This window comes from Micromys minutus (assembly GCF_963924665.1).
Source record: "Micromys minutus genome assembly, chromosome: 21".
Lineage (NCBI taxonomy): Eukaryota > Metazoa > Chordata > Mammalia > Rodentia > Muridae > Micromys > Micromys minutus.
In genome coordinates this window covers 43,954,798-44,069,074 of record NC_137956.1, presented here as the reverse complement: position 1 = coordinate 44,069,074, position 114,277 = coordinate 43,954,798, and the positions used below count along the sequence as shown (strand labels likewise).

The 114,277-nt window shown below is 46.5% G+C and overlaps 3 protein-coding genes across 4 annotated transcripts; 1 reads left to right on the top strand and 2 right to left on the bottom strand.

Moving 5' to 3' along the window:
• The first annotated feature begins 6,632 nt into the window (after window positions 1-6,632).
• Window positions 6,633-30,435, top strand: CMTM7 (CKLF like MARVEL transmembrane domain containing 7). Of its 2 annotated transcripts, XM_080934556.1 has the most exons (5): window positions 6,633-6,801; window positions 24,103-24,276; window positions 25,647-25,745; window positions 28,804-28,885; window positions 29,948-30,435. In XM_080934556.1, the coding sequence occupies exons 1-5, from the start codon at window positions 6,667-6,669 to the stop codon at window positions 29,959-29,961; spliced, it is 504 nt and encodes a 167-aa protein (XP_080790682.1). In that variant the 5' UTR covers window positions 6,633-6,666; the 3' UTR covers window positions 29,962-30,435. The 2 variants fall into 2 exon arrangements, with proteins under 2 accessions (XP_080790682.1, XP_080790683.1); XM_080934557.1 differs by lacking the exon at window positions 25,647-25,745.
• A 7,104-nt stretch (window positions 30,436-37,539) lies between these two features.
• CMTM6 (CKLF like MARVEL transmembrane domain containing 6) lies at window positions 37,540-53,958 on the bottom strand (the record flags this gene model as incomplete). Its single annotated transcript, XM_080934164.1, has 4 exons — window positions 37,540-40,354; window positions 47,164-47,262; window positions 49,027-49,203; window positions 53,821-53,958. The coding sequence occupies 4 exons, from the start codon at window positions 53,956-53,958 to the stop codon at window positions 40,217-40,219; spliced, it is 552 nt and encodes a 183-aa protein (XP_080790290.1). The 3' UTR covers window positions 37,540-40,216.
• A 7,288-nt stretch (window positions 53,959-61,246) lies between these two features.
• Window positions 61,247-91,398, bottom strand: DYNC1LI1 (dynein cytoplasmic 1 light intermediate chain 1). Its single transcript, XM_080934064.1, has 13 exons — window positions 91,161-91,398; window positions 90,911-90,984; window positions 75,495-75,611; window positions 74,614-74,844; window positions 72,919-73,088; window positions 70,472-70,565; window positions 68,764-68,899; window positions 68,277-68,388; window positions 66,373-66,432; window positions 65,178-65,222; window positions 64,474-64,594; window positions 63,599-63,751; window positions 61,247-62,150 (listed from the first exon to the last, which is right to left on the bottom strand). Exons 1-13 carry the CDS (start codon window positions 91,304-91,306, stop codon window positions 62,038-62,040), a joined length of 1,572 nt encoding a protein of 523 aa, XP_080790190.1. The 5' UTR covers window positions 91,307-91,398; the 3' UTR covers window positions 61,247-62,037.
• Between the last annotated feature and the right edge of the window lie 22,879 nt (window positions 91,399-114,277).

Genomic DNA, 114,277 nt, shown 5'->3' with positions numbered 1-114,277 from the left:
AGTGAGACAAGGCCTCCGGCTCAGCAATGAGCTCTTGCAAAAAGGCACTGCCACTTTAAAATAAGCCACCGTTAAAAGGATCCCTAGGTACAGGCACCTTTGAATCACTTAGCAGAGGGCTGAGGAGATAGCTCAGTTGTCTTGCCAGCCAAGGACCTAGTTTTGATTTCCAGAACCCACATCAAGAACAAAAGCACTTAGAACAAGTTCTCAAGATGCCCTAAATTCAATACAGTACACAGACCCCAGCTAGAAGCTGGAGTATCAGGTGTTCAAGGCAAGCCTGAGGCTACATCAACCCACTCCCCCCAAAAAAATGTCAGGCTTGGTAGTTCTATTATATCTTGATTGTGAGCCTAGCCTTAAGCAGCTGAGCCGTCTCTCCAGCCCTGGTAGTGCCTTATGATCCCAACACTAGTGGGACAAAGACTGGCAGGCTTCTGCGGGTCCCACTGAGCCAGCACAACCTACTTGTGGAGTTCCAGGCCACTCAGACTCTGTCTTGCAAGAATGAGGAACACTATCTAAGGTTATTCTCTGTGCTTGTGAGTACACACACACACACACACACACACATTATCATTTTGCAGACGCCAGAGATGTGTGTACCAAAAATGTCTCCACACCTAAAATCATTATTATGACTCCAAGGTGACATTTCTGAAGCTCTTTTCAGATGGTGGAAGAACTCAGATGAACCAGGCAGACACATTGAGAGGAAGTGTTTTTTTAGGCGGGACAGTTCCTGCTGGTACAGCAAGTATCTTGGGGTTAACGTTTCAACTCAGGTTTTTTTTTTTTTTTTTTTTTTTTAAGATAAACCACAGAAACGTTAGTGGGCTTGGAGTCAAATGCAGGGCTGAAGACGCGCTCTTTCAGTATGTTTTGCCGCTTCTAGGGCTCTTCCTCGTAAGGTGCCTGTTCTTTCACTGGTGTGCTTGGGTCTGTCCTCCTGTCTCTCTGGCTCCGCACAGCATCCTGGGTCAGCCTGCCACTTGGAATAATAGAACAAAGCTGTGGGCAGTTCCCCTGTGACTGCCCAGACTGCTGTTGCTTGCTATGCTGGTCTCAGTGGTGAATCCGTTCACTGCCCACATAGTCTAAAGCAGCCGTTCTCAACCTGTATGTAGGTCGAGAGCCCTTTGAAGGCCAAATGACCCTTTCATATGGGTCACCTAAGACCATCAGAAAACACCGGTATTTTTACCTTACAATTCCATAATAGTAGCAAAATTACAGTTATGAAACATCAAGGAAATAGTTCTATGATTGGGAGTCACCACAGCATGAGGAAATGTATTAAAGGGCCGCAGCAACATTAGGAAGATTGAGAAATGCTGGTCTAAAGGGTGAATATATTCACCACCCACAGTCCCTTCCTCACCACTCTGACACCTAGTCAACTACAAGACCGTGTCCCCCCAAAGGGAAGTCAGGTGTAGTGGTCTAAGTAAGAATGGCCCCCATAGGCTCATAGACCTGAATGCTTAGTCTTCTAGGCGTGGCACTACTTGGGAAGGATTAGGAGGTGTGTCCTCATTAAGGAAGTATGTCACTGAGGGACATGGGCTTTGAGGTTTCAAAAGTTCAAGCCAGGCCCAGTGGTTCTCTTCTTGTCGCCTGGGGTTCTAGATACAGAACTCTCAGCTCCTTCTCCAGCCCCATGTCTGCCTGTGTGCCACTATTCTCCCCACCATGATGATACTGGACTGCCGCTCTGAAACTCTAAGACAGCCCCAATTAAATGCTTTCTCTTAGGCAAACTGCCATAGTGTCTCCTCGGTGACAGCCATGCTGGTACAAGCTTTTAAGCCCAGAGGCAGAGGCAGGTGGTTCTCTGAGTTCAAGACCAGCCTGGTCTACAAGTTCAGGACATTCTCATGGAGTGATAATGCTACACAGCCTTGGGCCAACCTTGGCTGGGAATCTCAAACACCACTATAAATGGCTTCTTACCTTCTCCCTTTATCTGTGGCTTCTCGGAATCACTCTCCCAACCCACAGCTGAGCACAGCAATAAACATACTCCTAGCCAAAAGAAAATTTTCCTCAAAAATACTAATCTCGAGACCTTTTTGGTGAATCACCTCCAAATCTGCGCTTTGGGTTGACAAAATGAGTCCATATAGCCAGTGTCAACAAGAATTCCTGGACAGAACCTTGTGTCTGCCATGGTTGATTGACAGACTAGGAAATGTGGTTGGGGTGGGTTGGAATGTTGCAGGTCCTGTGTTAACTGCCTTATCTCAGGCCCCCATGGCAATTCCTCTGTGTCTGGTTAGCAACTTAACAACCTTTGAGTAATAAACTGGGAATCTCAGGAATGTACTGACTTAGCAAATCACAGGCTTCCACAACGCAGGAAGCCTGGAGAAACCTCCATCAATCCCTGCTAGAGCTGTCTCTCTCTCTCTCTCTGAGGTGCCCGCTGATGTTTGTTCTGTAAAACTGCCAGAACGGCTTCCACGGCTTCCACGGGGATTGGGGTTACCTCAGCGGAGTTCCAGGGACAGTCATGGCCACTCGAATTTGGCTCCAGAATAGCATAAGTCTAGCCAGCACGGCAAACGTGGCTCTGGCAAGCCCTGCCCTTCCCCCATTCCCTCTGCCTGGGTAGAAAACCGTTAGATTCGCATTCCTAAAGCTAGTCTACGATTTCCTTATTCCCTTATTCGACTACTTTCTCCTGAGGCTGACTACCAAGATCTAGCTCTACCCAGAGGCCCGTCCCTCTCCCCACCCCCAATCTGGGACAAAAACGCTTTCCCTCTCCCTCTCCACTGACCCCTTCTTCCTAGTCCTGTCTTTGACTCTCTGGAGCAAATAAATCTCCTTTGTGCTGAGAATTTGGTGTTGGGGAGGGAGGGGGTCCTGAGTCAGTACAAACCCTTTCACGGAATAAACTATTTCTAATTCTCTTTACAACGAGAGCTGTGCTTAGGGGTGAACAAGATTTGATTTTTTTTTCCTCATTTAAAGAAACAAAACTGAGCGTAATGACTCATAGTTTTAATGCCGGGATATAGGTCAGGCTGGCATGTTTGAACCCATCTTGGTTTACATAGTGACTGCCAACCAGCCAGAACTACCTAGTAAGACCTGTTTGGGGGGAAAAAAAGAAGAAAAGAAACTAGGAGAGGAAGCAAGCAGGACAAAGTATAATGGCGGCTATTCATGACGACCCACGGTAGGCTGACAAGATGACTTTCCACTAAAGCCTGGTGACCTGAGTTTGGTCCCCAGAACTCACATAGTGGAAGGAGAGGCTCCCATAGATTGTCCTCTGAGCTCACCGTGGGGCACACGTGCGCGATTGCACACGCACACACACACACACACACACACACACACACACACGAACACACACAAATAAATAAGAGTAATACTGATTTTTTTTTTTTTTAGATTTATTTATTATTTATAAGAACACTGTTGCTGTCTTCAGACGCACCAGAAGAGGGCATCAGATCTCATTACAGATGGTTGTGAGCCATCATGTGGTTGCTAGGAATTGAACTCAGGACCTCTGGAAGAGCAGCAGTGCTCTTAACCCCTGAGCCATCTCTCCAGCCCAATACCGATGTTTTTAAGCTACCAGGATGAAACTTACTTTGTATGCTTACCTAAAAATCATCTCTCCCACAATTCGAGCTGAGCGTCCGAGTCCACCCCAGACTCCTCTGGCCTCTGAGACAGAACTGGGCGAGTTTCTAATAGAATGTGTTTACCTACTCCGCGAAAATCAATAAAATGCTTGGGGCATTTCCTCTCTCCACGTCGATATTTCCAATTCATCCTCCTAATGATAAATATTTGGCTAGCATCTGAAAAGTGTAAGAAAACCGAGGGATGAAATGTCCAATTGCAATAATTCTTTTTCAGATTTTTAAGTTGCTCCCTTCACAGGGAAAAAAAAAATCTCTTCCAGGTATTAGCACAGAAAAGGATTCTAAACGTAAAATGTATCTCTGCATAAAGCACTGAAAATCCATTCAGGTGAAAACCCAGTTCCAAGTCAGTCTCTATCCCCAAGGCTATTAGTTTAATTCTAATGGAAAAGATAGCATTTTTGTGGGAAAATGGGCTTTTTTTTATGTAGTGGGGAAAATCAAAGAAAATAACATAATGCTAGGATGTGAACATGTGAGTGTGCACAATGCACACACGTGTGCACTCAGCAAGTGCTAACCTTGGAAGAACTCACGCTGAGGAGACCTGCTGACCACACGAGCCTGAGGTCCTGAGTTTTGATCCTGGCACCCACAGAGAAAGCTGGGTTGAGGCAGCGATGTCTGCAATCCCAGCATCCTGCAGGGCAGAGACAGAAGAATCCTTGAGGCTTGTTGCCCAGTCTAGCCTGCTGGACGAGCCCGGTTAGACATGAAATCTAACAGTTCATTTTCAAAGGTTCCTGGAGCCATCTTAGATCTGGATACCAAAATTATTTAATTAAAAATAAATTTAAAAATCTTAGGTCTCTGCTATTACCTGCTGGTCTACCTATTACCTTCAACTCAACCCAAACTCTGTTTGGTGACCTGCCCACCCTCTCTTGCCTAAGTCAGAAGTTTAGAGTAGGAAATTGGTCACAGCCAAGCTTGCCTGCTCAGCCATGAGTCTAATAACCTTAAAATAAACAGCATACAGATGGTGCACACCTTTAATCCTGGCGCTCCGGAGGCAGAGGCATGTGGATCTCTGTGAGTTCAAGGCCAGCAGGGACAGCCAGGGATACTTAGTGAGACCCTGTCTCAAACCAAGTACACAAGAAATAAACCAGAAGTGACCTGTAAACAGGAAGCTGCAATGGGCAAGGAAGGTTTGATACATATGACATGTATGCTGCTGTAAGTTGGGAAGTATGTAGAGGTAGGTACTTGGAATATATAAGGGAAGAGGTGATTTTGGGGTTTCTGACATTATAAGGGTAACCATCTTGGCTAAGTGTTTAGCAAATGTATACTCTGATATCCAGCCATTTTAACTTTTAATGAGGCTTCAACCTTGTTGAACATTAGAAGAAGAAGAAGAAGAAGAAGAAGAAGAAGAAGAAGAAGAAAAGGAAGGAAGGAAGAAAGAAAGAAAGAAAGAAAGAAAGAGAAAAAAGAAAAAAAGAAGGTTTTCCTTGGAATGAAGAGATGACTCAGTGGTTAAGAACACAGCTGCTCTTCCAGAGGACCCAGGTTCAATTCCCAGCATGCACGTGACAGCTCACAACTGTCTGTAACTCCAGTTCCAAGGGATCCAGTCATTTCCTTCTGGCCTCTACAAGCACCTGGCACACACATGGTGCACAGACACAGATGTGGGCAGAACCCCTATACACATAAAATAAATTAGTTAATTAAATAATACAAAAGTCTATTTAAATAAAAAATCTCAGTAAGGCAGTGGTGGTGCACACCTTAATCCCAGCACTTGGGAGGCAGAGGCAGACAGATCTGAGTTCAAGGCCAGCCTGGTTTACAGAGTGATTTCCAGGACAGCCAGGGCTACACGGAGAAACCCTGTATATGGGCAGAGAGCATGAATTAGGACTAAGCCTGTGTTGTTTGGCTTCTAACACTGAAACAGGAACAAACTTCTATTCACCCCAGGTCCAATAACAGACCAGGAAAAAAAAAAACAAAACAAAAAAAACATTCCACCAAGAGCCAAAATAATCTCTTCTTTCCTTAGGTTGCTTTTATCAGACCTTAGAGGGATGAGTTACTGCATCTCAGAGTAAGGCAGAGTGGCAGAGCAGGATGCTGGATATTCTCCTCTGCGAACGCGCGTACGAGTACACACACACACACACACACACACACACACACACACACACACAAAGATATACCCCGATGCTGAGGGTGGTGTCTTGGTTAGCCTAGAGTCACACACCTTTCATTCCTGCACCAGAGAAGCAGAGGCAGGAGGATACCCGGGAGTTTGAGGTAGTAGTCTTGGCTCTCCTGGAGCTCACTATGTAGACCAGGTTGACCTCGATTCTCTTGCCTTTGCCTCCCCAGTACTGGGATTATAAATATGTGCTACAACTCTGGCAAAAGAGAGTATGTTTAAAAAAAAAAAAACCCAAATAGCAAATATGAAAGAAAGCAGAATAGAGGGTGGGTCGGGGAGGAAGCACCTGAGGTGTTGGGCCTAGTAGTTTGTTTGTTTGGTGGTGTTTTGGGTTTCTTTGTTTGTTTTGTTTTGTTGCTGTAGGTGATGGTGGCACAGGTGTGTGCGCCTGTGCACGCGCGCGCGTACACACACACACACACACACACACACACACACACACACACACACACGCACACACGCTGAAATGAACAGCGCAGGACGCTCTGGGCATTTCCCCCTACTAGTGTCAGTACCCAGCAAGCAGCCGCACCCACACAAAAAATCCCTGGAGGATCGTCACCAGCTGTGACCTGGGCGGCGCGCTCCAGGGAGAGGCCAGGGCCCCAGGCGTCCGGTTTCCTGCCCACGCCAGTCCAACTTCCGCGAGTCCGGAGGGCAGGGGCTTGCGGGGCATCTGCTCGTGGGGATCCTCTTCGGGTCCCGCCGCAGCTGGGAAGAGGGATCCGTGCGCCCCGCCCCTGAGGCTCCGCCCCGCCCTGTCCCAGCTTTACGAGCCAGAGGTCCCGGGACCTCGGAGGCGGCCGGCCGGGGCTGGGCTGCGCGATGTCGCATGGATCGGGGATCGTCCGGACCACGTGCAGCAGCGGCGGTGCGCCGGGGCCAGGCCAGCCCTCCGAGGGACTGCTGGACCCGGTGTACCCGCGCACCCAAGGCGCCCTGTTCAAAGTGGCACAGATGGTAAGAAGAATGAAGTGGCTTGGGGACGGGTACACCGGGCTGCACCTGGTCGGGGTCCTGGGAGCACCGCGCACCCCATTGGTGTCCCCAGTGTCCCCTAGAAAGTTCCCGGAACAGCTGGCAGGATCCCTGGCCCCCTCGCTTCTCCAGCCGCCACCCTACGGGGCCCAGCTCGCTTGCCCCGCCGAAACCTGGGGTGCGAGTTCCTCCTCGTCTTCCTTCCTCTCCTCCAGGCCGCGCGTCTCGCACCCCGGCAGGGGAGGGAGAGTCTCCCGCTAGCCCCTGCGGTCCCCAGGCCGTCCCGCCCTAGAGCGGAGGGCTCGGCTTGGCTTTCGAATCCCTGCTGGGGACAAGGAGAAACGCTGCCTTTAAGACCGTCGCCAGCTCCCCTGCGCTCCCTCAGGCTTCCGAAGCTCCTCAGAAGGCAGCGGGTTAAGTAGGCAGGCCTGTGGCTTTGGGGCTTCTGGTGCTCACTTGGGGCCAGGCAGAGTGAAGGGCCCGGCTGTTTGTATGACCAGAGCTGCACAAAAACTTCTGGCCCGACCAGAAGTTGCCAGGCCTGATCCTGTTCGCTCTTTACCCACCCTTCTTTTTGCTTTTCCCCTCCTGTTTTTTTTTTTTTTTTTTTTTTTTTTTTGTTTTTTTGTTTTTCAACTTCTTTGAAAATGTCTCGTCCTCAATACCTTTTCTGTTTGTGTGGTTGTGTTTGGAAACTGGGCTGGGCAGTTTGAGTTTCCCACTCATCCTGGGTGGAGAGGGGAGTGAAGACTTTGTAGAAAGCTGCGGGGGGGGGGGGGGCAGTTAGGGACTCTGGTGCAAGGTCACAGACCCGGAAGCTGGGATTCGCCAGCTAAGCTGAAGCAGCCCCCAGGGGTGTTGTGCCTTCCATAACCGTTATTTTGGATGCCTAGTGTGTAGAAAGGTGGCTGGCATTCCCTGCCGAAAGGGAGGAAGAAGTCCCCGCCTCTCTTGAGAAGGGTGCCTAAAGGGACCAAGATTGGGACACAGGAAGTTTTAATAAGGAAATTAAAAGGTCTGGTGTTTAGCAGTCTTGGGTTTGAGTGGATGGTGTGTGGAACCCAGGCTAAAGACTTTGGTCAGCCAAATAAATTCCCCCCTCCCCCAGAGGCCACTTCTTTGATCTTTAAAGGATGGTTGGAGTCCGACTGTAAGCCCAGGCGGAGATGAGGTCTGCAGATGAGGTGGGCGGCAGAGATTTGGATCAGAAGCCTCTGCCTCAATCCAGAAGGGAAGCCGATGGAAAATGCCTTTGCTAGTCTGTGATTTGGGTGCACAAAATTCATGGAGACAAGAGGCATTGATGCTGGTCCGGGAGTTTGAGGAACAGGGATAGTGTGTGTTTTGGATGACAGTGACAGAGCTTTGTCCAAAATCAGTGAGCATAGATTTTAACCATGACTTCATCTGCCTGCTCCCTCTTAAAACCCCCAGCTGGGAGTCGCCTGCCTTCCCTGCAGCTAGATGACCAAGTCCTGGGAGTGAGGCTACCTGCTTGGTCCTGGCTGGCTCCTGCCTCTGCTCCGCGGTCCTGGCTGGGTTCTTCACTGTTAGAATCCTCTGCTTCTCCGTCAGGGGGGATCAGAAGCAGATGTGCTGTGAGCACCCCTCAGGGCCACACTCTCAATTTGCCCCTGGCTCAGTGGCATACAGACCTCTGCTTCTGTGAAGTGTTTTCAGCGTGCTCCGACCAAGAGATTTTAAGAACCAGAAAGGTTGGGGGGGTTGCAAAGACGGCTCCGTGGTTACCACTTTGCACTGCTGTTCCAGAGGACGCAAGTTCAAGTCCCAGCACCCACTTCAGGCGGCTCTAGAACTCTAACTCCAGGGTGATCTGATGCCTTTGGGCCCCTCTGATACCTGCATTCACATGCACCTACCCACACACAGATATAGGTACATAATTTAAACATTAAAAATGGCAAAGGCTGGGCTGGAGAGATGGCTCAGTGGTTAAGAGCACTGACTGCTCTTCCTGAGGTCCTGAGTTCAATTCCCAGGAACCACATGGTGGCTCACAGCAGTCTGTAATGTACTCATAAAAATAAATAAATACCATTTTTTAAAGGGCAAAGGCCAAGCTTTCGGGCTGTAGTTCCATTGGTAGATCAGAACTCATGAACCCCTGTGCTCAGTTGCCAGCACCCCAAAAGACTGAATATGGTGGTGGTTCCTGCCTTTAATCTCAGAACTCATCTACTTGGTTCCAGGTCAGCCTGGGCTACATGGGACCCAGGGGGAGGGAACAGGGGGGAGAGGAGAGGACAGGACAGAACAGGACTTGTCTTGGGTTTCTCTAGGCTTATCACTTCTAGAAAATGAAGAGGCCAGAGATCAAGAAGAAACGCAGTCTTGTGCGAGTCCTTGTGCTTTCTTCCAGGCGCGATCCCTGCAGATCTGGGCTCACTCTCCGTCTTCCTCAACAGGCAGTGGCTCCATCACGGTTCTTTGACTTCCAGGCGTCTTTTTGTTTATTTGTTTCCTTTTATCCAGACAGGGTTTCTCTGTCCCAAAACACCTCTATAGACCAGGCTGGCCTTGAACTCAGAGATCTGCCTGCCTCTGCCTTCTGAGTGCTGGGATTAAAGGCCACTCCTGTTTGTTTGTTTTCAGCCAGGTATTGCTCTTCACCTTGTGCAGGGAACTGCATACTCCGTCTCACTAAGTGTTTTTAAGGAGCGGAGAGTCTTTGACTAGTAAGGAATCCGCCCTAAGACAATATGAGCGACTGAAGCCACACAGCCGGTGGCAGCACCCCAAGTCTGGTTTTCACAGGTATCCCTAACTTGCATCCCCAGAACACACAATTCTGGCAGAGTCTGAACTTGCTTCCAGAGAAGTCAAAACCGTGGTGAGGCAAGGTCACAAGGACAAGTGGGTCGGGTGCAGAAGGAGGAAAGAGGCTAGAATTCTGGGAGGCTAAAAGTATGAAACGCTACGGCCACTGTAGGGACCGTGTGCAGTAGCTCAGAAGTTATGCCACACAATCGTGGAGACCTTAGTCTGTGACACACACACAACACACACACACACACACACATACATACACGAATACAGCACACACTCCTCCCCACTCCGAACACACACAGACATACACCACACAGACACACACACGTACACCACACACACCCCCCCACACACACACACAGACACACATACTACACAGACACACACATGCGCATACACCACACATACACACACCCCACACACATGCACACACATACATACACACACACATGCATGCATAGGCACATAAAATAGCTACATGACCAGCTCTCCTGCTAGCCTAGAAGAAGCGAAAATGTATGTACACATATATTCATTTTCATTATTCACAATAGCCAGGAACTGGAAACCACAGACAGCTCAATAAATGGTGCATGAATTAATAACGGAAACAAAAAGTGATACATTTGATGAGTTATTATTCAGAAAGAGAAATGGGGAAGGATACCGAGTTACAGCACTGTGTATGAGTTTTGGAAACATTGTCCTAAGTGGGAGGGGGAAAGCCACTCACCAAAAAAGCATGTTCTGTGATTCTGGTCAGATGAGATGTTGAAAATAGGCAAATTTATAGACACGGATAAAAAAATCAGTGGCTGCTCAGGGCTGGGCCCGGGGTCTGTCGGAAGGAAGTTGGAAGTTACTGTTGATGGGTGTGAGGTTTGGGGTGGCAACTGGAACGGTTAAAAGTTGTAGTTGATGGTTAGGCAACCGTTGAGACTATACTAAAAGCTGTTGGTCTTCACACTTGAGACAGGAATTAAGACTCAGTTAGCCATTAAAAAAAATAAAACAAAAAAAACCCCAAAACCTCACAGAGGCAGTTTCAGAGGAGCAAAGAACATTCTGGACAGCCTCCAGGTACGGGAAGCAGGGCTGTGTTTCAGGGACAGCCACAGCCTTCCAGCCTCACAGAACGTAGACTGATCTGGTCTCACCCGGGTGTCCTCCATGGGGCCAGACCTGGGTGTATGCATCCGAGGACAGCTCTGTGATCCTCTGAACCAAGAGTGCTGTGCAGACCTGTAATCCTAGTACTCAGGAGCGGAGGCAGGAGGTTCAGAAGTTCAAGGTCACGCATGGTTACACAGAGTTCAAGCCCAGTCTGCACTAAAACAGACCGTGCTTTAGGGAGGCTTGGTGTCATACACCTTGAACTTCAACACTTCCAGCGTGTGGATCTCAGAGTTCAAGGCTACATCACGAGACTGTCCCAAAAAGGGCAAAACAAATAAATATAAGGTAGCATCCCTCGAATCTTTTTTATACTAGTTAAAAGTCTTCTCAGACCTCATCCAAGTGTGAGCTTGTTTTCCAGCTGCAGAAATACAGAGACTAAAGGGCGGCAAAGAAACGCATTGCTCAAGTTCCGTCCCCTCCTTACCCACTCGTGACCTGAGGACAGGAAGCTACTTTCTGCTGAAGGCTAAAGCAAAAAAAAAATATTTTTAATATTTTGTGAGTTTTGCGTTTGCCTGTGTTATGTACCATGTTCATGCAGTCAGTTCTTCTGGAGGCCAGAAGAGGGCGTCAGATCCCCTGGAACTGGAGTTACAGTTGTGAGTCACTATGTGGGTCCTAGGAATTGAACTCAGTTCTCTCTCTGCCTGTTCTTGTCTGTCTGTTCTTTTTTTTTTTTTTTTTTTTTTTTTTTTTTTAAGATTTATTTATTTATTTCATGTATGTGAGTACACTGTCGCTGTCTTCAGACACACCAGAAGAGGACATCAGATGCCATTACAGATGGTTGTGAGCCACCATGTGGTTGCTGGAAATTGAACTCAGGACCTCTGGAAGAAGTTAGTGCTCTTAACCGCCGAGCCATCTCTCCAGCCCCCACAAATTTTTTAAATTGATAACAAGGCTGGAGAGATGGTTTGGTGGCTAAGAGCACTGGCTGCTCTTCCTGAGGTCTCGTGTTCCATTCCTAGCAACCACATGGTGGCTCACAACTGTCTTGCGTGTGTTTTATTCTTCACTGCACATACCATCCAAAGCACAATGAAGAAAGCACACTCTCCCATTCTCTCTCCTCCAACATTAGTAATAAGAGAAACTTCTTAGAATTTTCTAGAAGATACATAGAGTTTTGGTGTTTTACAACCAAGCTAGAAGGTGCTGGCTTCTGTCTGGCTCACCAAATGTAACTTGCTGTGTGGCTTTTAAGTCTTTGTGGAGTGTTTGTGTGTGTTTGTTTACAGGTGTTTATGTGTGCAGGAGCGTTTGTGCATGTGCACATGCGTGTGTCTGTGTCCCTGTATATGGAGACCAGAAGTCAGCCTCCAGTATCATTAGGAGCTGCCCTTAGCTGTCCAACCTTGTTTTCTGAGCCAGCGTCCCACACTGGGACCTGTAGCTTGCCTATTAGAGGCTGGCTCACTTCCCCTGTGCTGGGATTACATGTGCTTGTCACTGTGCCTGGCTTTTTACATGAGTGATGGGGCTTTAAATCAAGTCCTACCAACTCCATCCCTGGGCCCCGCGCCCTTCAAAGCAGCATCTCCAGCACCTAGACTAGACTCAATGCACAGCTGAGGATGGCCTTGAACTCATGACCTTCCTGCCTCCACCTCCAGAGTGCTGAGGTGGCAGGATCCCCAGCAGACCCAGCTGCAGTTTGTTTTCTGGTTCGCAGCCAGGCATGGAGGCACTGTGATTCTCTTTACAGCCTCTCCCCTGCCTCACCTTCAAGTTCACTGGCTTCCAGGCCTGTTCATGGAACACAGGACCATTCCTTGTAGAGACATCCTGTTGAACAAATGTGCCAATAGTTCATCAGGATACACGCCGCCTGCCTTCTGCAGAGAGAGAAACCAAGAGCTTTTTGTGTGTGTGCTTTTCCGGGCTGGGTGGCATTGAACAATTTTCTAGCCTGGTCTCAAACTCAACAGAGATCTGACTGCCCCAGGCAACACCACCATGCCTAGGCTTTACTAGACTTTTTAAAATATTAGGTCGTGTGTGTGTGTGTGTGTGTGTGTGTGTGTGTGTGTGTCCACGTGAACTCGAGTGTGCACATGCACACATCCAAACCTGATCTGCACTTCTGGCCTGGAGACTTTCAGTGTCTACACATTAATGGCTGTCCCTTTATTGTCCCCAAACTTCAAGGTGCCAAGTAGAATAGTAATCATAATTGTAATCGTGGATTTGGAGCCTGGCATTCTGGAAAAGGAACTGGCTAGTCAGTCATGCTTTGAGATGTTCCTGTATTTAATTAATGTTGACGATGACTGTAGATAGTTCTAGAAGGCAGAGTCCCACAAGTAGGAGACTCTTCGCCGTCCCCCACCCCCAGAAAAGCCAGATGTTGGTGTGCTAGAAACCACTGGCCCAAGAGGAGGCTGAACCAGGCTATAGGGCTGCAGAGGGGAAAGGGTGTGGGTCCCCGTATGGTGCCAGTGATTGGTCCCCTAGGGGCCAACCTGCCCACGGGTTTTTGTTTTGCTTTGTTTTGTTCTTAAACAATCTAGTGGGTCCCAGAGACCCTTGGGGCCCTCCTAGGTATGCTGGGAGTGGCATTCAGAGAACAGTGTGGTTCCTCTGGTTGTTGGAGAAGGCCTCTCTCTTTCCCTGCTGGTTTCCTGCCTGGCCCAGGGGCAGTGCATCTGTTTCCTCCCTGCCATCTGCCTGCCAGCCACTGCTTTGCCCTGTCACCAGACCCTTAGTTGCTGGCCACACTCCCTGCGTCTCTCACAGGCCAGGGAGGGCATTCTGGGCTCTTCAGAGCCTGGACACAGCTGGGGAGCCCGAGGGACTCCCAGAAATGACAGAACGGGTCTGCTCACCCCACTCCACTCCTTGTGGGGTCTCTGTAGCTGCAGAGGCCCAGCCTCCATCAGACAGCAGGTCCCCAGGCTCAGGCAGGCAGTTAGCAAGGCTGAGACCTGCCTCTATATGTTGAGGCAGCTGACCCTCCCCCATGATTGGGACAAATGGCCCAATCTCATTCAAATGAGAACTTGCTGGGAAGGATTTTCTGGTGCTCTGTAAGGACAGCCATGAGACTCAGGAGAAGCCCTTTCTTCCCAAGGGGATGGACTGGAAGACAGGAAGCTGGGGAGATGAGAACCTGCAGCAGGACCTCAGGGCTTCCATTCCTGCCTCTCAGAGCAGCTGGCTGCAACTCTCCATCTTGCTCATGAAGAAGCAAAAACAAACAAACGAACGAAAGCCTTCCCCCACTTTACTGTAGGAACATGGCCGGTAATTAAGGATGGGCTGGGTAAGAGATGCTGAGCTGGGTGTTTTCTCCTGTTTCCTCGCCTTAGTGTGTCCCATGCCCTTGTTTACAGATGAGTACTGAGGCCAAGGAGCTGCATCTAAGGCCTGAGAGCCAAGACTGAGATACTTGGATTGGGGCCTAAGGGTTTCATGTATCCCAGCCTCAGGGATGCCTTGTACCTAAATATAAGCTTAACCTTTTGACCCTTCCTCTCCCACCTCCGTAGTGCAAGATTACAAGCATAAGGGAGCTGTGGGCGCTGTTTGCCTAGCAGGCTGGCTCTTTACCAACCAAGGCGTCCTTTTAGACTTATTTTATTACTTTTGTGTATGTGTATGTATGCCCTGGAACTAGAGTTGTAACTAAAAGGCTAAAGGCAGTCATGGGCTGTCGTGTGGACGCTTGGAACCCAAGTCCTCTGGAAGAACAGTGACTGTTCTTTTCTCTTTAATACGTTATTTATTTTATTTATATGAGTACATCAGATCCCATCACAGATGGTTGTGAGCCACCATGTGGTTGTTGGGATTTGAACTCAGGACCTCTGAAAGAACAGTCAATGCTCTTAACCGCTGATCCATCTCTCCAGCCCCGCAGAGGGTTTTCTTAATACTAAGGTATCTGTCTCTCCATCTCCCTAGCTGTTTAGGTTCCCTTTTCCCTTTCTTTTGGATAAAAAAGCATTGGGATAATTACGACTTTCCCCACATTGAAAACAAAAACAAAACATATCGAATTCTGCCCCTGCCAGGGCAGACCAAGGCGCTTTTATCTCACTGAGGCTGCAGCTTTTGTATGTGGTGAGCAGGATTCACCCAGCCTACCCAGCATGATTGACACATCCTTGGGACAATCCCAGGGAGACACCAGCTTCTTTAAGTGCATCCTGAATGAGGGTAGACTTCCTGGCACTGGTGGGTGGCCTAGGAAAAGGGGAATAGGGTGTCATTCCTGAAGAGCAAGTACATCCTGCCGTCTCAGGGCATGAGGAGGGGAGTTAAGAGGGTAGTAGGGGCAGAGAGAGAAAAGAGGAGTAGAAAAGTAGAGGCTGGCCATGAGCATGTTGAGGGGATAGAGAATGGGGAGAGGAGGGATAAAGGGGTAACAGCAAGAGGGCAAAGGTGCTGGAGAGATGGCTCAGCAGTTAAGAGTACTGACTACTCTTCCAGAGGTCCTGAGTTCAAATCCCAGCAACCACATGGTGGCTCACAACCATCTGTAATGACATCTGATGCCGTCTTCTGGTGTGTCTGTAGACACTATAATCACATCAAAATAAATAAATTTTTAAAAAGGGGCAAGAGAGAAGAGAGCAAGAGAATGCCAGGTAACCGGGGTGAAGTTTGGAAGAATCCTAACAATAGCAGCATCCCGAGCTTCAGGAGAGAGATGCCCTGGTGGATGGAGGGAATCCAGGCATTTGAGCGGGAAGAAATCTGAATTGTGGATTTCACGTTGTGTCCTGTGGGAGACACTAGAGCTGCCTCCTGCCTGTGTCATTCCCACAGAGGCTCTGCTAGGTGTGTCCAGTCTTCACACTGGGTCAGATGCTGCCACACATTAAGTTCACCAGAGATCTGCACAAATCTCTCTTACACACACCCACACCCACACCCCATCATTATCATCTTTTTTAAGATCTGTTTTAAGTAAGTTGATAGTTTATGTCAAGCCATGTTCATAGCTATCCTGGGCACATGCGGCCCACTGGCCACAGGTTGGACACATCTGGTGGAATCCGATGCTCTGTGGCTATACACACCTGCTGTGGGTATACACACCTGCTGTGGGTATACACACCAGCTGTGGGTATACACACCTGCTGTGGGTATACACACCTGCTGTGGACATACACACCTGCTGTGGGTATACACACCTGCTGTGGGTACACACACCTGCTGTGGGTATACACACCTGGGGCACGTCCTTGTCCATGATCTTGGCTTGTCTGCTGTCTTCTCCAGTGTCCCTCTGGGACCTGAGCTCAAGCTGCTGATGCTCTCACCACTTTCCATGTTACATTTTGTTACATTTTTCTGTTCCCTAAAAGAGCTGTGTTGGTTTTTTTCTTTGGTGTTTTTTTTTTTTTTTTTTTTTTTTTTTTTTTTTTTTTTTTTTCCTTTTTCAACTCCAGTTTAAAATAAGAGCAGGAGGGGTGGGAATCAATATTTACTGAGTGAAAAATAAAATCGATGGGGAAGAAAATGATTTCAACAGCCTTTTCCTGCTTCAACAATGTCATAGTGATAGCAATAACTAAATCTGTGTGTGTGTGCGCGCGCGCGCGCGCGTGTGCGCATTAGCTGTGTGAACCAGCAAGATGCATATGTATGCATGTGCATCTAAGAAAGCCAGGGGTCAACCTCAGGTGTCCTTAGTCACATTTTAAGACAGGTTCTCTGTCTGAACCTGGACCTCACCTGCCAAGTGAGCACCAGGAATCTGTCCCCACCTCCCCAACACTGGGGTAACACGTACAGGTGGCCACTCCTGGCTTCACACAGGAGCTGAGGATCAAACCCTGGTCCTCCCACTTACACAGGAAGCTCTGTGCCAACTGAGCCGCCTCCCCAGCCCCTTCACCACAGCATGTAACAATCTGAGGACATAACCGTCAACAAATGTGTCCTGGAGAACGGGGTATGATTGCCAGAGTGGGGACTGTCCTCGTATCTGAGATTCAGTTGGAAAACTAGCCAGGCCACAGACACGCATGCCCGTAGTACAGTGCTGGTTTTGCTTTTGAGGAAAAGTCTTACTGTTGTCACAGCTGGCCTGGGTCACAATCCAATCCTCCTCCCTCCCCACCTTGTGCCTCCATCCCCAGGAGTGACACTTTTTCCAAGGCTGCTTTGTCAGGATGTCCTGTTCGCTGTATGACACTTTGGGTAGAGAAAAGAACTCTGGGGGTGCGGGCAGGGGGCATGATGCTGGAGAGATGGCTCAGTGGTGAAGAGCACTGACTGCTCTTCCAGAGGTCCTGAGTTCAAATCCCAGCAACCACGTGGTGGCTCACAAACATCAGTAATGAGATCTGATGCCTTCTTCTGGTGTGTCTGAAGACAGCTCCAGTAATAAATAAATATATCTTTTAAAAAGAAAAAAAAAAAAAAAAAAACTCTGGGGTAAGACACATGTGGTAGAATGAGAATGGCCCCTGTAGGTTCATATATTTGAAGGCTTAGTGCCCAGTTAATGGAACTGTTGAGGAAGGATTAGGAGGTGTGGCCTTGGAGGAGGCATGTCACTAGGGGTGTTCTTTAGGGTTTCAGAAGCCTACACCATTGGAGCTGACTCACTGTGTGCCTTGTGGTTGTTGTCTCACCATGTAAGGCCTTAGCTACTGTTCCAGGGCCATGATTGTCTGCTGGCATGCTTCCGGTCGTGACAGTCATAGACTCACCCTCTGAAACCGCAAGCATGCCCTCAGTTAAATGCTTTTCTTTTATAAGTTGCTTTCATTTTGGCGTTTATTATGAAGAGTTGTCACAGTGATAAAGAGCACCTGTTGTTCTTGCAAAGGAGCCAAGTTCAATTCCCAGCACGCACACGGAGGCTCACCACCTCCTCGGGCACCAGGTGTCCGTGTGGTGCACAGGTATTCCTTCAGGGAAAGAGCTTATTGCATAGAGCAAATTTTAAAACTTGCGATAGTAATTAAGACAGCCCATGTCTCCTGATGAGGTTCCACAAGGCCTCCCTCAGTGGTGACAGCTGTTCTGAGAGATGCAATAGCTTCTTTCACAGCTGGTTGACTCAGTTCAGCAGGCAAGCTTAGCTGTAATTTTCCACTCTAAAACTTCTAGTTTGGATGGGGGTGGGATAATTTGGCAGTTTGGTGGGAAGGAACAGCTAGACTGGTCATCATTAGCAATGTCTGGTGTCTGCTGTACATTTGTAGCAGGACCTCAGCTGGTTTGAGGGGGTCTGAAAGTTAGCAGATTTGATTTCTGAACAGGGGAAAAAGAGAGATTTTCCTCAGTGGCATAGCCCCTGGTAAGTTGCCTGTGCTTCAGGAAATAGGCCCAATGCAAGGGAAAAGAAGAAAAAGAGAAAGGTTTATATGTGTGTGTATCTGCTTAGGGATATAGATTTCCTAGAACTGCGAGGGAACAGACATCTTCTGGGGATCATTTGTCAGAGAAGCCACAAGAAACTCATGCAGCCCATTAAAGATTTGTGGTGCAGCCAGATTCTAAACAGCATCAACAATGCACTCTATCACCTAATATGCTCTTTCCTCCTGAGCAAACTGCCCTTGATTCCGGGAATAAGTCTTTGGGGGCTATGGCCAGCCTCTCAGCCTTCTGAGAGTAGATCGTGGCCTTTGCCAAGCGAGTGGCCCCTTGAGATGGCTGCTGAGAGCCCAAGAAGAAAGAAACCACCAGAAGGCAGTTCCCAGATAGCAGAAGATGAAAAATGTATTCCAAGCAAGTGCTTTGCCTGGCCTTGGGCTGGGTCAGGGGGATGGGTCTGGAGAGATGGCTCAGCGGTTAAGAGCACTGACTGCTCTTCCAGAGGTCCTGAGTTCAATTCCCAGCAACCACATGGTGGCTCACAACCATCTGTAATGGGATCCGATGCCCTCTTCTGGTGTGTCTGAAGACAGCTACAGTGTACCCACATACATAAGATAAATAAATTTTAAAAAGTTTTTAAAGATGAGCTAAAGGCCTGGGGAGATAACTCAGAGTACTTGCCTTGAGACAGGAGTTCTGATCCCCAGAACCCACGTGAGATCCAGACCCCAGAGTACACATCTGTGATCCCAGCCTGCCTCTACAGGAGATGGGAGGCACAGCTAGCCTGGCTCACCACGTTCTTCTCTTCGAACCAGTTGAGTGAGTTACAGTTAATTCTGTCCCTAACGGGAAGTCAAAAACACTGATGATGTTACTTGAGAGTCTTCTTTTACTTGGGCTTCACCACAACCCACTAACATCCTTCTGCTCTGGGGCCCCAGGGCCACATGACCATTCAGTCTCATTACTGAATGAGAATGGTCAGGTCTCCTTCTCCTTCAATCTAGAAGCTTCTAAGCTTCTTGGATGAGCAGTGTGCACCATCACACTTGGTTTGTGTGTCGATGAAGAGTGGACTTGCACGGGGGGGGGGGGGTTCATATGGAGGAATCTGGTAGCTCTTGTAAGTTAAGCTCTGTGACCTGCGACATCAAGGAAACTCGTGGATTCATTCCAGAACCTTTTTGTTGAGTTCCACTGGACTCTCTGTAGATGTGAGCATATTGTTTATAATAAAACTGTATGCGTTCCTTTTTTCAATCTTTCGCCCCTCATTCCTGGTTCTTACTACAGCTTCAAACAGATCTGGGCAGTGGCAGCCAGCTTTTCCTGGTCACCTTGACACCTTCCCCTGGCCCGAGGGGAAAGCCTACAGTTTCTCACCACCATACACACAGGTAGCTGCGGGTTGTACCGCAGGAATCAAGTTCTGTTAGTGCCTTAGATCCTAGCATCTCCGACATGCCCTGCGCTCCCGTTTCCTCTGTGTTGTGGGTCTGATGCACTCACATGCAGTTGAGGGACCTGGAGCTCCGTAGCTCGCCCGCCATTCCTTATGAGGCGTTTGCATCTAAACAGTCAGGTCAGTCCACTCCGAGTTATCCTCTTCCCCTTCAGTGCCTCGACATTAAAAAAAAAAAAGCTTGTCTTAGTTTTTAACCTGTTTCGCAGTCCTGCCATGAAGGGGTGGAGGGAGTTCGGGGTAGGGGTTGGAAGGAAACCTCAACTGGCCCTTTTAAGGGGCTCTCAGCCTGCTGTCACTCTGAGGACTTGCATCTGGTCCCCGCCTGAGGTGTGGTACTAGGTGGATGGGTGTAAGCTCTATTTAGGACCAACCACCCCACTTCCTCCCTTGTGGAGACTGAAAAGCCTTCTTTGTGCCCCCCCCAAGAGGCTTTGACAGCAACCAGGCAGCCTCAGAGTGACCCCACAGGCCGAGAAGGGAGCGTGTGGGGCTATCCAGGGTCAGCCTTCCCAGGTTATTTTTAATCAAGGGAAGTAGGGACCTCACTGAAGGGCCTTTGTTTCCACGGGACTCACTAGTGAGAACCCAGACAAGCACCAAGGAGGGACACCTTCCACTGTGCCTGGCACAATTCTGTCACAGTACTCAGGCCCCAGACCCATCAGACCTTCGTGTAAGGCGTCTTCACGGGCTTCCTGCTCCTTAGCAGGCCTGTAAGAGCTAGAGGCTGAGAGGAAGCTACCCCTCAGATGAGCAAGGCTGCCTGCGGGATTGACATGGGGGATGGGGGGGGGAGGCCTGAGTTGATTTCATTCGTGTTTGGTTTGTGGGAGAATCTGGACTCAATTTGAAACTGTTGTAAAAATTCTGAGGAATCTGGGGGGTGGGGGTGGGGAGGTGTTGTTGTGGCCAGTCACGTGAAATGGAGTTCGTGTGCCCAAGGGGCTTCCGTGCAGTAGAGTCCCTGAAAATGCCTGAATGTCTTGAGGGAGCCCTTACTGCCCTACCAATACCTGAATCTCTCTCTCTCTCTCTCTCTCTCTCTCTCTCACACACACACACACACACACACACACTGAATGTTATAGAAATGATTCTCCATGTGTGGGACCTGGTGATCAAATTCGAGTCCTTAGGCTTGGCAGTCAGACCTATCTGTCTCTAAAACGACTTGCCAAGCCTCCATGCCCTTCAGCTTCTTGTTCTTACTGAAGGCCTGTCTTTGGGTGGCCTCAGAACCCCCCTTCTCTCCTCCTCTTCTGGTCTCCACGGTGGGTGATCACACGTGTGACAACAGTAACTTTCTATCTGTTACTAAGGCCACAGGCCTATCATGGCTCTTGTGTACTTGCTAGGTCATTTTTTTATCCCGGATAATTTCCTCTCCTCAGGCCAGCCCAGGCTTGACTCCAGGCTGCTTCAGTTTTCAATCAAGTCTTCCTGCAGCCTCATTGTGGGACTCAGCGGGCACACACTTCTGGCACTTGCCCAAGGCTGGATGCCAGGCGTCTTACGGGAACTGACGAGCCTCGTAGATTCTCTAAGGATTTATTTCCCCAAGATACTGTGGCCGCGCCAGCCACTCCACTGTGTGCGAGCTGTCCACACTTCCTGAGAAAGCTCCCTGGCAAAATGGAAGCCAGCATGGCCTTCTTCGGTGCTTGGTTTTTGAAATGTTATCAGTGTGTGATGTGTGTGCATGGGCATGTGTCCCACAGACCACATTTTGGAGGTCAAAAGTCAAGCATGTGGAACCAGTTCTCTTTTTCCACTTCTTCCACAGGCTAGACTTCTGTCATAGGACTGCACGCCAGTGCATCTCATCAGCTGATTGTTTTTGAAACGGAGTCTCAGGCTGGTCTCTCTCAATAACCTTGACCTCTCTCCTCCACCTCCCCAGGGCTGAAACTAGGCTTGTGCCACCATGCCCGGTTTTATGAGGTGTTGAGGATTGACCCTAGGGTCTTGTGAGCATTAGCAAGCACCCTGTCAACCAAACTATACCCTAGCGCCTACATGGCTTGTGTTTGGTTGGTTGTTGGGTTTTAGTTTTGACTCACTCCGTAGCACTAGCCTTGAACTTGAAGCAATCCTTCTGCCTCTGCCTATGCTGAGATTAAGGGCACGGGCCACCGTGCTTAGCTACAGAGTAATCTTATGTCAGGGATGACAAAGATTGGAACTGGGGATGCCATGTGCGCTCAATGAATAATTATCAAATAAATGTATTCTTGTTCCCATCCGAAAAGCAAGGGTAGACTGGCCTTGAAGCTAAGCTGGTTCTGAAAACCTCGGTGTAACAAATAATCATAAATCTGAATGACACCCAGTAAGTGCTTACTGCTGGCTGGACAGAGCTCTCCAGGGACAGCTCTGCGTGTCATGAGCTGCTGTGAGCCAGGGCTGGCCGATGTCCCCTGATGGGGGCAGCCTTTAGTGGGGTGATCAGAATGGCTTTGCACTATCCCAGAGTGTCTCCTCCTAGATCCTGCATGACGGCAGCTTGGAGTAAAAAAGTGCGGGGCAGCTGGGGACATAGCTCATTCTGTAGTGTTTGCCTAGGATGCCACAAGCCTGTAACCCCAGCGCTCAGGAAGTGAAGGCAGGAGGAGCAGCAGTTCAAGGTCATCCTTGGCTACTTAGTGAGTTACAGGACAGCCTGGGCTACATGAGACCTTCTCTTCTCAAGGGAAAAACAGAAAAAAAAAAAAAAATGAAAAAAAATGAGGTGAATTGCAGTTAAAGCAAACTCATGAACACCAGCCGTTCTCTGTGGCTCTTTATTTATTCGGTATGTATGCATCCATATTGTGTGCACATGTTATACATGCATGTGGAGGCCAGAGGTCAGAGAATTGGTCTCTCCTTCTACCATGTGGGTCCAAAGGACTGAACTCAGGTCTTCAGGCTTGACAGCATCACCTTTATCCACTGAACTGTCTCACTAGCCCAAGGAGAGGTCACCTTTAATGCTATGAAGTGCCAGGTGTACTTGGTACTAGATCCCACTTCTGTGGAAGCATCCACGGGAGTTAGAGGATGCTGGAGGCTAACATGTCTTCCTGCTGCTTCTGAATGCCACCGGTGGCTGTCATTTGTCTGCAGCAGAGATCAATCAGCATTACAGGCCTGGCCTCCAGGGACTCTCACCCACCCAGGGCTGTGGCTTAGAGGAGGGGATTTACCAAGCTGTTCTCTGACAGTCCCCTACACAGGGTTGTCATGTCACCCTCAGAACGAGGTTTGAGGTTTTCTGTGGTATCAGCTGCAGTTCAGCTAAGCCCATCCCAGTGCTGTCTCTGGCCAGGAGACATTTTAAGGCAGGTGCAGGTGTCTCCTGACATATACCCATCATTGTCCTTTGAGAGAGTTCAGCTTTTTAAACAAAGAGTCAAAACCCAAAACCGAAAACAACTCATGCATTACTTTCAAAACATGCCAACTATGGTGTGTGTGTGTGTGTGTGTGTGTGTGTGTGTGCTATTTATTTATTTATTTATTTATTTATTTATTTATTTATTTGAGAGACAGTATGTCACTATATAGCTCTGGCTGACTTGGAATATGCTATGTAGACCCCGCTGGCCTTGAACTCATAGAGATCTATCTGCCTTCCAAGTTAAAAGATTTAAGTTGTGAGCCACCATAGACGGTGACCTGTTTTTAAAGTGCCTGTTCCGGGGCTTGGAGAGATGGCCCAGACTTAAGAGCACTTACCTCTCTATCAGACAACCCAAGTTTGGTTCTCAGTCCCACGTCAGGTGGCTGGCTCACAGTCATTAGGAAAACCAGCTCTGAGGGATCCAATGCCCTTGGCTTCCAGCACACACCCACACCCACACATAATTAAAACTAATAAAAATAAATCCCTTAAAAGTGCAGATTCCTGGGCTGGGGAGTTGGTCCACACTGACTACTGAGAAAGTTAGATTCCCTGGGCGTGGACTTTTCCTGAAGGGAAGGCACACACAGCAGAGCAAGGGCTGAGGAGATGGTTCATTCTGTCATGTGCTTGCTAGGCATGCATGAGGGCCTGAGTTTGGATCTCTGGAACCCATGTACAAAAGCAGGCCACGCCCATGTAACCCCTGAGACTTACTGCCAGCCAGTCTTGACGAATCGGGAGCTTTAAGTTCACTGAGAGATCCTGTCTTGGAAGATATGAAATGTCTACCTCTGGCCTCCACACATATATACACACACATGCACACGTATGTGGATGCTGATTTTTAAATATATTACTGCCTACAAGCTGGACTAATTAGTAACTCTGTGTGCCTCAGTTTCCCTAAATGACACTTTTGTCTACCTGACAGAGTTCTTCAGTGCTTCAGCTGGACCATGGGTTGTCTTTGCACTTAGAAGCAACTGTTAACTTCTAGCTAACACACAAGCCCTGGCTCCCCCTGCAACAAATCCTCCAGCCAAGTTGTGTGGCAATAACCCGGATTGCTGCAGCTCATCAATTCAGGCTTGTCACAGGGACAGCTCAGCTGGTTTCCGGTTCGCCCCCTATTCCCGGGAGCCTGGACAGAAGTGAACCAACATCTCCATATCTCCCACAGGTCACCCTGCTGATCGCCTTTATCTGTGTGCGAAGCTCCCCTCCGATCGACTATGGCGCCCACAGCTTCTTCGAAGTTGTCACCATGTGTGACCTGATAATGATCCTCATCTTTTACTTGGTCCACCTCTTCCGCTTCTACCACGTACTCACCTGCATCAGCTGGCCCCTGTCGGTAAGGGGGAGGCCCCGCCCCGCTGTCGGAATGCAGGCATCGGGACAGGGCCACTTCTTTCTGTCTGCCCATTCCACATCTCAGCTGCTTCGCCCCTGACTCTTCGGTGTTTGATAGACATCTCTGTCTGCCTCCTGAGGGTTTCCCAAACTCCCTTCCCAGTGTCGGAGGCCCCGGGGCTCCTCTCAGCATTGATCTACTGGAAATGGAGCGTAGGAGGGCCAACCTTGCAGGAAGGAGCTGGTGAGGATGGTGCTGATTTATGCCCCTGAGCACACTGTTGGGAGAGTTGAATGGTGACACTCGGTGGCCGAAACCCACTGGCAGAGGCTGAGAAGATAAATCAGAAGGGCTCTGTCTGGAAGACAAGTGTCTTCCTATGTACACCAGCCTGGCCTTGAACTCAGAGAGAACATGTGTGTGCCACCACACCGGGCAAATATACTCTGTGATTTGGTTTCTACCTGAGCATAAAGGCCCTCCGCCAGCTCTCACAGAGATTTAGTGGACTCTGAAACCTACTAAATCACATCATCCACATATACCGACAACTTGCTTCTTCCTGCCTAATCTGCATGCCTTCCATCTGATTGCCTTGCCTTATACAGAATTAGCCAAACAGAGGGTTGGACGTTGAGTAGAAGTGGCAAGAGCAGGTGTCATGGCCTTTTCTGTGAGCACTGAAGGGAAGCATTGTATCTTCCATGCTGAATATGAGGCTGGGTGTAAGTTTTTATAGATATCCCTCATCAGATTAAGACGGTCAATCTATTGGGTGCTTTTACTTTATTTTTAAGATTTATTTATTTATTATATATAAGTACACTAGCTGTCTTCAGACACACCAGAAGAGGGCATCAGATCCCATTATAGATGGTTGTGAGCAACCATGTGGTTGCCGGGATTTGAACTCAGGACCTCTGGAAGCGCAGTCAGTGCTCTTCACCACTGAGCCACCTCTCCAGCCCTTTATTATTATTTTTTTAAAGGTGTTAGACTTGGTGGTTTCTTGCTTTTAGCTTCTCGGGGTATTTTGTTGTTTGTCCTGTTCTATTTTGTTTTATACTGGATTAAACGTAGGGCCAGAGGGAAAACTCTGCAAACTGATCTTAGGAACCAGGTAGTTCTTAGTGAATAACTGTGCTCATCCAAGAAGCCTTTCTCTGTCTCCTTCTGCTTGCCCAGCTTCTTGCTTCTCCAGTGTGGCTCCTCCTGGCCCAGCTTTCTACATGGCTTGCCTGTGAGACACACACAGCCCCGCTGGGCTGGCCCAAGAGTTCCGGCTTGTCTCTTCTCGGTCCCTCTGGTTGCAGCAGACCTTGCGAGCGCTCGCTCCACCCTCGCCTTGTCTTTTCTCACCCCGCCTCCAGGAACTTCTGCACTATTTAATCGGCACCCTGCTTCTCCTCATCGCCTCCATAGTGATAGCCACCAAGAGTTACGACCAGAGCGGCCTGGTGGCCGGAGCGGTAAGATGTCTTTAGCAACCAATTCGGATTTCAGACGGCCCCGTCTTACCAAGGGGAGCCAGGGAAGGGGTTGATTTGGGAGCCTCTCATGCCTACCTCAACCCAGCCAGCTACCTCCCATCCCCTACCCCAAAGAGCCCGACACTTGGGCTCATGTTAGAGAGACCAAGAAAGTAGACTTAAGGGCTGTTGACAAACTTCAAAAGCTATGGTAGTCTGGACCTGTATTCCTTATAGCCAGTGCTTTAAATCGGGGTGAAAGGGTCTTGGTCCCCATGCCTCCTCTGAGTATCTACTCATGGCTGGCTTTTTACTGCAGAGAAGTATTTGGGGATCTCCTTCCCTTCTAGAGGGAAGGGTACTGTGATCAGTCAGTGATGTTTACCGAAAATCCTTTGTCTTTTTTCTCTGGGGGGGGGGGATCTTACCGGGTAGCCCAGGCTGGCCTTCCACTTACAGAGATCCTTGTGCGCCTGCCTCCCTTCTGCCTCTTCCTGAGTGTTTGTAGGAATCCACCACCCCCTGCTCAGATTCCTTAAAAACAAACAAACAAAGCCAACCCAGAGTTTTATGTAGCCTAGGCTGACCTCAGATTCTTTGTGTAGCTGAGGATAACCTTGAACTTGTGTTCCTCCAGCTGCTGCCTCCCCAGTCTTGGGATGGTAGGTGTGCTCCATCCATGCCCAGGTTTATGCAGAGCTGAGAACTGAGTCTGTGTAAGGCAGGTACTCTACCGACTGGGCTTCATCCCAGGCTCCATTTTTAGTGCTAACAGCATTCAGACCCAGAAAGGGTACCCTCATCCCTTTCCAAGGTAAAAATGATCCCAAGCATGCGGCCAGTAACCATGTTATTAGCTAGCTAGGATGTGGAGATCCACGCACGAATTCCAGTCATGCATATACACGTACATATGTGGACACATCGTTGAAACGAATTTTAAAGGCCCATAGAGTCTTGTGATTTATGATTCATGCCCCTGGAGTTTCCCTCAGACATACTCGGCTGATTATGATTTTGCTAAGTACATATCTGAGCAGTCATTAGTCTAGTATTGATTTGCCCCAGACATGCAGGCAAGAAGATTTTTTGTGTTTGTTTTAGGGCCTGGTCTCTTGTGGTTCAGGCTGGCCTCCAACTCAGTAAGTAGCCAAGGGTGACCTTCAACTTGAGATTCTCCTGACTGGAGCTCCCCAGTACTAGGATCCCAGGTGCACAGAACCACATCTGGTTTATGTAGTGCTGGGGATAGAACCCAGGACACGGTAGTGCATGCTAGACAAGAATTCTACCACTGAGCTAAGACTTTTAAAATTAGTTTCAAGGACTGTGTGAGTTTCACTTACAAATCTCACCAGAATTCTCCAGACTGTGGCAGGTCATCTTGTTTGCCCCTGGAATTTCCCTTCAGACCTTCATCCTGCTCTGAAGGTCCACAGTGTGGGGACCAAGCATCACTGAAGAGGGGGTGGCCCAATGTACCTTCCACAGTGCCCCTTGTGCTCCATGTAACCTCTGAGGAGACAGGTGACTGACACCTGCAGGTTGGCACCTGCCTGCCAACAGTGCATGCTGGGAAAAGAGTCTAGGAATGTCTCACAAACACACACACACACATACACACACACACACACTCCCCAACCACTGCGTACTGTATGTCAGGGCACACATGAAGAGATTCCCACTGGGTTTCATAATCAGATCGCACATAAACTGTGTCAGCCCAAGCAAGATCCTGAGCCCCAGCAGCAAACATTTATCACACCACAGGGAAGCCAGGAAAATAACAGAAAACCAGGTCCTTGTTCATGACAGGACCCATGTGACAATTAGCAAACAAACAAGGCTCTGTGGTCCGGACTAGCGTTCTGTAGGGATGTAACAACAAAGTGTTCAATTATGCAGTGGACAGTTGGGGACTGGGCTGTAGTATTGTGCTAATTGTGTAGAACAGACAATGGGAGGCAAGGCTAATTATGTGGCTCAGACGATCTGTACAAAGAGAACCAAAGAAAAGGGTATGGGTTGCCGGGGCCTTCGAGAACCTATAAGCCAGTATCGGGGCATGAAAAGAATACCAAACTTTATGGAAAATCTACCCTTAGTCTGGCTGCTGCCGGATCACACCTATCCAGTGTCAACACTAGTGGTAGTGTGGTAACCCAAGGCCTTTGGGTCTGAGGACACCTGGGCCATAATCTAACAGAACATGGGTTCCAGAGCCCACTGCCCAGGGCATGGCCCTGTTGTGCTCTGGGATCTTAAGCAAAGGAGGTGGCTTCCTGTCCCTCTCCTGGTTTAGCTATGAAACTGGGACTGGGCACATCCTTGCCTTGGGGAGCTGCAGTTTCAAAGAGTCGGCTGCCTGAGGGCTTAGAAACCTGGCAGCTATGTAGTAACTCAACCACTACTAGACTGTGTCACAAGGAGGCTACACAGCCTCCAGTCGTGGTCCCAAGAGGCATGAGTCCTCTCCCTCAGCCATCTTTGAGAGGCCTATCAGGTCAAGGTCAACCTTCTCCAAGCCCGTTATGAACCCTGGGAAGGTAGGAGCGTGGCCTCAACTTATTTTTACTGTTACCATTTCAATACACAGGCATAAAGCTGAACTCCGAGGCCTCAGTTCTTGGCCCTTACATGGCTTATAAAGCTGACAGAGACCAGAAGACCATTATTACCAATGAGACCCAACCAACAATGCTAACCTTATAATCAATCTTCTGAATGTTCAAATTTGTAGATCCAAATTAAAATTCACAGTACCAACTCTCACATTTTTTTATTGGTCCTGGGTCATCAAGACCCAGTGGCTTGGCCCCAGCTAGGCTGTAAATATGAACCCAAACCTAGGCTTTGGGGTCACCCACAGTGATAAAAGGCCAGAGACCTGGCTGCTGGGCCTGACCTGCGCACTAGAGGCTGGATCTCTCTCAACTTCTCTGCAACTAGGGAACTAGGTGGCTAGGTCACATGGCTCCCTGGCTTCCTTCCTGGAACAGAGAAGAAAATCACAGAGCCGGCCCTGTGGCTGTGAGCTTCCTTTCCTCTCCTGATGCAGATCTTTGGGTTCCTGGCAAGCTTCCTCTGCCTGGCGAGCTTGTGGCTGTCCTACAAGATAACCTGCATAACCCAGTCGTCAGGTAAGCAGGATGGCTTGTCCTTGGCAAAGGCCGGAGTAGAGGGAGAAGACAGGGTACAGAAGGAGGAAGGGTGGGACCTAAGAACCCTGCCCTCCTCCCCACCTCGAAATGCCCAGGGAAATATCCTGGGATACTCCATGTATGACCAAGTGTGACTTTGAACTCCATGTATGACCAAGTGTGACTCTGAACTCTTGTTCCTTCTCCCTCTGCTCACAACCATCTGTAAAGGGATCTGGTGACCTCTTCTGGTGTGTGTCTGAAGACAGCCACAATGTACCCTCCTACATAAAATAAATAAATCTTTTTTTTTTTTAATTAAGAGAAGAAAAAAAACAAAAAACCCAGGGGAGGGCATGGTGGTACACACCTTTAATCCTAGCACTTGGGAAGCAGAGGCAGGTATATCTGTGAGGTTGAGGCTAGCCTGGTCTACATAGCTTGTCCCAGGCCAGGGCTACAAAGTGGAATCCTGCCTCAAAACACAGAACCAAAACTGCCCTTTTCTCCCCTCCTCTTCATCATGTGTCAGACATTAGAATTCTCTCTATCTCTTACTTTTCAGGGATGGGATCCTACTCAGTTTTAGAGTTTTGGATTTGCTTAATGTTTTGTTACTAAATGTTGCTATATGAGTGACCTCGCATTATAATTGTAATTAACCCTGATACATATCCTTGATGCTTTTTACCTTAAGCTCTCTTGGGGGAGGATTAGCCAGCGTCTACCTGTTGTAGCCCAGACTGGCTTTGAACTTGTGGAAGTCCTTTGGTCCCAGCTTCTCAAATTCTAGGTTTACAAGTGCACACCACCACACGATGCATGCTGTGTTCTTTAAAACTGACTGCGAAAGCATTCGGGCTTGTGGTGCGTGCTTGTGATCTTAACTGTGGGAGGCTGGAACAGGCAGGCCCTCAGTTCAAGACAATCAGAATATATACTTTATGATCCTGTCAATCAACAACACACAGGCACACACACACACTATTTAGATGGAGCCAGTGGCTTCTGAGTGAGTTCTATTCCCAGCAAGGTAACCTAGTTCTCCATTTCTTTCTCAAGATGCATCTGCCTGATGAGGCCGTAGCCTCTGGTCCCTTCCAAAGGATCTGCAGGATGTAGGCTCACCCCCAGGAGGACCCCGGGCATGGCTATGGACTGTTCAGATGACAAGGCCTGTGCCTTCCCTGCTTTGCCAGGAGACTGGGATCCTGGGCATCAAGCAGCTACAGCCTCCTTCTATAATCTGCTGCAGAGAACATTCCTCCATTCTGGGCTTTTAGCGCCACTCAGGTACCAAGGGCTACGCCGCACAGTGGAGAGACTTCTGGATCTGCCTGCATAGACATGCCTTCCTTCACACCCTCAGGACCGAGACCACCTAGAGTCCCCACAGAGGCAGCAGACCCTAATTTATCTGGCCTGTCAATCTGGTCTTGAAGAGTCTGTGAGGAGCCAGAAGAAACACTATGTGGCCATCCCGTCTCTCCTGCCCCTATCTCTGCCTGTCACTGTGTGGGGTTGGGGGTGGGGTGGTGCATGGTTTTTAATAAAATGTCAACTGCAGCAGGGCTTTCTTACTGAATGAGATGTCTGTTAACACTAGGCCTTCCTACACCAGTTTGAGTATGGGCTCCTTGCTAAATGCCCATCTCCCTCCTAGGCTGAATTCACACTGAACCATGTAGCCGAGGTTGACCTTGAACTCTTGATCCTCTTGCCTCCACCTCCCAGGTACTGAGATTACAGGTGTGTGCTAGGACACCCTTGTAGTCTTGTGTGGTGCTGGGGGTGGACCCAGCGGCAATCACTCTACCAACCAAGCCACATCCTCAGTCACATACACACTTCCCATTTTAGCAGAGTCTCGTGTAGTCTGGGCTAGCCTTGAACTTGCTTTGTAGGCAAAAGTGACCTCTGAACTCCTGACCCTCCAACCTCCACCTCCCAAGTACTGGGATTCTAGCAGCCTCGCTTTCTTATATCCTGGACCTTAAATTCCCTTCCAGTTAGGACATGGAATCTGGGGTAATTTTCAGGAGGACACTGGGACTCTCTGAACACCAGACAGAATCCTTGTAAGAATCTGGTGAAGCCACACATGGTGGTGGATGCCTTTAATCCCAGCACTCAGAGACAGAGGCAAGCAGATCTCTGTGAGTTCGAGGCAAGCAGATCTCTGTGAGTTCGAGGCCAGCTTGGTTTACAGAGTGAAATCTAGGACAGCCAGGAATACGCAGAGAAACCCTGGGTGGAAGGAGGGAGGCAAGGAGAAAATGGGGGGGGGGGCGGTTAATATTCCCAGAGCATTCATTGCATGTGGCAGGGAAGCTGACCAGAAGTCAGTAGTGACAAAGTAGGCTAAGTATGTTGTGGTGGCCATCTGTGCTGTGGCCAGCAGCCCGAAGGTCTAGAAGAGGGGGCCATAATTAGGCTGCCTCTATCCTCCACTGTAGCCACCAGAGTCCCTGGGTCTGACTGGGTCCTGGAGGGGAAATGAAGTAGGGAGAGGCTCTGCTACAAGTGTGAGTTCCGTGGGGCTCAGAGAGGTTCTGGAAACTCAGCCCTTCGGGAAGCCACCAACCTTGGACATAGTAGCAGTGTGGCCTGCAAGACCCAAGGAGGAAGCCAGAAGGACAGGAGCTCGACCACGGTGCTGGTGCCCAACACCAAGCTTGGCTGGCTCCTGAGCCTGCACGGGACAGCGGCCCACCAGGTTCCTTCGTGAGCATTGATCAAAGGTGGGAGACAGACCCAGAGTCTGCTTGTTCCAGGGGCCCAAGTATCGGCTAACACAAGGGACAAACTTCTACACATTTAGGGTCTTCAGGCTCCTGCTCAGCATCACCACCTGCCTCCTTTGGATGTGGCTAATCCATGTCCTGTTAACCGGAGGAGGAATGGGGAGACTACAGACAGGCAGTGCGTGTATGAAGTTGAAGTATGTGTTAACAGGGCTGCACACAGGCAGTGCATGTAAGAAGTATGTGTTGACCAGGGCTGGAGAGACAGATGAGTATTTAAGAGTATATACTGCTCCTGAAGAAGGCTTGGCTCCATTCCCAGCACACACATGGTGGTTTGTTCAGGGGAATGGACTTCCCTCCTCTGGCGTCATCAGACCTGGCATGAAAGCGCAGGCTTCAGGGAGGCACTCATCCATGGAAAATGCTAAGTCTCACCGTGAGACAAGTGTGGTACTGTCACCTCAAGGGCAGGCCGCCACTAGGAGCAAACAGCGGTGGTGCAAGCCTCACTGCACAGGCTTTGAGGGCTCTGACCTCGGCATGGCTTCCCGGTACCACCGAGAGACGAGGCTGTGGAAAGCCTCGCCTGCCGGAACAGAAGAGGCCACAGCTGCAGCCTCCTCCCTGCACAAGGCAGCTTCTCAGGAAGAGCCTATTGTTTCTCAATCCCCTTGGTGAAGATGGGGTGGTATGTCCATAATCTTAACAAGGCAGAAGTGGAGACAGGAGGGCTGGGAGTTCAAGCAAGGTCAGGCCAGGATAAACCAACCTTTACCAAAAACATAAAACGAAGACAGGTGAGTGTAACTCCTGCATTCTGCAGGCTGAGGTAGGAAGATGCTAAGTTTGAAGCTAACATAGCTACACACAGGGAAGCCTTGTCTCAAAGAAGAAAATTAATAAAAATGTAAAAATCGGGTTGGAGAGATGGCTCAGTGGTTAAGAGCACCGACTGCTCTTCCAAAGGTCCTGAGTTCAAATCCCAGCAACCATATGGTGGCTCACAACCATCTGTAATGAGATCTGATGCCCTCTTCTGGCATGTCTGAAGACAGCTATATATAATAAATAGAGAAACCTTTAAAAATGTAAAAATCATTTTAAGGTATCTTTTGTTGTTTTGTTTGTGTTGGTTTTTGTTTTTCGAGACAGAATTTCTCTATAGCCTTGACTGTTTTGGAGCTAGCTCTGTAGACCAGGCTAGCCTTAAACTCTGAGGTCCACCTGCCTCTGCCTCCCGAGTGCTGGGATTAAAAGTGTATGCCACCATGATCCCAAAAAAGTGAGTTCCAGGACAGCCGGGGCTGTTACATAGAGAGACCGTGTCTTGAAAACCAAATAATAATAACAACAATAATAGTTTAATGTTTTTTAAGCAGTAAGAAAATGGTATGAAAGATGCTACTAGACTTACACTGAGTACCAGGTGGATGGCCAGCTCCAAGAAGCTTTCCTTCAGAAAATACTCACTGCCTCCTGGGGAGTTGGGGACAGTCTGTGGGTTCCTAAGATTTTACTGTCTTCCTATGCATCTAGAAAAATTGCAAAAATAAAAAATACTCTACAGGAAGTTGCACATACAAAAAGAAGCCTGTTGGCTACCACCAGAGGAGCGCTGTCGGGATTAGTCAGGGTTCCCTAAGCCACGGCAGACCCTGCCTGCTGGGCGCTTCGCTTCGCTTCGGAGGTGGCAGCTGGCCCAGGGCTGCCACCTGCCAGCTGCTCACTGCTGCCAGCTGCCCCAGTGACCCAGATAATTGGAAATCTGGGCCTTCTAGCTAAGCATCTTCCGATCTGGAAACGTCGCCAAAGAAACGTAGAAACGAAGCTGAAGCCAAACAAACTCGTCTGGGGCAGACGCGGCTCGCCCATTGGCGAGTGACCCCGCGCGTGTCCTGGCAGTTCTGGGGTGAAGCGGGGAAGTCCTGCTGAGGCCCGCAAGGCTGCCAGCTGTTTCCTCTCGCAGCCGCGCCGGGCGGAAGCCTCCTCCCCTGAGGCAGCAGTGCATGCCTGCAGCAGCCTCTCCTCCCAGCCGCGCTCTGAATCCCGGTTGCAGAAACGAAACTCCACCGTTACTTAGGTGGGGGCCGAGGACTTGCGCCCGCTCGTGCAGCGCGCGCCCCCTGGCGGCAAGAGGGACGCGTTGCGGTCCCTGCCCTGCCAGAGCAGAGGCTGAGGTTCAGACGCAAAGCAGAGAAGCACATTATTATCTGGACACACTGATTAGTCCCAATCCTCAACTCAGCACACAAGACAACCACTGGTCCACGCCTGGCTTCTTTCATTCTTCTATCCCTCCCCCTCCTTCCTTCAGATTAGCTTTTTACTATGCAGAACCAAGGAAACAGTCTTCACTTTGTATTAGGATTCTCTAGAGAGCTCTCTCCATGTCTGTCTGTCTGTCTGTCTGTCTGTCTGTCTGTCTCTCTCTCACACACACACACACACACACACACACACACACACACACACACACACACAGGATTTATTAGAGTGGCTTACAGGGGACACAGGCTTGCCCAGATACTTGGGTTTTAGTTATTGCAGATGTGGCCGAGTTGACAACCAAGATTAGCCATCACGTGGATGCTCCCTTCACTCTCCCTCCCTGCCTCTCTCTCTCCCTCTCTCACCCATCTTTCTCTTCCCACTATCACTTCCGGAACCACCAATCACCACACAGTTGCTTTTCTTATGCTAGCTCCATTCTAGCGCGGATGAGTGTTATGAGTTCATGTGTCAGCGGGGGACATCCCTGTGTAGTTTTGGTGGCCTCATTTGCCTGCTATTCTACTGGCCTCAAACCATACACGTCCCCCACCCTTTTTTCTTTAAAGATGGGTTCTCAGTGGGGATAACAGCACAGGCACTGGAGGAGACAGAGGAAGTTGGATCTCTGTGAGTTCAAGGCCAGCCTAGTCTACATAGTGAGTTCTAGGACAGCCAGGGTTATACAGACAAACCCTGTCTCAAAAAAAAAAGGGGGGGGGATAGGGTTCCACTCTGTACTCCAGGCTGTCCTGGAAGTCACTATGTATCATAGGACGCTGACCTTGAACTCATAATGATCCTCCTGCCTCAGCCTCTCAATCTGAAATTATAAGTGTACACCACCATGTTAGGATTCTGTCTTATTTTTTTAATATTTATTATTTTTATTTATGTGCATGAGTGTTTTGCTTGCATGGATGCGTACAAGCATGTATGCATGATACCTGCAGAGGCCAGATTAGGTGTCAAATCCCCTGGAGTGACAGGCAGTTGTGAGCCACCTTGTGAGTCGTAGGGCATATGTCTGTAATCCAACAGTGGGAGAAGAAGGAGCAGAAGTCCACGTTAATTCTACTGCTTAGTGAGCACTTCAGGCTAGCCTGGGATACACAAGACTCTGCCGAGGGAGGGAGGGAGGGAGAGGGAGGGAGGGAGGAAAGGAGGAAAGGAGGGAAGGAAGGAGGGAGGGAGGGAGAAGTAAGGAAGGGAGGAAAATGAAAAGAAAAAGAAACAATAAAAACGTAGTCAAACACAAAAATGTAAAAATGTTGAGGACCATATACATACACACACACACACACACACACACACACACACACACACACATACACACAAAATTTTCTTGAAGATTTTATGTATGAGTGCTCTATCTGCATGTATACTTGCATGCCAGAAGAGGGCATCAGATCCCAGTATAGATAATTGTGAGCCACCATGTGGTCACTGGGAATTGAACCCAGGAAGAGCAGACAGTGCTCTTAACCACTGAGCCATCTCTTCAATTGCCCCCCCACCCCCCAAATTAAAGGGCTGGTGAATCTGCTCAGCAGAAAAAGGCATTTGCTGAGTTGGATCCTGGGTCTCCCTCGTGGTGGACAAAGAGCCCTGACTCCCACAAGTCTGACCTCTAAGAGGCACCGTAACATGCACATACATAGACATGCATGAACATCAAAGTAAGTGGTGATGACAATCCTTGCTGCCTTTTATAGATGCCTTTATTAAAAAGGTTCTGTGATTCATATTACTTGTAGAACTAGAATTTTGCCTTAAAAAAATAAAACAAAAAAACCCCCGACATTTCAGGGAAGCCAGGACTACAATTGTGTGTTCACACTCGTGTTCATGTGTGCAGTATATGTGTGTGAACATGCATATGCACATGGGTGTGCAGACCAGAAGAAACCAGTGTTTCTTGGGAGCCATCCACCTTTTCTTTGAGATGAGGTCTCATCAGCCTGGAGGTCACCAAGCAGGCTACACTGGTTGATCAGAAAACCCCAGGGATCCACCTCTCTCTGCCTCCCCATTGCTACATGTGCAACCACACCCAGCTCTAGGTGGGTTCTGGGGTTCAAATTCAAGTCTTTGCACGCACTGACTAGACCATCTCCCAGACCATAATAAATGCTTTATAAACTGGGGGGTGGCTTTTTTGTGAAGGCAGTTTTGTTCAAGACAGTTTCTCGGTGGAGCCCTGGCTGACCTGGAACTTGCTGTCTAAACTAGGCTGGCCTCGAACTCACAGAGATCACCTGCCTCTGCCTCCCAAGTGCTGGGATCAAAGGTGCTGCCACCACTGCCTGGTGTAGGGGTTTGGTTTTAATCAACACATTCCCAATTTTATATGTCCTCAATAGCAAAACCATCTTCAGTAGGTAGAGCACAGCTTTAAATCCAGGCACTGTCACACTGGTTCATGGGGGGTCTGGATTATGTTAATCTAGTCACAGTGCCTTAATCAGTCAAGGAAACCTTGAGCTCACCTGTAAAATGCATGAAACCCACAGAGATCACAGGAAAGAACCATCTAGAGACTCTGGAGAATCAAGAACCCCTTCTTACCTCTGGACAGTCCAGAGTGTAAAATCTCAACTCTGCAGACAAAAGTCACAGCAGAAAACGGGTGGGCAGAGGGATCCCCCTGCCTCAGCCTCACAAGTGCATGGATTAGGACACAGGCTGCCCAGCCATGGGGCCCTTTCCAGGCCTACCCTGAATTTCTTACTGCTGTGGACACTGCATTGGGTTTTCTGCTCTTTGCAGCTGGCTGCATTTTGAAATAATGTTCTTTATCAACATCAAACAAACAAATAAGAAACCCTGAAGAATGTACAAACCCCAGTGAATTCTGATGACTATAAAGACCCTGTTATTCTCTAGAGACTGGAGGCAGGAATTTCACAGACTCCACAAATAGTTCCGGCTTCAGCAGAATGTCCTGGCTTTGCTTCCCACTTTCTAGCCACCGAGCTGTCCCAGGAAGATGTCTCTCTCTATCTGTCCACAGCACAGGAGCCACATCTAGAGTGTGAAGCAGAGCAGCTGTGACCCCAGAATCTGGGAAGCGAAGACAGAAGGACAATGTCATCCTCATCTACAGCGGAAGTTTGAAGCCAGCCTGGGCTACATGAGACCCCATCTCAAAACGGAAGGGAAAGAAGAAAGGAGAGGCAAAGGGAAGAGGAAAAGAAAAGAGGGGGAAGGAGATTTAAAATGTACAGTGTATAATATCCTCTTACAATTCATGCCACGTGGTTGCCTAAAAGTATTTTTGTTTCCATTTCTTCATTTGGCTGACCTAGAACTATGTAGCCCAGGTTGGCCTTAAACTTACAGAGACCTGCCTCCACCATACCTGGCTCTAAGAATATTTTCACTACTATGTAAACCAGGTTGGCTTTGCGCTGGTAACCATCCTGTTTCAGCCCTAAGAAATGGCATCAGAGACTTGTACTGCCACAGCCGACAAACACGATGTTTAAATACATATTTCCACCTCTCCAGAGGACGCCCATGGATAGGACATGTATAGTCACAAGGGACAGCTAACCCCCTCAAATGAGGGGCTTATCTAAGTAAGTCTATATAATGAACAACTGTGAAAGCATAAACACTGGAATTAAGAGGATTTATTTTAAAAGATTATAAAAGTTGGTATTAAGAGTGATAAAAAAAGAAGACTGACAGGCTTTAAATCAACAAATACAAAAGTGATCAGATATAAGCAATGTAAAAATACATTTCCCAGTCCCCCACAGAAAGCATAATTTAAGTATAGTAATCATAAAAGTCTTGTGCTTTAAGTATATTATCCCTTCTAGGTCTTAAAAACCATTCTAAACAATTTGTATAAATTACAGCAACTCAAATTTGCCACAGCTAGTAAAATAGACATTGCCCTGTCTGTGCTGACAATCTCTGATCCCAGCTCACCAGGAGGGTGTTTGGGGCCACAGTATTTAATACCATCTCCCTCCACAGAATGCAGAAGGTTCCCCCAAAAGAGTAAGTTCTGCAAGTGTCCACAGGCACAGTAACCAAATAAAAGACCTGAAAGAAAGCCTCAAGTGGCCCAGGCAGAGCCGCTGTTGTGTGACAGCTAACACACAGCAAGACGCTCTCGATGCTGCGCTGCCTCCACATGTCTGTCGATCAGAAACACGACAAACGCGGGCAGAGAGGCGCCTACCACTGCGATGCAATGTTCCCAAGGCCTGCGAGTTAGAAGCTAGTTCTCCAGGATGTCACTACTGAGGGCGGAAACCTTTAGAGACGGAGACTAGTGTGAAGACTTGGGTCAGCAGGTTGGCGTTGTGCCCTTAAGAGACCTCAGAACCTCAAGTCACCACCCTTCTTCCCTTGCTTGCAGCTCTACCACAGACGCCCCCAGTGATGTGCAGCTGTCTAAAACAACAGGTCTGACCAAGGGCCAAAGCCTTCAAACTGCAAGCCAAGATTAACCCTTTCCTCAACCCTTCCTCTTTTTAAGTTGATTGTCTCAGGTATTTTGTTATAGTAACAATCAGCTGAATAATAGTTGGTAACACTAAAGTAGCCCCGATTTGCTGTTAGTTCTCAACAGGTCTAAATGATATTTACAGTGACTACAGCACAGTTTAATATAAAACTCTAAAATTGTCTGCAATAAACTGGTTACTTGTGATTTTTCTATTCTTGGTTTCAAGAGCCTATTGTCTTCTCTCTGAGATGGCACACCCAGTAAGGCAACATCCATGATTAGTTTCACGATCTCCAAAGCAGCTATGGTGACATCACCGGCATGACCCTTAGGCCAGCAGATCAGGCAGTGAGGCAGGAACAGAGCAGAAGCTGTGTGCCCAGATTCATCCACTTCCAAGAACTGCGACAGGCTCACTCATGAAACTGAAACCATCCTGCACACACAATGGCAGACAAGACACTGGAAAGCGGGGGACTTTACAGTGAATCCCTGCAAACATGATCACACTGCTTCCAAGAGAAACTCCAACCTGGGAAACTTTCGCCAGTGAACAGAAGGTCTTGGCATACCTGAGTCTCTGTCAAACTGTAGGAAGAAGGTAAAAAAGGTCCCATTGGGTCGGAAGGGTGCCCAGTGGCTCTAAGATAGCCCTCCAGCAATAAGCAATCCTTCCAAAATCTCAGGAAGTCTGTGGCCTCCTTACACCACCAGTAGTCTTCACTAGCAGGGCTTCTAGGATTTGTTTTCTTAAGACACCTCCCTGGAGAGAAACCCAAGCAGAGGCCTGTGGGAACAAACCTGACACGCCTGCCTCAGACTCATGGTGACAAGAAGGGACATGACTCTGGATGGACTGGACAAGGCTGACAATGGGACCAGGACGGAGGGTAAGAGTGAGTGCTCCCCTTCACAGAGGGTACTCGGAGAGTGCTCCCCTTCACAGATAGCACAGGACCATTTTAAAGAAAGTCAGAAAGGAGGCACTTCTGGTGGGCAAGAGACCCCAGCCTAGGTCTTTGAAGAGAAGTCTGTGGACCTGAGTAGAAATGACCATCTGTCCTGTGAGACCCCGCAATCTCTAGTCTGATATCATAAACTCTGTTTGCATGTGTGAACACAGTACCAACCCTTCCCATCTCGGTGGTCAAAGCCTACCTGTGTGATTACACCCGCTGTGCAGGACAAACAGTCTCTTCTCTCTTTGGTCTTTAGCTAGACTATGTTTCCTCACTTCCCTGTGTTCTATAACAAACTTCATTTTCTTCTAAACTTAATCTCAGCGACCAAAGTGCACGGTAAAAGCCACCACAAGGCTGATGCTACTGTGGCTTTCATATACATAAATACCACCAGCCCACACGTTTTCTGTTAGGCTCAGAAGGAATTAAGAATAATTGCCTTAAAGGTTGGCACAGAAGTGTAAGGCTGAGTAAGATACAGTAAAGGATCATAACATTAAGGAAAGAAGCTACACCAGCATCTTAAACACAAATTAGTCTCCAACAACATAACAAAAATGAACCAGTTCCTGAAAGGATGAAAAGGCATGGTCTGGAAGCTAAACCTGGGGAGGGGTGTCCTGTAGCAAAATGACAGACATGCAATTCAGAGACAGCAGTTTTCATCTCCAAAATCAAAACAAAACAAACAAACAAATAAAACCTCCTCCATTTGAGACAGGTTCTAACAGTTATTAAAAACCCTCTGATCGTACTGCTGGGGCTGCCTCTCAGCCCAGTACTGCAAAGTTGTTTTCCTGCCCCTTCCCTCCTCTCCAAAAGGTGCCCACATGACACGGGTCACATGGAGGGAGCCTCTCTTTGTGTCCACAGTACCCGCTCCATGTCTTTAAGCGTTCAGTGGTTCGGTGACAGCTTCAGCCCTAGCGTTGTTCTCGGGCTTCCTCAGTGGGTTCTCCCGAAGCCTCTCACACAGCATGACAACGAAGTCCAGTAGGAATATTAAGCTTGCTGTGAAGCCAAACACCTAAGGAAGAAAGGGGGAGATTTATGAGGAAGTGTGAGTTACTACTTAGTCTAAACGTGTGTCCTACTCAGTCTAAGAGTTCACATTCAGGAGAGATGGCTGATCAAGTCCACCTTATAACTACTTTTAAAATTTTTGCTATAGTTTTACTTATATGTTTGTCTGTGGGAGCGAATGTCACATGTATGTAGGTTCTTTTGGAGGCCTAAAGAGACTACAGGATCCCCTGGAGGTGGGACAGAGATACCTGTTGTGACTGAGAGGACCGAACTCTGGTCCTCTGGAAGTAGTGCTCTGCTTGCTGAGCCGTCCCTCCAGCCCCACACTTACTACTCTTCAACAGAACTGAAAAGTTATCCAGGGAGGAGAGGAAATGACAGAGCAAAGTTCCCAGAATAACAGCAGCTGGGCCTGCGTGTCCCACAGGTCACAGACGCCAGTTCTGCTGGGTGCTAGGGACAGCAGCACAGAGCTGATGACCCAGGGCCTGAGTCAGGTACAGGAGAAGGCAGGCAGGAAAGATCCAGCCTCCAGACCCATAGCAACTACAAGTCCCCGGTCCCATCTCCACTGCCTGCCACCTTGTAGGATGGCCATGCCTCCCCTCCTCTGCAAATTTAGGAAAGAAATTCCCTCCCAAGAGACTTCCAGTTGGGATTCGGAGACTAGTCCCTGCTGGGTTTATTAAAGAACCTGTCTATATCAAACCAGCTCTTACACACCTGCTTCCCAGCTGACTCCAAACACACTTTCCATGTGGCAGAAGAAAGGGGTCTCTAACCACCAAGAGGTCACCATCTCGCAGAAGACCCTGATCCTAGCTGTTGTAGGCTGCCTCCACATCAGCCAGCAGCTACCCTCCACTACAGAGACACTAGAAGTTTCTACTAGCCTGGGGAATCCTAAGGCTGACATTCATGTTGGACTTCAAGCCACACACCTATATCTCTTCCTTTCTAGTTGCTCTGTTTTTTAATCCTCCTCCTAAAGAAAAAAAAAAAAAAAAGCAGCCAAGAGGGGCCCACAGGAGAGGTCTCAGATAGTAAAAAGTTCCGTAGGGCCTCTGACAAGACTGCAGTCCCACATGGCAGAGCGTGGCTGGCTCCCTATAGGTTTAAAGGGGGATGTTTTATGTCATATGGGCAAACAGTCCACAGAATGTGCTTAGAGTCAAGCTGTCTCTGATCCTTGTGTGGCAGGGGAGAAGAGGTGAGCTGTGTAGCCTTCAAGGATATGGGAAAGCAGAGAGGGCTTGCTCCAAGAGAACAACCTTCTGGCCCCAACTGGCAGGCCAGTACCCTATTAAAAAGACCAAACAGGGGCTGGAGAAATGGCTCAGTGGTTAAGAGCACTAACTGCTCTTCCAGAAGACCTGAGTTCAATTCTCAGCAACAACATGGTGGCTCACAACCATCTGTAATGGAATCCGATATCCTCTTCTGGTGTGTCTGAAGACAGCTACAGTGTGTGTGTGTGTGTGTGTGTGTCCACATCCTGGTCCTGATCCCCTCTGAAGTGGCAGAAGGGCTCCCACACAGTACATGAAGCTGATGCAGTAATGGATGCCTTATCAAGTAGTGCCCAGACTTGGCCTTCCTGCATCCATACAAACGGCAATGGTCCTGCACATACATCTAAAGTCACAGGACCGTAAAGTCACACATGCTGTAGAGGTCCCCAGCCTCGTGGAGAGAGGAGAGAGGAACGGCCTTATACAGAAGCACTGTACTAAGGTAAACGAACTGGCCTGGCTCCCTCTCAGTTGCTCCTGCTCAGCATCCTGAACTCCACATGGCCTAAGTCCTCTCAAACTCATGTGTGGAATGCTCCTTGCATAGGTAGGTCTCTCTTCCCCACAGAGCCCTGGGTGATGACATACCACTCACACACCTCTCATCTCCTAAGGCACACTGCCAACAACTCTCCGCCAAAGCCTTCCTGTCAACATCTGTCTCCATGCACTTGGGGACTAAGTCACTTAAAAGTCCTTCCAGCCCCCACGCTCAGGGCTTCTTAGCCCTTCTCCCCCTGACTACTGTTAAATTCAACTCTTCAGGTTACAGCAAGTTCATAGACCACACAAACAATATGTCCTATGCTAAAACCAGAATCCCCATCCTTGAGGAACAACTCTGGCAGTCACCCCACAGCTGCCCTCTGATCCTGGGGACCTCGGGCAGCTATAAAGATCAGCCAGATGAGCCCAACCTGCCTCTAACACAGGAAAGAATTCCTCCAAACACCTTTTCCTGAGCCCTGGTGACAAACCACATTGACCACAACGGTGTCCTTGACATTGTAGCTGACTGCTGATTACGAGGGAGCTTTATGGACTTTACTGGCTGAGCTGTGTTCTCTTTATCCTTGTAACTTTGACCTACTCACAATGTGCACCCACCGCCGTTCCTTTACTCTCTCTGTTTGTCTGTCAGTCCCCACTAAAGAGGTACTTCTCTTATTCTAGCCCTATGTCCCCTGTGTCCACTCACTCTGGCCCCAACTCTGCTATTCTAACAGGAGGCCTCAGCTTCTCTCTCTCTCTCTCCCCAAAACACGTCCTAATTTTGTAGATTTACAGTTCAAGCCCCCGCTGTAAGGTCCATCTACCACAATACTTCCGTGGTGGCCCATGTTTCCCTCGGCTTTACCAGACAAGCCTGTTAAGGGGCACCAGGGTAGGACATCTAGTTCCTCACTGTACATTTCTACAGCTGCAAGCAAGACAGTCCTACAAGTCTTCCCCAACCCCTGGACCGGATATCTACATCTTATCTCTAGCTAGAGGAGGGCTGGCCATCAGACTGGGGGGCGGGGATCAGAGCCAGACACCTGTGTCTTTTAATGGCTGCCTGAAGATGAGAAATCCAGCCAGCCATTAAGAAGGTTCCTGCCCTTATCATCCTATTACCCACAGACATCAACAGGTCCGATCCTCTCGGAATGTCTCAACACCAGCCCCTGCCCATAATACCAGCAGGACTGATGCCAGGGCGACATCTCAGTCCCTCCCCACCCCCGCGTCATGTCCTGTAACACTGTCTATTTTTACAGGAAAAGACTGGGAAGTGGGTCTTGGACTTGCTGCTCTACTGCAGCCCCGCTAAGGTGGCCTTCAGGTACAGTCTCACTTCTTATCCAAGTTCCTACAAGTCCCACACTTCTCCGAAACTCATTTCTCTTCACTGGATTCTCCAAGTCCCTGTCTGGGGACCAGCCCTGACATGTCTCAGCCTCTGCCTATACCTAATGTGTACACAGGAGTCTGTGGGGTGACAAGAATGAGACTTGGGTCAGCAGATAGAAAATTAAATCCCACAAGACAGTACTAAATACATGGTTAGTAACAATGGTTTCCCTGACACACAGATGTGGGAAACATGATGTATACACAGCTCAGATGAGAACAAACCTCCATTTTTAAACACTGCTTGGCTAACTTAAACACACCCTCCTGTCACGTGTCACACTGTGGTAACACAGGGGCTTGATGCCACTTCCTACTTCCTCTTCCTTAAATCACTTCCTCTTTGTGTTATTCTAACATTCCACCCAAACATTCGGAGAAGTCTGTCAAGAAACAAAAGACCATGCTTCAAATTTGGCTTCCTCACTAGCAAACCCTTGAGGAAGTGAAGCCAAAACAGGAAGAAAGCGGCACCAAGTCTCTCGAAACCTCAGCCTGCCTCCTCCTTGACTTTGTCCTCTGTGGGGGACTTGGGAGGAGGTGGCTTCCCAGGTAACCGACCTCAAACCCACACCTGTCCCGCACTTCTATGACCATGGCTCCTCTTGCAGCCTCTGGCTTCTTCCCTCTGCTCCATCCTAAAGAACACAGGACTTGATCTCACCCACAGTAAACTGAGCCACCTGGCCATCCCAGCACAGCCAGCCTAAAGTACACACTCACCAGCACACCCAGGCCGTGCCCCTGTGAAGTCTGTCCTGAGACTCCACTGCATCTGCCTATCTATCACCTTAGCAGTCAGATGGGCACAGCGCCATCTACAATTCTTCCAGTGCTTGTTAAAGATCCTGTTTCTTTTTCTTCCTGGGCCTGAGTGTTCTGTCTGCATGGATAGCTATCTGGGTGCCTGGTGCTATAAGGAGTTGGGCCCCCTGGTAACTTTGAGCTGCCGTGTGGGCACTGGGTACTGACTAGGTCTTCTGCAGGGACAGCAAAGGCTCTGAATGTGGGAAACATAATGGATAACTCAGGTTAGGTGAAGACAGATGAAGTCTTTCAGCCTTTGAGCCTATAAACGATGTAGTACTGCTCTATACTAAAGTGTAGTTTTAGGGCTAAGGTGATAGATGAGTCAGTAGAATTCTTAAGTTGTAAGCATGCGCACCCAAATTCAATCTCAACCTTTAAAAGAGGGCTACATCTAGTGGTGCCTCTAATCCTAGTACTTGGGAGACAGAAAGGCCATTTGTGGTCTAGAGAGCGAGTTTCAGGACAGTCAGAGCTACACAGAACAACTCCCAAAGTCTTCTTTTGACTGCCACACGCATGTTATGGCTTGCATGTGCACACACGCACACGCACATACACACACAGAATAAAAAAATTTTTTTAACGCTAGATATTGTGATGTGTGCTTGTAATCTCAGCCCTGAAGAGGCACAGGAAGGCAGATCCGAACACTTGCTGGCCAGCTAGCTTCACCTACGTGCCAATATCTAGGCTGGTGAGAGGCCCTGACCCAAAAAATAAGGCTGCGGGCTAAGAGGGCTCAGGGTTAAGAGGATACACTGTTCTCCCGGAGGACCCGAGTTCAGTTCTCAGCACCCATGTTTCGAGGCTGACAACCCTCTCTGTACCTCCGGCTCCCAGGGAGTCTGACATCTCGCGCGCGCACACACACACACACACACAACCACACACAACCACACACAGACTCAGAATTTTTTTTTAAATATAAAAAAAAAAACAAACCAACAAACAGCAATGCTGTCTTCTGGCCTACACAGAGAAACGCTGTCTCAAAAAAAGCAAATAAAACAAAAAAAAAAAAAAAAAAAAAAAACCAACACTTGGCCCAAAGGATTCAAATAAAAACCGGCTCTTCACTCAACCACCCCTTTGTGTCTCAGAGGTTTGGCTTTAGAACCCAACACACACTGCAGTGAGGTTTGGACAGTCAAGCCCATTTTTTCTTTCTAGTGGGGTGAGGGAGTCCATAGGACAATGAAGTAGGAAATGGGAAAGAACTAGTCAGACTCTTCCACCAGACATGAACTGTCACAGAACTAGTTTTAAGAGTGATGGATGGGCTGGAGAGATGGCTCAGTGGCTACTATTCTTCCAAGGTCCTGCGTTCAATTCCCAGCACCCACAAGGCAGCCCACATCTGTTTGACGCTGTCTTCTGGTGTACAGATATACATGAAGACAAAATACCCAATACATAAATAAGTAAATCTTAAAAAAAACAAAAAGGTTGATTTCATATATTACATGTAGAAGCAAAAACCTGAAAATGAAATGGGCTTACTTCCCAAGAGTGATCCCTGCCTAGCACAAACCCTTGACTGGGCTTTAAGGACAGGGGGAGCCTGTTAAAGACCACCCGAAACACAGTACACACATGGAATCATAGCACCCAGCACGCTGAGCCAAGAGACTTATGGGTTTGAGACCAGCTTACAACAAATATCAAGTTCAGGGCTAGCCTAGACTACAGAGCAAGACTCTATCCCAAAATCCAAGAAATACCCCTGGCTCTGTAGCCCAGGGGTAGAGTCCTTGCCTAGCATTCATGAGGACCTAAATTCAAGCCCCTGTATTGCAGCAAACAAATGAACAGAAAGGGGGAGGGGAAGGAACAAAGAAATGAAAGATAAAAAAAAGAAGCAAAAGGAAAACTAAAATAAGTAACCGAAGTCAGAGGAGTGCAGGCAGGCTTCACTCAAATACTGTCAGAAGTTGCCTGGCTAACCCTGCAAGCTCTTTCTCCAGAGTTTCTCTGAACTTATAGCAGAGACATTTGGACAATGACAAAAGTGGCAAAGGCCAGCTTGTCACTTGTTTATATGCAGCATAAAGAAAACTTTGGTAATAAAACTTGGCCAAATTCCACACAGGTTCCTAGGTTCTTTTAGGTCTACCTTTATATTTAAAAGTAGAAGAAAAACTATTTTCAGGCTGGAGATGGCTCAGTGGGGAAAAGTGTTTGGCACACACCCTAAAGACCTGAGCTCACATCCAGGAAATCAATGTAAGAGTCAGGCACAGTGTCAAAAGCATCTGTAACCCAGAACATCTACAGGAAATGGGAAGTAGAAACAGGAGATTCCAAGAAGCTAGTGTGGCCAGGTAAGATGACTCATCCCTCTAACCCAGCACAGTCCTGGTTCGTGCCGGGGCCAGCCAGGGCTGCAAAGGGACAGCCTGCTCCCCGGGGTGGGGGGTGGGGGGGTGGGAGCTAGTGGGCAGCTGGCAGTGAGAAAACCATCTCAAGGAAGGCAGGAAGGCAGCGCCAACACCAAAGAGCATCTCTCATCTACACAGATCATGGCACATAAGTAATAATTACATATAAAATCTATGAAGAACTTTTTTTAAAGGTTTATTTTATTTTTTATATGAGTACACTGCAGCTATTTTCAGACACACCAGAAGAGGGCATCAGATCTCATTACAGATGGCTGTGAGCCACTGTGTGGTTGCTGGGATTTGAACTCAGGACCTCTGGAAGAGCAGTCAGTGCTCTTAACCGCTGAGCCATCTCTCCAGCCCCCAGATGAAGAATTTTCTAAAGTCTCTATTTCTTAAAAACAAAAATAACGCTAAAAATGCAAAGTACTTACAATTGCAGCAATTTCCGCTGAGGTCCCAGAATGGGTAGAGACGAAAATGATAGATGCCAACAGGAACACACACCCCGTTCCCAGGGTGATGTAAAAATCCTACACGTGGGGGACAAGAGCACACAAGGTCAGAGCAGCAAAGTCTAACATTTTCAATTTCAAAAACCCTGAATGACTTACATTTTCTTGGTGCAACCCAAACTTAAAACATGCTCTAGTACCTTTTCAACAAGCCTACAATCAAACAACCCTATCAACTTTAGGTTACATGTAATAGTACATTACAAAACTTTTCTTTTTGGTTTTGAGTGAGGTTTGTTTGTTTGTTTGTTTGTTTACATGTATACTGCAGAGGGATTTTAATCCAGCAACATGGTTACTCTGGCTGGAATAAAGACATACCCTTAGCACACACTTTTAATCCCAAACAATGACAGTAAGGTAAGTTTGTAAAAGGAGGCACCCATGTTTGAAAGTGATGTCTAATCAAGTGGCAGACTATGAAAAAAAAATCAGAGAAAGATTTGACAGAATAGAATATGCCCAACTCTCACAAGAAGAGAGAAAAAAAGGAAGCTACTTAAGAGAGAGCAGCTTGGGGGGGTGGGGGGAGGGAGAGAAAGAGAAAGAGGGAAAGGGAGAGAGGCAGTTTTACGGAAAGCTGCAGAGAAAGAACAAGTTAGACACAGGTGAAGACAGAACAAGCCAGAGAATAAGAAGGAGCCAGAAGGTTAGAACAGATTGGCAAAGTTAGTATGAGGCCAAGCAGAGCAATTCAGTCAGAAACCAGAAGAAGCCAGATTGAATCAGTTAGCTTAGTGAGGTGTCAGAGCCAAAACAGCTGAATTAAAGCAGCCAACAGAGCTCAGAAAGAACTAGAAAGGGTGAGCTTATTCAGTAGCAAGTCTCAGAGGCTAAATAGGCCTAGATTCTATTGTAAAGAGACTGAAAGCTTCCAGGTCTAGGTCTAGGTTAACATACGGAGGCAGTGTGCATGTCTGAGGCAGAGAAAGATGACAGCATCTTTCCAGACACTCATTCACAGAACACAGAGATAACAGATGAGTGGCCATATGTGGGTGCTGCAGACCCACATCCCTGTCCCTAACTCTGATGTAAGTGATTTACCTGTTGAGCCACAACCCCCAGCCTGGGAAACACTGTAACAGTAACCCAACAAAGACACTCTTTATTTACCTAAACGCAGCCTTTATCTTTTTATACAATTAAATGAAAGCACCAGGCATGGTGGTGCGCATCTTCAGTTCCAGCAAATCCCAGCACACGGGAGGCAGGGGCAAGCGGATCTCTGTGAGTCTGAGGCCAGCCTGGTCTACAGAGTGAGCACCAGAACAGCCAGGGATGCACAGAGAAACCCTGTCTCAAAAGAAAACAAAACAGAGACAGAACCACACGTCGCTTTGTTTAGATTCTGGAGTGTCATGGTGTCTACCTCGCTGGCCCTCATGCACAGAAAGGTCACTCGATTCCTAACTGTAGAGCTAATGAGTGACACTCTAAAATGCAAGAAATAAAAAGGGACAAAATCAAACTTCTAAAAAATATGTCAGGTGGCACAGCGGTCCTTGCCTATAATGCCAGCACTCAGGACAGGAGAATCACAAGTTCAAGGCCAGTCTAGGCTGGTCTTAAGACCAACACAACAAAATGTCTGATGTAAACTGGGTGAGGCCACATCACTAGTGGTTCCCTTTCCCCATGGATGTGTTTCTCTCTCTGACTTTAGAGCAGAGCCCCAGGGACCAGGGGGCAGAGAGCTGGAACACAGACCACGCCCTTCCCAGCGCTGTGCTCTGAAAGCATTACCATTCTCCCAACAGACCCCGAGAGCCCGGCACTCACCGATGACTTGACTTTGCCAGTGTCGACTCTGTCATACACTGGAGTGCAGTAGACGATCAGCAGGAGGAGGCTCAGGAGGAAGGCACTACAGCTCACAAACTCAAAGAAGTACAGGCCTCCACACAGCCCACACTCGGACACAACCTCTTCACAGATGAAGGCCAGGAGGGACAGCAGCTACAGACGGAAACCGTTTGACCTCAGTGAGTGAAATAACGCATGGCATCCAAAGCCCACATGCAGGTTGTGTGCCTATAAATCCAGACACTTGGGAGGCTGAAGCAGGGGGATCAAAAGTTCTCAGCCAGTCTTTACCAACGCTGAAACACCCCCCTTCTAAAACAAAATTAAACCCACTATCTGTACACTAAAATATTTGTAAAGTAGAGCCTGGGGCAAACAAGATTAGTGAAAAAAACTTGGTAAATAGAACTTAGAGTCGGCTTGCCTTGAAGGGATACACCCAGTTAACTACCGCGTGTCAGACGCTGAGACTTAGAAATGAGTGTTCCCACAGCCCACGGGAGGGACTTTCAGGAGGAAAGAGAGCTGAGTGTCATTATGCATAACGACTTTTTACATGCTGTGATGGAGTCAGTGGGAAAGTCAGGCAGAGGTCTAGTTGGAGGCACATGGTGAGACTAGTCTAGAGGCCAGGGGAAGTGTGGTTGCACACAAAGACTCTGGGGGCAGCCAAGTAAGGGGTCAAGAGCACCCTGAGAGAGGGCAGCTTGCAAAGGGGAGAAGCCAGCAATGAGAAGCAGCAGCCCAAGGGGTATGAGACAGAACAAGCGCGCCCGCTGGAAAAAGGCAGCAAGCGTGCTTCGGCTGCTCAGAGGTCAGGAACGCTGGGGCACCTGCACTAGACTGCACTACGAGACAGCTGAGCGTGAAAATCAGTGACATCGCAAGAAAACGCCAGTCTGGCAGAGAGTTAGATAACTGTACTGGGGTGGGGGGGTGAGGACAGAAGGCAGTAGACTAGAAAACAGCAGCAGGTACTCACAACTAGACTCCGGTGCAGTGGATAAGGTCACAGGAAGGGAAGTTTGAGATGAGAGCATTCAGTACATTTTACCACCCTAGCAGAAGCCCTCTGCTGGGAGGACCAAAGACAGGCAGGGAGCACTTCTGTACAGGGAGGAGGTGGTGCTCAGGAGTTCAACTCTTTAGGAAGTGGAAAAAGACTGTTCATGAGAGCAAATCATGAAGGCCTGGGGAGTCTCCTGAGTGTACAGACCATCAAAAGGACTGATACCCCACTTCACCCCAGTGGGGACATGGGAGAAAGCCAGACACAGAGTGGCAAACCAATGCTACCAAAAAAAAAAAAAAAAAAAGGGAGCTGGAGAGATGGCTCAGTGGTTAAGAGCCCTGACTGCTCTTCCAGAGGTTCTAGGCAGCCACTGTGTAAATAAATAAATAAATAAATAAATAAATAAATCTTTAAAAAAAAAATCAACACAGCAGACTAGAGTGAACCCAGCACCCAGAAAGCTGAGGCAGTAGGATTCCCTGGAGGCCAAGGCCAGCCTGGGCTATAATAAGCAACACTAGGAGCTAAGAATGTAACTCAGTGGTAGGATACAGGCCTGGCATTCAGGAGCCTCTGACTCAGTTCCCAGTCCTGGAAAACAAGGAAACAAGAAACAGAGTAGCTCAGGAGAGAAAAGGAAAATGAAGATCAAGAGCTGCATTTCATCAGGCACAGTGCATTCACCCACACCCACAAATGTCAACAGAGCAGTACTAGGAAAGTTAGGAGCTTCTTCAAAAGCTAAGCACTCTCGGGTACTAAGCAGGGAAATGAAGACCTGCTTGAGAAAAAGCCAGTGCAGGAACTTCAAGATGGCTATTCTCATACAGCCCCAGACCAGAAACAATGCAGATGCCCTTCAACAGCCAAAGGAAGCTCAAATACAAAGTGTCCAGCCCTGATCCATTTCCAGATAACTGTACAAGGGAACAAAAAATCCTCTAGGCAGCTGAGGCATCCATCCACATCCACACATACCAGACACACAGACACACAGAATAAACCTAAATAAAACCCAAATAAATTCCATCACCAAGTTTTTTTTTTAAATAGCAAATAGAATAAAAACATAAGGGCAAATCTACAGACACAATAAACCAAAAGTCTAATTACACAAAATTTACGATGTCTTACGATGCTGTTTCAATCTATTTACTGCTCCGTTTTGGAAAGGTATGAGACAGGGAGACAGGTCTTTGGATGTTGGACAAGCCTTTGACAAGATGCAGGTCAAAGGAGACAGGTCCGGCAGCATTGTTCCAAGACTAGACAAGTTTTACGCTTTTATCGGAATCTCCCATGTTTTCAGGTTCACCTGGTGCCCCTTGGTACTTAGTTTGGTAAGAGCAAGTCCCAAGCAGCCTGGGGGATCTAAGGGTGGAAAGAACCTAGAGGTGACCCAGCCTCACCCCCAACCACTCTCCCAAGTCTGCAGTTTCACAACAGGCTTCTTTTCTCTTTGCAGTCTTAGAAAACCTGCTAAGATTTATGGGCTCAAAATAAAAAGTCACGAACAAACACACTGAATACATTCCTCAAGGTTTGAAGGTTCCTTGTTAACACACTGTGCCTTCTCTTTGGATTCTGATGTCTCCAGACCCTAGTTTTCATATCAGAGCTCTGCGATTCTACTAGACTTTAAATCAACTAAAGACACAGCCCTCAGCCTGGACCGATACCTTATAGGCCTCATCTATAACTTTCTTGGGGACTTTTTTAGTAACCCTGTCGTATATTTTTGTTAATAAGTAAGACAGTACTAAAACAGTTTGAAAAGGCAGGAACAAAAAGGCAACCTAAAAATGAAAAAGTGGGCTAGCAGTGGTGGCACAAGCCTTTAACCCCAGCACTCGAGAGGAAGAAGCAGGCAGAGCACTGAGTTCGAGGCTAGCCTGGTCTACAGAGTGAGTTCCAAGTGGAGAGAAAAGTGTTTAAAGAAAGCATGCTTTAACATTACAAGTTCCCCATAACAAATGAACTTCACAGAGACGGAGTACCTTGTTCTAGTCCCACGACGGCAAATACACACAGAGCTGCTAACAACCTTTTCAAGGCAAACTGACCTGTCTGGTCCAACTGCAAAAATAACAGTAAACCAGTAAATAGATTGTGTCCTATTCTGAGGATACAGAGCCAAGGCCTACTGAAGTAAAATAATTAGAAATTTCACGTTGCCTTTAGCATTTCTTCTTAGAAAGAAAAATAAAAGCAGCAAAAAATCAGAGACTTTGTTCTGCATACCCATGCAGAAGACCAGTAGATATGGTTTCCTTGGAGCAGCAAGGATGCTTTGGTCATACAGAAATTGCTCTGATCAAAGGGTTCCATTAGAAACGTGTTTGCTGCAGAGATGCGCAGCTGGTATCTAGAAAATATGTCAAGACTGAGCAAAAGCGCCAAAGAAAGGCAATCTGGCGCTGGTGCGATAGTTCAGCTGGTACAGTGCTTGCCTAGTAAGCACAAGGTCCTGGGTTCAATTCTCTGTACCCCATAAACCGCATCGTGGAGCACACCTGGAATCCCAGCATTGAGGTGGAGACAGGAGGGTCAGAAGTTCAAGGTCATCTCTACAATGTATTAATGGGTTTGAAGCTCACTGGACTACTTGAGACTGGAGATCCTGTGAAAAAAGACAGGAGTGGGAAGGAGTGGAAAGGGGAGGGGCAGGGGAAGAGAGAAGCAAGGGGAGAGAGGGAGGAGCAGGAAAAGAAGGGGAGGTAGAAGGGTGGGGGCAAAACCACACCCATCTGGGTAAGAGGAACAGGTTCTGCAAACGGGCAAAGGCAGGAGGGAACCTAGGTGCCTAGGGACCTTAAGGTGCCCATTGCAGATGGGGGGGTTGTCACACAAGACCAGATCCTCTTCTGTTGCCCACGCGATTTTATCACTTGTCTCCAAATGATCTCCTCCCCATCCCCAAGCTGGCAACTAAAAAAGCAGGAACAGTTTTCGAACCGCTTAGTTTTCTACTTCAGGAAAGTAGGTCAACTGAGTTCCAAGAAGGTGAGTTCCGATTATCGGCGTTTTGAGAATTTTAAATCTTCCCAAGGAAACCAGTGGGCCGCTTTTAGCATAGATGGCCCACAAAACTAAACAAAACCCATAAACATTCTAAACAATACCCATAAACATTCTAAACAATACAGATAAACATTCTAAACAATTTGGTTTTCCTAAGAGTATCTTCTTGGAGAACCCTAATACCCATTGGCAGCTGAATCAAGACCCGGAGACACAGCAGGAGTATCAAATACATCATATTTTAAATATCAAAGCGTAAGTTTATGGTACTTAACTACTGAAAATAAAGAGAAGCATGTCGTCATCTAGTTCTCTTCGCCCGCACTCGCGAAGCACGAAGATGCCCTTTCGACTCTTTCTGCCTCAACTCACTGTGCAAGTTAAACATACACACAAAACTGTCCAACAAGTTAAACTGCCCTCATGGGCCAGCACCCGGAAAACCGCAAAAGCCAGAAAAGATAAACAGAAAGTACTTCGTTGTCTAAAACACAAGCAATTCGGAGCGATAATGAAAGAATTTTAGCTGAGAGAAGGTTTAGATGGCTAAGGCCCGGCCCAGGGTAGGAGGCAGACGGCAACGCCTCCTTCCCCAGTAGGAAGGGAAGGAACAGGAGTGTGGAAAGGGCAGCTTCCCGAACGAAGAGGCCGAGCGGCAGTCTCTAGGCATCCACCCCAGCTCACAGGTCCCGGCCCCCGCCCCGGCTCCCGCACGTCCTCCGCCGCCGTTGGCTCACCAGCTGAGAGCCCTTGAGGATGCGCCGATACCAGGGGAGCCGGCCCGGGAAGAAGTAGGCGGCCAGGCCGCTGCGCGCGCCCCTGACAGCGCCCGGGGCCGCCTCGGTGGTCGGACTGTACACCGCTGCGCTCTCCATCGCCGGCAAAGACTAGCTCGCCCGGCAAAAGTCTCCAGCGCGCTGTAGGGGGCGTCACTTCCTGGAACTCCGCCCACGCTTCCGGTCAACTCCGCCCTCCTCACCCTCGCCACGCCCCCTCGCTTGCTACTACCCAGCCCACAGAATTTCCCTCGGTTTGCCACGCCCCCACGCGTCGCCGCGCCCCTTGTTCGCCACGCCCCCGCTGCTTTTCCTGCTCTGGTTAACTTTTGACAGTTTCATGCGGTGGGCTTCAGCTTTTTTGGTCTTGGGCTTTAAAATTACACCTTGATTATTAATCTATTTATCTATATTTTAATCTATCTATTTAGCTATCCATCCATCCATCTACCTATCTAGGGAGGAGCGTCGTGCTGAGGTCAAAAAACTATTCTCTGAGTCAGTCCTTCCTGAGGATTGAATTGATTTTCAGGCTTAGTGGCTGGCACTGTTATCTACTGAACCACCTCTCCGCCCTGATTTAACTTGTGTCTCTTAGTTTCGTTTCGATATGATTTAAAAAAAGAAGAACGAAACCAAGGTTTCACATGCAGACTAGCTAGCCTAGAACTATGTACATAGCCATGGGAAAGCTGCCTCTGAACACCAGGGTACTCGTGTTGAATGGATAAGGATGCCCCCACGTTTAAACATCGGAGTGGGGGATAAGGCAAAGAGCAGCCAAGCAAAACACACAGACAAATATATAAATGTTTAGAGGAGTCGGGGAAGAACACAAGAAACAGTGTTGGGAAAGGCAAAGGAGTCCGAGGTTTATTCCATAAAATGAATGCAGAAGGAAACCACCCACACGCACATGCCCCTCCGCCCACCTCTCTCCCCCACCTCCTCACCTACCTTCACCCCCTCTAACTGGAACAGCCTGAAGGCAAGAAATTTAGCAATCGCTATGTTCCTTTTCTACCAGCAGAGGACGACAGAGAGCCAGAGCAATGTCATCACTAGACAGAGCGATGTCTAGCTGACTATTAAAGAAAATGTGAGTGCTTTAGTGCAAAACAATTTGACCACTTAGAGCAGAGAAGCTTTTAGTCACGTGGGGATGGAAGAGGGTGGGGTCCAGTCTGTGAAGTTTGGGTTAGAGGGGGCTTGGAAACTATTTTATAACCATTAACAGAAATCTATGCTAGGGTGGGGTTTTGTTTGTTTTCTTTTCTTACCTACGGATTGCATTTTAGTTTTTAGGGGTTGGACAGATGCAATGGTTATGAGCAATGACTCTTCTTCCCAAGTTCTGATCTCAGCCCCCACATGGTGTTCACAATCATTTATAATTCCAGTTTCAGAGGGCCCAATGCCTCCTCTGGCCCCTGAAGCCACCAGGCACACAAGAGGTGCACAGATATATGTGTGGGATAAACACTCATACACATTAAAATAAATATATAAATACTGTAAAAACCAAACAAACAAAAAGCCGGGTAGTGGTGGCACACACCTTCAGTTGAGAAGCTGAGGCAATCAGATCTCAGCCTGGTCCTACAGAACGAGTTCTGAGACAGCCACAGCTATACAGAGAAACAGCGTCTTGGGGGAAAAAATTAAACAATTGATAAAGGTTAAAAAGTAAAAGCAAGGGCAAGGGAGACAGGTCTGCAAAGGAAGGAAGGTGCTTGTTATATAAACCTTGTTTTATGACCAGGTGAGTTCTGATCCCCAGCCCTACATAAACACCGGGAAGACAAAGTGGCAAGTGTATCTGAATTCCCAAGCTACTGCTACGGGAAGACAGGAGGTAGAGACAGACAAGCCATAAAGTCATGCATCAGCTAAGGCAGTGGACAGGACAATCCTGTCTCAAACACAAACACTGTGCAGGTGAAGACTGGAGCTACTGCAACTCTGGTCTCTATGTGAAAACTAATGCATACGTATTTACTTATCCAGGAACACTTACACACATCTTACACGATGCGTTTATAAAAAGATAAAGAAAAGGGATATGTTCTATGGATATGTCTCTATGGTGAGGTGTGAGGGAAGGGGGTGCCTCCGGCAGACCCATGTGGAGTCCTAAGGAACCAGCCACACGATGGTATAGTATAGAATAGAGTTTATTCGGGGCATGGGGAGGGGAGTTAGGAGGGTAGTAGGGGCAGAGAGAGAGAGAGAGAGAGAGAGAGAGAGAGAGAGAGAGAGAGAGGAGAGGAGAGGAAAGGAGAAGAGGCCAGCTATAAGAACGTGGAGAGAGAGAGGGCAGAAGAGAATGGGGAGAGAGGAGGGACAAAAAGGCAAGAGCAAGAGAGGAGCAAGAGAATAAGGAGGGGGCAAACAGCCCCTGTTATAGTGAGTCAGACATACCTGGCTATTGCCAGGTAACTGTGGGGTGGAGCTTAGACAGAATGCTAACAATACATACACATCCCACTGCAAAACCCTCATATAACCAAGGGAAAGCCAGGCTAGATGTGGTATACACACATAATCCCACCACTCTGGAGGTAGAGTCAGGAGACGTTCAAAGTCATCCTCAGCTCCACAATGAGTTCCAGGTCAGCCGGAGCCAGGTGACACCCTGTTTCGGAACAGAAACACCAAAGCAACACTGTCCAGGTGATGGTGCACACCCTTAGTCATAGCAGTCGAAAGGCAGAATAAACAGATCTCTGTGACTGCGAGGCCAGCCTGGTTTACAGAGAGACCCTGTCCCACATACACTCCCTATGGAGGTTTAAATATGCTTGGCCCAGGGAGCAGCATCCTTAGGAAGTGTGGCCTTGTTGGAGGGTGTGGCTTGTTGGAGGAGGTGTGGCCTTGTTGTAGAAGGTGTGGCTTGCTGAAGGAGGTGTGGCCTTGTTGGAGAAGATGTGGCCTGTTGGAGGGGTGTGGCTTGTTGGGGAGGTGTGGCCTTGTTGGAGAAGGTGTGGCCTTGTTGAAGGAGGTGTGGCCTTGTTGGAGGGGTGTGGCTTGCTGAAGGAGGTGTGGCCTTGTTGGAGAAGATGTGGCCTGTTGGAGGGGTGTGGCTTGTTGGGGAGGTGTGGCCTTGTTGGAGAAGGTGTAGCTTGTTGAAGGGGTGTGGCTTGCTGAAGGAGATGTGGCCTGTTGAAGGGGTGTGGCTTGTTGGGGAGGTGTGGCCTTGTTGGAGATGTGGCCTGTTGAAGGGGTGTGGCTTGTTGGGGAGGTGTGGCCTTGTTGGAGAAGGTGTGGCCTTATTGGAGAACGCGTGTCACTGTGGGTGTGGGCTTTGAGACCCTTCTAACAATCTAAGAGATGCAGTCTTCTGAATGCAGATGGATCTAGATATAGAACATTCAACTTCTGCACCATGCACACTGCCATGCCTCCCGTTATGATGCTAATGGACTGAACCTCTGAACCAGTAAGCTAGTCCCGATTAAATGTTGTGTTTTATAAGAGTGGCCTTGGTCACGGTCATGGTATCTCTTTACAGCAATGGAAACCCTAAGATACTCCCAACTCCAAAAGGGGGAGGGCAATGTAGTTCCAGGGAAATGTTAGTGGTCCCCCTAAATAACAGGCAGGAGCTGATCTGATGCAACTCACAGCAGGGTCTTTATTCTATTTGAGCTAGCTCGTCCCCCATCCCCCATCATTCTGCAGGACGGTTTTGGGGGGGGGAGCCTGGACCGTCTACGGGGCAAGACTTTATAGTAAGCAGCAATCAGGGAGTGTGTGTGCAAGCTTTTAATTGGCTGGTGCTGGGAGTCATGTCATAAACTTAATTTCTGTTCCCCTCTGCATTGGTGGTCGTTAGGCAGGGGGTGGGCTTGTAATTTGGAGGTACAGGTTTTATTTGGGAAAATAACCTGGAGACACTGGTCTTGCTTGTTGGGGGTGTAACCTGGAGATGGGATCGAGGCTAGGGTTTTGTTGGGGGGCAACTTGGAAACTAATGCTAGGTACCAGCCTCTTAGTTTACCCGAATTCAAACTTAGGTCAGGTTCTCTAAAATCAAGTCTGAACTTAAAAAGTTTGGCCTCTCAGCAGCAGGGAAAAGTGTGAATCAGAACCTTTTCCTGCTGCATTCCTGCCCAGCCCTCTTCCACAGGTGGCACAGTTAGTTCCTGGCTGTTTTCCTTGTATTTCTTTTTAAGATTTTTAAAAAATTTATAATGTAAGTATGCAGGCAAACCATGTGCACGCAGGTCACAAAGGCCAGTAGAGTTATAGGTGGTTGTTAGTTACCCAATGTGGGTACTAGGGGGAAAAAAAACCTCAGGTCCTCTGTAAGAGCTCAAAACCACTGAGCCATCTCTCTCCAGACACTTTTCTACCAGAAAGAGACAGATACAGAAATGTGTACTCACTGGTGTGAGCAAGCATGCGTGTTGGCTAAGAGGTACATTAGAAGCTTCTGAGTGGGATGTTCTCTTATCTTGGTGTTGGTTATATGTGGTCATTTCCTGATATTTCAAACCATATGGTTACACCAACAATCTGCTGAAAAATAACAAAATTATCAAACTGTGGTGGCACATGTCTGTAAACCCAGCACTTGGGAGGTAGAGACACAAGAACCAGGAGTTCAAGGTCATTGTTTGCTCACAGCAAGTTGGAGAAGAGAGTCCCGGGGGGCTACATGAAGCCTTGTCTCATCAAAACCCCCAAACCAGAAACAACCCAGTTTGAAAGCAAAATTCCAGGCCCAATGAGATGGCTTTATGGATAAAGGCATTTGCCACACAGACCCGACTACCTGAGTTTGATCCCCACATCCCCCCAGTCGAAGAGAACCAAATTCCGAACATTGTCCTCTCGCCCCCACATCTGCTGTGGCCCTCATATACCTGCCTCAATAATAATACTTATAATAAAAATTCAAACCCTATATTGCTAAAATTGCAGAATCCTTTCTGGTCTAGATTTTCTCAGTGACTCCTGCCTTGGCTCAGTACTGGGTATAATCTGCATATTGTTCCTGAGATAAATGTCCCCAGCCCATTTACTTTTAAGATGAATCTCACTAGATTGCCTAGGCTAGCCTTACACAGTCCATCTATCTACCTAAAGTCTTCCCAGTAGTGGATGTGCATGCACCAATGTTTTTCATTTTCCCTCTAAATACAGAGACCGTTCCCTACCCAGAAACAAATTATTCACTTGTGTATTTATATATTTTTAGCAGTCACATCAAATTATAAGGTGTCAAATAGCACTGTAAAACTAAACAGATTTCTAAAGGTTTGTTGTTGTTATTTTTGTTTTGTTTTGATTGAAACAAGATTCTATGTATTCCTGGCTAGTCTGGGACTTGCTGTGTAGATCAAATAGGCCGCAAACTCAGCGATCTTGTTTCAAGATTTAATGTTTTAGTGAAAAGATAATGCTACTGCATAGAGGTTCTACATTCAAATATTTGCTAAGTGTTTTCAATATAAAAGGCAGATACGGTGTTCACACCTGCTGGCCTAATATTGAAAAGACTGAGGCAGAAAGACCACCAGGAGTTTAAAGCTAGCCTGGGCTAGAGCAAGTCCTAGGACAGCAGACTAAGTTACAGAGTGAAGCAGTCTCAAACAATCTATATAAAGCAGAAAAAGAGACTGCACTGCCAAGGTCCATCCCTGACGAAATACCTTTGGAAAGAGCAGAAGCTTTTTGTTGTTGCTTTGGGGTAGGGTTTTTCTGTGTAGCCATGGCTGTCCTGGAACTCACTCTATGGACCAGGCCAACCTCAAACTCAGAGATCCGCCTCCCTCTGCCTCCAGATTGGGTGCAACACCACCACCCAGCTGCTAAGCATTCATCTTTTAATTGACTTTTTAATTACATATGCTACAGCATGGTACACTACTACAGAGCACGTGTGGAAATCAGAGGACATGGTAAATGGCTGCTTTCCTTCTCAGGGATTAAACTCTGGTCCTCAGGCTTGGAGGCAAGCACTTTTTTCCTTTTTAAAGTAGGGAAAATCAGGCTGGGTGGTGGTGCATGCCTTTAATCTCAGCACTCAGAGTCAGAGACAAGCAGATCTTTCTGAGTTCAAAGCCAGCCTGAATGGGATATTTAGATAAATACCTGCTCCTCAAGCTCAGGGAACACCACGAAAGGGAAGGGCAGGGATAATGCAGACACTGGGCAGGACTTTTCAGGGTGTGTTCTGGCTGTGGCACGGCTGTCATACTTCCCATACATAGCAGTGGTAATTATCTACCTGCACAAGGTCATCAGTTCCTGCATCCATGGGGCAGGGGCTCCCAAGACCCCACCCCTAACTGAAGAATTTGGACCATTTTGTTGACATGGAAGGAAAGTCATTTTTCTTTGAGGGATGTGGCCACTTATAAGTTGCCCATGTTCCACTAGATAGCCCCAAACCCACTGCATACAGGAAGCACTAACTGAACTTGGTGGACTATAAAAAATTTAAAAGGCATGATTCTGGGTTAAGGATATGTTAAGAAAGGTCTGGAAAACTTGACGTGGATATGATCAAAATATATTGTGTATATGTATACATATCCTCTCAAAAAAAAAAAAAAAAAAAACATACTGAAAACCCAAAACTACAAAACCCCACCACACCCATTAAATCACAGTCTACAGGACTGGTGAGACACCTCATTGAATAAAGGCACTTGGTGCCAACCTGACAACCGAGTCTCATCTCAGGCTCCAAATGGTAGGACAGAACCAACTGTACAAGTTGTCCTCTGACCTCTAGACATGCACATGTTTCCAGATATGTGCATGTCTAGACAGAAACACACTCAAAGTAGGGGGTTTGTTGTTTGTTTGTTTGTTTTCTAAGATTCTATTTGTATTTATAGGAATGTTGGTATAAGAAACTGTCCTGGCTGGGAGACAGCTAGCTCAGAGGACGAAGTGCTTGCTTAACAGGTGCAAAGCCCTGAGTTCAGTCTTTAGCACCACAGAATACCAGGCACAATCCCAGTACTGGAGTAGAGGCAGAAGGATCAGGAGTTCAAGGCCAGCCTTGGCTTCTTGAAACCTCAAAAACAAACAAAACACAAAAAAAACCCTGAAGGGGTGGTGGGGAAAAATTAAGACTACACAGTGGATTAAAGGTCAGTATGAGATATACAGCATCTTGTCTCAAAAACAAAACAAAAACCCAACTGTAATTCTCTATGCCCATGGGAGAAGGGACTGATCAAAAACTCCCAAATTAAGGAAACTTGTGAGTGAATTTCACCTGCTCATTTGTCTGAGAAAAACCAGAATGCTTTATAGTCCTATTAAGACAAACATTTCAAATGACTAACAAATTCCACTCCTTTGCTGACAAGTCAAACTGGAATATAAGAAAAGGCAACACGTTATTTGACCCTGAATGCAGAGAATAAATACTTTATTAACTGATTACAGTTGAAAGTCATGAACAAAAAGGAGTATATTAAGGCAGAGCCATATATATACATATACATATATATATATGTATAGACAACTGCAAAGCTGGTTCTCTCTTTCCATGTTCATAACCTCTGCATCGCTCACCTCAGGCGGTGTGCTTTCTTTCTTCTTGATTGAAGGAGCATCTTGGCCAATGATTCTGGTCCATTTGATGGTAGAGTATGGGATCACGTATGGGATCACGGAGTGCGTGACGGTGAGAGTTTCTCAGCACACCTCAGGTGTCACTACACAGCTGTTGGCTGATGTGGGAATCTGACAACTGACCAGGCTTCTTCAGAAAAACATGGTATCTTTAAAAATGATTGGAGTAGTCTTACCTAAAACAAGTTTAGACTTCTGAGTCAATCAACTGCCAAAATTACATATTTTTCTGCCCTTCCCTAAACGCTCCTGTATGGCTTATACAGCCTAGGGAACAGAATCACCTAGTTCTACTGCAGTCTTAAACAGTTTGAGGGTTTTTTTTTCCCCAAAAATCAAAATGTCTTCCTTTTGCAGAATGGCAATGCAAATAGTTACTCTACATAATGTAAAACTGTCTTTCTTCTGTGTGCAGCTCCTCACTTAGAGATGGACAGCCACAAAAAAAAAAAAAAAAAAAAGGACATAAACTTTGTCTGTAAAAGTTCCCAGCCCCATCATAATTCCAACTTGGAAGGAAAGGGCCAAGGCAAGCTGTCATTGCCCAGAAGAATGAACAGATGGCTCTGTTTGGTATCTTCAGGAGGCTTCTCCTTCCGTAGGAGATGTAGGTGTTGTAGGAGAAACAGAAGCAGGTTTCCGTGTGATTCTGTCTAGCTCTGCATGAACATCCGAGAGCACAGGTTTCTGGCCTACGGTGCATTTCAAGAAGAAAGAACAAGAGTTAGACAGTCCTCCCCAGAGCACTGGCCTGACTCTCACTGACTGCATATCCTACTGAGGTTGCCCATGGTGTATAAGGCAAAGGACTGCTGAGCTCAAGGTTGAGGAAGCTACATATCAAGACCCTGTCTTGGGGGTTGGAGTGGCAAGTGAAAACAGCAACCATGCAGGGGAGCCCATGCCCATAATTCCAGCACCCAGGACGGTGAGAGAGGTGGACTGCCATTAAGATCACAGCTAACCCTGGCTACATCCTGAGTTCGAGGACCTATCTAAAAAACAAACAAAAAACCCAATAAAAAACTCTATGAAGTCTACTAAATTATATAAACATCTTTAAAAATACAGGTCCTTGGGGGCTGGAAAGATGCATCAGTTAAAAGCACTGACTGCCCTTCTAGAGGTCCTGAGTTCAATTCTGAGCAGCCACATGGTGACTCACAACATCTGTAATGGGATCTGATGCCGTCTGATGTATCCAAAGACAGCTACAGTGTCCTCACGTTCATGAAATAAATCTTTTAAAACAAACAAGTAACAACAACAAAAAAAGTCCTTGTTTTGTTTTGAACTGAGGGCAGTGCAGGGTACTATTACTTGACTCATATGTGGGTTTTGTTATTTTAGGGCATACAGCAATGAGCAATCAACAGCAAACAGCAGACCTACGGATCTCGAGGGCGATGTGACAGTGACCTCCAAATGTGCAAAGTGAAAAAAGGACAGGTGACCCAGAGCCCTAACCCGATGAAGAGCAACACTGTCCCAACTCCCCGAAACTCTGGCCGTTCTCACACATGGGCTGCTCTGATGGTTCAGCAGGCAAAGGAGCTGGCAGGTCTGATGACCTGAGTTTGACCCCTGGGACCCACACAGTAGAAGAAAACCGAAACCAAAACATTGTCTTCTGATCTTCCCAAACAAATTTAATATAGAATATAACCCAGGAACTCTAACCTCAAATATTTCACCAACTAACTTAAAAAAAAAAAATAAGGTAGGCAGTGGTGTATGCCCAAAAATTTAAAGCCAGCCTGGAATACAGAGCTGGGTCCAGAACATTCAGGGCAACACAGAGAAAAATCAAAAAAGGAAAAAAAATTCACACACACACACCAAATAAAATATGGCTTACCCACATAATGGCATATTATTGAGCCATTAAAAAAAAAAAAAAAGCAGTTCTGACACAGGTTAGCACATGAAGGAACCTCAGAAACACAGAAAACAAGACACACCGCTAAGACTGGAGTTACAGCCCCAGACAGAGGCAGATTAGTGGCCCAGAGACTGAAGGCATGAGAAATTTGAACATGACCCAAGGTCAGATCCTCCGACGGTTTCTAAAGGCACATGTGACTCTATCACACTCAGAGAGGCTACATGCTGACAACATGCCCTGCTCAGGAAGCTCTACCTGACTTTTTGGCAGATGGCGGCAAACTGGTGCTTGCCCCTGCAGCTCCTCCTCCAGGACTGCCCCCGACGCCAGGGCCTCCAGGAGAGCCAGTCTTCTTACTCAACAGACTGTTGAAGAAATTTGCCAGGACCCCTTCACTGGTTGCTCCGGCTACAAAACAAATAGCCTTTTAGAACAAAAGTTCTGTTTTTCCACAAATTATTACAATCCACTCACACTTTCCTCACCTCCTACAGAGCATTCACAAGGATAGTCTTTATTCTTGTTTACTCGTGTTATGTGTGTGTGACGTGTGTGAGTTTGTGGGTGGGAGTGAGGTGGCACCACACTGCTCACGTGGAGGCCAGCAGACACTATGGCACTGGTTCTCCTCCCACCTGTGTGTGTCTGGGACTGCACTCAGGTTGCCGGGCTCCTGTGACAAGCACGCTACTCGATAAGCCATCTTGCCAGCCCCACAATGAGATCTTAAAGGGCCAAAAGTGTTGTTTATTTTATTTCTGTTAGTATGTGTGTTGGGGGGGCGGTATAGGACAACCCACAGGAGTGGGTCTCTCCTTCTACCATGTTCTAGGGATTGAACTCAGGCTGTGAGCTTAACAGCAAGAGCCTTTACCAGCTCAACTGTTCGCTACACTACACTGACCATCAAAGTTCCTTTCTCCAACGGTTTCTCACAGGACACTGCTGAGAGCTTTCACCATGAGCTGAGATGTAGTGAGAGGATGCTGTCGTGTTTACAACCTGATTATGAGCTCCTAGCTATAAAACAAAGCTTACAAAGTATGGAGCAGAAAAGGAAAACATGTAAGTGGATTGCAGACAAGTGTGCTCATACACTGCACTGCTTTCCCCAAGGAACAGAGTGCTACCTTTCATGTTTGGATCAATTTTTTTGGATCCAGCAGGGATGGGAGACACACTGGCAACATTGGATGACACAGATCTGTTTGGTGTTCGAGGGGAGCCTCCAGGGACTCTTGGTGATGCATCCTAGGTAAAGATGGGAAAAGCAATAATACTAAAACTTAAAACCTCCATAATAGTAAAACACTCAGCTACCATCCCCACCTACTCTAATGGGCTTCTCACTTCAACTCAGCTGATACATGTTAATAACCCTGCCCTCATATCAGAGCCCACAGGCCCATCACATTTAGACACCGACTACTGCACTGGTGGGAAAGGAGTGGCCCACTGGATGAGGTGGAGCTCTGAGCACAAGCTTGGGAGCCAGAGCAGTTCCAGCTATGCCATCTCAGGAGGTCATGTCCTCCCAAGTCCCCGTTACCCAGCCACAGGATGGAGTTATGATGTAACCCCCCTTCCAAGACTGTCCTGACGCTTGTGAAGGTACACACACGCTCAGCTTGTACAGTGACTGGTATAAAACAAACTCTGAGGAGAGCTGTACATGAGTTCAATGTTCTAAAAATGGGTACGGATTCTCTAAAGCAACTCACAATTCCAGAAGACCACTTGAATAAAGTTTATACTGAAGCATGCCCCATGTGTGTGATTAAGAACAGCATGTACTGAACATTACTAGTTTTGTCAAAGTCTATATAATACTAACCACAGGCCTTCCAGCTGCAGTTGGAGGTTGCTTTGCTAAGAGAGACTGGGGAAAAGAAAAGGAATTATAGTTTAGAAACTCATAGTCTACCTTATTGTCTTTTTAAAGAAAATATATACAGCTTACATTTTTTTTCAAGACAGCAGTTAGAAACACTGGTTGCTCTTCCAGAGGACCTGGGTTCGATTCCCAGAACCCATATGATAGGTAGCTCACAACTATCTAAATTCCAGTTCTAGGAGATCCTATAGCCCTCTTCTGACCCCCTTGATCACCAGAGCATTCATACACATAAGATAAGTTTTAAAAAATTAAAATGAATACTTAATTTTAAAGTTGAACTAAATCTATTCTCTGTATAGCCATAACTGTCCTGAAACTCACTCTGTAGACCAGGCTGGCCGTGAACTGAAGAGATCCACCAGCCTCTGCCTTCCAAGTATTCAGATTAAAGGCATGCACCAGCACCACCCAATCACAGCTTAACTTTTACATATATATGTACATTAGCTTAAAAAGTAACCACGGACCAAGCACAATGATGCACAATTAACTCCAGCACTCAAGAGGAAGAAGCAGGTGGATCCCTGCAAGTTTCAAGCCAGCCTGGTCTACAGAGTGAGTTCCAGGCCAGCTGAGGCTACATAGTGAAACTTTGTATCAAAAAATAAATACATTAGGGACTGGAGAGGAGCAGGGCTTGCTCTTCCAGCGGACTTGCGTACAATTCCCAGCACTCATACGGTGGTTACAACCATCCAACTCCAGTTCTAAGAGACTCAGCTTTCCTCTGACCTCTTTGGGCACCAGGCACATACATGGTACACAAACATATATGCAGGATAAACATTCATACACAAAATAAACTAAATCTAAAATACAATTCATTTAAATTTTTAAAAATTAAAAGTCATCTGTGGCAAGATGGTTAAAGGTGTAGAGAGAGACATTTGTCATCTCTTCTGATGAGCTGAATTGAATTCTCAGGAGGATCAACCCTCAAAAGTTGTCTTTTGACAATACAGCAGCTGTGGCATACATACATACTTCACCCCCATCTCTAACACATAAAAAAGATAATGTATTAAAATTTTAACTATATGATAGTTCTATAAACATACATAGCGCTTGAAGGCAAATAAAAGCATCTTTGCATACTGAATTCCATAAGACTGCCTCCAATGTAGCTTCATACCTGTAGCTTCATAAGAAACACTTGGTCATCTTCTGCCATGATCTCCTTCTCATGCACAAACTGAAAGGAGTAAGAATACCATGAATGCACTGAACACATTTTGCTAAAACCTCCAGTAACTGACAGTATAGACTTGTCCCTGGTTTCTCTGAAATAAAAACAAAATGTTTTTCTATCTGCTTCAGAAGAAGAAAATGTAAGCATCACACATGTGACTGGTTTCCTTCCCCTACAGGGGCTGTGAGCCTTTCAAAGGTTAAGTCACATTATGCCACTCCTCTGTTCAGATTCTGCAACCAGTGCCCATCTCACTGCAGCTTAGATAAAGCCTCAGGCTTGCTGTCAGAGTGGCTACTCCTTTAAGAGGTGCCCTCAGGCCCGGTCTTCTTAGTCCACCTCCACATCCTGCTTATTTCCATTTGATGGATGACCTATGTATTAGAGCTCGTGTTACTGTTTTAAAATAGGATCTCACTCTGCAGTCCAGGCAGGCTTGGAACTCAGAATGTAGATCTGTCTGGCCTCAAACAAGCCACCCAGCAGTGCTTCCAAAGAGCTGGGGTCATAGGTGGGAGCCAGCAGGCCGGCTATGGATCAGCTGATTATTGTACGTATGTCCACCTCCTTCCTCACTGGCATCTGTACCTAAGCAGTGCCTAAGTGCAATGAACAGAAAAAAAAGGACACCGTAAAGCTTGATCTTGGCTAACAGTGGGGCACTGGAGAGATGGCTCAGCCATTTAGAATGTGCACTAGTTTGGTTTCCAACATCAATGTTGTGTAGCTCACAACTCACTGTAACTCCAGCTCCAGGGGATCCAATGCCCTCTCCTGACCTCTATAGGCAACTGTGCTCCTGTGTACATACACCAACACCAACATATAAGCCTACACAAATAAAAAGAGGAATATTTTTGTATGATTTCCTCTTTTTGAAGTGTGTATTTCTTTTAGTAGCTATCCAAACCAAACTAGCATGCTGATCCACTTTTCACTGAGCTTGCTTTGCTCACCACTAACAACCCACACACAGAAGACAGATGCCTACAGTGTGAACAATTCAACTCAATAATGTTCACGATATATACATCAGGATTATTAGTTCCAAAAACGCTAAGTCTCTGAGGAGGATTACATGTAAATACTCATGACACTTTCAGAAACATCTACATCTGTACTGATCTACTGAACGTTATGTATATGCAGTTTAATACAAAGTCATGATGCACTCATAAGAACCTTATTTAAGAGTCGTAAAAACCTTAGTCAAGACTAAAAGGGCTGGAGAGATAGCTCAGTGGTTAAGAGCACTGACTGCTCTTCCACAGGTCCTGGGTTCAATCCCAGCAACCACATGGTGGCTCACAACCCTCTGTAATAGGATCCGATGCCTTCTTCTGGTGTGTCTAAAGACAGAGACAGTGTACTCATAAATGAAATAAATAAATCTTAAAAAAAAAAAAGACTAAAGCAAAAGGAGAAATGTTTAGATGGCTATGAACAAGACAGGTAACCACTGACTAAGGTCAAGCCCACGACAGCACTCAGTGGTAGAAAGGAGAAACCTAACGCTTCCTTAGCTCTGGGAAGAGCTGTAGTCTCTGAAGACCACAGCTTCTATCCGCTCTAACTGCTCAAGATCTCCATGGTCACTCATGCCAACGGTGGTTTCCAAAGTGTGCTAGAAATGGACTCAGCGTTAGTGTCTGCAAAGATAAAAATGCAAGGCCCAACGCTGGGGGACTGAGTGGTACCCTGACATTTGCTGGGACAGATTCGTGTGAGCCACTAAGCAACTCTTCTGACAGCAAAAGAGAACGTCTTCTCTTCTCCCTGTGCCCTTAACACCACAGACTGCCCTCTTCTCGCTTAAGTCTAGATACAAAGGCCATTTTAAGACTTACCTTTCGGACAGGAGGTTTGGTTATGATGTCTTCAAAATTATCTTCTACTTTCAAAGTTTGAAAATTTTCATGTAATATTCCTATTTTCTTGTCATTATCCCACCCTGCTGGACTAGAGAGAAATGCACATGAAACTACCAGACACTTACATCATCACGTTTTCGTTTAACCCACAGATCACTTTGAGGAGCTGCAGGAGCACAGCAATAAGGATAGAGCCTAGGGCTCTGTGCGTGCAGTGAGTTCTCTACCACTGAGCTACAACCCCCGGGATCCAACGCAGCACTGCACGCATGCTAGGAAAGCATTCTACCAGCCCCTCCCAGGACGAATGTAGAATCAAGCCCACATTCTGTATTTCGTCATCATTTACTGGAGCAGCTCAGCAACAAACTATCCCCATGACCCAGGCCTCTGGTCCCATCTCAAGGGTGAACCCAGACACTGGGCAACAGTGCAGGATGAACTGCGCCTGGAGCACACTTACATGAACACCGCGTCCTTTTCCACCACCACCGCAGGGATCTTGTAGGGGAACCCATACAGCTTCTGGACGATGTATTTATACACTAAGTCTATGTTCTTGTTCTCTTTTACTGAAGTGTAAATCAGTGCTGCACCATCTAACCAGCGCATTAAGGAAAACAGTATGAAATGCATAACGGCACCATAAGCCACATTTTCAGCATAACATGCATATACGTATGCACAGTGCTCAGGAGGAAACATCCAGGGTAACTGATGTATGATGATACAGTTAGCAAGATGTTCTGAATTACCCAGCACTCAGGAGGGAGGAGCAGGAGGATTACAAGTTCAAAGTCATCTTCAGCTAGACAAAGTTTGAGGCTAGTCTGTGGTACATGTGACCCTGTCTCAAAAAATGAATTTCAGCCAGGCAGTGGTGGCACATGGCTTTAATCCCAGCACATGGAAGGTAGAGACAGATGAATCTCTGAGTTTGAGAGCAGCCTGGTGGCAGAGCAAGTTCCAGGACAGCCAGGGCCATACAAAGAATCCTGGTCTTGAAAAACCAAATAATAGCACTTTTAAAAGAGCCTCCTGTGTCAGTTTGTGAGTGTTTGGCAGAAGCCCATCTCCAGTGACACACATCCTCTAACAAGGCCACACCATCTAACCCTCATGCAGCAGGACGACCTGGGAACTAAGTGTTCAACAAATACACTGGCCTGTGGGGAGTTTCAGTCAAACCATCACAGCCTGATAACTATTTCTCTTCAGCACAATTCTCTAAACATAGCACATTAATATTAATATTTAAATCCTTACCACCACACTGTAACAGAGCAGACAAAGCCATTACTTATACTCTCTTCTCAATCATCTCCCCAAGTTGTTAATGACACACCCCCTAGTGTGCTACTAGAAACAAAAAGAGGCTTCTTTTATTTTCTTTTCAGATTTATGTATTTATTTCATGTATATGAGTATGCTGTCGCTGTCTTCAGACACACCAGAAGAGGGCATCAGATCCCATCACAAACGGTTGTGAGCCACCATGTGGCTGCTGGGATTTGAACCCAGGACCTGTGGAAGAGCAGTCAGTGCTCTTAACCACTGAGCCATCTCTCCAGCCCAAGAGGCTTCTGTAATGCCCTCTTCTCTTCAGCTCATATGAACTGACTTCAGAAAAGCAATGTGCCTGATTTAAAAAATGTAGATGCTGACCCAGATGGTTTTCAAAAAGGAGATATCCATTCTGAAAAGGTTCTACCCAGAGCTCAGTATAGAGGTGCAGCCCAAAATCCCAATACTTGCAGTCTGAAGCAAGAGGTTCTAGGCTAGACTAGGCTATACAGTCTTTCTCTTAAGAAAACACACACATCAAAACTCCAGAGAAAATCAAGCCAGCCTCCATTTAGTCTAGGGGTTTCTTGCCCATTCTCTCACTAGACGCCTTGTGTGTCCCATAAAAACCCACTGTACCTCTGAGCACTCTGTCCAAGCAGAACGGGCCTTGAATAAATCTGTTTTCTCTCATTTAGCCCCATCTTCATCTCCCATGTTTCCAATAGAGCCGAGAGAGAAGAGAACAAACCTAAGATTCTAGTAAAGACACTTCAGAACGCTACGTATGAGTGACCCGGCAAACAGGGAGAGGTGGAGTAACGGTCACAGAATTTCTCTAAGTTCCATCATGGTTGTTTTGCTTGGCAGGACTGTGTTAAGGATACACTGCAAACAGAACTTGCGGATGTGCGACTGGATCAAGTCCAAGTGCTCATCTCTGTAGTCGTGCTCTTTCTCCAATACACTGATGGCGTCACACTGTGGAGAGAAAGCAGTCATGGACGGCATTACAGCAACTTTCAACACTGCAGTCCAACAGGACGGTGTAAACGACTGTGAACAGGGGAACATGACAAGTCACCAGTATGCTATGGTAGCAGATGAGCAGGACCTGCAATATCAATCGGTCTCCAGGTCACAGTCAGTCTGGCCACAATGCTCCAGACAGTTTCAGAACATGAAGGAATCAAGTCCAGCAGAGTTATGCCCAGTGGTCACATGTGGCATTCAGGCACCATTCTCCTACAATGACTGAACTCATCTAACCCACACCAGCTCTACAGAGCATGGTGGTGGAGCTGGCCTCACCATAACAACAGTAACAGCCTTGCATGTGAGCAGTAGTTCTGCCTTGCTGCAGAGGAACACCAAGGACAGTGCAGTGTTTAACCATGATGACATCCAAATAATTTTCACTGCGCTCCTCCCAAATGAAGATGTAGAATGTAAAAAGATAAGCATTTATACTGTTAATTATTCTATGCAACATTAGTCTGGGGTCAAATGTCACATATAGATTTGTTATACACACATTATAGAACAGTCTTCCTATATAATCATAGGAAGACTGCTTGCCCATTTTATAAACCACTGAGCAACATCTCAAGTGATTAAAGACACCTCACTGTACTGCTGACCGACTGGTACTGTTTGGTGAGGTATGGCAGTTTACTAGAGCTTTTTACCCTACATAAAGGACTGAGGATGTAGCTCAGTGGTAGAGTATGTGTGAGCCTCTGGGTTTAATTCCCAGCATCCTCTCACTCCATAAAAATGGTAAGCTGGGCTTGGTGGCACACTGTATTTCATAAAATCTTAAGACCCCATCGGGTGTGCTTTGGTGTATAAACACTTGAAAATCGTAGAAGGAAACAAAACAGAAAGTATTTGAACACCGAGAGTGTGTCTTCAAAAGGACAACAGTGTAACAACTATAGAAATAAAGAGTCTTCCTGAATCCCTGTGTTCAGTCTTAAAGATGATGGTGGTGGTAACAACATTTATTTTACATGTGTGTGAGCTTTTCTATAGTAACTCTGGAAGTCAGGGAACAATTTCCAGGCAGTAGGTCTCTTTTCTACTCTCTGGGACCTGGGATAGAATGCAGAATGTCAGGCTTCCTGGCAGGTGCCAGCTACTGAGCCACTTTGCCTTTATCATTTTTATCCTAAAGATGGAATACTTTGGACCTTCATCTCATTACATGTACCTTTTCCACAGTATAAAAACCAGGAATAATTCTAGGCCTTTAGGTTCTATTAGTTCTAGGAGTGTGGCTCAAGGCAGAGCATCTAGCCGGCATATCCAAGGCAAATGGAATAGAGCAGCTACTGTCCTGAAACTCTCAACTATTCCCCTGTGGACTAAAAACACATTACTTAGTACCAAGGGGGAAAGAAGTGAGATTGGCAGGTAAGTTATGCCTTAAAAGAAGAGTCTTTTTATTATGAAACATACTTAGTAAAATACTAAGTCAAGAGAAATGTTTGCTTATTTTGTAAGTATGAGATAAGGTCTTGCTATGTAACACAGGGTGGTCTGGAATCATGAGCTTCCTGATTGCTGAAAGGTAGGATTCAGATGTGCACTACCATGTCCAGTAAGCCAACAGAATTTTGGAAACAGTGATTCTGTCAGCACCTTTTAATAAATACACAAATAACAAGTTCTTAATAACAGCATATCAATATTACATAACAAGTGATACAAGGAGTTTTAAGTCAGCTGTAGCCTGTGGACAGTGTTACCTAAAATGCTTGCATACACAGGCTCTGAGTTCATTAGGCTGCATTCATCTGAAAATACTTAACTCTTTTAACATTAAGAAATTAGTACAAGGGCTGAGAGACAGCTCAGCGGTTAAGAGCACTGTATGCTACTTATTCAGCGGTCCTGAGTTCAATTCCCAGCAACCACATAGTGGTTCACAATCATCTACAACTCCAGTACCAGAAGACCTGACACCCCTCTGGCCTCTGAAGACCCGGCATGCACATGGTGCACAGACATGCAGGTAAGTAAAACACCACACATTAAAAAATAAAGAACTACAATAATAATGACTAAGCTGTCCCTTCACCTGTAACTGTTTCTAAGGAACTAACGATATAGTGAGGTCTGATTGAAATTCTGAACATGAACTTCAACCATGAACAATGCATGTGAAATACTGTTTTCCTTCAAAAAAAAAAAAAAAAAAAAAAAAAACCGTTTCGGACCCCAAACACTTCATCAGTGTGGCAGTGCATGTTTGCAGTTCAGTCGTCCAGAGACCAGGGAATGAAGAAAGTGAATCAGATGATAGCTCATAGACACACGACAGCAAACTAACCTTTGTACAGACCACAAGCACTGGTAGGCCCAGGTTATGTGTGAGTGTGTCTGCACCCAGGGGCAGGACAACGCTGTCATCTCTGTCCTCCTGTGCAGCCGTGGTTCTTCGCTGAGGGGAAGCTGGAAAGTCTTCTCCTGGCTCCACATACTCTTGGAAGTCTCTAATCACTGTGAGTCAAAGGAAACATGGTTTTAAAATGGCACTTATGTGAGCCTTCTTTATTTCTGCCACAATTTAAATTTATTTTTTCTGGGCTTAGATATTGTCTTACATAGGAAAAGAAACAAAAAGTAATCTGTTTATTTTCATCTATATTCTGCCAAGTGGCTGGTTATCTTCCCTCAGGTGCCACATGTCTGTCTTGTTACATCTTCCTGGATCAATGTCCCCTTTATTCTATCCTGACTTCAGCTACCTGCTGGTTTATTTCCATCTCCTCCTCCTTTAGGGGCAAATCTCTCTTGCCTCTCACCACTTCTCTTCCTGCCAGCATCCCACCTCATATTTCGTGACTCAGCTCATTGGCCACAGGTTTTTCTATTGACACGTGATGTTATTAGAGATTTTCTCTACAGTGTACCTTTAGCTCCAAGTCCTCTTCAGGACTCTGTAAGCTCCTGCATTCACATATGAACATTTCTTATAACATACACACAAAATTAAGAATAAAGCGTCACCAGGTAATGGTGGGTGCAAGCCTTTAATCCAAGCACTCAGGAGGCAGAGACAGGTAAATCCCTGAGTTCGAAGCCATCCTGGTCTACAGAGTTCCAGGACAGCCAAGGCTATACAGAGAAACTCTGTCTCAAAAAACCAAAATAAATAAGCAAATCAATCAATCTATAAATAAATGGGATCTATATGGGCATACCCACACAAACTCACACATAGCACACACAAGAGGGTAAACTAGAAGCACACATGATTCTAAAACAACCATGGACAGGGAGTGTTGGGGACAGAAACAACTCCACAAGCAGTGATCATCAATGACAGGAAACTATAGACTAAAATGTTTTAAGACTGTAAGGTGTGTGAGGGAAGAGAGGGGGAAAAAATTGAGTCCAGCCTAAGGCGCAAGGGTGTAAAAACAAACAAATAAACAGACATATACATAATATAACAGTTCATATACAGCATACACAAGAGTGTGAATCAGAAGCTTAGGGCCAATGGTTCTACACAAGCATGGACTGAGGGGAGGAGGGGAAATGACTGCACAGGCAAAGACACCCACACTCTAATGAACTCTGTAAATAATAAAACCAACTTAGCATCTTTTATTGGGTTAACATCTTTTCACGCACATTTCATATTAACAAAGTTGATAAGCTACCAGTCACAAAAATGCTCAAAGTGATGAACTGAAAGAAGGCTCACATTTTTACCAGTAAAAATGACCTTTCAAAATGAAGACACATAGTCATTTGAGAAGAGTAAAACATACTTCTACCAAAGAATTTACCATTATGTATATTAATATTAAAACTCTGTACATCATTCAAATTAAATTTTGAAATGGTAGTCATATTGTATTTCCATCACTGAATCTTGTTTATAAAGAAAACAACTGGAATGGCTTTTATAGTCAGCTAAGATATCTCAATGGAAGCCCACATTAGCATGTCTGATTTTTATAGTCCGCTAAGATATCTCAATGAGAGCCCATGTTAGCATTTTCTGACCACTCACACTTCTGCTCCATTTCCTTCATCTCTTCAGGGGGAATTTTCAGCTTGTCAACATGTTCTCTCACCACACTTGCCCATTTCTGTAAGGAATCCAAAGCAGTCCAAGGCTTTGACATATCAACGACCAACATGACCAGAGTGTCTCTCAGAGAAAGGGCATCCAGAGAGAACTTGAGTAGTCCTTTGTGGTACAGATCTCCATCTAAGATCCATACATTACATCTTGTTTGATCTACAAAAAAAAAAGAATCCACAGTTTCTTTTAACAGTATTATTAAGTCATTTAATTATGCACAGGAGATATCTGTTGGCATTGATGAAATTCAACTCTTTGGGTCAAGTGACAGTTCAGAAAGGCTTGACATGATGTAATAGGCAACTACAGGACGAGAGCCTCCCTTTTCCTACTCCTTAATCAAGGCCAAGACAGTAAATAGCATGTTTACATTTTACCATCAACAGACAGAGCTGTACATACTTAAATTAAACAGTCAGAAAGAACAGTGTCCTCTGGAAGAAAAAAGGGCTGAGCAAGTGAGAACAATATGGAGACATCACAAGTACATCTAGGAAAATGAGGAAAGGGGGGAGAGAAGGTGGGCAAAACAATCACCACACTAGGGAAAGTGAACTTCAAAACTGAGATTGCTTCTTAAGGCTGACAAGAAGGCTAACATCCCACATGTAAATACACTAACATCCTTAAAACCATACTATCTGAAACTCAAGTTCACACTAATAGAAGCATGTCTATATATAACTATTCACTGACCCAAGTGACATCCCAGAATTCCTGCTGATCGATGACAAATTGGACAAAAAAACAATTGGGGTGGGGAACAGCAGAGTTCCTCCCAGTTGACCTCAGGAGGCCACACTCACCGTCCCTGTCTTCGTCATGCACATTTAAGTACAAATACTCCAGTCCTCTTCCCTTCTTGTACTCCTCTATCCCCTGAATTCTTCTTATGAGGCTCGTTTTCCCAGCTCCATCTTCACCTAGATACATACATTTTAAAAGTCAGTTTTAATTTTAGTGTGGGCCAGGGACACTTTGTGGCACCATGTGAGGGTCAGCCACACGGTGATCCGACAGAAGACTGCTGGGCAGCCACACCACCGAGGACACAGACTCCATAGCAGACTCCCTTCTCACAGTGCTGCTGTTACCTCGATAAATCTTGTCTATCCTGCTATAAATGCTGTCCTCCAAGGGACAGAGTGACAAAGTAGAATGTCATGGTTTCAGAAAGTGCCACATTTACAGCAACATAGATCAGTCTGTAAGGTTTCAAGGGCTCCCTCTTAGCCTTCAGCCTGAAGAATTTCAGCTATATAGAGATACTTTTGTTTGTTTAAAGACCAGAGTACAGGCAAGCTTACAAAGTATACCAAAATCTCAGAGGGCAAGGATGATAACAAAGCCACCCATCCTCTTTTTGTGTTTTTAAAAACATATTTATTTTAAAAGTGTGAATGAGTTAGGGGTTGGGGTGCTGATGAGTCATGCATGCGAATGTCTGTGGAGGTCAGAGAATCTGACTTCTCTGGACATGGAATTACACATGGTGGTGAGCCACCCAACATGGGTGCTGGGACCAAACGCAGATCCTCAGCAAGAGCAGATGTTCTTCTCTAAACCACTGAGCCATTTTTCCGGTACTCTCCATCCCTTCTTTTTGAGAAGAGGTCTCATTGTGTAGCCCAGGTTGGTCACTAACTTAAAATCAGTCCGCAGCTGGAACTATGGGAATGCTACCACTCTTGACCTGGGAACAACTCCATCGGCCTGATCTGAGTCATGCCCACACCGTGGAGAGTACATGGCTTACTGGACTGATAGGGACAGGGAACTGGGGTCCTCAGCAGAACCATTACTGACCGTGAGACAAAAGGCTAGGAAAGCAGAGAAGGGACAGTAAATTGGGCAAGAGAAAAGAATTATGGAACAGAATAAGTTAAAAAAATAGCTTAAAAATATTAATGGAAAGGAAGTATTTAAACTTGGCAGATAAGAAAAGTTTAAGAACTGGGATGTAACTTAGTTGTCAGTCTTGCCTAACTATAGGACACCTTATCTCAATAATTTTCTTTATCATATTTTTATTTTATGTGTGCGTATGTAAGCACTTTGCCTGTACAATATGTCTGTGTACCAGATGCAGGCCTGCTGCCAGTGAAGATGGCACATGCCTAGTGCTAGAGGAGATGAGGGACTTTTATTCAGTCAAAGCTCCCTCTTTATTAGATGACTCTAGCTTGTATCAAGCTGAGAAAAAACTAACCATCACACACCGGAAGTGATGGTGCACACTTGTAATCCCAGCACTTAGTACAATGAGGCAATAAATTGAGAGCTTGAGGATAACCTGGGCTACAATTCAAGCCAGGCTATATATACTATAAACCTCAAACCTCCTAGTCCCAAAAAAGAAGGTACCTCACGGCATTCACTGCCATATTTCATAGTAGAAGACTAGTTATTTTCACAACTAATTTCTAATACTTCATTATGAGTAATAATAGCCATAAATATGTGTGAGAAGTTTGACACTGTACACACATTTATTCATTCACACATACACATATACATATTAAATAGGATCAGAATGTTGAAAAGGTATCTATTGTTCTCTATTGTTCACTGCAGCATTATCTATCCACAATACCAAGATATGAAACCCAACTCTAGAGTCATAATCTAGATCAATGAATTAAGAAAATTCAGTAAAAGGCACAGTAGTGCATATCTATAATCTCAGCATTCAGGACTTGGAAGGAAGGAAGGAAGATATGAGTTTCAAGCCAGCATCAACTTTATGAGTTAGAAACCTGCTTAAGTTACATGAGACCCTGTCTCAAAAAAAAAAAAAAAAAAAAAAAAGAATAGACACACAGCAGATTAGTGTGAAGTCATAAAAGAAATTCCGGCTTTGTGAAAATGGGGCCGAACTCAGAGATCACATTGTTAAGTGAGATAAGCCAGGCACAAAAGACAAATATGACAAATACCCGCCTTTATACAGCGCTAGAAGAGGAGCTCACAGAACAGTGTGAAGTGCTGTTCCCAGGATCTGGGAGCTGGGGAGGCCAAGACACAAAGGTCACAGTCTCAGGTAGAAAGAAAAGGCCAGGCGAGAGCTCTCCTGCACTGCAGTAAGTACCAGGCCGGCCAGCAGCATGGGGCGTGGGAACTGTGAGGGGACTGCCTAGAGCATGCAGCAGCATGGGGTGGTGGCAGGGGGCACTGCCCAGAGCATGCTGAGGCTTCTTATTACAAGACTGGCAACACAACACGACAAGCCATTGCCCAAGGTACATATGTCCCACACAGTATGTTCTGCACAGCAAGCATGTATAATTTTACCTAATTAAGAAAAAGAATGTGGCAATTAAATGAGTATTCTGAGCTACTTTATGTATACTATTAAACTAGCCATCAAAACAACAGATTAGGTTAAAAACAGTAATATCTATGATAATAACAGTAATTCCCATGATAACCCATCATGCTTAAGCTAGAAATAAAGCTAATGGCTGCAAAGTTGGATATGTCAAACTGTTTGTTGTATTGGTCCTGCAATGTGGATTCTCTTAGCTCTATATAGCATTAGCTTACATCTTTGTAACTGCTTCAGAACTCTAAGGAATAGAATTTCTACCCATCACCCCAGGAGGCTGGAGCAGATTCTCACACTAAGAATCATTTTAATCACCCTGTTAAAAGAACTATGGAAATGCTTGAGAGAGCTGCACCTGCCTCCAAACCATACACTAGAAATAAAAAACGGCCTGCCAGTCACTGTCCCTAAGTAAGGAGAGAGGAGTCTAGTAATACCGAAGTCAGACAGCTTTGCAACAAAGGCAACACTTCAGCCAAACCCTGCAGGATTAATTAACCACCAGGAGTTAATCATTTCAGAAAGATAAAGTGAGCACAAAAACCCAGGCATAAGAAGTGCCCTTCTAACAAGGACAAATGAACACTTGGCGGTGGCACAGCCTAAGTCCCAACAACACTCTGAAGTGAGGTAGGATCCCAAGTTAGAGGCAAGCCTGGGCTATGTAAAAAGTAGACTAAGGAGGCCAGCGTGCCAGGCTAAAAAAGTTAAACTGTTCTTCTGACAGTGGAGAGCCACCAGCAGTTTAGATATTTTAGAGACACTGTGTGGCAGAAGCCAGACTCTTAAATTCAAGTCTGGGAAGCTGGGTAGTGGTGGAACACGTCCTTAATCCCAGCACTCAAAAAGGCAGAGGCAGATGGGTCTCTGAGTTTGAGGCCAGCCTGGTCTACAGAGTGAGTTCCAGGACAGCCAGGACTACCCAGAATAGCTGTCTTGAAAGGCAAAAATCAGAAAAAGATTAAGTCTGGGGTCAGCACACCTTTAATTCTAGCACTCTGGAGACAGAAGCAGGTGATCACTATGAGTTCAAGGCTAGCCAAGGCTGTAAGACATGACCCTAAAAACAGTTTTTATTGTTAACTGACTGAAAACCAAAGTGCTAAGAAGCTAGGGCAAAAAAGATAACATGACAGGAATGTCAACACGTCTCTATTTCTTACAACACTACTCTTAAAGTAGCTAAGTGGGATCTATAAAACCAGGAAGTGGGGCTGGAGAGTTGGTTCAACTGTTAAGAACACCAACTCTTGCAGAGGACTGGACTTCAGCTCCCAGAATGCCTGTAGGGTGTCTCACAACCACCTATAACTCCAGCTCCAAAGATCCAGTCTCCAAAGGCATTTATCACACATGCAAATACTCAAACACAGACATATGCACACACAGACATATGAACAAACAAAAAATAAATAATAAACTTTTCAAATGAGGCCCAGGGAATACATAGCTCAGTGGCAGAGAGCTTGCCTAGCATACACAAGGCACTGAGTTTGATTTCCAGCCACATTTTTAAAAAAGTAAATAAATAGGAAAAGCAAATACAGTTACGATCTTTTATTATTTTTTGGTATTTTCAAGACAGGGTTTCTCTATATAGTCCTGACTGTCCTAGAACTCTTTCTGTGGACCAGGCTGGCTTCAAACTCAGAGATTCACCTGCCTCTGCCTCCAGAGAGTTGTTATCAAAGGTATGTACCACCATGTCAGGATTAAAATCTTTTGAAAATTATTTTTACAGTAATTTATTATCTGTCCGTCTGTCGGTCTCTCTCTCTGCCTGTCTCTCTGCTCCCCTTCTTCCCACCCTGTCTGCATACATGTAAGTGTGCATGTGGAAAGTCAGAGGACAGCTTGGGGGAGTCGCTTCTCTCCTACCACAGGGTCCCAGGGTTCAAACTTAGGTTATCAGACTGGGTGGCAAGTGCCTGTGCCCACTAGGCCATCTCTCAAGCCCTGTAATTAAATCTTAATGCCCCAAGTAGTCCACAGTAGAGCACACCACAATCCCAGCACTAAGAAGGGAACACTTGAGGCAGGAGACCTCATGTTTGGGGACTAATAGTGAGCTCCAAGAGCTCCAGGAGGCACATTCTCTAGCCATAAGCAGGACACAAAGGGCTTGCTTTTAAGGAAATTCTAGACAAGAAATCACCTACTCTTCTCTGGAGGAACTGGCTACTTCCTCACCCAAACAGAAGTCATGTCTTAGGCACTGGAGATCCTTCACCAGCACTTCCGTCCACTGCTCACCGCCATACACCCTCCTGACAGCATGATCTTCCGCAACTGCTGGGCCTTTTACCACACCTATGAAAACTGCTCGTGACTCATGCTCATAGAACTTGAGGCTATACACCAGGCATGGTGGCACACTCCTTTATCCCAGCAGAGACAGGAGGACCTCTTGAGTGAGGCCAGCCTGATCTACATAGCAAAGTACCTATTAAGAAAATAGAGGTCAAAGCCCTGTCAAGTCAAGAACACTGTAGGTAATGATGTTAAAATAAGTTTATCTAAATGTCCATCTTTATAAACTAGATTTTCTTTCTTTTTTATTTTGTTTTTGCTTGTTTGTTTGGAGACAGGGTTTTCTCTGCATAGCCCTGACTGCCCTCAAACTTAAGAGATTTGCCAGTCTTCACAGGCATCTCTTTTTCTCTGTACAAAAATCTAAGAATTTTCTCTGCAGAAAATAGATTTTCTTAAAGAGAACATACTTTCGCTTTTTTTTTTTCCTAGCATGGGAATTGATCACATGACCTCATAAACTCTAAGTGGGCAAGCATTCTACACTGAGCTAGAGCCCTCAGTCCGGGGAAACATATTTTAAAGTGCTGCTAAACTAAAGCTGGATGTGCTCTCCTGTAATTCCTCTGAAGACAGAAGCAAGTGAATCATTAGTCTGAGGTTAGCGTGGACCACATACGGAGACTCTCTCCAAACATGGGGCACAGGGAGAAAAGAGAATCTGGATGAAATAGTTTTTTTTTTTTTTTTTTAAAGAATTATTTATTTAATTAATGTGTATGACTACACTATAGTGTGTCTTCAAACATACCAGAAGAGGGCATCAGATTCCATTATAGATGGTTTTGAGCCATCATGTGGTTGCTGGAATTTGAACTCAGGACCTCTGGAAGAACAGTCAGTGCTCTTAACCACTGAGCCATCTCTCCAGCCCATAATAGTTATTTTCATGTCCACATACAGATGCTAGAAAGGTTTTCATGGTTAATGGCTAGAAACTTAATTTAAGGCCACATGGATCTCTCACAAAGTCTTTTATAGACTCTAACATTAAAAAATAATAAGCTACAGTGTACTTATATATAATAAATAAATAAATCTTTAAAAAAAAGAAACACCAGAATGGGATTAAAACTTAAAAAATAATAATAATTACATTTATTTTGTGTGTTTCTGAGTTTCTGTGTATGTATTTGCACATTCACAAATGCGCCATAGAGCATGAAGGTCAGAGGATTACTGGCAGTTGTTGCTCCTTTGTTTCCGCTGAGCAGATCCAAACTCAGGCCATCTGACTTGGTAACAAGCACTTTTACATACCGAGCTACCTCATTTCCCTCCCCTGTAACTCTGACAAAAGTCAATCTTAGCTTCAAAATCACTATAGTCAATCCCTGAATGTCAGTTGGAACCTGCTTTGCCCCAGCTAGGTTTGAAGACTTTCAAGAGCCCACCGCATGGGAAGAGCCCATGTCTGACCAGTGGGTGAGCAAAGGCTTGTTAATCACTGTTGCAGACTACAGTAAAGCCTGTATTCCAAGTCATCTGTCAATTCTCTGCTCAAATGAGCCACCCATAAGACCAAGCACTGACCAGAACTTTAGTTTTCTCTAAAGCAACCACAGATATCAATTCTCATTCCTTAGCTCAAATTTAAAAACCAAGGTGATCATAAGATCTCTGAAAATCTACAAAATCACCAGACGTGCATAAGGAAAATGTATGCTGGTAGTCCCTGAAAGAAGATCTCTAACTCAACAAAGGGATATAGTAACAAAATATTATATACATATATATGATATATAGTATGTATCATATATTATATGTACAATATATAATAACACATATTATATAACCTATACATAATATAATAAAATAATACTTAATAAAAGTTTTACATGTCTATATGTATATATTGCAGAGGTGAGGAAGGCCTTTGCGATGGTGCATATGCGGTGTCAGAGAACTACTTGAGGGGCTTGGTTCTCCTTTTACCATGTGGATGCCAAGGATCTAACTCAGGTCATCAACTCTGGCAACAGGAGACTTTACTTACTGAGCTGTCTCATTGCCCATATTAAGATACTTTGATGGCTTTTTTTGTTTTTTAAGATAGGGTTTCTCTGTGTAGCCCTGGTTGTCCTGGAATTCACTTTGTAGACCAGACTGGCCTTAAACTCACAGTCAATTGCCTGCCTCTGCCTCCTGATTGCTGGGATTAATGGCATGCACCACCACCCTGCCATTATACTCTGTAATGTCAATTTACAGATGGAGAATATGAAGACAGGATCTCTAACTGTGACATACCATCATGAGCTGTATGAACCTGGACACATCAGGTAACCTCTATGTGAAGACCAGAGTCCATCTCCACAGTGGTGGACTGAAATTCTGTTACTATTACCATTCACTGGCTCTGTGACATGTTAGAAATGAAACTCCTCTGTAAAAGCAGCAGCAGTACTTTAGAAGAGCATCATGAAGCACCTGAGAGTGAGAAGTCTCACACAGCAGGAGCTATAACTGCTACCATGGATACCAAAGCACAGCACTGTTCCCAGGCTTCACAGAAGTTAATGCACATCAGCTCACAGCATACAAAGTGGGTAGTACTGTCTGAAACTCAAAGCAACTTAAACCCTGCCAGTGCTCATGAACACAAAGCCACACCAGGACCTTGGGCCTGGATCAGCACCCACCCCTATCATTCATGACAATGGGTCAAATTAAACAGCACTCTGCATTCCCATCTCCCGCCACTCCACCTCCCCACCCCAACTTCTCTTTTCCTGGGACACTTTACTCCTGCTTAGCATAGGCTTGGTGCCACACACCTTCTCTGCAGAGCTTTGGCTGGCATCTTCACACCCCCATCAATCAGGGTATACATCATGATAAACTGTGAAGAATCCCCAACCTGCCATCTTGACCCTGCATGATATAAAATGAACTAGCGTGTTCTAGTGACAAACAGCTATGAGAGGTTTTTTTTTTTTTTTTTTTTATTTATTTTGTTTTGTTTTTGATACAAGGGTCTCTCTATGGAGTCCTGACTATCCTGGACCTCCCTATGTAACCAGGTTGACCTTGAAATAACAGCTCCACCAGCCTCTGCATCCCAAGTGCTGGTGTGTAACACCACACCCAGCCTCAAGGGCCTCAGATCTTTCATTTTGCCCTCTACTGGTTATGTGGAGAATCCAAAGAGAAGGGGGTTTTTGATCTAGCATCTGCCTCCTAGGTGGTTAGAATGGGAACAGGACTCAATGCCATGAGCAAACCTTCACATACACCTGTTCAGACTAAAGGCTCAGAAACACCAAGGAGTATCTGCAGAGCAAAAAGACAAAGCTAATATTGAATCCTCATGAAACTTTGAAAGCTCCTAACTGCAAAACAGCAGACATCCTGGGAGAAACTCAGCACAAGGAACTGACACAACATAGGACAGTTCCCATCACTTAGCAATGGCCATTACTAGTGAATTTTAGAACATGTTCTCAGTTATAATTCCAAGTGTCACAGACTGATTAAAAAGGAATTAAGAATCAGTTTAATTCAATAAACGCTAATGCCAGTAAGTGCTGATCCCAATGGCTGTCAACGCTCCTCTGTTCTGGAGAGCAAAGTCTCACTGAACTCTTTATCAGCAGCTATATATAGGGTATGTGCTACTTAGCAATTCCACTCATATGAATTGATCCCAAAGACAATACTGGATACATGGAAAATAAGATGTAACAATAATGACCTGTAAGCAACTATAATTATGATACAGCTAAATATATTATTATTGAATAAGAAAAGAAAAGGCTGGGCTGGCAAGACTCAGGATGTAAAATGCTTGCCAAGCAAGCCCAACAATCTGAGTTTGCTCTCTGGGACCCACATAAAGGTGAAAGGGTTTCCCATGTGTGGGCTCGTGTAGAATTCCCATAAGTTTTAGCTTTATTAGCAATCAATTTTGACTTTACTTGTTCATGTACAGAATTCTGCTAGACCTTTGGCTGTCATAAAGATGTGCAAGTAAGTTGGCATACACCAACATGGGGACTTTACTTAATTAATGACTAGTATCTGGAACAAATATCTCTTTCTAGTCAGGACGGAAGATGTAGGAAAGGCCTAGAGTGCCGTAATCTATCTCTGACATTGTTCCTATCAGCTTGTTATTTATGTACTGTGTGTGCTGTTGTGAGACGAGATCCTGCCATGTAGCCCAGTAGCACACAGAGCTCTCTCATATCACAAGCTGGTCTCAAACTAAACACCCCAGCCACAAACATGGAACTCAAAATCTCACTGTGATGTAATGTCTTTTGAGAATAATAAAAATGTTGTCAATTTTCAAACTAAAAAAAAAAAGTAGGAGAAAACTAGCTCAAATAGCTCAATCAACTTATCCTCACTCCATACACACTAATAATAATATATATTTAGGTATATATTAAGTGCTACATATGAGTAATTAGTATAAATAAGTAATTATATAAATTATATATATATAATATATACATTTATTATATATAGTATTTTGTTTGTTTCTTTTGCAGTAAGACCTCACTATACTGCCCTGGCTGGCCTGAACCTCATTACATAGACAGGCTGACCTCAAACTTACAGATCCACCTGCCTCTCTCTCCAGAATGCTGGATTAAAGGCATGTGCTTCTGAACTCAGCAATAAAAATAAATATTAAAAATATATAAAGTCACATATACTGACACGGATAAAAACCTTGTTACATGACGTGAAGCATAACACATAGTAAAAAAAATCTGACTATAAAATATAAAAGTTTTACTTTTTATGATGTAAAGCAGCTGTAAGTGATAAATATTGCTTCCATTTTTATTTTTAAATTTTAATTATTTTATATGAATTGACATTTTGCCTGAATGTTTGTCAGTGCAGTATCCACAGATGACAGAGAGGGGGTAGAATCCCCTAAGTCTGGAGTTGCAAATGTTGTAAAACAAACAGTAGTGGATACCTGGGATTGAACCAGGGCCCTATGGAAGAGCAGCCAGTGCTCTTCAGTGTTTGCTGAGCCATCTCTCCATCTATCCAAAGAGATATTTGTTCCAGATACTAGTCATTAATTAAGTAAAGTCCCCATGTTGGTGTATGCCAACTTACTTGCACATCTTTATGACAGCCAAAGGTCTAGCAGAATTCTGTACATGAACAAGTAAAGTCAAAATTGATTGCTAATAAAGCTAAAACTTATGGGAATTCTACACGAGCCCACACATGGGAAACCCTTTCACCTTTATGTGGGTCCCAGAGAGCAAACTCAGATTGTTGGGCTTGCTTTTATTATGAGACAAAGCCTCACAGAGCCCAGGTTGGAATCCAACTCTATGTAGCTGAAGACGACCTTGACTATCTGACTTCCCTGCCGGAGCCTCTGAGTGCTAAAAATCATGTGTGTGCCACCATCTACAGTTTGCAATGCTGGGAGCTGAACCCAAACAAGCACTCTCCTGAATCCCAGGATATGTTTTTTCTTTGTCTGTTTTTATATAAAAAGCAAATACAAATACTCTTTTAGCCCAGGCTGGCCTCAAACTTGTGATCCTCCTGCCTCTTCCTCCTTCAGCAAATCCTACCGGTGTGCGCCACCACAACTGGCACAAATACTCCTTTAAAGAAGCATGGAAATACCAATAATCTTAAGGCAATAGAGTTATGGTAGCTGTTTGTTTTGAGACAGTGTCTTACTGTGTTGCTCTGGCTATTTTGTAACTCACTACATAGAGGAGGCTGTCCTCAAACTCACAGAGATCCACCTGCCTCTGCCTTCCAAGTGCTGGGATTAAAGGTGTGCATGACACACTTGACAGATGGCTTCATTTATTTAATATTTTATTTTTCTTTCTCTAGCACGTACTAGTTTTAAGTTAGTAACCTCCAACTTTAAAGGATTTTAGACATAATGTCTTTTGGTTCCTTTAATACCAGGAAGCATGGAATTATCTCCATTTATAGGTCAGGAGGTGGTGTCCAGACAGGAAGAGAGTCTCCTTGAGAGTCTGACCTAAGTGGACTCTGTCCCTAGGTGCTTGTGGTGCCTTGCCTCCTCAGCAGGTCTTCTTTCCCAAAGTGTCACCACTGCACTTCCAGCAACACAGTGTCCTGAGGCTGCTGCACACTAACGCTTCATTGACTGTTACTCTGCCGGCTCCCAGGAGGACTTTACAAGCTTCTGGAGGGCAGGAAGGGAATCTCAGCCCAGTTTTCCATGAATGATCTGCACAGAATAATTCTAAAATCCGATGGGAAATGAAAGAAGAGGTGACCTGCTGAGCCACTGTCCTACAAGGACAGCTTACTAACTTGCCCAGTTTGCTAACAAGGCACCATGAGTTATCTATTTTTTTTGTTTTCCTAATTCTGGACTTTTCTGTTTGGCATTTCCTATTCATTCTGTTTTAAGGTTTTTTGAGACAAGTCACATATAGCCCAGGCTGAACTCTAACTCGCTCTGTATGTAATGAGGATGACTGAGTTCCTAATCTTGCTCTACCTGCTGCTGGGAAGTCTGTGCATCCATGTCCGGCTACTCTATGAGCTTCACTGCTTTTGATCGAATTCTCTCTCGCTGGACTTCACTCGAGTGCAAGAACCACTCTACCTGTCTGTACCTGTCACTCTGCACCAGAGCTCTGCGTTGTTTTTGACAGCGACACTGGAGGAAATGTGTCCATTCCTCTTAATTCTTAAACCTCTATCCAACTATATGGAGAGTCAATCCACCATTCATGTAACATGTATTCACTGAGCATCTACCGTGCCAAATACTGTGAACCATTCAAAGAAACCGCCATTACCTGTTATGTCTGCTTAGGGTTAAAGCTAACAGCAACAAAGGGGTTACAAAAAGGGATTATCCAGCAATTCCAGGTCAGAGACTAAAGCTAGCCTGTCGCCTGTGTCTGTGGACAAAGTTTTATTGAAACACTGCTATGTTTTATTCACTCGTGGATTATCCGTGCTGTTTGGGGACTAAAGAGCAGAACTAAACAGTTATGACTCACAAAGCACACATTACTTAGTATCTGATCTTCTACAGAAATTTTTTCTGACCCTATTTTAAGATAGCAATATGCCATCTGATCTTCATAACATTTTAATTGGTCTCTTTAGTAGTGATATATAATAAACATAGCTTTATGCTAATCCTCAACTTAGTACTATATATGAGAGATGCTCTTCTTTTATCATTCTAACTAGCATCATAATCTCATAATCAATTACACCAGACAACAACATCACCATAATTTAACTAATAAAATCATGCTTCCTTTACTCATGGAACCCTGGTGATCTTTAATCCCTGTTCCTCAAAAGATAGTTTCAGGGCCTCAGGATGTACCTCGGTGTTAAGAATGTAGGCCTATCCTATATGAGGCCCCAAGTTCAATCCCTACTACCCACTCCTGTACTAAGAAAGGAGAAAGACACAGACACAGGTAAAATGACTGAGTACTGTCATAGTCTTCCTGAACCTCACTCTGAGCCAAGCCTAGGTGGATTAAATGGCTGCTTAGGCACAGCGTCATGGCTAACCATAACCCTCAGTAAGCAACATCCCAAAGCCCAATAAGCACTTGAATTTTCTTCTTTTCCTGGTTTTTTGTTTTTTAAGGAGCTTTTCTTTATATTTTTGAATGTTTAGCCTGCACATGTGGATGTGCCCCATTTGTATGCCTGACGAGGCCAGAATATCCCCTGGAACTGTACTTAAAGATGGTTGTGGGCCACCATGAGGGTCCTGGGAACAGCAGCCAGTGCTCTTAATTGTTCAACGACCTTTCCTTGCTTGTTTGTTGTCATATGTCCCTGGGATTGGCTTTGTACCTGAATCCTCCTGCCTGAATCTCCCGAATGCTGGAATAACAGGAATGTATCACCAAATCACCCAGGGTCTCCCTATCCAGCACCTAGATTCCTCAGGCTTATCCCTCTTGGGTACTGGATGAAGACCAGATTCTTTTCCTTTAAATGATACTGGTATTTTGGGTCAAAAATAACCATTGAGTAGTAAGGGTTTTGTATAGGCATTGTCGTACTTGAAGGGAGTTCAATCCAGTTGGAAAGCTAAACCAGGGCCATGCCACACAGAACCTTAACAATATGACTTTGGAGAACTGACTTAACTATATAATACCATTGCCTCATCTATAAATTGGTGCTATCATCTACCCTCTAAATTGGGCAGGATAGAACCACAGATGAAATGTGTATGAAAATGTTTTTGAGAGCAATGGCTCAGTGGTTAAGATACTGTTGTTAATGTACTGCTCTTCCTGAGGACCTGAGTTCTAGTCAGAGAGCATCCACAGTGCATTTACAACTGCCTGAACAGCCACCTCCAGAGGAATCAGACACCTTTGATCTCTGCGGGCACTTATATTCATATGTATATAACCACTACCATCACCATCCCAACAAGACCGTGTGTTTTTATGCTGCTTGGAGGACAGGTGAAGTAGCAGCTAAGGGTTAAATTGTGATGTGTGGATATGCAGGGTGGATATGTAAGGGATTCAAAGAAAGGCCTATAGCAGACTTGTTTTCTTTTTGGATATAGACTCCAAAACACCACCACCATTCATGAATGACATATTCGAGTAAAGCATCTCCCAGACCTGATACCCTAAAACTCATAACAAAGTCAACTGTGACTCCACTGTGTATTTCTTTTTTCTACCACCACAGACTGAACAGTGATATGCTACCTGATAGCTTAATGCCTCCAAGCACTCTTTAAAGGAAGTTTGGGAAAGTAACTGCATTTGCATAAACAGTATTTTTAAAAATCAATGATTAGCCTTTTGCAAACCTGAAAAGGGCTCAGGAAAACTCTAACATTACTGAAAGAAAAGTATGACATTTCAAGCTTATATAATGACACCAGATGGAACTTTCTGAACTTTTAAGTTCATCAGAAGAAAATCTAGCCTAGGAGTGTGGGGCCTCTATGTACGCCAAGTCTTACAGACTGACCCAGAGCCAGAAGGATCTAGAAAACACCAGAAAGGGAAAAGACTGCTGATGTTTACCTTTGAGATTCGTAAAGAAATCTATTTAACAGAGTAATTAAACCAGAATCAACTTCAAGGGGGTCATTCAGTCTTAAGTTCACTTTACCAATACACAATCTGTCTACATTAGTAATTTGTCTACATTAGTAATTAAAGACATTCCCTGGAACTGGGGCCTATTTTATCTCTGCCCTATCAATACAACTTATTTAGGCAGTAATCCTTCCTTGTGAGGAGGAAGACAGGGTTAGTGGGCACAGGGCAATGCAAGCAGCAGGCAGAGCAGCAACTCAATGGCAGCCCCAATTCACTTGTTAAAGACTTCCCTGGAAGACTCTCTCATTCCCCCAGGTCCCCGCACAAGAGTCTCTGCTGCCTGGCTTTACACAGTGCACCACTTGACCCTCCCACAATTCCAGGAGGTAGGGACTGTTTCTCCATAGCTCTCATTTGGAAGATGAATGAACCGAGGTTTGCAGATGCCAGTAGATTTGCTTAAGATCGCATGGCTTGTACTTGACAGGGGCCTTTATTCAGACCTGGCCATCTGTACATTGCATGTGGTGCTTTCAATCATAGGAAAAGACGGGCAAGGCACAGTGCTGATTTTTCAGGGAGCTTGACCAGAGTTTTCCACAGCACAGACATGTGCATGTAATTGGTAGGGGGACATCATAGAAAAGGGGTCATTTCCTCCTACCTGCTCATTCACTGTCACCTGTGGAGCATCTCAGGTAGCAATTCTTAGAACTAAAACTCTTTAGGCACAGCTTCTCAGTCTCTGGGCTAAAATCAAGAGTCTGAAGTCTTGGAACACCCACTACCAAATTTTAAAAATATTACTGTCATCGTATTATACACTCTAACACCCTGCATGTAAAAAGAAATGGTGGGGGTTGGAATTTCTCCTGGAGCTGGAAGGACTTGCAAAAATGCAAAGCTGGGATTGTTTATTGTCCCTTGGTCCTTTATCCCCACTTTGCAGCCAGTAGATTTAAAAAAAAAAAAAAAAAAGCCCTAAAGAAGAGGGAGAGACATGTCTCCCTTACCTTAGTCATTCGGCTGGATGAACTAAATGAGAACGCTGTTCTACTGCCCTTTACAAATTTCAGAGTTATTAGGTGACAGTTAAAAAGGCAACTGCAACCCGAACCCCCAGCACTGGGAGAACGGGAGAACGCTGATTCAAATAACACTCATCACGACCCAGTCACTGGCTCCTGTCAATTACACAAAAGAGTCAGCTATAAAATATTAATGGCATGCATTTGCGCTGGAGATCTCACCAAGAGCCATCATGCCACCGATCTCTGTCAGAAAAACTGTCCCCGTTTTTCTAGGTAGAATCCCAGACCACTAGGATTCCCGTGTTATGTTCATTCCTTCTCTCCCAGAGGAGATGACAGAACCACCCCACATCCCAGGGTGGAGAAAAAAACGGAGGGTCCAGGCCGGATGGACGGGGGACCCCCTTGTCCCCCCAGCTGTCAGCTGCAAGCCGGGAGGCGGGGCGCAGCGGGGCCCGACTGTCCGCACAAAGGCAGTGGGCGAGCGGATGTGACCGTGCACCCCGGCCACAGCAGAGATCACTTACCCAGCAGCAGCACGTTCTTCCCGGTCGGGAGCTTGGAGCGCGAGCGCGTGGAGACTTCGCTGAGGATGCAGGACCTAACGGGGAGCAAGGCGCAGGCTGAGGCCGGGCCCGACCGAGGACGAAACAGCCGGGCCCAGCTCCCGGGAGGCCCCGCCCGGCTCCCAGCTCCCGCGGGGCTCGGGGATCCCAGAGGCGTCCGCCCTGGCGAGGAGATAACCCGCGGGGGAACGGAGAGGGGTGCGGTCCTTACCAAAGGTTCTGCCCGTCCTCATCGTCGCCCGCTGCGGTGCCGCCGCTGCCGGACGCCAGCTCGTTGGCTAGGGGTCCGCTGGCGTAACTCGAGGCTAGCCCGGGTGGAGATGAACCGAACGAGCCGACTCGCCCCACGGCCGCCATCTTGGTCGGGAATCACACCACTCCTGACAGGGCTAGAAGAACGAAGCGGCGGCGGCGGCGGCGGCGGAGGGAACCCGGATATGGACGTTCGGGGTTCGGGAGCTGACCGCGCCTGCGGGGGCGGGGACCAAGCCTGAGGGCGGGGCCTAGGGAGGGTTCGGAGAAGCGAGCGCTGCTGAGCATGCGCGGCAGGCCGGGCTGCGCATGCGCGGGCTGATTATATGCTTGCATTGTGGTCATGCTGGTTTTCCCTGTGTCTCCGAGCTGAAACGCTGCCCAAAGTGCACCACCCGTCATCCTGGCTGCAGCAGCCCGGCGGGCAAGGCATGTCAGGTGAGCGGCGCAGCCTCCCACCCTTCAGTGGGGCGGTAACCTGGATTTCCTGTGCTGCCCACCCTCCAGTTGGGCCAAGCGGGGTCCGCAACTTAACTACACCGGTCCTGGATGTCTGGTCTTCCCTCCTTACATTCTTAAAGGATGATGAGTACATCAAGGTGGACCCACATCTGGAGCTGGTTCTTCCAGGTTCTATGAGGCTGCGTGACATAATTGTTGGCAACACTTATAAAATTAATGGTCTTGATGGATTTGTGTTTTGTTTTTGTTTTTTCTGATGGGACTCTTAATGTAGCCCAGGCTAGACTCTTTACTGATCTTCCTGCCTGAGGGTCCTCAGTGCTAAGCCAGGTTACCCCGTGCACATCACTCAGCCCGCCTCTGGTCTGATGTCTGAGATGTTCCCTGTGAGATCTGAAAAGACCCCCTACAGGAGTCATCTCTCCGTCACCATGGTTAATACACAAGCACAGAGAACCTTAGCTAGACCCCAGATAATTATCTATTAGAACTTGTTAGCTAAATATATTGGAATATCTGAGGCCCGTTTCCAGAAAGTCGATGGCTTTAAGGCTGCCATGCGCCCCGTATGAACAATTGCTGAAGACAGTCTGGCTCTTGAACGTTTTTTTTTTTTCCATATTTGAAGATAGCTCGCTCCTGTGACCTGAGTGATGCTACTGTGTTAGTAAGAAAATCCAAAACCACAGGCTGCATTTGCTACAGGTCACTGCATTTCCTAGGTTCTGTCAGCAGGCTCTCTGAGCTTCAGGTTTCTATCTGTAAGGTGTGGATAAAAGGAAGATTGAAAGGGATGAATCACATAAAAGATTTATAACTGTGCCCAGAAAAATCATAAGTGCTCAGCACGTTAATTACTGTTTTTAATCTTTAAGTCTTTTTGTAAAGATGCATTTACTATTTTATGTATATGGGTATTTTGCCTGGATGTATGTCTGTGCACCATATACTTGCCTATGCCCTGATGCCAGTGGAGGCCCAAAGGGAGCATCAGTTCTCCAAAACTGGGGTTACAGATGGTTGTGAGCTGCCATATGGATGCTGGGAATTGAATCTAGGTCCTCTGAAAGAGAAGCTAGTGCTCTTAATTGCTGAACTATATCTGCAGCCCTGTTAATCTGTGTGTGTGTGTGTGTGTGTGTGTGTGTGTGTGTGTGCATTCTCAAGAAAACAATGTTGGGTGCCAGTCCCACTTTCCACTTTGTTTGACTTGGGGTCTCTTGTGGTTGGTTCATTTGTGGCTCTCCACTGCACAGACCACACTAGTTGACCCTGGAGCATCCAAGGATTCTTCTGCTCTGCTTCCCACTTGATACAGAAGCACTGCCTGTCTGGCCTTACGTGAGTTGTAGGCATCTCCACTCAGGCCCTCAAGCTGCAAGCCCTTTACCTACAGAAGCACCTCTCCAGCCCACTTGACTGATAGGTGAGACTCCCGTAGCTAAGGGTGTCTCTGACTCTGTGAATGCTGATGACCTTGAGCCATCGACCTCTCGAGAGGTCACTGCCGAGGAAAACTACCTTACCCACTTAATTATTATGCATGATTGCCTTAACTTCTCTAACCATATCTGGCCAACCCCTGCTAAAGGTGATCATAACTTCCTGCAGCCAAGATTCATGTCTTTATGGTTAGGAGAGGACCCAGAGGTGTCCCAAGTACCTTAGCTTTCCCATGATGGGCTTCCATGTTACAGCCCCAAAGGAAAGAAAGCTCCAAGAGCTTCGGCCCCTTGGAGCAGTGGTTCGCTTTCTGCTCTGTTTATTGCTTCTGAACGTGGGCTGGATATGGTGGCACAGGCCTGCGACCCCAGCCCTAGACAGGCAAATTGGAAGGCCAGGGCCAGCAGAAGAAGGGTCTGTCTTAAGAGAGAGAGGGAAGGAGTAGAGTATATGAGAGGATATGCATGAGATTATGCATGAGTTATATGACTTGGCACCATTTGTACAGGGGGCTTTGGCATCATCAGATGGTGAGTGGTGGTCACAGGGTTCTGGGATATGGAGAGCTCTTGGGGCCGCCTTCCAGGAACTGGGCAGGACTTTGACATTGGACTAGGACAAGGAAGTAGGCTCAAGATGAATGCTGTTGAGGAATGTGTTCGTTTTATCTTTTTGTTTGTTTGGTTTTGGGTTTCTGTTTGTTTGTTTGGTTTGGTTTGGTTTTCCCTTGGTAGAGGTTTCTGAAGGAGACAAAGGCAGGGAAAGAGAAAGAAAAAAAGAGCATGTTCTTTGTATCTTGATGTATCTTTTCTCGTTAAGACCCCAATGCGGTAATCATGGGGCCTTTGTTTCTGCCTTGCTTGTTCTTTGACTACTTTGTTTATGCCTTTAGACTGACCTTTTTCTTTGCTTGTACCTAGAACAATATAAAAGCAGACTGGAAAAAAAATAAACCCGCAAATGTATTTGTGTGTGTGTGTGTATGTGTGTGTGTGTGTGTGCGCGCACGTGCACATGCACATACATGCCCTGGCACCGCACGTTTGTCAGAGCCATCTCTATGACCCACAATGGAACTTATGGCCCAACTATTGATAGCCCCTTGGCTGAGCAATAATCCCTTTTTTAGTTATTTAATCTCATACTTGTATATCATGAGATTTAGCTGCTTTCCCCTCTCTTCCCTCTTTGATTTTTTTCCCTTTCCCGCTGAAATACTCCTCCCAACAAGTCACTCCCTACTGCCCTGTCTCCTTTATTTATTTATTTTTTGTTACACATGGAGTTCAGTTATAGTTGTTAGCATGAGCATGAGTGGAAGGTGTTCTGTTGGTAGTGATTTTTGAAACAAGGTCTCATGTAGCACAAGCTAGCCTTATAACTACTATGTACTATGTAGCCAAGGTTACCCTGTGGGACCGGTGTGGCCCAATGACAGAGACACAGATAGACTGAGACCGATGCAATAGACAAGAGGTTTAATTGGTAAGTCCAGTGCACTGGGGTTGTTCTACAATCAGGACAGAGATGACCCTGAGGCTTCAAAGTACACAATTTTTATACAGTTCTGAGGGCAGATTTCAGCAACAGCATGGAGTGGTGGCTTCTTATTGGTGGGTCCCAGTGACTCTTGGATTCATTGGATGAGGGTTAGGCTGATGATGATGCATATGGCTTTTCCATGAGACCTTGTGGCTGTCAGCCAGTAAATTCTGTCCCTGTTTCTGTTTCTCAAAACTGGGTGTTTTGAGAAAGTCTCAGAGCAGGGGCAATTTAACCTGCGCAAGAGCCTCACATTCTTGGGTGTTTTGGAAAGTCCCAGGGAAGAGGTCAACTTGTCCCTAGGTAGCGTGGCCAAGAAGAGCCTCACAACCCTTGACCTCCTGACCTTCCTGTCTCTAATTCTCAGGTATAGCAAGTATAGGTCCTTCTAATCTTTTGTCTTAATTGCTACAAATTAATTACAATTACTTATTTAGTACTATAGATTAATTACTATAAAAGGCCTTCAACATGGTATCTAAAATGATCTTTGGACGGGGATGTAGCTTTAGTAGACAGAACACCTGTCTAGTATGCACCAAGCCCTGGGTTTGACCCCCAGCATTGCATCAGCCTGGTTTTGTTCACATGTAACTCCAACACTCTAGAGATGGATCATCCTCATTGGCATATGGAGTTCAAAGACAGCTTCCTCCAGAGACCTTGCTCAAAAATAACATGATAATGTGACCTTTTGACACTAAACACACTATCACTTTTTTTGCCCAAAACACTGCAGTGAGTCATTTTTATTTTTTATTTTGTGTGCATGTACGCAGACATGTTTGCACACGTATGCATGTGGTGGTGCACATGTATGTACCTATGTGAAGTGGGAACTTAAGGATTCTTTGGGAAATCGGTTGGATGGTGTTTTGCTGGGGCAGACACACAAAGGAACATTTTGCTGAAGTGGACACAGGTAAAAAGCTAGGGCAGACTCATAAAGGAACATTGGGCTGAAGCAGACACAGTGAAAGGATGTTCTGCTAAAGCAAGCATGTGAAAGGACACGTGATGAAGGATTCTTTGCTAACGACACACATGTATTGGTCCGCCTTACATTGTGTAGTTGAGCTCCATAGAGAGAAACGCACCACAAAACTTATGGCGCCGTGCTGCAGTTTCCTGCTGTTTCTGTGGCCTTGGACTGATTGGCAGAGTGATGTCAGCTGAGACAGACGCACTGCTGAGGCGAGACCCGTGGAGGACGGAATGTTTGGAAGGTATAAACAGGACTCGATGGACAGTGATGGAGGCTGAGCTTGACTTGCTGATAGAGCTGGCTGTGCACTGCTTGTGGGTCTCAAGTCTTTGCTGATCTTCGCTTCGCTGAGAGAGGCAACAGTCAGGGACTTCTAGCATCCCTCCTGGTCCCTCCTGGTCCCTCTTGGTCCCTCCAGCTGATTTGGAGGCCTGGCTGTCTGCTAGGTCACGTCACTGCTGTTGCTATCCCGACTCTACTGAGCTGCACTGCAGGTGAATCCATGCACCAAGTGGATTGAGCTGCTGCCAACCTGTGAACTGAACTGCCCATTGCCAGACAACACGGACAGGAGTGGCTCCAAAGAGCCATTTCTAAACAGGCCCACTTCCCCCGTATCCTTTCTTTTCCACTACCTCTGGTGGGTGGTGGGCTACAAGGGAGGTTGAAACATTTAAGAACCATCATTAAAAGTAGAGTTTTGGGGGGGAAATGAACATTACACTTATGTGTGGAGATCAGAAGCCAATATCTGATCTTTTCCTCTGTTGCTCTATAATGCTGGAGGCTGGGTCTTTCAGTGAACCTGAAGCTCGCCAGTTGGCTAGACTGAGTAGTCAGCAAGTCTCCACCTACCAGCGCTGGGACACAGGCATGCTGCCTCCCATGTCTGGCTTCTTCTGTGGGTGCTGGGAAGTTAGGTCGCTCGTCAAGCACTGAAGTCATCTCGTTACCCCGTAACTCCTAATTTTAATCAGAGTATAAGCCTAATGATCAATACAGGATTTGACCTCGACTGTCCGCCCATCTCTGCCTAGATTTCCGCTGCTGAGCCTTGCCAGTCCTGCTGTTGTCCCTTAAAAAATGCTCTGTCACTTTGTTTTGAGGCTTTTGCTCTAGCTCTTCCGCTAGGGAGGTGGAGGCAGGCCCAGAGCTAGAAGTTCAAAGCCAGCCTGGTGTACATAGCAAGTTTCAGGATAGCCAGGGCTACCTAGTGAGACCTGTCTCCAAAAATAAAATGATGACTTAAAACTATAAAATCACTGACAACTGCACTGCACATTTTGTATTCTGGACCACACAAATACTGATGTAGGTCTGGAGAACTCTGGGCTCCCCGGGGCTGATCAGTATGGTGTCCTGGTATGCTCAGGTTCTATTGGGCCTTCTCAGATGCACCCCAGATGGCTCTGCTTTTTGGTTTGGTTTGGTTCCTAGTTCAGCTGAATCCCAGGAAGATGGAGGACTAGCCAGGGGAGAGTCAGCACCTCCTCCCCTGCCTATCTGTCTCCTCTGCTTATTTTTCTCTCTTCTGTCTGTGTGTCAGCATCCTCTGCCCAGCCCTCAGCATCCCTGAGGACACTGTTGGGCATTTGGACACAAGAACTCTGCCAAATTTTGGTCCAACTGGGAGGACACCTTCTGCAGGTCCGGGATTGGGAGAAGAGAGAGCAGCTTCCTCTCCCTGTGGGAGATTTCTCCTTCTGGGTCTAGAAACTGGGCCTGCTCAAGCTGCACCAGCTCTCATAGGCTGACAGAGAAGGCCTGCCTTCCCCGCTGTGCCAAATGCTGGCAAGCCACCATTAGCATTGAAGCTTCACAAAGCCAAAACAAAGCAGAAGAAAGCCAAGGGCTCTTAGGTTTGACTGTCAAAGCTGAAGTTTGCTTCCTGTCTCCAGCTCTCCCCCCAACACCTAACATCTCCAGGGTTTGAGAAAAAGCAGTAATGCCAGAGTGAAAATCCTCCCCGAATCCCCCCTGAGAAGACCCTCCAGGTACCCCTGAGACCACTGTCTCAAACTGCTCTTCAGAACGAGGGAAGCGACGGAGGATACTTGTTTCATTTTTCCTGTTCTCTCAATCTCTGATTATAGATCCAACACCTCTCCTTCCCTCCCCTATGAGTGTGCCTGTGTATGGTGTCTTAGTGTGTGCACGTGAGTGTATAGCTCCGTGCACATAGTAGTGCTCACGCAGAGGCCAGAGGAGGGCATTGCTCTCTGCCTTACTTTAAGGGAGGATCTCCCACTAAACTGGAAGACCATTGTCTGGGTTAGAGTGGCTAGTCAGCAAGCTTTTGGGATCCGTCTGTCCGTACCCCAGCAATGATGGGGTTGCAGACACATGCAGTCATGCCCAGCTTTTTCTGTGAGTGCTGGGGATTTGAATTGAGGTCCTCCTGTTTGCAGAGTAAGCACCCCCACCCACCCACTGAGCCATCTGCCTAACCCCTCAGTGATTGTTGTCAGGTGAGCCGGTGTTCAGCTTCAAACTTTAGTACAAAGAAGTGTGTAGATGAAAAAGTCAAAAATACAGTGTTACACACCTACAATCCCAGCATTCAGAAGATGGAGGCAAAGTGGACCAGGAGACAGAGGCCAGCCTGTGTTACATGAGACTCAATTTATCCATCTATTTATCTACCATTTACCTATCTATCTATCTATCTACATATCTATCTATCATCTATGTATCTATCAATCATCTATTTATCTCAGACTCTTTGTCACAGAAAGATATACAGAGTCTCTCGTGGTGTGTGTGTGTGATCCTTCCCCTCCCTACCCCACCTCCCAGGAAACAGCAGAAAGAGAACTGTCCCTTTAGTATATTGGAATTCCCTGTATTAGTTCCTTTCCTGCTGCTGTGATGAAATGCCCTGGCACACATACAACGTAAGAGAGATTTATTTCTGCTCAGAGCTCCAGGGTACCGTCCTTAGTCACAGAGGGGAAGGTGGAGCAGGAGCCTGAGGCAGCTGATCACTTTGCATCTCAGCCAGGAAGCAGGGAGAGCCACGTGACCTTTCCTGCCTTCCTCCTTTTTAGCAAGTCACACCCCAGAAGCCCACTTTCAGGGTGGGTCTTCTCACCTCGTTAAACTTAATCATCAGTGTTGAATCCCAACACTCAGGAGACTGGGACAAGAAGAGCTCTTGAGTTTAAAGCCATCCTGGTCTACATATCAAGTTCTAGGACAACCAGGGCTACATAGAGAGATCCTGAGAAACAAAAACAAGACAAAAAATGCTAATTCTTTACAATCATGCCCAGAGGCTAGCCTAACCTAGAGAACCCTCTCTAGCAAGCCCAGAGCCTTTTCTAGGTAGTTCTAGGTCTTGTCAGATTGATAAACCATAGAACAAACTAACCCATTTTTACATATCTGTTGTTCTTTTGAGATAGGAGTCCCCTCTGTAACTCTGGCTGGCCTATAGCTCACTACATAGTACAAGCTGGCTTCAGATTTTACAACAGTCTTCCTGCCTCTGCATCTCGAGTGACAGGGATGCAGCAAGAACCATTACACCAGGCTTTGTGAGTGCCTGGGGGTGGAACCCAGTGCCCTTTCCACACTAGGTGAGCATTCTAACAGTCGAGCTACATGACCGCTTAGTGGTGGCATTTTAATGTCGCTTCTAAAATTCCCAGAGCTAATATTCTGCTACCATTTCTCCTTTCTAAAGAAAGATTTCTATTCAGAGTTCTATAGCTGGAGGTCTGCTGCTCTGGTCACAGAGGTTATTAACTAAGTCTTTTTTACTTTGGCGGTTCTGTGTTAGACATAATGGGAAAAAATATAAAGTCTGTTATTTTTACCTTCTGTAGCTGTAGGTGATGTCATATCCGTACTCATTCAGTTTAGTCTGGAGCTAATTATGACTTTTTTTTCACTCTTAGCAAAGTAAGTCTGGAAATGGAATCTCTTATACCCTGTACTTACATAAACACTATGTGGGAAGGGTATGAGAGAGTTGCCCTGTTGGGAATTCTTATTTACAAAATACATTCAGTTGAGAGACCCTGTGTCCAAACAGGTGGGACACAAGTGAAGAACGTGCCTCATGTAAGCCTCTGACTTTCACATACATGTGCACACACATGTACCTACACACACAGACACACACACACACACACACACACACAAACATGTACATACACAAAAGATGAAAAAAATGGAATCATGTAGCCCAGGCTAGCCCCAAACTGTGGAATGTAGGATGAGCCTGAAGTTCTGATCCTCCTGCCTTTCCTTCCAGAATGCAGGGATTACAGAAACCATCTGCCATGCCTGTTTTACAGAGTACCTGGGTCTGAACTCTGCCCCTCCTGCATACTAGGCAAGCACTATCCCATTTTATTTGTTTATTTATTTATTTGTTTGTTTCTTTATTCTTATTTGAGTTACATTCATAAAGCTACTTTAAAGAGCAGTTTCTTAATGTTTGGATGGCTCAAGTGGGCACATTTGTCTTACTTTGCTATTCTCTTACTGTGAAGAACACTGTGATCAAAATTTAGGAAAGGGTGTTTGTTATACTTCCAGGTCACACAGGAACTGAAGCAGAGGCCATGGAGACATGGTGCTCACTGGCTCATAAACTGGGTTGTTGGGGATTGGTTCGAATGCTTTGTCTTAATCCAGCTCCCAAAATCACATGGGAATCTGCATGCCCGGATGCTGAGGGTCCCTGTCCCCGATTGTTTTTGATTAATCAATATAGAGCCGATGGCCAATGGTTAGGCAGGGTGAAAGAGGGGGCCTTTTAGGATTCCCAGGAGGAGGGGTGGGGCACCAAGGAGAGAAGGGACAGAATGGCCATGACACAGAAGCAGAGAGATCAGAGTTAAGAGCTACAGGAGAGAAATCATCCAGCAATGTAGGTGCTAAGGAAAATCGGCCTCATGGGAGAACTGCCCAGAAAAATAGTGCAGCAAAGATAAAATATAGATTTAGAAACTGTTACTCAGGAATACCAGAGGGGGGTGTGTGTGCTAGTCATGGGAAAGTTTGGAAGTGCCCAACCACTGAGCTAGTTAGGCTTATTAAAATATAAAGGGTGTGTATGTTAAGGGGAGGGGGGAGGGAGCAAAGTGAATTAACAACTCTCTGCTACACTGGGTCACTCATGCTCCACTGCCTCTTATAAATCCCAGGGCCACCTGCATAGAGATGGTGCTGCCCACAGTGGGCTGGGCCCTCCCACGTCAAATTAAGACAATCTCTTGCAGATGTGGCCACAGGCCAATCTGATGTGGGAAATTCCTCTGTTGAATCTCCTTCCCAAATTTGTCAAATTGACTCTAAAAGTTTAGTACACACCCTTGGAACCTCCTTAAAACCCAAAGTTTGGCTCAAAAGACAGTAGGAAAGCAATTGAATTTTCATCTCAAATATACTTTCTGATACATAGCCATAGCTGGGCGGCAAGCCAACATTCTAAGCAGAAAGAAATAGACTTTGCTTTGCTTTTGGTTATAGGATCTCACCATGTACCCTAGGCTGGCCTAGAATCCAGTGACTCTTACAGGCTGACCTTGAACTCTACTGTCAGTTTTTCTATGTAAGGGCCATGAACTCTGGGGTTACACAGTGACTACTGAGTTTATTGTTTTTTTTTTTTTCTTTTATTTGTTTATTATATCTAAATTCAGTATAGCTGTCTTCAGTCACACCAGAAGAGGGCACCTGATCTCATTACAGATGGTTGTGAGCCACCATGTGGCTTCTGGGATTTGAACTCAGGACCTCTGGAAGAGGAGTCAGTGCTCTTAACCACTGAGCTATCTCTCCATCCCTTCTTTTTTCTTTTATTATTTATTTATTTATTTGAAATAAGGTCTCACTGTGTAGCCCTGGCTTCCTGTCTAGTCTGGAGTTTGCAATGAATATGGTTCATATGGTAGAGGGAACCACAAAACCTGTTAGTTTCTTTTCCAGTCACTGATATATATATATATATATATATACACCCAACAAAAGCAGTTTAAGGGAAAGGTGTTGTTAAAAGATGCCTTCTGGGTGTTAGGAAAAGGATGAAGGGGGTGGATATGGCCCATGAAGGTGCAGCGAGGCCTGGGGGCAAGGGAGATGCCTCTGGGGGACCCATGTTGGGAATTCCTCCCCCCAAGGGACTAGCCACACGTCAGTATAGTACAGAATAGAGTTTATTCAGGTCATGGGGGAGTTAAGAGGGTAGTAGAGGCAGAGAGAGAGAGAGAAGAGAGGAATAGAGGAGTAGAGGCCAGTCATGAGCACATCCAGAGAGACAGAGAGTGGTGGGGGGGAGGGAAGGGAAAGAGGAGGGGGAAGGGAGTAAGAAAGAACAAGAGAGAGCAAGAGAGAGAGAGAGAGGAGGGGCAAGCAGCCCCTTTTATAGTGTCAGGTCACTGGGGCGGAGCAAACCTGGCTGTTGCCAGGTAACTGAGGGGTGGGGTTTATAGAATCCAACAAAAAGGGGTTGTTCTGTAGTCAATCATGTGGGAAAGCCAAAGGGACAAGGAGCTTGCTTCTTGGTCATGATGTCTGTGCAGGAATAGAAACCCTGACTAAGACAGTAGTTTAGGGATATAGTTCAACAGGAGGTCATTGCTTGAGCCTCTGTCCAAGGTGAGACCCTTTCGTTGGCCTTCATGTTGTGTGTCCCTGTTGAGCTACTGGGCTCCAAGGTAAAGCTGGAGATAGAGTTCAGTGTCTTTTCCTGAATCTAGAATAAAAGGAAATGAATACTTCAGGAAGTAACTGGATGCCGGGCACCGTATGTCGCCCAGGCTCTTTTTCTCATGTTGATATGCTTCATAAATTATCTCTCAAAATCCTCAAAGACCCAGACAATCTCTGGAAACAGCAAACGATAGAAATGGATGGGGGTAAAGTCCTGTCACTTCAGACATAACTGTGCTGGGTTGTCAGCTGCCAGAAGCTCTTCTCTCCTCCTCCCATCCCCAAAATGAGTGCCGTGATTACAGGTGCCCCCATCCCAGCATCTGGCTTTTTTTTTTTCTTCTTAAACTTGAGTCCCAGGACTTGCATTCAGACTCCTGGGCTTTTGCAGCAAGCAATCATTTCTTACCCACTGAGCCACCTCACTTTACAATATGATTGTCTAGTTTGCTATCTATTGCTGTGTTAAAACGGACCAAAACCAATGTGTGGAGGGAAGGATTTGTTTGGCTTACATATCCCGGACTAACAGACCTTCACCGAGAGTTGTTGGGACAGGAACTAAAGCTGAGCTGATGGCTTGCTCCCTATGGCTTGCCCAGCCTGCTTTCTTAGACCTGCCCAGGGTGGCACTCCTTCCAGTGTTCTGAGCCCTCCCTTGGAGGCATCTTGTCAAGGACAGTCCCTCTTCCCGGATGATCCTAGCTTGTGTCGAGTTGACAAACAAAAACCAGCCGGCACAACCATTTCATTTGCTGTGGTTCTCACGTTGTAATGAGATGTCTCAATCTGTGGTTCGTTCTGGTTCCTCCGGCATCCTTCCATTTTAACTTTCTATTATCTCACCGTGGCCCGGGCTGGCCAGGAATTCTGTGTAGTCTGCTGTTAAGCCGTTGTTTTCCGAGCACACACCTTCGCTGCGGTCCTCTCTGCATTATCCTCAGCCCTCCCCATGTCACTTGGCTGAAAGATCATCCTCCCCTTGCCCCCCAACCTTGCCCAAGCAAGACAGCAAATCATTGCATAATCCCTTTTCTTCGGGGTTTCAGATCAGCTGCTCCGGAGGTGGGTGTAAAGAACCGGCCACCGCAGCTTCCCACCCATTCGCGAGTGAGGGTGTTATTTTTAGGGCATTGCAGTATAAAAAGCTCTTGCTAGACTGGCCTGGAGGGTTGGGGGAGTATCCCCAGGCCTCCAGGAGAAAGAAGGGATTTTTCTATTCCACCCAGTAGCCAGAGCGAGTTGTCTGTCGGTAAGAACAGGGAAGGATTCACAGATCACTTCTGCACAGGTTTTAATTGGTGCTAAGCACAGAGTGAAGAGATTGAAATCACTGGGGTTTCAGGTGTCTTCCTGCTTGGTGGCCTTAATTTATGAAAATAAAATTAATAGCCCTGATTCTACTATACTTTTTTGTTTTGCTTTGCTTTTGAAATAGGGTTTCACGATCCTATCCTACACTGGCCTCCCTCCCTCACTGTGGAGCAAAGGTACCCTTGAACTTCTGGTCCTTCTGCCTCTGCCTGTGAGTGCTAAGATTGCAAATGTGCTCCAGGCCATTATTTTAACTGTGCGTGTGCATTCGTGCATGCATATGTGTGTGTGTGTGTGTGTGTGTGAGAGAGAGAGAGAGAGAGAGAGAGAGAGAGAGAGAGAAGTGTGTGTGTATGTGTGTGTGTGTGTGTGTGTGTGTGTGTGTTTTATGATACCATGTATGTCAAAGTGGTCAGAGGACAACTTTTGGGAGTCAGTTCCAGGAATCAACCTCACTTCACCAGGCTTGTTGGTAAGTGCCTTTACTTGATGAGCCATTTTACGGCCTCTTCCTGTTTGTTTGCTATTCTGAGATAGTTTCATGTAACCCAGGCTTGCCTCAGACACAATATGTAACTGAGAATGACATTTAATCCCCCTACCTCGACTCACCAAATGCTGAGATTTACAAGGTGTGCACCACCATACCTGGTTTCTATACCATATACTTCTATTTAGAAATACACCGCTTCAAAAAAAGAATCCTTTTTACACTTATTTATTGGGTATATATAAAAATATTATAGGTGTTAGGATTCTTTAAACTCCACCCCTCAGTTACCTGGCTCTGCCCCAGTGACCTGACACTGTAAAAGGGACTGCTTGACCCCTCCTCTCTCTCGCCTCTCTAGGCCTCTTGGGCTCTTGCAGCCTTGCTCCCCCCCATCCCTCCTCTTCCCTTTCCCTTCCCCCATCTCCCTCCACGTGCTCATGGCCAGCCTCTACTCCTCTACTCCTCTATTCCTCTCTTCTCTCTCTTTGCCTCTACTACCCTCTTAACTCTCCCATGACTTGAATAAACTATTCTGTACTATACCATCGTGTGGCTGGTCCCTCAGGAGGAAAGGATTCCCAACATGGGACCCCCAGAGGCATCTCCTTTGCCCCCAGGCCTTGCTGCACCTCCATGGAGCATATCGGCCCCCCCCCCACTCTCTTCATCTTTTTCCTAACATTGGTGCCGGAAACCCGGGACATCATCTCCTAACAACATTGGTGCCCCGTGACTTTTTCTTTCAATCGGGTCTTTTGAATCTTTCTGAATATTTACTTATCTTTAACTATGGGCATGTGCCCATGAATGCAGATGCACAGAGAGGAGGTCCCTTATAGCCACTGAGCTGTCTCTACAGCCCCTGAAGTAGGATCTTTTGAATCCCACTGTTGCCTTACAAGGTCCAGTTGACTTTAATTAGCAGAAATGACTGTCACTATGGGCCATTTATGGAAGAAAAAGCAACTTGTAATGGTGTCTTAGTTACTTTTCTGTTGCTCTGGTAAGATACTAGGACTAAGGCTTCTCATAAAAGAATGTTCACAGTTTCAGAGAGTTAGAGGCCATCAGCAGGCAGGCAGACAAGTGCTTGAGCCATAGCTCACGCCTTGAAACTCAACCACGAGGCAGAGGGAACTTTGAAACTTCAAAGCCTACCCCCAGTGACACACCTCCTCCTTCAACCAGGCCATTTCTCTTAATCCTTGCCAAATAGTTCCACCCACTGGGGACCAACTATTCAAAATGAGAACCTCCGAGGACCATCCTTATTCAAACAACCATAAGAGGGCAAAATTCTCCTTTGCGGCTGGCTCCCATCCCCCAACCCCAACTCTATGCTAAGAAGAAATGATGTCAGCCTTTCTCTATAGAGGAAGCAAGTCTGGGCAGGTGACAGCGTGGAAACTCCCTTGAAAACTGAGCAGGCAGCATCTGTAAGTCAAGACTCCAGTGTCACAGCAAGCAATGAAGGGATGAGGCTGATGTCCTCCAGCCACACCAATTAAACCCAGTGAGTAGGAGCTGACAGTGTAGTCCCTGGTACCCACGTGACAGCTCTAGCAGACAAGAGGCCCAAGAGGACACTGTTTTCAGGCTACCTCTAGAGTGACAAAAAAACACGTTTCTTATCTTTTTTTCACTATATGTCTTTTGGGTAACTACAGAACACTTAAGAAATATGAAAAGCCAGGCGTGATAGGTCAGAGAGACTCTTGCAAATTTGAGGCCAGCCTGGTCTACACAGTAAGTTCCAGCCATCCAGAGCTATATCATAAGATCCATTAAATAAATGTAAAGAAGGGAGAGGTAACAATTTGCTTTAGGCTATATTTTATCAACACATAAATAAAATATACAAATACATTTCGGATCTTTTTTAAATTTAATTTTTCAAAAAGTTTTTGAGACTGGATCCTATGTAGTCTAAGTCAGTTGAACTCTCTAAATGGTTGTGGATGGCCTTGAACTCCTGACCCTCCTGCCTCAACCTCTCAAGTTCTGGGGTGACAGCACTATTATGCCTGTCCCCAGATCTTCTGTAATATAATCATCTATTAGAACCAGCTAGGATTCTTCTACACGTACAGCCTTATGTCCTGTTTTCCGTGCATCACACATAGTTTAAATGGTTGTGTAAGTTCTTTAAGCAGGGGATGAAACTCAATGGAGAAGTGTTTGCCTAACATGAGCAAGGCCCCGGGTTTGATTCCCTAGCACCACAAAGAAAAAAGTTCTTTGAAATATTTCTGTCATTTCCGTTGTACTCTGGCACCTGGTTGTACCATTAGTCATTTGGCCACTTTTCTTTGAGTTTCTATGACTGTGGCTAATGCTTTTGTGTGTGTGTGTGTGTGTGTGTGTGTGTGTGTGTACATCACTCAACACTGAAGTGTTCCCTTACGGGATTACAGGGTCAAAAGATGGTGAATCCAGGCTGACAGGTTGGTTCAGTAGTTATTCCAGAGTCGTTTCTGTGGCCGTGATAAAACACTGGCTCAGAGCAACATGGGAAGAAAAGCTCTATTTGGCTACATGAAGGGAAGTCAGGGCAGGAAGTGAAACAGAGGCCATGGAAGAGGCTGGTTACTGGCTTGCTCTCCATGGCTTGCTCAGCCTTCGTATACAACCCAGGAGCCTTGTCCACGGACAGCAGTGCCCAGGCTAGACCCTCTGACATCAACCACTAAAAGAAAAAGTCCCACAAACTTACCTACAGGATAAATTGATAGAGGCACCTTCTCAGTTAAGTTCTCTCTTCCCCAATAATTCTAGGGTGTCAAGTTGACAAAAAAGTAGCACACTGGGTGGACTACTTGCTGAGCAAGCATGAGTTTAGTCTCTACCATTTAGCAAAATGTATAGTAAACCTTTATGTCTGGCTTTAAGGGAAATGTATAGTAACACCTTTGTGTCTGGTTTTAAAGGAAATGTTTCAGCAAAGCCTTTGCTCTGTTTGGGTCAGTCAGTAGAGGCTGAGAAATCGTTTTGAGACTATTTGAACCTCGAAGAAAGAAATGCCGTCTCTCTAGAGAATCTGCACTTGGTGCTACGTGAGAATGCACAGGAGCTGCACCAACCTTGTGCCGAAGACACTCCCGGCAAACCTGGAGTTCTGACTTTTGATTATAGCTAGCCGTGGTCAGAAGGGACTGAGATTTGTGTGGGTTGTGTGCTCTCGGGGCAGCAAGGGCAAGATAACTTTGGTAGCTGGAACCTTTCCCAGTCCCAATTAACCTTGTATGTTTGAATAAAGTAACTGGAGTGAGCTAACTAGGGAGTCTTTTCTAAGAGGGCTGAACCCCTCTGCGCCTCCGGAAAATGAAGACATGGCATCTTGGCAAGCTTTTCTCTCTACTGAGGCACCAAAACCCACACCAATCAATACTGTCATCCACTTAAAAGCCAGGCATAGCCACATGCGTCTCTCACCACAGCACTGGGAGGTAAAGACAAACACATACTGGCCAGCCAGTCTGTCTCTGGCTGGGTTCAGTGAAACACTCTGTCTCAAAATAAATGTAGAAAAAGACATTGAGGAATATATCCCAACATCTTCCTACAACTCTACACGCAATTAGTCAGAGTATATCTACCACACACACATATGTAACACATGCATATACCATACACACACACACACACACACACACACACACACACACACACACACACACACACACAGATAGTGAGTCCAAACATCTGGAACCTCTGAGCTGGGGATGTAGTTCATTTTGTAGTGAGCATATACAAAGCCCTTGGTTTGATCTCCAGCACCACATAAACTGGAATTAGTAACCCGTGTGTATAATCCTAGCATTTGGAGGTGGAATCAAAGTCATCCTGGGTTGCATAGCAAACCTGGGCTACATGAGACCCTATGTCAAAAAAGAAAAAGTCTGTCACACAGGATGACTTCCCTCAGCTGGAGAGTACAGGCCAGGCCAGAAACATTCAGTCCTAGAATCCCCAAGCTTGCAAACGCCCTGGACAGCTCCCCTTAACACTCTCCTCATTTTCAGATAAAGAAACAGGATGGCAGAGGCACTAAGTCACTTGTCATTTTTGGCAATTCTCCACCACTTGTCCTGGACACTCATGTCAGCCCTGGACAAATGTCTGAGAGCAGAGTCTCTGGTCCAGACTTGGCTGGGCCCTCAGACTCTAGGCTTAGGTTGTTTTTAGAAACTCAATGGCATCCATAACACAGAAAAGGAACGTGCCATGTGGCCAGCCAGCTAGCTGTGTTCTTCTGGTTCTCAGGAGACCAAAAGCCACCTCCTTCCTCATCAGCTGACCTTGTCTGGTAAAATAGACTTGTCTTTTCCTACGCTGAGATGAGCCATGCAGTTCGAAGGGGGGCCTAGGAGCCAACATCAATCAGGGGGATCCCAGTCTGCTGCTCTGAGAGTCAGTAACCCCTCAGGTGGGGCTGGAGTGCTGACTCGCTCTGTAAAGTGCTTTAAAGAAACCCATGTGACAAAAGATGGAGGTGGGTGTCACTGGGAGGCAGACACAGGTGGCTCCCTGGGGTTAGCTATCTAGCTTAAAGGGCTAGTGAAAGAGCCTGTCTGTAAAAACAAAATCAGCGGGGATGGAGGGATGGCTCAGTGGTTAAGAAGACCAGAGAGTTCAGATGCTCCACCCACGTGAGGTGACTCATAACATTGTGTCATCTGCCATTGTCTTCAAACCTGCACTGATGTACATATACCCCAGACCACACACACACACACACACACACACACATACACACACACACACATACACACACACACACACACATACACACACACACACACACACACACACCTGGTTTAAAATAATCGAGGTAAATCTTTAAAAAACAACATCCATGACACCTAAGGAACAATAGTTGAGGGCGACTTCTAGCCTCCACATACATGTGCACACGTGTGCAACACACACACACACACACACACACACACACACACGTACATCCTACCCCAGGAAGAGCAAAGCCACATACAAGAGCACCCAGTCCTTCCTTGCTGGTAGAAGGCTAGACCTCCCAGGTCTGCGGTGAATCCTGCAGACCGCCTTGTCGGAGCTGTGCTCACAGTCCCTCAGCACACAACGGTCCCCAACAGAGCACTTCCTACTGAAGTGAGACCAGCAGTGCCCTGCTCTGGCTGCAGGCTGGCTCAGGTGTGTCTGTCTGTCCCAGAGAGCAAAGGAAGCCAGGTAAGGAAAGCCCCCAGCAACACTCAACCAGTGGGAGCTGGGGTCAAAATGGTCCCGTTTGCTTATTCTGTCATTTCTAGCCCCACAGGGGCCTAAAGCAGGAGTCTGTTCCTCCCAGATCCTGCCTTCCCTCTTCTCTCTCCACTTCTCACGCTCACCCGCTCACCCGGGGCAGCCCCGCCTATCAATCAAATCCTGCCTTGTCTCAGAATTCGCAACCACACAAGCCTGTGACTGCAGGAACCTCACATGCTTGGAGACTAACAGAGAGGCACAGCGTTAGCCGGTGTGTAACTTTAATCTTTTCAAACCTTATTTTAATGGTTTTTAAACGTTCTAACCTCCCTAGTAGCCCACCACCCACCAGAGGTAGTGGAAAAGACAGGCAGAGGGGAAGTGGCCCTGTGTAGAAATTGTTCTCTGGAGCAACTCTTCGTTGTCAGGAACCCGACAGTTCACAGGTCGGCAGGCAGCGGTGATCCAGTCGCCAACACTTCACGGATACAGCGGCAGTCCAGATCGGTAGAGTTGGGTCAGCAACAGCAGTGACAGGGCCTAACAGAGACAGCCAGGCCTCAGCCTCAGCTCCAGTCAGCAGAAGGGACCTGGAGAGACACCAGGACAAGTTGTCGGCTATGCCCTCTCTCAGGGAAGTAAGGATCAGCGAAGACTCCAGACCCACAAGCCCTGCACAGCTGACTATAAGCAAGCCTGGCTCAGCCTCCAGTACTGCCAGTTGAGTCCTTTTTGTATGCTCTCCAAACGCCACGTGTCCTCCACAGGTCATGCCTCAGCACGTGAGTCTGTCTCAGCTGACATCACTGTCAACCACCCAGAGTCCACCGAAACAGCAAGAAACTGCAGCACACCATCAGAAGTTTTTTGTCGAGTTTCTCTATGGAGTCCTGACAAATGCAGTTCAGCTACGCAATGTAAGGCGGACCAATACATGTGTGTGTCATTAGCAAAGACTCCTTCATCATGTGTCCTTTCACGTGCTTGCTTTAGCAGAACCTCCTCTCTCCTGTGTCTGCTTCAGCGAAACCTTCCTTCACAAATCTGCCTTAGCCTTGCACACCTCTGTCCATATTAATGAAATGAGCCCCAGCAAAACACCACTCAACTGACTTTCCGACGAGTCTTTAAGTTTTCATTTCACCTTTGGGCTCCTTTGTTAGTTTGAGACAGAGTTTCTCCATGTATAGCTTTAGCTGTCTACTCTCTGTAGACCAGGCTGGCCTCGAACTCACAGAGATACACCTGCCCCTCAGTGCTGCCTGTGGCATCACCACCTGGCTCTGTGGACTACATTTTATAAACCAACCTTAACACCAACTGCAGATTATGGGGCCTCTGAAGAGGGACAACCTCTCTATAAGAAACCAGAGTCAGAATCACAAACTTATGTAAATGTTAAATGTGACTAACAGAGGTTGGAGACACGGCTCAGTGGTTAAGAGCACTGACTACTCTTCTAGAGGTCCTGAGTTCAGTTCTCACCAGTCACATGGGTGGCTGGCTCACAACCACCTATAGTGAGTTAGGATGCCCTCTTCTGCTATGTAGGTGCACATGTGTAGCTACTCTTATACATAAATAAATCCTTTTTAAAAAGACACACAAGCACATCGGTGAGGGCGTCGGCTGTTGGAGCTAGCCAATGTAAGTTAAAGGGCCATTCCAGCCAGCTGATTTTCTTTCTTTTTTCCCCTTTTTATCTTATGTGTATGGGTGCTTTGCCGGTATTTATATCTGTACCTATGTACCACATGCATGCAATGTCCACAGAGGCCATCACATGGAACTAGGATTACAGATGGTTGTGAGCCATCCATCATGTGGGAGCTGGGAGAGGAACAGGTCCTCTGGAAGAGCAGTCAGGGCTCGTAACCACGGAACCATCCAGCCCCTCCGTCTTCTCTTTCAATCCTGCTATTCCTGGCACATACTTCTCGTCATTCGTCACCTCGCGGTGCAAGGTGACAACTGCGGCTCCAACCAATGCATGTACGTTCTAGTTAAGGAAGGAAGGAAGGAAGGAAGGAAGGAAGGAAGGAAGGAAGGAAGGAAGGAAGGAAGGAAGGAAAGACAGACGAACAAGAGAGAAACCCTTTCATAAGTCAGCTCCACTTAGGGAGTCTCTGGCAAATCTCACAGAATGCTTCCGTTTAAAGCCCATTATACTTTCTCATCTGGCAGTCCCTCATTACAAAAGAGGCTCAGAAATAGCTTGCCTTTGTCAGGACGATTGCTAAAATCAGAGCGGTGCTACGGGGAAAGAGAATGTCAGGTCAGGTCGCCAACGGTCTGCCTCGCTGGAGACCCAGTGCTCAGCGACAGCTGCTGCAGAGGACTGGGGAGATCATAGGGAACGGGCTAAAGGGATTTCAAGTTTCAAAATGCTGCACCGCTTACGTTTCTACTCCCTATTTTACCCACGCGGCACAGTGACTATCCACACAAAAACAAACTGAAGAAGGCCGAGTCTCCCACACGTGACTGCACAGATAGCCATTGCAGAGGGCCGCAGCCTAAAATAACTGCTGTAGGGGCTGGCGAGTGCAATTATGAGCCTAAGTTCAGATCCTAGCACCCAATCAGTAAGTCCGGCATCCCGTGTGGTCCCTGTCTGAGGTGTGAGCAGAGAAAGGGGCTTGCCAGCGTCTAGCCTTGCTGAGAAACTTGAGTCCCAGGTTCGGGGAGAGACCTTGTCTCAAAGGAATAGGTGGAGACGGCTGGAGGCTCGTCTGGCTTCTGTGCGCATGTGCACAGGATGTGGGGGTGGGGCGTGTGTACACGCACTACACATGCGCAGTGCTTTGATATTTCTCATGGACTCGCTGAAATCAGCTATGCAGTCCCGCTGGTCTCTTTGGAGCTACTTATGCAAGTACAGTCCACTTAACAGTCACTGGCTCCAAAGAGGTGAGGACGAGCTAGGGCCTAGAGCTTGCTCTTAGCTTGCAGCCTCTCCACATGGTTCCTCAAAGCCAGCAGTTTTTGTCTCATGGTAGGAATATTCCATGCCTCAGCAGGTGGGAGCTGCAAAACCTCTCAAGAAAACAAGGCTCTACAGGAACAGGTTGCCAAGAGACGAAGGCTGAACGCGCTGAGAGCTTCGACTTCTAAGTGAGTCCAGTCAAAAAATAAGCCTTTTAGGACTAACGAGTAAATAATCGTTAAGCTGTATAGGAGGCAGGCTATATTGCATTTTTGGATAAATATGTAATAAAGTCACAGTGGGAAAGAAGTAGGGACCCATCGAAGAAGATATAACGTGAGAACTGGCTGCTAACCTTTCCTGAGTAAAGCTAGGGCTGGTTGAACAAGGTCCTGCCCGCACAAACAGCACCCCCTCTGGCCTAGGTAGAAGAGGCCATGCCAGGTGTGGTAGTACACCTGTAATCCCAGCATTTGGGAAATGAACCGTGGAAACAGGAAAGTCAGAAGTTCAAAGCCACCCTCCGCTACATAGTGAGTATGAGACCAGCATACTCACTCAAACAGCAGTAACAACAACAGCAAAAAGGGTTCTGGGGCTGGTCAGACAGTTCAGTAGTCAAGAGCGCTGGTTGTTGAAGCTTAAAGACTCACGTTTGGATCCAAGCACCCCAGTGTAGTGGGGGCTGTAGAAATGGCGCAGCAGTTCAGAGCACTGACTATTCTTCCAAAGAACGGGGTTTAATTTCTAGCACCCACATGGTGGCTCACACTCGGCTGTTACTTAGGCTGGAGGGATCTGCCACCCACATTTGATGTTGGATGAGCTTAGCGCACACTCGGGGCACAGATATGCACAGGTAAGCTAAGCATGCACATAACATATTTTTAAAAAGCAGTACAAATACTAAACTCAATGTGGTGGTGCGTGCCTGTGACTCCTGTCCTGTGGGGTGACGAGAATCAGGAGGATCAGTGGCTTTCTGATGGCAGTCAAGCTGCAGGTCCCCTGTCTCTGGAAATGAGGCAAGTGTGGTGGAATGTGGAGCAGGGCACCTGACAACCTCTTCTGGACTCCAAACGTGCACACGGTCACAGACCCTCTTTAGCACATGTGTGTTCACTACATACACACACAAGGGGAAAAAATAATAAGATAAATAATAAATAAGGTTCCTGCAAGTGCTACATTGGAAATCTGATTCTACATTCAAAATTAAAAAAAAAAAAATTTTTTTTTCTTTGATTCTGACCCTGGAGAAGAGTAAACCAGTTTCAGCTTCATCCTTCAGATCAGCCCTTGTCACAAAGGAGCAGCTCTTCCTCTCGGCCTCCTACCTGGCAGCTCCCACTTCCTCATGGACAGAGGGCTCCCCAGAAAGAAAGAGCTTTGTAAGCAAATGGCCTTTAACCCGGTGAGAAGCCTCCCCGCAATCTGCGCTAATCTTCTTACGTGTTAATATTTAGCATTGCCTTGTCCTGCCCAGGTGTGAGGCAGCTGCCTGGCTGCTCATCAGCCAACGCTTTGGAAGGGCTTCTTTGAGTGACCTTTCAGGACTCCCCAGGCTTCCACAACCAGGACTAACGGTGGTTAATATCCCAGACGACCTACATGACAGCTGCATGACTGAGACCAGGCTAGACCCTTCCTTTGGCCCTTAAGCTAGTACAGGACGTCGTCAATCACTAGAACCCACTTTCTTGGGATAAATGACATGAACCCTGCGTTGAGCTTTGATGTAATTATGCTTCCTTGTATTACACCAGGAAACTCTTTTCCCAAACTCATACTGGGTTTAAGTGTGCCGGCAATAAACGCCCTGGCACCAGACTCCCTGGGTTGATGAAGTTAAGGTGCACCCGGTTCTCATTCTCACCTCTGTGTGGCTCGCTTCCCTTGCTTCTATAAACACCAGCAGGGTCCCCCTCAATGGTTCAGTGGGGAAAATCACACACCACCAAGTCTAATAACCAACATGGCCCTGATCCTGGGGACCACAGACTCCCACATCTGACCACCAACCACACC

Bases quoted from the DNA above. Each gene is read 5' to 3' on its own strand.
- CMTM7 (XM_080934556.1), top strand. From the start codon at position 6,667: ATGTCGCATGGATCGGGGATCGTCCGGACCACGTGCAGCAGCGGCGGT. The intron at 6,802-24,102 runs GTAAGAAGAATG...TATCTCCCACAG, and splicing joins TGTTCAAAGTGGCACAGATG to GTCACCCTGCTGATCGCCTT. The intron at 25,746-28,803 runs GTAAGATGTCTT...CTCCTGATGCAG, and splicing joins GCGGCCTGGTGGCCGGAGCG to ATCTTTGGGTTCCTGGCAAG.
- DYNC1LI1 (XM_080934064.1), bottom strand. From the start codon at position 91,306: ATGGCGGCCGTGGGGCGAGTCGGCTCGTTCGGTTCATCTCCACCCGGG. The intron at 74,845-75,494 runs GTGAGTGTGGCC...TTTTTTTTGTAG, and splicing joins GCATGACGAAGACAGGGACG to ATCAAACAAGATGTAATGTA. The intron at 73,089-74,613 runs GTGAGTGGTCAG...TTTGACTCACAG, and splicing joins GAAGGAAATGGAGCAGAAGT to TGATTAGAGACTTCCAAGAG.